This window comes from Schistocerca nitens, chromosome 2 (genome assembly GCF_023898315.1).
Source record: "Schistocerca nitens isolate TAMUIC-IGC-003100 chromosome 2, iqSchNite1.1, whole genome shotgun sequence".
Lineage (NCBI taxonomy): Eukaryota > Metazoa > Arthropoda > Insecta > Orthoptera > Acrididae > Schistocerca > Schistocerca nitens.
Window position 1 is genome coordinate 13,039,848 of NC_064615.1, and position 121,896 is coordinate 13,161,743.

Consider the following 121,896-nt stretch of genomic DNA (forward strand, 5'->3'; position numbering starts at 1 on the left):
CCCTTCATGCTTCTAGTCATACAGCCTTCCGCCAGTCCATACAAGTCCATGTAGCTAATAGATGGAAATTTCCAGAAAATCTCTCATTCTTCAGGAGAGCCAATGCCTATTGGTCTTCTCGGACTTATGACGCTGTGGCCGTTGGACTGGGGCTGGGCTGAAGCCGTTTCGCCGCAACAGGCTTCGCTTCCCACTCCACTCTCACGACCTCAGCTCGTATAAACGTGTACTGACAAGAGATGGCTTTCAGGTGGTAGGCCTGCATTCCCTGCTGTTCCACTGGGTCTGGAACGCAGCCGCCCCCGAAGACACCGCACTGAGGAAGCCCATACAGAAACGCTGTTCCGTCCCTGCCACGCACAGCGGAGTGCTCCGCTAATTAATTGCTTGGACCCATTTTCTGTGGTTTCTCAACAAAAATATTGTACCCTATTCTGATTGTCAATTATACCATGAGCATGCAATAGAAGCGATTAGTAGCGTCATCCTTATTGCCTACATATGTCAGTGTTATAAACAGCTTGAACTCGATTTCTTACTGCAGTTAAAACGCAACTCGTTTTCTAATTACTTCATGCTAGACATCTACAAAATCCGATGCCTCACAAAGTATGTTTTCTTATACGATGAATGAGGTTTTTGGCTTTTGTTAGTTGTGTCTGGTCATAAAACGAAGGATGAAATTGCTGCTAGTAAAATGACAAACAATGACATTTTTGTACTTATTTGTCACAAATATTTGGTCGTTACTTTGAAATATTTCGTGATTTCGGAGGCTGGTTGGAGAGAAACCGACAGAACACCTTACATTTATATTCTTACTTGTCATGAATATTTCGCTGTTTATTTCTGAACATGTAGCTATTTCCGAGAGTGTAGTTAGGCAGGAATCTAAGTGGCCAGCTTAATCTGCTGTGAGTGAAATATCTAGCTGTTGTTCTTGCTAGTTCTGTGGGTCCACTAATCCATCGGACAAGTTGGTGTCAGCGTCACATTCGGCTTACTCAATATGTGCAGCTGCAGAGCTACACGTCACTTCGACGTCACTTCCGAATAAGCCAAACGTGTTGTAACACCATAGCTCTAATGCTCTATTGATTTATTTTGCCTTTTGTTTTATTTCATGTTACATCGTTGAGCTTCTGTAAATGTGTTTGATTCAATCGATAACACAAAATTGTATACTCCTTTCTTTGTAAAAACATTGATGTCTTTTAGAGTGTAGGAAGTCTAATCTATGAGCAAATTATATGTTTTGCCTTTCTTACATAATCTCTTTGGTTATCTTTGAGAATGAATAATTTTGTTTAAACAATTTTTTATAGAAATGTTAATATCTGCAAAGGTCCTGTTTTATTTAAAATGTTTGTTTGCTGTTATGTAAACTGCTGACCTTCACTTAGGGTTCTTAGTTATTTTGTATGTAAAAGGTGTTGTGGTTCCCGGAACTGTGTAGCGCGCGCAAATTGTGGTTGGCATAGGTAAATGAGGTGGATTAAGAGTCAGTCGGAGACGCGCTGCCAAACTGTCAACTGCTCATGTAAAAGTTGTATATTGTACTGGTTCCGAGAGAGGCTTTTCCTGACGCTTTCCAATGCCTTGGATGGATGGATAAAGAGCTGGAACTATTCTGAAATTGGTATCTATCATCGCCACCAAGAAATGACAGTCCAGCAATTCTATCTGCAATTCCACCTACCAACATGCAATCGCCACCACATTGTACAATCACTGTAATGGAACACTGTGGTAATGTACAGTGAAGGATCAGCTTATAGGCTGTGTTAGTGTGCTCAAATGTAAGGTAATTTATAACTGAATTTATGTACCTACCTCGATTTTTTTTCCTTATCATAACACCTCTCAGGTGTTGAACTAAAGTGATTACCGAGTGTCCTTATTGAAAGAACATTAAAGCCGAGGGTTTTAACTAATTAATGCCTCCTGAACATAGTAAAAACAAAGTTAAAGTTAATGAGGCAACAGAGTGAGTTAAAGTAAATGATGCTTGCTGAAAATAATTTTCCTATTTAAACTGCTTATTAATATGTTGTTGCCAAGTTCAAAATTAGAAGTTCTTAAGACGGAGGCTTATAAAGTTTTGCTTAGTAAATGATCACATTGCTGCCTATTATAAATCGCGGAAGGTGAGTCAGTATCTTATAAATATGTTAATTTTGTGTCTCACTGTAGTAAAAGTGGAAAACTATAGTTGTGGAAAGTAATATACTCATACTTGTTAAGGGCTTGTTTCTTTAGTGTATTGATTAGTATGCTCTGCAACAGTGGTCAAGATTAAGGGCCCCCCCCTCCACTGAAAGCAGTTCAAATGTACAAAGTTACTTAATTATAGCAAATTTCAATTACTCTTGCTACTCAAGTCAAATTCTGTACAATATTGGTTGCTCTTGTGTATTAAAAGTGCATATTAATGTTGTAACAAGATTCATAGTTTGCCTATTGTGCTCATGCTACATAACGATTAATAGAAAGACAACTATTTATGAAAACAGTAACTTCTTTATTCAAAAGATAATGAGAAGTAATCTGTTAGTGAATTCCATTTAACTTTCATTCTAAATAGAAAAGTATTTAGCTGAGAGAGACTTAACTTGTGATCAGTTCATAATTTTGCAGTGAACTAAATTTACAATTTTATGTCAGCTATGAAAATATGTGAAAAGTAATACTGAACCTATGTCCAATTTACGATTCTACAGTGAATATTAATAGTAATGTTATAAAGACCATGCAGTTTGAATAAGCCCTGAAAGTAATAGTGTGTATTGTTATCTGTTATACTGATGCAAATAGTTTGTTATGATCTGTCAGCTCTAACCTTACTGTGAACATATGCAGGTGTCAGAGTTCATTGCACTCGCGTGTGGCAAAGTACAGGTTGTGTTTGTCCGTTAAAGTTACTCATACTTATTTTATTGAACAAGAATGTCAATCATTCTCTTGCCTAATTAGGCTGGCGGCCGTTTTCCTTATTCTTTGAATAGTGTAGATAGGTAAAATATTGTTTGTTACTTTTTAAATATTTACATAATTCTGAATTTCACTTCCGATAAGCGACCTCCGTTAGGTACAACACGGTCAACATAACAAAATTCCTCTCAGAGGGTAACACTGCTCTGCTTCTTCATACTATAATTACTTGAATAAGAATAATTTCACTATACGAACTGCCTTCAGCTTTGAGGTTATGGTATAGTAGTAGCAGACGGAAGTGTTATAATGTGGGTAACTTCTCCCTCCACTCTGTGCTGTAGGTCAAATAGGACTAATGATGGAACAAATGGTACATCATCCCTCGCTTTAGCCAGCTGTACGCTTACAAGAATTACAATAAACTTGCCTGGTGGTGGATAGAAGAAAATGGAGAGGCCATGGACAATGTTCCAAGAAGAATCAAGGGAGATACTGCTTCTTCCCACATACCTCTCACTCTCGAAAAATTACATCGACCAGGAAGTCAGACTAATAGGACTCATACGGAGATTTATCGATAGGTCGTTCTTCGCATGCACCATAGCACAGGAAATGGGGAACACAATGTTTGCAAGAGAAGGACACTGTGACACATACAGTAATTTGGCTTACGGAGTAAAGATGAGCTTTTAGGTAAGTTTGCTGACACAGTGGCTGTACCCTGTACTTTAAAATGGACCGACTGCTGTCCATATTTTCTTCAAGTGGGAGCTAGTGCAAAATTTTACCAATGTGCCACTACAATGTTGTTGCCTATAAAGTTTTCATTTGTGAGAGTAATAATCTTAGCTAAACTGAATGTATCAATTTCAAGTACATAAAGTGAACGGTTTGAAAATATTTAAATTTAATAGTTAATAGTTTAACATTGTGGGAATAAGTTAAATTTAAAAACGGAGTGCAACAGCAGAAATTGAACCAGAGCTAATGGATTGAGAGCCATTGCATATGACCACCCCCTTTTTTTTTTTTTGCTTCCTCCCTTCCCCCTCCCCCAATATTTTATTGAGCAGTACAATACGAATACCAACAATACAACAAACTTTGGGATACTATATAGCTGTCACTTAAAAAAAAAGTACGAGGGTTATTCGGAAAGTAAGGAACGATCGGTCGCGAAATGGAAACCACACTGAAAATCTGATGATGCTTTGGACAGATGCGTTGGGTATTGTGTTTAGTATGCCCGTCGATAGCATCATGTCGCTCTTTTCAGTTCTGAGCTCACAGTGAGAACGTGAAGATGGCTGGAAATTAGCGTCTCCCTCCAAGTTATGAGGGCCTGGCGAAAGATTTCTCCTGAAGCTATGCAATCCTCATAACTTAACTGTCACGAGGTTCGTTCTACATGACAATTCTAGACCGCACTCTGCAGGGGCTGCAGCGTTTTCGATGGGAAGTGTTTGATCACCCACAATACAGCCTGTAACTGGCTACCTCTGAGGTTCATCTCTGCTCAAATGAACCGGTGGCTGTGAAGACAATATTTTGACGAAGACAACGAGCTACAGTTCAGAGTAGAAAATTGTCGAAAAGCACTGGCGGCTGTCTTCTACAACGAGGGAATTGAAAAGTTGGTACAACGCTACGACAGATGTCTAAATCTGAGCGGCGACTGTGTAGAGAAGTAGCTGGAAGGTGTAGCTAACTGTTGTAAATAAAACAGTTTTGATTTTCACCGTGGTTTCCATTTCATAACCTATCGTTCCTTACTTTCCGAACAGCCCTCGTACGTTCAGCCACAGTGGCGTTATCAGCTGCTTCTTAAAAATCCCTCAAATCCACACTTTCACAGTGTGTTACATGCCCCTTCAAATAAAAATACCAACTTGGTGTAGTGAGCAATGTGACAATCATAATGCAGGAAGCGATGATGTTACCTCAGAGCAAGCACAGTTGGAAACAGGCAACTGCATCCCTTTCTTGAGTTGGTTGTAGCATAGGGGTTACTCGTCTGGTGTGAGACGTTCCCTGGGGGGGGGGGGGGGGGGGGCCTACCGGGGGCCGAACCGCACAATAACCTTGAAAGAGTGGTTCGGCGTGGGGTGGTTAACATACGATATAAGATGGATATTGCACAGGCTTAACAAAACTATGAAACATCACGAACATTATCATGCTTAATAGACTGTAAGAATCCATTGCCATTAACAAGAGCTTCCAGTCGCTTCGGAATGGATAAATGCAGGCCCTGTATGGTTGTCAAGCGAATCTTGTAGCATTTTTTCTGCAAAATAGTGAAAACTACAGGTAACGATGATAGAGGTGGAAAGTGGTGACGCACCCTTGTCCCCAAAGGAGAGGCCTTATCTCCATACGCAGAGTAAATGTTTCTGGCAGCATCCCCTACTGTCATTCCTCTGTTGAACTCAAACAGAAAAATATGTCACAAATGTTGCGATTTCTCCAGTTGGAACTACATTTTCTAGCATCCACATTTCCACTCATTATCTCCAAAAGACCAAATGATCATATGTAAACCCAAACGGAAATAGTGAATCACAAATAAAAAATGACAATCGATAAATGAACCCATGGCAACCAGAATACAAAAACGACTCCCAGAGAGGTAGTAAAGGCTAAATAACATTGAGATCTGGTGACTGACGACCTGGAAAGTTGCTCACAGACCCGCTTCTGGGCAATGGGAGCTGCAAGAACAGGAGCCCTGTCGCCTTGGAATGCAGCATCTCCATTGGGATACAAACTACCAAGGGATGGGCGTGATTAAGAAATCCTTGCCAGTACGTCAACCTTGCAGAGTAACCACTATAAGGCTGTCCAGGTCACCACTGGACCCTCGCCATGTTTCACTCTCGGGAAGCAAACAGCCAGAAGTTGGAAACAATGTGTAACAATACTCATCCGACCAAATGACTTTTTTCCATTGCTCCACAGTCCATGTTTTATGTCTTCGGCACCACGTTTTCGTATTATGGTCATTTGCCTCAGTGGTAAGTGGTTTTGGAATTCAAGCTCGCCTTGCAAAACACTGCTTAAGAAGCTCCATTCGTATTGACAGGATTCGCGCGTGCGATTCGATCCTGCAGTGACTTTTGCAGCTGTCGTACACTCATTTTTCGTCACTACTACTTCAGTGACCATCTGTCACGACCACTAAACACACAGTGTTGTCAGCGTTGTGACTAGCAGATGTTCTTCTGCTTTCCCTATTTGCGAGATAAATCTACCATATGGTACATGTTGAAACTCCGAACACATCAGCTCCCTTGGTTGCAGAAACAACCATCATCCAACACAAACATTTTGTCCATGTCCCAACTTACTGTACTTACCTTCGACATAATGCACCCACAACTACACAGAACACTGTTCCAATCACGACACACTAACAACGTACTGAGCACATTACGTGAGGGCCATTCTTGGTCAAATAAAGGCCGAAAACTGCATGCTTGGTTAGCATCTGCATTAATGCTGAAGAATGCATTTCTCGTGGTGTTGGCATATTGTGGTCGTTGTCCACATGTGCACGTAGACCATACTGCTTGGGCTCACTGCGCGACGCACAGCGAGAAAGAGGGCGTCCTTAGAAGTAGAACTGACTGGGGAGGAACCAGTGACATTGGGAGCCTCTGGTGGTCTGTGAGCGGCCACAATATTATGAACCGTTGACAGAGTGAACATTGGGGAGGGAAGCGTGTAACTGCCAGATTTCATCACACTGCCGAGCCCTGGGATGGCCGATGTTACCGATGATCGTAACGCATCTCGTTTTAGCCATGAGATATGGAATCAGTGAATGTGGCCTTCTATAGAAGCCCGCCAATACCAATAAATAACACAGATAGCATGTAGAAATGTGTATAATTCTCTGTGAGTCCAGAAGGTAGTAGAGCAGATGTTAACGGACACAATGGAGGGCAGACATCATCCCTTCCTCAGGGAGATTATGACGGTGTTCAAAGTTTCAGAATTAACACCTCCACCATGCATATCTAGATGGTCTCCAGCTCAAATGGTTCAAATGGCTCTGAGCACTATGGGATTTAAATTCTGAAGTCATCAGTCCCCTAGAACTTAGACCTACTTAAACCTAACTAACCTAAGGACATCACACACATCCATGCCCGAGGCAGGATTCGAACCTAAGACCGTAGCAGTCACGCGGTTCCGGACTGAAGCGCCTAGAACCGATCGGCCACCCCGGCCGGTTCTCCAGCTCAAGGAGAATTCAAACATCCTTCAAGAAGATGGATATTTATAAATCTTATGAAAAGTAAAGTTAGTTGTCGGTAGGATGAAGTCTCACAAGGCTTCTGCGATAGATGGCGCCTGCAACGAACACCAGAAAACATGTAGATAAATGCCATCTGAATCTCACGCATCGTTCCCCTACGCTCCCCGGAGTATGGGACCTCATCACAATCGCCGGTGATACGTACAGGAAGATTAGAAGGTTGCAATGGTACTGAAACGTTGATCGTTTTCGTTTCATCAAGATTGGTTGTTGAGTTACATGGTTGTTGAGTTTACCTTCGCAGTGATAGCAATGCATTTGTATTAGATTACCATATACGTTTGCTTCTGATCGGTATCTACATTCCGTTGAACTATGTACCTAGATAACGAGCAACCAATTTTACGTGCAACGAGATTGATTATATAATACGGGTTCTTTTATTTAAGTCATCTTATTCATACACTATGAACTTATACCGTGTCTATGATTAAATTGATAATGGTTAATACCACCATTCGACGTCTAGCCATAACAGAATTTCACCTAGACATCGATCGACACATTACGATGTATCTAGACACCATACTCTACCGATAGTCGTGTAATATGTAAGTTACCATACTAACGGTATGTATGAAATTTGAATGCTTAGTAGATTTACTTTCCAGTTTGTTGTTTCCAACACAGATTTGACAGTTGGAGCCTGTTCTATGAAGAATGTTTGGCTTGATTACTTACTAGATTACGTCATAAGTTTATCAGGTAAACCAATTTACATGTTAATAGAATGGAGCCCCTTAGGAATTCCCTAAAACGTTTTATAAAAATTTCTTATCTTAAATCACTATGTCGTCTGATTTACATTATCCATCAATAATTTTCTTTAAATCTCTTTTCTTTCAGTCAGTACATTAAGAATCACTTGGTATTGTACATTCAAATTTTTGCTTTACACAAAACGATTCCTAATTGTACTACCAAAGTGCCAGCCTGTGGGTTTGTTGAATAGTTGTTTTATTTGCTCTCCACCTATTTGCCTCTCTCTAATCAGCTGTTATGTGAGCATGAACACTTGTATTCGGCATGGTATCGTTTTATTTGTACATATCATCTATTTTAAATTCGACACAGGCGATGTCCTGTGATTTTCATGGTCTTCACACGCATGTTAGTGGTATGATATAGTATATAGCATAAACCGAGGAGATGATATGAACTTGTGGAGCGTAAGGTACGTCACTTTTCCAAGTGTATGGGCAATTAATTCCGTGCACTGTTATACGCGACTTGCAAACATATTACCCTGTGAGCTTGGTTCTCTTTATTGCAGATCCAAATATGGTAATGTTGTCTTACCGAAACGAGTCATCGAAATAAATGATTTACTAGCTACCTTGGCTTTTTGAAGTATTTCATCTGAGTTTATTACACCTTCAATATTTACCAGTCAAGACACTTCGAAACTAGTGAGAAACCTCCCAACTGTGTAATGCTGACACTCTGAATATGTAGGACTACCATCTTCCCGTAAACTGCCAACCCCGGGCAAAGACAAAGACTGGGTTCTTATCTGAGGGAGGAACATGGGATAAAAGTTTTTGGTTTACCCCGGATCAATGCCATCCATATAGCCATTCGCACCTCTAAATTTCTGTGATTATGTTTCAGTATTTTAAACAAGGTTTTAACGATGAATCGGGCTGATGTCCAGGTAAGTTGTGCAACTGGACTGAAATTAATAAACAGCTGATGGCACTGTTTGTATGTGCACCTTTGTGATTTTATGAGCAAATCCATTCACCCGTGTTCGTACTTTACATACAAAAACACTCATCTTCTAATAACTTCGGATTTGAGCGGGACTGATGGTTCGAATTTGGTCCACGGATGTCTAAGATACATTTTAACCTTTTGAAAAAAATCTTGCTTCGTGTGCATTTTACGTGCAGAATAGTCGTCTTATTGTTTTGTAAGCTTCATACGGCGGCATGATATAGAGATCTAAACTTGCACATAAAATGCACGTAAAATCCGGCTTTCGCAAATCACACGTGATGTGACTGTTTAAACTGCTACAGATGTTAATAGAAAATATATTCATACGGTAACTGTAAGAAGCGTTTTGCAAATATCTTTCATCGTTCGGGTTTCACGAGCGAAAAATCACACGTTTGCAGATGAAAACGCGTTTCACAGAAATCAGTTGTATTTTAAGCTCTGCGGTTCGATATAATCTCAGATACTGGTTATACGTTACAGACTTCATTCACCAGTGATTTAAAACCTTCGAACGTGAAAAACAGTACATGTACCAAAGCGGATTTATGTCCAGCACTACACAAAATTATAAACTGTTGTATCGCAGAAAACTGATCTATTTCGAAAACTCCCATAAAAATTATATCAGAAAAAAGATCACCTTATTTTTAACCAGTAGAAAATGGATTCCTGCGTTTTACTCAAAAACTAGTATACAGTATTGTAGAAAATGCGCTGTCGGAAAAAAAACAAGTTTAAGCTCTTCAGTTTTCGTACAGTACTGAAACGGTGTTAGTATTTTGTCGTGCAGTCATTGTTTCGCTGTTCTTCTGTTTATTTGCGCCAGTCATACTCAGTCTTAATTCAGATTGGCTGCAAAATTATTTAAGTAAGTTTTTCTAATAACGGTTTCTTAATTTTAAGTTTTTTGTTGCATACTTTAAACAATGACAAGAATTTTAAGATAAGAGGTAACAAAATATATGCTCGTACATTATCATCGTAAGTTTCGCATGGTAATTAATGTCTCATTGGGTATCTTGTTTATGTTTGCTGCTATTTTGTGCTCTGTATTATGTATTTAAGGTTATTTTTCATATGTTTGCATATATAGTTTCACGCATATATGAATAAATCAAAAAAATTAAAAATATACGGTCAAAAAAATTGTATAAAAGAAACAAAGAAAATATGGCAATATAATAAAAATAAATACTAAAACCTCTGGTAGGCATATGGTGAAGCTCGTATGCTCTGAGGACTGTGAGGACATAGTATCGTGTACCCAAGGATACAAGGGTACCAAGCAGGTGACCGTAGATGCACAACTCAACCAACATTTTTCGAAAAACAATAAAGAACATATATCGTATCATTCGTCGCCCGGGTCAGTCAACAAAAATTTGCATCAGTTGCCAAGCTGTGGTGGTCTAATGTCAAAATTATGGTGGAGTAAAAGTAGGAAACCTGAACTAAAAGTCACCCTATCATAGAACGAAAAAGGCGAATATGTCCTGGGCGGAGTTAGGAATGTAAAAGACTGGAACTAGCTTTTCGACTTACGTGGCAGCTTCAAAGAAAAAAAAATTGTTCAAATGGTTCTGAGCACTATGGGGCTTAGAACTACGTAAACCTAACTAACCTACGGACATTACACACATCAATGCCCGAGGCAGGATGCGAACCTGCCGCCGTAGCGCAAAGTACACGATTGTTTTTGACAATAACCTACTGCTTAAGTAAACATAATTAAATTAGAATTTTACCACTCCCCAACCAGCTCCATCCGACCTCCGTCGCAGAAATTTCATTTCATGTTCTGCAAATCAAACTGCCTTTTCCTGCTGCTAGTTATTTTATTTAATCCATGCGCGTTTCGCCTTCTCCTGTTGCAAGGCATCATCAGTTGGATCTATAATGATAACAGTTTTGTTAGTTATAGATTATTAAACAGATCACTTCGCGATTTTTTGTATAAATGTAATTACTTACGATTTGCTGATCTGCGTTTCCTCATATCTGGTCTGGAGGTCGCACTACCTCTTTTATCACTGTTCTATATTCACCTCTTTTTGTTTTCGCCATCCACAGACTGTTCACCATGTTTCTCACTCTTCTTTTGTGGTGGACTATCGTTCTTCTGTCACTCTATACATTTATTTCGTCGTACACTTCTTTTCACAGCGTAAATATTGCGACTCCATTACGTGTTTCATCGTCTCTGGTATGTTTACCTATGTGTCGCCAACCTAACGAAGTATATGTTCGTTGGTAACTTCTGTTTATGCTGTTTATACCGTGTGTGTGTGCGTATGAGTGAGAGACAGAGGGGGGGATAGAGCCGATTTTTTTTTTGGGGGGGGGGGGGGGAGGGGGAGGTGGCGATTGTACTAGCTGTTAATGAGTGGCTGAAACTTTGGTGACAGCTGTTTCGACTTTTCGTTTCAATATTCTGGGGAGGGGTCACGGTTGAGTGCGTGTAAAGATGTTGGGTTCTATTATTATTACATTGAACACTATTTTTATATTTATCCTTTTTGCAAACATTATTCTATTATTTTATCTATTAGTGTAAATAATGAATTGCTTGGTATGTGTACTTGGTCATTCAACAAGATTTTCCCCTCTGCTTTGGCTTTCTGTGTGTGGTAATTTTCTTGCATGGTCAGAAGGTGCTTTTTATTGTTGATTCTAATTATTCTCATGTCATCTTCTCTAGTGGTTGGTTTGTGGTCATTTTCTATTAGGTGATCTGAAAATGTGGAGTGGTTTGTCCCATATTTCCATGCCCTCATGTGTTCCTTGTATCTGACATCAAATGATCTCCCTGTTTGCCCTATGTATGTGCCTTCACAAGTGTTACATTGTAACTGGTATATACCTGCTTTCTGGTATATGTCTCTGTTTTTTTGTCAGTTCTGGGGTGTATTTTTGTATAGAATTGTCTCTTGTGTATGTTATGTTTATTCCCTGTCTTTTGAAAATGTTGGTGATTTTATGGGTGAGTTTGTGTTTGTATGTCATTGTGTACAACCTTGTGTTTTCTTTCATCTTTTTCTGCTCTATCCCCCCCTCTCTCTCTCTCTCTCTCTCTCACTCATACGCACACACACACGTTATAAGCAGCATAAACAGAAGTTAGTAACGAACATATACTTCGTTAGGTTGGCGACACATAGGTAAATTCCCTAAATCGCTTCAGGCAAATGCCGGGATGGTTCCTTTGAAAGGGCACGGCCGAGTTCCTTCCCCATCCTTCCCTCCCCCGAGCTTGCGCTCCGTCTCTAATGACCTCGTTGTCGACGGGACGTTAAACACTAATCTCCTCCTCCCTCTTCCACATAGGTAAACATAACAAAGACGATGAACCACGTAATGGAGTCGCAATATTTACGCTGTGAAAAGAAGTGTACGACGAAATAGTTGTATCGAGTGACAGAAGAACGATAGTCCACCACAAAAAAAAGCGTGAGAAACATGGTGAACAGTGTTTGGAAGGCGAAAACAAAAAGAGGTGAATATAGAACAGTGATAAAAGTGGTAGTGCGACCTCCAGACCAGATATGAGGAAACGCAGATCAGCAAATCGTAACTACATTTATACAAAAAATCGCGTAGTGAACTGTTTGAAAATCTATAACTAACAAAACTGTTATCATTATAGATTCACCTGATGATGCCTTACAACAGTAGAAGGCGAAAAGCGCATGGATTAAATAAAATAACTAGCAGCAGGAAAAGGCAGTTTGATTTGCAAAACAAGTATTTATATGCTTGCTGCGGAGGATGGCCACACAAATAAACGTGTTAAACTTCATTTCGTTTACTAATACTATGGGATGAGAAGTTCCGCCTTATGCAAGACACCTTTTTTCTCTTGTTTCACCCATACATGTTTCAGCACTTTTGTGCTATCATCAGTGGGTTCATTTTTATTTTAACTGTAAATTTGTTGTTATCATATTAACATTTTCGTCGTTTACAACATTATGTAAAAGTTGCATTTATAACTTAATTGGCGAAAAATAACATACCTTACATTATCTTATTGTCCTCTTGTTTTGGTAGCTGTTATGCTACACAATATACAACATAACAGATACCAAAACAAGAGGACAATAATATAATGTAAGGTATGTTATTTTTCGCCAATTAAGTTATAAATGCAACTTTTACATAATGTTGTAAACGACGAAAATGTTAATATGATAACAACAAATTTACGGTTAAAATAAAAATGAACCCACTGATGATAGCACAAAAGTGCTGAAACATGTATGGGTGAAACAAGAGAAAAAAGGTGTCTTGCATAAGGCGGAACTTCTCATCCCATTTTCTTAGCAAGCACGGAGACAACAAGAAGAACTGCACCACAAGATGATTATTTACTAATACTCTTCGGGTGTTTTACGTTATTTGTTAGGGAGTTTGGATTGATTATAGTGTAGAGGATTTTATTAGAGGGTTTTATCTCTTGTATTTTTATGGCATATGGAAAAGTAAGCAAAATATCGAAATGTGGCGTGGTTAATTGTGAGAGATCTTTTCGAATAGCTGATAAATGTCCTGGAGCTGACACCAAGTGGGAGTGAAGCCTTTTCAGCATGAATGGAAAAGCGAAGAACGATGCCAAAAGCCTCACATTCTAACGTCCCATGGTATAAAATCACTGGTTGTGATGCAACCCCAAAAGCGTTCTATGTAAGATGACCGACCAGTATGGATATGTAATTTCGTTCAAATTTCTCCTGCTATCGCCACACCAAAGTCTCCAATAAAATAAGCACATGAACCATCCGTGATACGCGCAACGAACTAAAGGCATTTACATATCCATCACTTCAGCGAGTGTTAAAACGTCTCATGTTGTTGTTGTGGTCTTCAGTCCTGAGACTGGTTTGATGCAGCTCTCCATGCTACTCTATCCTGTGCAAGCTTCTTCATCTCCCAGTACCTACTGCAACCTACATCCTTCTGAATCTGCTTAGTGTATTGATCTCTTGGTCTCCCTCTACGATTTTTACCCTCCACGCTGCCCTCCAATGCTAAATTTGTGATCCCTTGATGCCTCAAAACATTTCCTACCAACCGATCCCTTCTTCTAGTCAAGTTGAGCCACAAACTTCTCCCCAATTCTCCCCAATCCTATTCAATACCTCCTCATTAGTTACGTGATCTACCCACCTTATCTTCAGCATTCTTCTGTAGCACCACATTTTGAAAGCTTCTATTCTCTTCTTGTCCAAACTAGTTATCGTCCATGTCTCACTTCCATACATGGCTACACTCCATACAAATACTTTCAGAAACGACTTCCTGACACCTAAATCTATACTCGATGTTAACAAATTTCTCTTCTTGAGAAACGCTTTCCTTGCCATTGCCAGTCTACATTTTATATCCTCTCTACTTCGACCATCATCGGTTATTTTACTCCCTAAATAGCAAAACTCCTTTACTACTTTAAGTGTCTCATTTCCTAATCTAATTCCCTCAGCATCACCCGACTTAATTCGACAACATTCCATTATCCTTGTTTTGCTTTTGTTGATGTTCATCTTATATCCTCCTTTCAAGACACTGTCCATTCCGTTCAACTGCTCTTCCAAGTCCTTTGCTGTCTCTGACAGAATTACAATGTCATCGGCGAACCTCAAAAGTTTTTACTTCTTCTCCATGAATTTTAATACCTACTCCGAATTTTTCTATTGTTTCCTTTACTGCTTGCTCAATATACAGATTGAATAACATCGGGGAGAGGCTACAACCCTGTCTCACTCCTTTCCCAACCACTGCTTCCCTTTCATGCCCCTCCACTCTTATATCTGCCATCTGGTTTCTGTACAAATTGTAAATAGCCTTTCGCTCCCTGTATTTTACCCCTGCCACCTTCAGAATTTGAAAGAGAGTATTCCAGTCAAAATTGTCAAAAGATTTCTCTAAGTCTACAAATGCTAGAAACGTAGGTTTGCCTTTTCTTAATCTTTCTTCCAAGATAAGTCGTAAGGTCAGTATTGCCTCACGTGTTCCAACATTTCTACGGAATCCAAACTGATCTTCCCCGAGGTCGGCTTCTACCAGTTTTTCCATTCGTCTGTGTATAATTCGCGTTAGTATTTTGCAGCAGTGACTTATTAAACTGATAGTTCGGTAATTTTCACATCTGTCAACACCTGCTTTCTTGGGGATTGGAATTATTATATTCTTCTTGAAGTCTGAGGGTATTTCGCCTGTCTCATACATCGTGCTCACCAGATGGTAGAGTTTTGTCATGACTGGCTCTTTCGAGGCCATCAGTAGTTCTAATGGAATGTTGTCTACTCCCGGGGCCTTGTTTCGACTCAGGTCTTTCAGTGCTCTGTCAAACTCTTCACGCAGTATCTTATCTCCCATTTCGTCTTCATCTACATCCTCTTCCATTTCCATAATATTGTCCTCAAGTACATCTCCCTTGTATAAACCCTCTATATACTCCTTCCACCTTTCTGCCTTCCCTTCTTTGCTTAGAACTGGGTTGCCATCTGAGTTCTTGATATTCATACAAGTGGTTCTCTTCTCTCCAAAGGTCTCTTTAATTTTCCTGTAGGCAGTATCTATTTTACCCCTAGTGAGACAAGCCTCTACATCCTTACATTTGTCCTCTAGCCATCCCTGCTTAGCCATTTTGCACTTCCTGTCGATCTCATTTTTGAGACGTTTGTATTCCTTTTTGCCTGCTTCATTTACTGCATTTTTATATTTTCTCCTTTCATTAATTAAATTAAATATTTCTTCTGTTACCCAAGGATTTCTATTAGCCCTCGTCTTTTTACCTACTTGATCGTCTGCTGCCTTCACCACTTCATCCCTCAGAGCTACTCATTCTTTTTCTACTGTATTTCTTTCCCCCATTCCTGTCCATTATTCCCTTATGCTCTCCCTGAAACTCTGTACAACCTCTGGTTCTTTCAGATTATCCAGGTCCCATCTCCTTAAATTCCCACCTTTTTGCAGTTTCTTCAGTTTCAATCTGCAGTTCATAACCAATAGATTGTGGTCAGAATCCACATCTGCCCCTGGAAATGTCTTACAATTTAAAACCTGGTTCCTAAATCTCTGTCTTACCATTATATAATCTATCTGAAACCTGTCAGTATCTCCAGGCTTCTTCCATGTATACAGCCTCCTTTCATGATTCTTGAACCAAGTGTTAGCTATGATTAAGTTATGCTCTGTGCAAAATTCTACAAGGCGGCTTCCTCTTTCATTCCTTCCCCCCAATCCATATTCACCTACTATGTTTCCTTCTCTCCCTTTTCCTACTGACGAATTCCAGTCACCCATGACTATTAAATTTTCGTCTCCCTTCACTACCTGAATAATTTCTTTTATCTCGTTATACATTTCATCTATTTCTTCATCATCTGCAGAGCTAGTTGGCATATAAACTTGTACTACTGTAGTAGGCATGGGCTTTGTGTCTATCTTGGCCACAATAATGCGTTCACTATGCTGTTTGTAGTAGCTAACCCGCACTCCTATTTTTTTATTCATTATTAAACCTACTCCTGCATTACCCCTATTTGATTTTGTATTTATAACCCTGTAATCACCTGACCAAAAGTCTTGTTCCTCCTGCCACCGAACTTCACTAATTCCCACTATATCTAACTTTAACCTATCCATTTCCCTTTTCAAATTTTCTAACCTACCTGCCCGATTAAGGGATCTGACATTCCACGCTCCGATCCGTAGAACGCCAGTTTTCTTTCTCCTGATAACGACGTCCTCTTGAGTAGTCCCCGCCCGGAGATCCGAATGGGGGACTATTTTACCTCCGGAATATTTTACCCAAGAGGACGCCATCATCATTTAATCATACAGTAGAGCTGCATGTCCTCGGGAAAAATTACGGCTGTAGTTTCCCCTTGCTTTCAGCCGTTCGCAGTACCAGCACAGCAAGGCCGTTTTGGTTAACGTTACAAGGCCAGATCAGTCAATCATCCAGACTGTTGCCCCTGCAACTACTGAAAAGGCTGCTGCCCCTCTTCAGGAACCACATGTTTGTCTGGCTCTCAACAGATACCCCTCCGTTGTGGTTGCACCTACGGTACGGCCATCTGTATCGCTGAGGCACGCAAGCCTCCCCACCAACGGCACGGTCCATGGTTCATGGGGGCTCATATGACACACATTTCACTGAAACATCTGCATCTGAAAATGGCTACCTATCTACATATATACTCCGCTAACCACCAAGCGGTGTCTGCCGGAGGGCACAATTCGCGGCAAAGTCGGAACATGCTAGTCACATGCTTTATGCTGTAATAAAGTTAATTTGTATAAAAATTTCTGACAGCTTACGATGGACGTAAAACTGGCTTTAGCATTTTAAAATAATTTTATTTGTAGCGTGGTAACATGAAGATCGATCATTATCTGCTCTCAGCCACTGTGTGCCTGTATGCACTTTCACGAATATTTTTAATCATAAGGTGCCACTAGCTGAATAGTACGTACACCGAGCGCTGAATAACGAAGGAGGTCTCCTAAAACGCCAGAGTGTGGTATTATTATAAAAATGTAAATGAACAGAAGAAAGGGCAATCTTCCTGCTAAACCACAATGGAATACTGCAAGATTACATACCACAAGTCAAGTAACAAAAGGGATTGCTTTCTCATTGTAAATCTGAAGAAAAAAATCAAATATTTCGATGTCACATACGCAGTACTGCGCTGACTGTGGACAATGCGAACTGCAACACCATATGTAACAGCCTAAGACGTTCAGTGTTGGTGACATCGTTACAGCCAACTTTGAGGGCTATCAATTCTGGAAGACACGACTGATGCCAGAAACGAGGGCTGCATGCTATGCGTTTCGGAGGGGTGATACAACTAAATGAAATTTTATACTTAGCGGATGAAGCCATCCGAGAGCCATGGTCAGACAACCACAAATTATTCACAGTTCCTGGGTGAGGGCAGGAAGGGGGAACCATGTACCAACTTTCTCTTAAATTTCACAGTAATTACTAAAGATTTCAGTTGTATAATAGGTCACTACGACAGTATTAACTAACAGTTCCGTTATGGTTATTTTACAGAGGTGAGAATCCAGTGTCAGATAAAATGTAAGCTAAACCACAGCGTAACCATATTTTACCGCGAGCATTTTGAAATTAATGCTGTAAAAATCAAACTAACCTGAGGTGAAATTAAGACGAATTACATTTGACAAGCACAACAAATTGGAATCTACGTCGGTGTTGGAACTCTTGCTTTAGTCACCTACTGATGAACTTGACGCAAACTCGCGTTTTTGCGGTGACGCTAGACTCAGAGATAAGCAAGCTCAAATCCTGTTGGTGGATGAGATTTTCACTACAAGTACTTGGTCAACAAGAAGAGGAGAAGTGACGGTGTATATAGTTCCTCGTCAGCAGTTTTTGTGCCGAGGTCATGAAGTAAAATCCAAACTTCTCCGCAGTCTCTCATGAGGTAAGGGCACTTTACACTGCTGATGGTGATCGGTCCGTCAGACGGGGATGTTAAATTCGACAGGCCACTTTGGTGCTGTTCGAGAGAAGCAGGCGACGTGTGCCATCACAGAGTTTCACCCTCCAACCACAACAACATAAACTCAACAACACATTGCGAAGTACTCATATCCACATGACACACACACAGACACACACACACACACACATTCTCTCTCTCTCTCTCTCACACACACACATAGACACACACACAAACACATGACACTTCATATCAGGTAGAATTAAGGCAAAGGCAAATCACCTCCACTAAGACAGTGCCATGGGTGCCGACGCGGGATTCCTTTATCTCCTCCGTCACATCGTGTCACGAAAAGTTCCTTTAAACTTCAAAAATGGTGTAACTTCTTAACAGTGAACCGTAAGTAGTCCCTACGTGTAGTGCCGCAGTAAAACAGAACCTCCTGTTACGATCTCATATAAAACATACTGGATATTCTGAGAAATTACTTATCGTCGTATATATTTTTGTACTGATACCTGTATATTAGCTGCAGTGGCAAGTGAAGTAAGGTGCAATCGTCTATTCAAACTTTATCGGCACCTTTATTTTTCTTCACTTGTTTGTCCGGCAATAATGTACAATCTTTTGAAGGTACTATTGTTGTTGGAGGTGACAGCAACAGCATTATTAAAGGATTCCTTAAATTATGGTCGGAGTGTCACCCTGCCTTTTGAATGGCATAACTAAGGTTTATGCAAAGTTATAACTACGATTTAATTAAATGAATTTGTTCCGAACGATTACCACACATGTTGTTATTATGTTGTGGTCTTCAGTCCTGACACTGGTTTGATGCAGCTCTCCATGCTACTCTATCCCGTGTAACCTTCTTCATCTCCCAGTACCTACTGCAGCTTACATCCTTCTGAATCTGCTTAGTGTATTCATTTCTTGGTCTCCCTCTACGATTTTTACCCTCCACGATGCTCTCCAGTACTAAATTAGTGATCCCTTGATGCCTCAACATGTCCTACCAACCCATCCCTTCTTCTAGTCAAGTTGAGCCACAAACTTCTCACAAATTCTATTCATTACCCCCTCATTAGTTATGTGATCTACCCATCTAATATTCAGCATTCTTCTGTAGCACCACATTTCGAAAGCTTCTATTCTCTTCTTGTCCAAACTATTTATCGTCCATGTTTCACTTCCATACATGGCTACACTCCTTACAAATACTTTCAGAAACGACTTCCTGACACTTAAATCTATACTCGATGTTAACAAATTTCTCTTCTTCAGAAACGCTTTCCTTGCCATGGCCAGTCTACGTTTTATATCCTTTTCTACTTCGACCATCATCAGTTATTTTGCTCCCCAAATAGCAAAACTCCTTTACTATCTTAAGTGTCTCATTTCCTAATCTACTCCCACAGCATCACCCGATTTAATTCCACTACATTCCATTATCCTCGTTTTGTTTATGTTGATGTTCATTTTATACCCTCCTTTCAAGACACTGTCCATTCCGTTCAACTGCTATTCCAAGTTCTTTGCTGCCTCTGACAGAATTAGAATGTCATCGGCGAACCATAATGTTTTTATTTCTTCTCCAAGGATTTTAATGCCTACTCTGAATTTTTCTTTTGTTTCCTTTCCTGCTTGCTCAATATACAGATTGAATGCTAGAAACGTAGGTTTGCCTTTCCTTAATCTTTCTTCTAAGATAAGTCGTAAGGTCACTATTGCCTCACGTGTTCCAACATTTCTGCCGAATCCAAACTGATCTTGACCGAGGTCGGATTCTACCAGTTTTTCCATTCGTCTGTAAAGAATTTGTTAGTATTTTGCAGCTGTGACTTATTAAACTGATAGTTCGGTAATTTTCACATCTGTCATACCTGCTTTCTTTGGGATTGGAATTAATATATTCTTCTTGAAGTCTGAGGGAATTTCGCCTGTCTGATATATCTTGCTCACCAGGTGGTAGAGTTTTGTCAGGAATGGCTCTAGCAAGGCCGTCAGTAGTTCTAATGGAATGTTGTCTATTCCCGGGGCTTTATTTCAACTCAGGTCTTTCAGTGCTCTGTCAAACTCTTCACGCAGTATCGTATCTCCGATTTCATCTTCATCTACATCCTCTTCCATTTTCATAATATTGTCCACCAGAACATCGCCCTGTATAGAGCCTCTATACACTCGTTCCACCTTTCTGCTTTCCCTTCTTTGGTTAGAACTGAGTTTCCATCTGAGCTCTTTATATTCATGCGAGTGGTTCTCTTTTCTCCAAAGGTCTCTTTAATAAATTTTCTTGTAGGCAGTATTTATCTTACCCCTCGTGAGATAAGCCTCTACATCCTTACATTTGTCCTCTAGCCATCGCTGCTTAGCCATTTTGCACTTCCTGTCGATCTCATTTTTGAGACGTTTGAATTTTTGCCTGCTTCATTTACTGCATTTTTGTATTTTCTCCTTGCATCAATTAAATTCAGTGTCTCTTCTGTTACCCAAGGATTCCTACTAGCCCTCGTCTTTTTACCTACTTGATCCTCTGCTGCCTTCACTAGTTCATACCTCAAAGCTACCTATTCTTCTTCTACTGTATTTCTTTCCCCCATTCCTGTCAATTGTTCGCTTACGCTATCCCTGAAACTCTCTACAACCTATGGTTCTTTCAGTTTATCCAGGTCCCACCTCCTTAAATTCCCACATTTTTGCAGTTTCTTCAGTTTTAATCTACAGTTCATAACCAATAGATTGTGGTCAGAGTCCACATCTGCCCCTGGAAATGTCTTACAATTTAAAACCTGGTTCCTAAATCTCTGTCTTACCATTATATAATCTATCTGAAACCTTCTAGTATCTCCAGGATTCTTCCATGTATACATCCTTCTTTCATGATTCTTGAACCAAGTGTTAGCTATGATTAAATTATGTTCTGTGCAAAATTCTACTAGGCGGCTTCCTCTTTCATTTCTTAGCGCTAATCCGTATTCACCTACTACGTTTCCTTCTCTTCCTTTTCCTACTGTTGAATTCCAGTCACCCATGACTATTAACGTTTCGTCTCCCTTCGCTACCTGAATAATTTCTTTTATCTCATCATACATTTCATCAATTTCTTCATCATCTGCAGAGCTAGTTGGCATATAAACTTGTACTACTCTAGTGGGCATGGGCTTCGTGTCTATCTTGGCCATAATAATGCGTTCACTATGCTGTTTGTATTAGCTTACCCGCACACCTATTTTTTTTATTCATTATTTAACCTACTGCTGCATTACCCCTATTTGATTTTGTATTTATAACCCTGCGTTCACCTGACCAGAAGCCTTGTTTCTCCTGCCACCGAACGTCACTAATTCCCACTATATCTAACTTTAACCTATCCATTTCCCTTTTTAAATTTTCTAACCTACCTGCCCGATTAAGGTATCTGACATTCCACGCTCCGATTCGTAGAACGCCAGTTTTCTTTCTCCTGATAATGACGTCCTGTTGAGTAGTCCCCGCCCGGAGATCCGAATGGGGGACTATTTTACCTCCGGAATATTTTACCCAAGAGGACGCCATCATCATTTAACCATACAGTAAAGCTGCATGCCCTCGGGAAAAATTACGGCTGCAGTTTCCCGTTGCTTTCAGCCGTTCGCAGTACCACAACAGCAAGGCCGTTTTGGTTAGCGTTACAAGGCTAGATTAGTCAATCATCCAGACTGTTGCCCCTGCAACTACTGAAAAGGCTGCTGCGCCTCTTCAGGAACCACGTGTTTGTCTGGCCTCTCGACACATACCCCGCTGTTGTGGTTGCACCTACGGTACGGCTATCTGTATCGTTGAGGCACGCAAGCCTCCCCACCAACGCCAAGTCCATGGTTCATAGGGGGGTTTCCAAACATATAAGGGGTAATATAACTCTTAATTAATAATACCCATACATATAAGGGGTAATCTAACTCTTAATTAACTCCACGAAAAAATTTCTGTGTGAACAATATTTTGTTATCAAAAAGATTTTTCACTTTGTAGCGAAGATTGCGGTGATTTGAAACTGTGTGCTGCACAGGAATTCGAACCGGGAACCTTCTCCTTTTACGGGCAAGTGCTCACCCGAGCTTTCTTTTCTTGTTTTGCACTATTTGTTTCTTCGTCATGTTTTGTCAGCAGTTTTCTGAGAATGTCGCACCGTCGACGCAAACCATTCAGATTCCTTTTTACTCGTATTACAGAAGGTGGCCAGCCCTCTGACCGAAGACGTTTAGCTACCGTACCGACTGAGCTACCCACGCTTGTCCACCGCCACTCCCCCCACCCCCTCTCCCTCACCCGGATCTTCTTTCGCCACCACATCATCTCCTACCTCACAAACTTCACAGCAACCCGACACACAGTTTTAAACTGCGAGAAAATATCAAATCAGCCCACGTTACGCTGCACAGAGAAAATTAACTGTGGAAATAATACGGCAGGCTGTGGTTAAGCCGTGTCTCAGTAATATGCTTTCTTCTAGGAGTTCTAGTGACACCAGGTATGCGGGAGAACTTCAGTGAACCTTGGAGGTCAGGAGGAAGTTGAGGTACGGACGAAAGTTGATCTGTGATAGCGGGTCGTGTATCGTGTTTCGATGTACGCGGAAGGCAAAGTTTCCAATTGCAAGTACCGTTTCGATAAGCAGTTTTAATCTGGCAGGAAGTATCAATACTTAATTTATTTGCAAGTGCATGTCAACAGCCCTGTTAAACATTCGAATACCCGCGCCATGGTAGCAGAGCACGCCTCTGGAGAAGACAAAACGAAATGGTACAGCCTGTAGAAAAAGCGTTCATGGGTTACCCAATATTCTTTTAGCAAATCTACTCAAAGTGCTACGATACTTGTAAAGCCGGAAATGCATATCCTCATATTTCTATCTATTGTACTAAACATTTTTTTCGTATTTTGTTACCTGAAGATATGACATTTCTGTGTCTTTATATGTTGTAATTGTGCTACTATTTGTATATATATTATTTGTATTTTTACGCTGAGTCTGGCCTAGGGAAAACTATGCTATCGAATGATTACATCGATAGGTCATGTGGAGAACCAAAGTGTTTAGGATCTTTGGTAGTGTTAACTCTGCCGCATGGAGCACGGGCAGAGGGAGTCTGGCTGGAGTAGTGCGGTTGAGCAGGTGTGTTGTGTGACGCTCCCGCCAGTTGCCGCGCTTTCGGGGTTGGGCAGCATGTAATTGCGCTCGACTTGCTATGATAGTTTCTGACACGGTGTCGCGGACGGGAAGCATTAGCTGGCGCACATCAAGAGCCCGTTTCGCCTGGTGACCGTGTCGAGAAGAAGGCGCGCCAACATACAGCTTCTGCAACAGCGACTGCCGACAATGAGTGACTGTCGCCACCTCCTCGATCGACGACTGCAAACCTTCAATCAACCAACAAGCAAGACTAAAAGCACGTAAAGTTTTAGAACTGTGTGGCAGACCTCAGCTTTTTAAACTGTTGCATTACAGAAATACAGCAACTTAGCATGAACCTTTGTTGCTCATTGTCCCAATTGCATTACCAAGCAGGGTCCCTTCCTTTTCCGGAATGAACCAGAGTGTCGTTGAAATTCATACGCCAGCATTAAAGTAATATCATTCCATTTCACTGCTTTAATTTCAAAGTTCAGTAAAAGTATTCATAGCTGGCTACAATATTTAGATTACACAAGCACAAATTAAGAGTGCGAGTTTTGTTACCATATTTTAGCTTACGTGTGACTGCAGCTCAGCTTGGTACGTACTATATTTTACTATTGTTAATTGTTCAACATCATTCAATTGAAGTTCAAAGTTAAATCTCTTATTTCTAAATTGCGTAGATTCAAGTAGCTTTTGAAATGATTGTTGAGGTAGCCCAAGACTAACCTTATTTTATTGAATTTCGTAGTGCTTCAGAAACAAAGTTCACTATTAATTTCAGTCACTAAATTAACTTTCAATTTTCCAGTTTTATTAATTCTTTTCCTAAATTAAGTCAGAGTGTAGCGAAATTTATTACTTCTGACAAACATTCAGTTTTCACACAACACGTGTCAACCTTCAGTTGCCACGCTTTTAGTGCTAATTATATGTGCATTAATCTTTCATTTTCAGTTATTATAGTAGTTGTCCATAGGACTGGCGACCGTAATTTTCCCCAAATCTAAAATATCTAATTAACGCCAATTGATTGTTAACGTAACGACCGCTGGTTTCCTTTCTTTACTAATTTTACCCTTTTCTCGAAATTAATTTCCACAATTTCATTTCCATTTTTCCTTTCATTTAGATGTAACCCTTTCCTCCCTCTTTACCGACAAATTAATTTCGGTGACGATTGCTTTTCCTAAATTTTCATTGGGTCCACGCGGTTTAATTTTTCACTGTCATTAAGGTCAATAAGTGAGGGGGAGGTTACATACTGTGTCTCACGATTTACATATTTGTCTGGAAATGGGTGATCGTTAAAACTTTATTTCTGTCAATTGTAAATGCACATGATTGTAATCCACTTAAATTAATAACGTGTTATTCTAATGAGGACTAAAATTCGAATTATTTTCCTACAGTCGACTGACTCCAATACAATCCAACACACTACATCTAAATATAAATAGAATACTGCTGCAATGACATGAAATAACTTCTTCATAACTTGATGGTATAGACTGTGATTCCTGAAGTATTATTCGCAGAGAAGCACACATTTTGAAATATTGGTGAGTCTGCGGTTCCTAACGAAAGATTTGACGGAATCCATTTTCATCGCATCACTGCTTCTTCTGCTTCTGCTTCTGTTTGCTGCCTTTGAAGAAGGAAACTACCCGCCGTGTGACGAAGTAGACAACGTAGAGTGTGAGGGCAGCGACCACCAGCAGGAAGGCGATCACGTCGAGCAGCAGCAGCTGCCACCAGTGCAGGTCGAGGGCGGCGCTGCGCAGGTGAGGGGCACCCTCATGGCGGATCACGTACTCGATCCACCACACCGCCCGTTCCAGAGAGTCTGCCCTGTGCTCGCGGAACACGGGCGACAGCCTTTTCATGTTATCCTTGTACCTGCAGAGAGCAATATTATCACGGATGCAGAGAGTGTGACAGAAATTACGGCGCAGGACACAGCATGCAAACAGAGCTAACATTACAGAATGTGGACGAATGTCAAAGAGAGTGTTCCTACACGGCAACAGGTCTTAATTGTAGTGCAGATTTCCAAAGATGATTATGAGCCTGATTTACTTTCTGACAGGCCATGAACGTACTATGACCATTTATAGAAAATAAAAAAAAAGTCCGACAAATATATGATCACGTGACAACATTGATCCACCAGACCATATTGTTCTAGAGCGTCCAGCCCACGAAGAATTGCAGACTCAAGTAAACGGTATTGGTACACTAAATGGCAAATGGCACCTCGTAGCTCAGGTAGCCAGAAAGTTAGACAATATGTAGAGTATAAGAGGAACCGAATTGTAAGTGGTAACGCTGAATAGAATACTGAGAGACTGAATATCTCCGAGGATTCACCAATGCCGGAATCAATGTCTACACAGAGGAGGACCGGAAGTAGTGGATATGACACCAACAACGTGGAAAGTATAGGAGAACCGGCAGGATGATTGGGAACTTTTAAGTGACCTATGTGGGTCTCCAGGAAGAGGAGGCTGAAGGGGGTTTGTGTGGTGGGTGGTGTAGGCTGCACGGGTTGATTCCCCTGCTACTGCGGTCGACGCCGCAACCTCACCTAACGGCCGCTAGCTGAGCCGATGCGCTGCGGGTTTGGGAATGCTTGAGGGTGCTATGGGTTTTCTACAATTGAAGGGCTTGGTGCAAAAACCAGGTAAGTCCATTTCTGGTCAAAAATGAGATGTTATCGGCATGAGATATAACATCAGAACGTGCTTCTTTTGGTGCAAGAACCAGACTTTGGCGGAGTAATCTGAATGAGATATGCATGGTTGCGTTTGGTGGAAGAAACAGGTTAGTCCTGGACTTTCCTGGCTCTTGCACCGGTAGGTGGCAGCACTAGCGTGGCAGGCTGTTGTGTTGTTTACATGGCTGCGTGTAGATTAGATTAGACTATATTAACACTTGTTCCATAGATCATGAATACGACACTTCGTAATGATGTGGAACGTGTCAGGTTAATAAAATGTCTGTACAAGATAATACATTACACAAAATATTGCATGACACTAATGTTTAATGTTTTTTTCTCTTAATTTATGTCTAAAAATTCAGCCAATGAGTAGAAGGAGTTGGCATCTAGAAAATCTTTTAATTTATTTTTAAATGTTAGTTGGCTATCTGTCAGGCTTTTGATGCTGTTTGGTAGGTGACCAAAGACTTTTGTGGCAGCATAATTTACCCCTTTCTGTGCCAAAGTCAGATTTAACCCTGCATAGTGAAGATCATCGTTTCTCCTGGTGTTGTAGCTATGCACACTGCTATTACTTTTGAACTGGGTTGGATTATTAACAACAAATTTCATAAGTGAATATATATACTGTGAGGTTACTGTGAGGATCCCTAGATACTTAAATAGATGTCTGCAGGATGACTGTGGGTGGGCTCCAGCAATTATTCTGATTACACGTTTTTGAGCAATGAATACTTTTCTACTCAACGAGGAATTACCCCAGAATATGATGCCATACGAAAGCAGTGTATGAAAATAGGCATAATAAGCTAATTTACTGAGATTCTTATCACCACAATTTCCAATAACCCTAATAGCATACGTAGCTGAACTCAGACGTTTCAGCAGACCATCAATGTGTTGCTTCCAGTTTAACCTCTCATCAATGGACACACCTAAAAATTCTGATAATTCTACCTTAGCTACAGACTTCTGTTTAAAGTCTATATTTATTACTGGAGTTGTGCCATTTACTGTATGGAACTGTATATACTGTGTTTTATCAAAATTTAAAGAGAGTCTGTTTGCTGAGAACAACTTAATAATTTTGTGAAAAAACTCATTTACAATTACATCACTTAGTTCTTGGTTTTTGGATGTTATTACTATACTTATATCATCAGCAAAAAGAACCAACTTTGCATCTTCATCAATGTGGAATGGTAAGTCATTAATGTATATCAAGAACAGTAAAGGACCTAAGACCGAACCCTGTGGGACCCCGTACTTGATAGCCCCGCAGTTTGAGGAATCAGCTGTTGTTTTAACATTACATGAACCACTTATTTCAACTTTCTGCATTCTTCCAGTTAAGTATGAATTAAACCATTTGTGCACTGCCCCACTCAAATCATAACGATTAAGCTTATCGAAAAGAATTCCATGATTTATACAATCAAAGGCCTTTGAGAGATCACAAAAAATACCAATGGGTGATGTCCGGTTATTCAGAGCATTTAATATTTGATCAGTGAAAGCGTAAATAGCATTTTCTGTTGAAAAGCCTTTCTGAAGTTGAAGTTGAAGTTGTTCAGATCGTGTGTTTGTTTGCATTTATCTGTAGTGTATATTGTGTTTAAGACATGTTTTCCGATGATTCACGCAGTGATACTGAATATGAACACGTAACAAGGAAAAGAAAAGGGTGGTCCTAGTAAATGGAAAAGAAACAGAGACAAGCTCGAAAGGCTACATGGTGAGTCGTATGTCACATGTAGTGACAAGGTTATTCCCGCTCGTGAAACTGGGCCTCCATGCAACTGCAGAAGAAAACATTTAGATGTACTTGATACAAAGGAAAAACAGGAAATACTGACAAAGTTTAACTCACTTTCAACAAATGAAGCACAGGATGCGTTTTTGTGTGCATCGATTACACCAAAGCAAGTTGACCAGCGAAGGCCTAGAAAAGGTGAAGATTCAGAAGTTCGTAACTTTACATACGTTTACAAGGTACGTATCTGTGTAATAACATGGAGTGTAGTAATATTAGCCCAAAATAATATGTATTTTTAAAATTAGGAAACCGAATTTATTCACGAAAATTTTTGAAATAATTTTTTGTGTCTTTCCAGGTTCAGCTTAAAACCCAACTACTTGTAATATGCAAAAAAGCTTTCTGCGCTCTTCATGGGATAAAGAAGGCACGGGTTGAACGTCTGGCTTCATTTGCATCCAAAAATATTGGACCACCCACAGATTGTAGAGGAAAACATGAAAACAGGCCTAACAGACTGAGTGATAATGACTTAGAAAATGTTATAAATCACATAAAACAGTTTCCTGCACAAAAATAGCACTACAGTAGAGCACATAATAACAAGAAAGTATTTTTATCTCCAGAATTGAATGTAAAGAGAATGTATGAGTTATATTTAGAACAGCATGAGGCAGATGTTTTTAAGACCTTAAAACCGGGTGAAAAAGTGCAAAACTGTAGGGTAACATATGACTATTATTATAGATGTTTTAAAGCGAATTTCAATATTTCATTTGGACACCCAAAAAGTGACACTTGTGGGATGTGTGATTCTTTAAAGAAATTAATAGAAGATTGTATTGATGATTTGGAACACAAAAGAGAGCTTGAACTCGAGAAGGAAGTACATTTGCGAAAGAGTGAAGTACTCTATGAACGACTTAGGGAAGAAACTAAAAGGGCTAGGGAAAATAAAGCTGTTGATTGTTTAGCATTTGATTACCAGCAAAATTTTCCACTTCCAGTACTTCCTTCAACAGATGTATTTTATCTGAGACAACTGTTGAAGTACAACTTTAATATACACTGTTGCAGCAGTGGAAAGGCTCAAATGTTCATGTACACAGAATTTGATGGCAAAAAGGGTCCTGATGAAGTTATTTCCTGCTTAGATTGGTACCTTGAACATGTCATACAACTGAAATTGTATTATTTTCAGAAAACTGTACTGCACAAAACAAAAACAAGGCACTTCTACAGTATCTCTTCAGTCCTGCACATTTAACAAATTTCAGAAAGTTACGCATTACTTTCCAGAGCTGGGACACCGATTTTTGACTTGTGATAGGGACTTTGGGAACATTGAAAAGAGGAAAAGGGTTGCAACTAGATTGCACCTTCCTCCTGAACAGTGGCATTCACTTGTTAGAAAATCATCTAAATTTTTTAATATTGTTCCTGTGAAACAAAACATGTTCAAAAGTTACAAAGACCACTTTCAACAGTTCTTTAAAACAAATATGAAAACAAAACACAATGAGCTTTTCAAAATTTAACAGTATAAAATATTGCAATACAGTTATGCTACCAAATACATATTTAAAGCCAGCCAGAATCAACAGATGACTGTTACGTCAGAGTTTGCACCACTAAAGAAGGCAATAAACGGTGACATTACTTTCCGAGAGGAATCATTGTATGGTGGTCCTTTACCTCTTAAAAGGCACAAATATGATGATGTCATGAAATTGGTTAGAAAGTACATTCCTTCAGCAGATATGGGTCTCTATGAAAAACTGTTTCCCTCTGCAGGAAATGATGGTGGTGAACACAGCCCAAATGAAATAGAGTAAGAATATTTTAAAATTACCATGAAGTACTTTAAGTGTAAATCAAGTAGGTCAACAAAATGTTCTGAGACTGTAGATTTTATATTTAGTTAATGATAAAACCTTAAAAAATTTACATTGGGGCAGAATAGTTTACGTTATAAGACATGCAACACTATCTATAATTTTTCTGACAAAAGATATTGTAAAATGTCTGGTAATAAACAAAAAGTAAATTACGATTCATTATTTGTTGTTATTTTATTTTCATGTTATTCATGTCCGATTTTGATGCAGTATTTCAGATTTTAAAGTCTTTGGTGCAAAAACCAGGTAATTCCAAATATTTATAATTGCAATTTTGATTTATTTATGTGTGTATTTTTAATTTCAAAATTTTATATATTGCACATAAAATACAGGGCTATAAGTCAGTAACACTGTCATGTATAATTTCTCAAAAATACACACCTTCTATAGATGTCAAACTTTGTTTTTCTGTTTTCTCAGAATGTGTATTTTGTGACTTGCCTGCTTTCTGCAGCAAACCCTTCAATTGCGGTTCTAGAGAAATTTGTTAATAAAGATATGAGAGTTAGGAAGTCTTTCCTGAAAATGTCTCTATGAAGTGTAGCCATGTATGTAAACACAGACAATAAATTGCTTGGACGAGACCAGAAAAGAAGCTTTTGAAACATGGTTCTACAGAAGAATACTGAAGATTACATGGATTTGTCACGTAGCTAATGGAGAATGTACTCAACAGAAATGGGGAAAAAAGAAACTTCTGGTGTAACCTGAGTAGAAGAGGGGGTCGGTTGATAGGACATTTTCTGAAACATTAAGAAATCATAAATTTACTAGTGGATGGAAGTGTATGTATGTGTGTGTGTGTGGGGGGGGGGGGGGGGTCAGACTTTCCACCAAAGGTCAAGGGTAGCATATTTGATCAATAATTAAAACGTTCTCGGCCCCCGGTTCAGAACCCCTCCGTTTAAAGTTTGATCAGTAATCAGCTAGCGGCCAAAGACTTCCGGCAAAAGAAGTACTCATTCTGTCAACGGCCTTATCAAAGAGGGCGCAGGGGTGGATTGAAGTTGAGGGCATTTTCTTGTCTTTGGAGTGGGAAACTGCCCCTAAAGACGGAAGAATCTCTGTATTCTTATCTTTACCTGAACAATTTTGTGCTAAAATGTAAAGAAAGCTTTTCATATGAATTTTTTTATTGGCTTGATCGCCTGGATTATTAGTTTCGATGTGACTAAGCTGCTATCGACAGATCCACTGTTTAACTCGTGCTGCCGGCACGCAACTGAGACATAAGCGGCACTTCTTGATGTACTTCATTTGTACGTCTCTGTCTTGCTATGAAGACACAGCTATATTTTTTTATCTTTTGCTCTTTTTTTATCATGAGTCCATTACGGTTGGAAGGAAACAAACGTGTGGTTTATCCAACAACATGATTTCATAACTTGTACTCCGTGGATCTGACTACAGCAGTTCATTCGCGTCAAAGCCAGGTGTATATACAGGTGACACGTGATCAAGGCAACAAAAAATTTCATATCAGAAACTTCGTTTATGCTTAATTAATTGATTGATCTCGAGCCGACAATACCACACCCATAATTATTGTACTTCCTTCTTTCGTTGAGTGACTGAGATTTTTCTTCTGTTACCCATAGTTTCTTCGCAGTTACCATCTTTTTACCTATGTTTTTCTTTCCAACTTTTTGACTGGTCGTTATAGAGACGTGCATTCCTGATCAACTGAACTGTCAATTGAGATAGTCATCATCGCACTGTCTGTAGCCTGAGAGAACGTCATTCTTTATTACTTCCGTGACCCACTTCTTTGCGCACTGATTCTTCCTGACTAATCTCTTAAACTTCAGCTTACTTGGCCTACTGACTTATGACCACAGCAGTTGAGTCCCATAGTGCTCAGAGCCATTTGAACTTGGCCTACTCTTCAGCCTATTATCACAATAATATCAGTTTTACTAATATTGCTGTGAATGTACACTATGTGATCAAAAGTATCTGGACACCTGGCTGAAAATGAATCAAAAGTTCGTGGCACCCTCCATCGGTAATGCTGGAATTCAGTATGGTGTTGGCTCATCCTTTGCCTTGATGACAGCTTCCACTCTCGGAGGCATACGTTCATCAGGTGCTGGAAGATTTCTTGGGGAATGGCAGCCCATTCTTAACGGAGTGCTGCACTGAGGAGATGTATCGATTGCGGTCGGTGTGGACTGGCACGAATTCGGCTTTCCAAAACATACCAAAGGTGTTCTATAGGATTCCGGTCAGGACTCTGTGCAGGCCAGTCCATTACAGGGATGTTATTGTCGAGTAACCACTCAGCCACAGGTTGTGCATTATGAACAGGCGCTCGATGGTGTTGAAAGATGCAATTTCTACCCCGAATTGCTCTTCAACAGTGGGAAGTAAGAAGATGCTTAAAACATTAATGTAGGCCTATACTGTGGTAGTGCCACGCAAAACAACAAGGGGTGCAAGCCCACTCCATGAAAAACACGACCACACCACAAGACCACCACATCCAAACACGGCATTCGCCATACCCACACCCTGCCATCGGATCACCACATTTGTCATTGCACAGAATGTTTTTCGACAGTTCAGTCCTCTAATGTTTACGCTCCTTACTCCAAGCGAGGCATCCAAGTTTTCTCACCTCCTGCCTAACTGTCATAGTACTTGCAGTGGATCCTGATGCAGTTTCGAATTCCTGTGTGATGGTCTGGATAGATGTCTGCCTATTACACATTACGACCCTCTTCAACTGTCAGCGGTCTCTATTAGTCAACAGCCGAGGTCGGCCTGTACGCTTTTGTGCTGTACGTGTCCCTTCACGTTTCGACTTCACTATCGCATAGGAAACAGTGGACTTAGGGATGTTTAGGAGTGTGGTACATCGAGAAGTGCCGCTTGTGTCTCAGTTGGGTGTGGGCAGCGTGACTTACGCTGTGGATCTGTCGATAACAGCTTAGTCCCGACGAAACTAGTAATCCACGCGATAAGGCAATAAAAAATTTCATGTCAAAAGCTTTCTATACATTTAACCACAAAACTGTTCAGACGACTGGCACAAGTGACCCCGAGTGACCTGACCACGTTCGATGTCCGTGAGCACCGCGGGACGCATGATTCTGCTCTCTCATGACGTCTAATGACTGCTGACACCGATGATATGGAGTACCTGGCAGTAGTTGGCAGCGTAGTGCACCTCATACGAAAAACGTATGTTTTTTGGGGTGTCCGGATACTTTTGATTACATAGTTTATTTATCATAATACAACATTTCTCTCAACTTTAATAAGTTGTGTACTAATTGGCTGGCACGACAGAAGTAGGAAGAACTTGAAGGCAGGATTTAATTTGTCATTGGGAATACGAATTACTGGATGGAAATTTAGTGGAATAGAAAGTGAGACAGACGAAAGAAGGCTAATAGAGAAAGGAGACAGAAGAAGAGAGAGAGATGGAGAAAGCAAAGGTAGACATCGAAAATGAAACACATGCCTTAGTTTGCTCTGGGACAAAAGGGAAAATAGTCCGAGCTTCGGGTTTCAAAGCTGTTTTTATAATTTTATACATCAACATTTCAGGCACTGTTGTAAATGACCTTCTTGAGGGTGGTGTATTTAGTAAGAATCCAGTGCCGTGCGCCGATATAACACAATCTATCTCCATCCTACGCCTAGGTTTAATTTATCATTCAACTTTCAAGTTTTTCTATCACTTTGGGGCTGGATACAGACGTGTACGCAAAGCTTAATCGCTCACTCATGTACAGAGTGTACAGAAAACCTACCACGATTGATAGATAGCTACACTCAATCTCAAACCATCACACAATTCCGCACTGTACACTTTAATAAGAGGGAGCATTGTATCAGACTGTTCATCGACTACTTTTCCATCCTGTTGTATTTTATACTTGTGTGCAGTTTCGTTGTATGGGCTGTTAATTTCAATGTTCTAACTTTATATTATCACAACATAAAACCAAAAGTGAAAAGAATCGCAAAAAAGAACATCTCCCTCCTAGTACATAAGTGAATGTGTAGGTAAAGCTCTCAGTCGAGCATGAAAGGCGATCTATCGGAGCAGCAACTCCAGGAAGGACACGGTGGATAGGGTGCACATGACTGCGTTTCACAAAGTCAGCTTTTAGTGTTAAATAGACCGACGGGGTGGTCTATTGACCCACATCTGATGGATCACAGAAAGCATGTTTGGCTTGGAGTAAATTACTGTGTAAGATGTACAGCAATTAAAAAACTACCGACTACCCACTTTTCTTCTTATTTCCGCTCCCTGGAAAAACAAACACTTAAATCTTTTTTATGAGAGCTCCTGTTTCTCACGTTGACTATGATGATCATTTCCCCCTACATAGGTGGGCGGTAGCAAAATATTTTCACACACTGAGGAGAAAGTTCGTGATTGAAATTTCATGAAAAGATTCTGCCATAACGAAACAGCCTTTGTTTTAATGATTGCCACCCCAACTCACATATCATATCTGTGACACACTCTCCCCTATTTCACGCTACTACAAACCCAACTGCCCTTCTTTGGACTTTTTCGATGTCCTCCGGCAGTCCTAACTGATGGGAATCCCACAGCGCATAGCAACACTCCAAAACAAGACGGACAAGTCTAGCGTAAGTAGTCTCTTAGTAAATCTGTCACGTTTTCTATGCGGTCTGCCAGTAAATCTCTATCTTTGGCTAACTTTTCCACAAAATTATCGATGTCATCGTTCCAGTTTGTTAACCGTAATTATAATCCGTAAGTATTTAGTTGAATTGAAGGTATTTAGATTGATGTGATTTATCATATACCCGAAATTTAGCGAACTCCTTTTAGTATTCAAATGGATTAGTTCACACTTTTCAATATTTAGAGTTAATTGCCATTTCTCGCTCCGTACAGATATCTTGTCTCAATAACTTTGCAGCTGTTTTCGATCATCTGATGGCTTTACAAGACGATAAATGACAGCATCATCTGCAAACCATTTAAGAGGTCTGCTGAGACTGTCTCCTAAATTGTTCAGATCAGGACGACACAGGGCCGATAACATTTCCTTAGGGAATGCCAGCAATTACTTCTCTTTTACTCAATGGATTTCCGTTAGTTATTACGACATGTGACCTTTCTGACCAGAAATCACGAGTCCGGTCAGACAACTGATAAGATACTCCATAGGCACGCAGTTTAATCAGAAATCGCAATTGAGGAATGGTGTCAAGAGCTTTGTGGAAACTTAAAAACACGAAATCAGTTTGATTTATCATGTCATTAGAACTCATTACTTTGTGCGAATAAGGAGCTTACAGTGTTTCGCAAGAATGGTGTTTTCCGCGTTTGTTAGTAAATCGTTTTCTTCGAGATAATTCATGAATTCGAACACAGTATATGTTCCAAAAACTTCCTGCAGGTCTACGTTAATGATATGGGTCAGTAATTTAGCGCATTGCTCCTGTTTCCTTTCTTGGGTCTTGGTGCGACTTGTGCAAGTTTCCCGTCTTTAGGTATGCGTCTTTGAACGAGCGATATGTTGTACCTGACTGCTAAGCATGGAGCTATTGCATCAGCATACTCTGAAAGGAACCCTTACTGGCATACAGTCTGAACCGGAAGCCTTGCCTTTATTAAGTTATCTAAACTGCTTCCCACACCGACAATCGACTTTTAAGTTACGTTGTCAGTTGTTCTGGAATATTTACTTCGTCTTCTTCGGTGATGGCATTCCTGAAATCTGTGTTCAGTAACTCTAATTCAGTGTCACTGTAATGAGTAACATCACCGTTCTTGTCACACAATGAAGGTGCTGTATACGCCCTGGAGCGGATTGATGCCGTCGAGAAGCCGAACGTTTGGTAGAACGTCCTGACCGTTAGCTACAGGGACCTCGTCACTGTGCTGAAAAATAGTGTCATGTGGAAGAGACGTTTCTGTAGTGTTGTTGTTGTGGTCCTGATTACTGGTTTCATGTAGCTCTCCATGTTACCCTATCGAGAGCAAGCTTCTTCATCGCGATCTACCTACAGCAACCTACGTCCTTCTGAATCTGCTTAGTGTATTCATCTCTTGGTCTCCCTCTATGATTTTTACCCCCCACGCTGCCCTTGAGTACCAAATTGGTGATCCCTTTGTAAGGGAGTATGATGAGGGAGCACGTCCCCCTGATCGTCGTGAAGTTGACACTAATACCGATTCGCGAGTGATGTGAAACAGAAAGTGACAAGTGCCGAATTACGTGTTTCGCGTCAACCGCGTCGGCCATCAACAACCATGGATTGCAGTGAGAATTGTTGTGAATGTTAACCATCAGCATTGCGTGTGACGAAGCACTGAAAATCAGGAACCAGAAAAAGTTATAACCGTAATTAGACTTGTAAGGCGAAAGTAGCAACTGCCTCAGAATTTGTGCGTTCGTAGAAAATAGAATACAGTTTGTACATCGCAACCTTTGTGGTCCTTAATAATAGACAAACTTTCAATCATTCCACTATTCATCTCAAAACAGCCGCACTCGGTTGAAATACCCCGGAAGCCACAGCAAAAAATAAAACCGATAGCCTTTCATCCATTAAGCACACGGTCAAATAATCAAATAATTAACTGTTTGGCGGCTTCGGTAAATTACACAAAATCCAATAAAGGAAATAAACGGGGGTGTTTCACCTTCATGCCTCAGAATGTGTCCTACCAACCGATCCCTCCTTCTAGTCAAGTTGTGCCACAAATTCCTCTTCTCCCCAGTTCTGCTCAGTACCTCCTCATTAGTTACGCGATCTACCTATCTAAACCTAAGCATTCTTCTGTAGCAACACATTTCGGAAGCCTCTAGTCTCTTCGTGTTCAAACTATTTATCGTCCATGTTTCACTTCCATGTTTGGCTACACTCCATACAAATACTTTCAGAAATGACTTCCTTCCATTCTTCTGTAGCAACACATTTCGGAAGCCTCTAGTCTCTTCGTGTTCAAACTATTTATCGTCCATGTTTCACTTCCATGTTTGGCTACACTCCATACAAATACTTTCAGAAATGACTTCCTGACACTTAAATCTACACTCGATGTTAATAAATTTCTCTTCTTCACAAACGCTTACCTTGCCATTGACAGTCCACATTTTATATCCCGTCTACTTCAACCATCATCAGTTATTTTGCTCCCCAAACAGCAAAACTCATCTACTACTTTAAGTGTATCATTTCCTAATTTAATGCCCTCAGCATCACTTGATTGAATTCGACTACATTACATTATCCTCGTTTTGCTTTTGTTGATGTTCATCTTATATTCTCCTTTCAAAACACTGTTCATTCCGTTGAACTGCTCTTCCAGGTACTTTGCTGTCTCTGACAGAATTACAATGTCATCGGCAAACATCAGAATTTTAATTTCTTCTCCATGGTTTTCAATTCCTACTCCAAATTTTTCTTCTGTTTCCTTTACTGCTTCCTCAATAAACATATTAGTATAACATTGCGGATAGGCTAAAACCCTGTCGCACTCCATTTCCTACCATTGCCTCCCATTCACTCCCCCCTCGGCTCTTATAATTGCCATCTGGTTTGTGTACAAATTGTAAATAGCCTTTCATTCCCTGTATTTGTCTCCTGCCACCTTCAGAATTTGAAAGACAGTATTCCAGTCAACTTTGTCAAAAGCTTTCTCTAAGTCTACAAATGCTAGAGACGTAGGTTTGTCTTTCCTTAATCTATCTTCTAAGGTAAACCGTAGGGTCAGTACTGTCTCACGTCTTCCAACATTTCTATGGAATCCCAACTGATCCCCCCAAAGTTGGCTTCTACCAGTTTTTCCATTCGTCAGTAAAGAATTCGTGTTAGTATTTTGCATCTGAGACTTATTAAACTGCTAGTTCGGTAATTTTCACACCTGTCAACACCTGCTTTCTTTGACATTGGAATTACTACATTCTTCTTGAAATCTGAGGGTATTTCGCCTGTCTCATACATCTTCCTCACCAGAATGTAGAGTTTTGTCGGGGTGTGCTCTCCCAAGGCTATCACTGGTTGTAATGGAATTTTGTCTACTCTCAGGGCTCGTTTCGACTTACGTCTTTCAGTGCTCTGTCAAACTCTCCATGCAGTATCATATGTCCCATTTAATCTTCATCTACGTCCCCTTCCATTTCCATACATCACCCTTGTATAGACCCTCTATATACTCCATCCATCTTTCCGCTTTCCTTGTTCGCTTGGGATTGCTTTTCCATCTGAGCTCTTCATATCCATACAATGGTCCTCTTTTCTACAAAGGTCTATTTACTTTTCCAGTAGGCAGTATCTATCTTACACCTAGTGATATATGCCTCTACATCTTTACATTTGTCCTCTAGCCTTCATTGCTTAGCCATTTTGCACCTCCTGTTGATCTCATTTTTGAGAGGTTTGTGTTCATTTTCGCCCGCTTCATTTACTGCATTTTTATATTTTCTCCTTTCATCAGTTAAATTCATATCTCTTCTGTTACACGTCGTCTTTCTACCTACTTCTAGCCCTCGTCTTTTTTACCTACTTGTTCCTCTGTAGCCTTCACTATTTCATCTCTCAAAGTTACCAATTCTTCTTCTACTGTATTTCTTTCACCTGTTTTTGACATTCGTTCCCTAATACCCTTTATGAAACTCTCTACAGCCTCTGGTTCTTTCAGTTTATCCAGGTCTCATCTCCTTAAATTCCCACCTTTTTGAAGTTTCTTCAGTTTTAATCTACAGTTCATATCCAATAGATTGTGCTCAAATTCCACATCTGCCCCTGGAAATGTCTTACAATTTAAAATCTGGTTACTAAATCCCTGTCTCACCATTATATAATCTGTTTGAAACCTTCCAGTGTCTCCAGTCTTCTTGCATGTAGACAAACTTCTTTCATGATCCTTAAACCAAGTATTAGCTTTGATTAAGTTATGCTCTGTGCAAAATTCTACCATGCGGCTTCCTCTTACATTCCGTGCCCCCATTCTATATTCACCTACTAATTTTTCTTCTCTTCCTTTTCCTATTATCGAATTCCAGTCCCCCATGACCATTAAATTTTCGTCTCCCCTCACTATCTGAATGATTTCTTTTATCTCATCATCAATTTCTTCAACCTCTTTGTCATCTGCGGAGCTAGTTAGTATATGAACTTGTCCTTCTGTAGTAGGTGTGAACTTCGTGTTTATCTTGGCTACAATAATTTGTTCGCTATGCTGTTGGTGGTGGCTTACCCGCGCTTCTGTTTTTTATTCATTATTAAACCTACTCCTGCATTAGCACTATTTGATTTTATATACACTCCTGGAAATGGAAAAAAGAACACATTGACACCGGTGTGTCAGACCAACCATACTTGCTCCGGACACTGCGAGAGGGCTGTACAAGCAATGATCACACGCACGGCACAGCGGACACACCAGGAACCGCGGTGTTGGCCGTCGAATGGCGCTAGCTGCGCAGCATTTGTGCACCGCCGCCGTCAGTGTCAGCCAGTTTGCCGTGGCATACGGAGCTCCATCGCAGTCTTTAACACTGGTAGCATGCCGCGACAGCGTGGACGTGAACCGTATGTGCAGTTGACGGACTTTGAGCGAGGGCGTATAGTGGGCATGCGGGAGGCCGGGTGGACGTACCGCCGAATTGCTCAACACGTGGGGCGTGCGGTCTCCACAGTACATCGATGTTGTCGCCAGTGGTCGGCGGAAGGTGCACGTGCCCGTCGACCTGGGACCGGACCGCAGCGACGAACGGATGCACGCCAAGACCGCAGGATCCTACGCAGTGCCGTAGGGGACCGCACCGCCACTTCCCAGCAAATTAGGGACACTGTTGCTCCTGGGGTATCGGCGAGGACCATTCGCAACCGTCTCCATGAAGCTGGGCTACGGTCCCGCACACCGTTAGGCCGTCTTCCGCTCACGCCCCAACATCGTGCAGCCCGTCTCCAGTGGTGTCGCGACAGGCGTGAATGAAGGGACGAATGGAGACGTGTCGTCTTCAGCGATGAGAGTCGCTTCTGCCTTGGTGCCAATGATGGTCGTATGCGTGTTTGGCGCCGTGCAGGTGAGCGCCACAATCAGGACTGCATACGACCGAGGCACACAGGGCCAACACCCGGCATCATGGTGTGGGGAGCGATGTCCTACACTGGCCGTACACCACTGGTGATCGTCGAGGGGACACTGAATAGTGCACGGTACATCCAAACCGTCATCGAACCCATCGTTCTACCATTCCTAGACCGGCAAGGGAACTTGCTGTTCCAACAGGACAATGCACGTCCGCATGTATCCCGTGCCACCCAACGTGCTCTAGAAGGTGTAAGTCAACTACCCTGGCCAGCAAGATCTCCGGATCTGTCCCCCATTGAGCATGTTTGGGACTGGATGAAGCGTCGTCTCACGCGGTCTGCACGTCCAGCACGAACGCTGGTCCAACTGAGGCGCCAGGTGGAAATGGCATGGCAAGCCGTTCCACAGGACTACATCCAGCATCTCTACGATCGTCTCCATGGGAGAATAGCAGCCTGCTCTGTTGCCTGTGTCTATGTGCCTGTGGTTCTGTCAGTGTGATCATGTGATGTATCTGACCCCAGGAATGTGTCAATAAAGTTTCCCCTTCCTGGGACAATGAATTCACGGTGTTCTTATTTCAATTTCCAGGAGTGTATATGTATATATGACCAAAAGTCTTTTTCTTCCTGCCACCGAACTTCACTAATTCCCACTATATATCGCTTTAACCTATCCATTTGCCTTTTTAAATTTTCTGACCAGCCTCCCCGATTAAGGGATCTGACATTCCACGCTCCAATTCGTAGAACCTCTGTGGTGTAGCATTCAATAGAATTTACTTTTCCTGCTATGAGCGCAGAAGTCTGGAGATGGCATCACGTTCTCTGCACCGATGAATGTCGCATATGCCTTCAACCAGACAATCACCGGAGACGTGTTTGAAGGAAACCCGGTGAGGCTGAACGCTTTAGACACATTGTCCAGCGAGTGCAACAAGGTAGACGGTCCCTGCTGTTTTGTGGTGGCATTATGTGGGCCCGACATACGCCGCTAGTGGTTATGGAAGGCACCGTAACGGCTGTACGATACGTGAATGCCATCCTCCGCCCGATATTGCAACCATATCGGCAGCCCACTTGCGAGACATTCTACATCTACATCCATACTCCACAAGCCACCTGACGGTGTGTGGCGGAGGGTCCCTTGAGCACCTCTATCGGTTCTCTCTACTATTACAGTCTCGTATTGTTCGTGGAAAAAAATGTGGCAGTGAACGTACTCGAACACGGGACCTCTTATCTACAGAGCGTGACGCTTACCGTTACGTTAATAACTGACATGTCGTCTTCATGGACGACAGTTCGCGCCCCCGTCGTACAAGACGTCCTTCAGGATAACGGCAGCACTGGACTAGAGTGGCCAGCATGTTCTCCAGACATGCACCCAGTCGAACATGCCTGGAGTAGATCGAAAATGGTTGTTTATGGAAGACGTGACCCACCAACCATTCTGAGGGATATACGCTGAATCGCCATTGAGGTGTGGTACAATCTGGACCAACAGTGCCTTGATGAACTTGTGGATAGTATGCAACGACAAATACATACATGCATCTGTGCAAGAGAACATGCTACTGGGTATCAGAGGTACCGGTGTGTACAGCAGTCTGGACCACCACCTCTGAAGGTCTCGCTGTATGGCGGTACAACATGCAATGTGTGGTTTTCATGAGCAATAAAAAGGGCGAAAATGATGTTTATGCTGATCTCAATTCCAATTTTCTGTACAGGTTCCGGAACTCTCGGGACTGAGGTGACGCAAAACTTTTTTTGATCTGTGCAGAAGATAATTTTTAATTGGCAGTAGCGCTTATAAAACGTTACTTTGACTTACGTCGTGTCTTCCAGAACTGCACGTATGGAACGCAGAAATGTATCTTTCGTGACGTCTTGAATATTCAACCGGACGCCAATCTGTGACTGTGCAATCTTTGCAGCGTTATGGTGCTGGTCAGCGAAGACCGGGATGACCACTAACGGAACCGCATGGTAAGCGGCCTCGTTCAAGCTCTGGAGACCACCCTGCATTATGAAAAGGCGGACTTTCGGATGAGCTGCAAGGAAAAGACAACTCGTTAATTCAGCAACTGATACAGAGAACAAAAATAGTACAACATAATTATTTTCAGCCGTAATGGCTATGTTTGTAACCGTGACTGTGTGGGATGATTATTTATTTCAAATTTCTGCTACCAGTCACTTTTTATTTTATGCTTAATGTAGCATAATGCAACGCGTTTCGATCATATTCTGTTCAGCTTCAAGCGTTTGTACATACATACATACATACATAGAGAAATGTTACTTAAAAATAAACAGTATTAAACTAGATTAATCTAGAATACTTTGTTTTTTACTATAGTTTCTGGTGTGGAATTTGGGGGGGGGGGGGGGAAGGAGGGGGCAGTGTATATCTAGAAATCGATGTCAGTGATGTCTTCTGCTGGTTTTTTTCATTGTTGTTGACTATGTACATCACAGCCTGTATCGGATGCAGATAGATTTGCATCAGTTATGTGTAACGAAAATAGTATGAAAGGCTTTTGTATGACAGTTGATCACTTAGCAATTACATCATCTTGCTGCTTCACTTGCATCACTGGTGTAATGGCGGAGCTGTTGATTGACAATACACTACTGCACATTACATTTTATCACTGACTGCCACTGCACAAATTGCTTCGATGTTATACACACAACACAAGGTGGCGGACTGTAGCATGTGAGTCTGTACCGATTATCGAGGTTTTGTATCGATATTCTTGGTTCTAATTAATTATTTACATTGACACTTCTTGAATCTATTGAGTTAGAACTGGCTATGTTTATATATATAAATATGTTGAATTAATTTTTTGCACTAATTAATAACATGGATTATTTTAGATAATTACTACATTAATTAAATTATGGTATTTATTACAAAACTTTATAATACAGACCATTTGACTAAAATCATGTATTCTGTTTCAATAAATAAGGTAACATATTTTTATAAGTATTTAATTGAACTAAAAATTAATATTAATAGCTTAAAACTTATAACAATATATTTAATTAACACTGACAAATATATTTTGAACAATCAGAAAAAAGAAAATGTTACAAAAAAGAGATGTCATATAAATTTAAAAAATGCAAATGAATAAATTATTTTTTACATTACACAGCAAAAAAAAAGAGAGGGCATGACTCAAAGTGTACCTTCACATGGTAAATTAAGTAAATGAAACTGTCTCCACAAAAAAATTACATGAGAGAATTAAACTACCATCTTTATCATCAAAAACCAATGTACAACATACACTTTAATGTAATATCACATAAAGCTAAGCTGCTCATGCTAACTGATTCATACCACATTTGTGGAAATATTATTTCACTCATTTTCAATGAGCAGAAATCGCACAATACTTCTCTTTGTGTCAACATTATGACATAATCGATCCTTGACACCTGATGATAATTCTAATTTGGACTTTTAATAGAACTACAGATATAATTTCATTCATCATTCTCTCATCAAACAACAGAAAAATAATAACTAAATTATGAATAACATATTTTCTTTTTCAAAGTATGTCATCAGAAATGTTTTTATTTTCCATTTTGCTGACTTAAGCAATGTATCAAATAAGCTGGAAAAAAGAGTTAATTCCACCAATAATAGACTATTCTTTACTATTAGAGATACTTCAGTTGATTTCTGAATCCCTGATCTTATAATAAGATGAAGCCACTGCCTAACGTTAACAACAATGCAAAATATTTCTCCAGTTATTTTATTTCATTAAGAAGGTTTATCTTTACTATTACTATTCTTAAAATTGTTATCAAGAGCTTAGAATGTTCGAATGGAAGATAACTGTGATAACATGAAGCATATTCTAAAATTAGAGGCGTGGGATTATAAACTGTAATAGAAGCATTGTTTTCTCAGTACTGAGAGTGATTACAGGCTTTGTAGTCAAAGAAAAAAATGTTTTTCACACATAAATTTTTCTCAAACGTAAGTGTAAAACAAAGATTAAACCTGTAATATTTCTATCCTGTATGGTTAAATGATGATGGCGTCCTCTTGGGTAAAATATTCTGGAGGTAAAATAGTCCCCCACTCGGATCTCCGGGCGGGGACTACTCAAGAGGACGTCGTTATCAGGAGAAAGAAAACTGGCGTTCTACGGATCGGAGCGTGGAATGACAGATTCCTTAATTGGGCAGGTAGGTTAGAAAATTTAAAAAGGGAAATCGATAGGTTAAAGTTAGATATGGTGGGACTTGGTGAAGTTCGGTAGCAGGAGAAACAAGACTTCTGGTCAGGTGGCTACAGGGTTATAAACACAAAATCAAGTAGGGGTAATGCAGGAGTAAGTTTAATAATGAATAGGAAAATAGGAATGCGGGTAAGCTACTACAAACAGCATAGTGAACGCATTATTGTGGCCAAGATAGACACAAAGCCCACACCTACTACAGTAGCACAGGTTTATATGCCAACTAGCTCCACAGATGACGAAGAAATTGAAGAAATGTATGATGAAATAAAAGAAATTATTCAGATAGTGAAGGGAGACGAAAATTTAATAGTCATGGGTGACTGGAATTCGGTAGTAGGAAAAGGGAGAGAAGGAAACGTAGTAGGTGAATATGGACTGGGGCTAAGAAATGAAAGAGGAAGCCGCCTTGTAGAATTTTGCACAGAGCATAACTTAATCATAGCTAACACTTGGTTCAAGAATCATAAAAGAAGGTTGTATACATGGAAGAAGCCTGGAGATACTAACAGCTTTCAGATAGATTATATAATGGTAAAACAGAGATTTAGGAACCAGGTTTTAAATTGCAAGACATTTCCAGGGGCAGATGTGGACTCTGAAAACAATCTATTGGTTATGAACTGTAGATTAAAACTGAAGAAACTTCAAAAAGGTGGGAATTTAAGGAGATGAGACCTGGATAAACTGAAAGAACCAGAGGCTGTAGAGAGTTTCATAAAGGGTATTAGGGAACGAATGTCAACAACAGGTGAAAGAAATACAGTAGAAGAAGAATTGGTAACTTTGAGAGATGAAATAGTGAAGGCTACAGAGGAACAAGTAGGTAAAAAAGACGAGGGCTAGAAGTAGGTAGAAAGACGACGTGTAACAGAAGAGATATGAATTTAACTGATGAAAGGAGAAAATATAAAAATGCAGTAAATGAAGCGGGCGAAAATGAACACAAACCTCTCAAAAATGAGATCAACAGGAGGTGCAAAATGGCTAAGCAATGAAGGCTAGAGGACAAATGTAAAGATGTAGAGGCATATATCACTAGGTGTAAGATAGATACTGCCTACTGGAAAAGTAAATAGACCTTTGTAGAAAAGAGGACCATTGTATGGATATGAAGAGCTCAGATGGAAAAGCAATCCCAAGCGAACAAGGAAAGCGGAAAGATGGATGGAGTATATAGAGGGTCTATACAAGGGTGATGCATGGAAATGGAAGGGGACGTAGATGAAGATTAAATGGGACATATGATACTGCATGGAGAGTTTGACAGAGCACTGAAAGACGTAAGTCGAAACGAGCCCTGAGAGTAGACAAAATTCCATTACAACCAGTGATAGCCTTGGGAGAGCACACCCCGACAAAACTCTACATTCTGGTGAGGAAGATGTATGAGACAGGCGAAATACCCTCAGATTTCAAGAAGAATGTAGTAATTCCAATGTCAAAGAAAGCAGGTGTTGACAGGTGTGAAAATTACCGAACTAGCAAATTACGGATGAAAATTATGTGAAGACAAACTGAAGAAACTGCAAAAAGGTGGGAATTTAAGTAAATGGGACCTGGATAAACTGAAAGAAGCAGAGGTTGTACATTCAGGGAGAGCATAAGGGAACAATTGACAGGAATGGGGGAAAGAAATACAGTAGAAGAAGAATGGGTAGCTTTGAGAGATGAAGTAGTGAAGGCTGCAGAGGATCTAGTAGGTAAAAATACTAGTGCTAGTAGAAATCCTTTGGTAACAGAAGAAATACTGAATTAAAATGCTGAAAGGAGAAAATATAAAAATGCACTAAATGAATCAGGCATAAAGGAATACAAACGTTTCAAAAATGAGATCGACAGGAAGTGCAAAATGGCTAAGCAGGCATGGCTAGAGGACAAATGTAAGGATGTAGAGGCTTATCTCACTAGGAGTAAGATAGATACTGCCTACAGGAAAATTAATGAGACCTTTGTAGAAAAGAGAACCACTTGTATGAATATCAAGATCTCTGATGGAAACCCAGTTCTAAGCAAAGAAGGGAAAGTAGAAAGGTGGAATGTGTATATAGAGGGTCTATACAAGGGCGATGTACTTGAGGACAACATTGTAGAAATGGAAGAGGATGTAGATGAGGATGAAATGGGAGATACGATACTGAATGAAGAGTTTGACAGAGAACTGAAAAACCTGAGTCGAAACAAGGCCCCAGGAGTAGACAACATCCCATTAGACCTGCTGACGGCCTTGGGAGAGCTAGTTCTGTCAAAACTCTACCATCTGGTGAGCAAGATGTATGAGACAGGCGAAATTCCCTCAGACTTCAAAAAAACATAATAATTCCAATCCCAAAGAAAACAGCTGCTGACAGATGTGAAAATTACCGAACTAGCAGTTTAATAAGTCACGGATGTAAAATATTAACGCGACCCTACGACTTATCTTAGAAGCTAGATTAAGGAAAGGCAAACCTACGTTTCTAGCATTTGTAGAGTTAGAGAAAGCTTTTGATAATGTTGACTGGAATACTCTCTTTCAAATTTTGAAGGTGGCAGGGGTAAAATACAGGGAGCAAAAGGCTATTTACAATTTGTACAGAAACCAGAAGGCAGTTATAAGAGTCGAGGGGCATGAATGGGAAGCAGTAGTTGGGAAGGGAGTGAGAAAGGACTGTAGCCTATCCCCGATGTTATTCAATCTATATATTGAGCAAGTAGTGAAGGAGACATAAGAAAAATTCGGAGTAGGTATTAAAATGCATGGAGAAGAAATAAAAACTTTGAGGTTCGCCGATGACATTGTAATTCTGTCAGAGACAGCAAAGGACTTGGAAGAGCAGTTGAACTGAATGGACAGTGTCATGAAAGGAGGGTATAAGATGAACATCAACAAAAGCAAAACAAGGATAATGGAATGTAGTCGAATTAAGTCAGGTGATGCTGAGGGGATTAGATTAGGAAATGAGACACTTAAAGTAGTAAAGGAGTTTTGCTATTTGGGGAGCAAAATAAGTGATGATGGTCGAAGTAGAGAGGATATCAAATGTAGACTGGCAATGGCAAGAAAAGCGTTTCTGAAGAAGAGAAATTTGTTAACATCGAGTATAGATTTAAGTGTCAGGATGTCGTTTCCGAAAGTATTTGTATGGAGCGTAGCCATGTATGGAAGTGAAACATGGACGATGACTAGTTTGGACAAGAAGAGAATAGAAGCTTTCGAAATGTGGTGCTACAGAAGAATGCTGAAGATTAGATGGGTAGATCGCATAAGTAATGAGGAGGCATTGAATAGGATTGGGGAGAAGAGAAGTTTGTGGCACAACTTGACTAGCAGAAGGGATCGGTTGGTAGGACATATTCTGAGGCATCAAGGGATCACCAATTTAGTATTGGAGGGCAGCGTGGAGGGTAAAAATCGAGACCAAGAGATGAATACACTAAACAGATTCAGAAGGATGTAGGTTGCAGTAGGTACTGGGAGATAAAGAAGCTTGCACAGGATAGAGTAGCATGGAGAGCTGCACCAAACCAGTCTCAGGACTGAAGACCACAACAACAACATTTCTATCCTTACTATCATTATGCTGACCACCAATATTTCCACGATTCTTACCAAAATTAACTGTCATATAGTTAGGAACACAAAAGCTAACAGTAACCCTAAACTCTAATAACAATTATAGTACTATTAATTTTTTGTTACATTATGCAGTTGTATAAAGATTAGATTTTGTTTCAGTTTTGTTTCATACAGAAAATTTTGAATCAATAGGCATTAAAGGATAAATATTAAATGTCATTCTACCAGCAACAGTTAAAAGCTCAACACTAGTATCAATGTTATGATCTACTTTAATCTCATTTTTTAGGAACTCAAGTTCAACAGACTAACATCCTTCAAAGTTATGATTAATAATATCTTTTGATTCCAGTTGGAAGTTTACACCGAAAATTTACACTTGCGCAATTAAAGTCTACAGTTACAATTCAATTTACAACGTAATTTAGGAAAGTTATGAATAATTTTAGAATTATGCTTATTACACATGAAAACTTTTTCTCTCTAGAATTTCGGTAGAGCTTGGGCAGGAATATTAGAAACGTCAATTACAATACCTTTTATAAATGAATTAGTACTATCTGGCTCACTGATTTTGGATAATCGTATTTATAGTGTATTTACTACAGCTGACATATTCGTAATAATTTTCTTTGTATTAATGAGTATTATAATTATTGGACGTGTTCCATTAACAACTGGATCACAAGTTATAGTATTCTCTCATGTAAACAATAAGTTTTTACTTTTACCTCCACTATGTTTATTTCCTCCCCCTCCCCCTTGGAGGTGCTATTGCTTATGGAGGAGTTTTGGCAGATTTAAAATTACCTTATTACACTTATCTAGTGTTCTTTTAATAGTATGTGCAGTGAATATTTTCAGAAGCAATTAATACATTATTATTTTCATAATCAATAGTTAATAAAGACCTTCTTACCTTCCTTTTTTTTACACATAGAGCTGGGTGCTTTTTTACAATACTAACTGACCAAAGCTGAAATGTATAGTTATTTCGTCTTGCAGCTGGTGCTGTCCCACTCTGTTTTGCTTCTTTCGTCAAGCATGAGCTTACACTCAAATTTTTTCAGGAATTTATCACTATTTCTCATATCGAATGCCAAGAAAGGGATACAATTAAACTTTTTGGAACATTTCAAACAATTTGTGCAGCATTATGAACTAGATAAATATGAAACAATGCAAAGTCCAGGTTGAAGTAACAGAAATATTGTGAACAGTACACTGCTAAGATGATATGATGCAATTCAAACAGGTGCAACTAAAAGACTGTTACCCATTTGAGTTTTGGATAATGCAAGCAAGCATACCTCATGCACACATGATCACTGGCTCCATCCATTCTGGACAGTTTCCAACTACGTCATCTCGAATGGGAGGTGCGTTATAGACTGGGGTGGGGAAGGGTGAGGGAAAGCAGGTTGCTGGAGGGGGAACGAAATTGGCACTGCCTGGCTGAGCATACAAGGACTAGATAATGACAGCACCAGCTGTGACGTGGTGAGGGGAGGGTGGCGTGTAATGGGGAATGGAAAAGTAGAAGGGCAGAAGGAGGAATTAACAGTGGGCATGCTGGCGGGGAGCAGTGATCAATGAGGGGGGGATGGGTGAATTTGGAGGAAGTGATAGGACAGGGGGGCAGAGACTTGGCTGGAGACTGTGGTGACAGTTCTTTACTGTAGGTTGAGCCTGGGGCGATTTTTGGAATGGATAATGTGCTACAGGGATAACTCTTGTTTGTGCAGTTCAGAAAAGTTGGTGGTATAGCGGAGGATTCAGATGCTCAGGTTGTGAAGGTGTCATTGAAATAACAAATGTCATGTTCAGCTGCATGTCATATAGCACGAAATTTTTGTGCTACATCAGAATCTGGTGGTGGCCATTCATCCTGGCTTGTGCCAGATGGGTAGTTAGACTAGTGGAATAAGCTATGCAGTAATTACAGCAGAGCTGGTATATGGCATAGCTGTTTTCATAGATGTCCCAGCCACTGATGAAGTAGGATAAACCTAGTAAATAATTGCAATATTAAGTGTTGAGTGGGTGTATTGGATAAGTCTTGAACCTGGATCTTCCACAAGGATGTAACCTATTTGGCAAGCAGCTGGAATTATGTGTAGTGCAGGGAGGCTGGCAGGTCGACATAAGGGCACATTAGGAAATGTGCAAAAGGATTTTGGGTCTTTCATTTCAGTTAATGGTAATAAATAATCAGTGCCCTGGTGTAGTATGCATTTCAGCTGTTTCAGTCTGTGGTGATATAGGATGATGAATGGAGTGTGCCTTTGTTGGCGCTCTTGGGGTTGGTGAGAGTATTAAGGTACATGGGTTATGGCACAGGAAATATGTTTGTTGACAGGTCTGAGGAATTGCATGTGAAATTCTTTGTGAGACCATCGGCATGTTGTTGTTGTTGTTGTTGTTGTTGTGGTCTTCAGTCCTGAGACTGGTTTGATGCAGCTCTCCACGCTACTCTATCCTGTGCAAGCTTCTTCATCTCCCAGTACCTACTGCAGCCTGCATTATTCTGAATCTGTTTTGTGTATTCATCTCTTGGTCTCCCTCAACGATTTTTACCCCCCACGCTGCCCTCCAATACTAAATTGGTGATCCCTTGATGCCTCAGAACATGTCCTTCATAGATGTTCTTCGGCATAGTGGGCAAGAAAGTTCTCGTCACTGTCGATATGCTGTCCCAGGGTTGCCACACTGTACAGGATGGATCTTTTGGTGTGGAAGTTTTGGCAGCTGTTGAAATGCAGGTACTGTTTGTGGTTGGTTGGTTTAATGTGTAGAGATGTGTGGATGGATTCACCAGAGAGAAGGTCAACATCCAGGGATGTGAGATGCTGGGTTGTGGAGGACAAGGTAAAGCAGATGGGAGAGAAGATGTTGAGCTTCTGAAGAAATTAAGATAGGGTGTCTTAGCCCTGAGACCACATTGTTGGAAGTATCATCAATGAACCTGAAAGAGGAAACGTTTTGTGGTGTTCGGAGGCAAGGAGGTTTCCTCTAGATGGACCATAAACATGTTTGCATATAAAGGTTTAATGCATGTGTCTGTGACTTAGCCATGGATTTGTTTGTATACCTATCCTTCAAAAGAGAAGTAGTTGTATATTAGGAGGCAGTTAGCAAGGTGTATGTGTCATAAGGTATTGTCTCTGGAGTCTGAAGGATGCTGGAAGAGGGAGTGTTCAACAGGAGCAAGAGGGACACTAGTTTATAGTGAAGTGGCATCAATGGTGATGGCTAGAGATCCAGCATATGAAGGAGTGGCAACAATAGCGACTTGGTGAAGGAAGTGGTCGGTATCTTTGTTGTAGGAGGCTAGATTTCAGGTGGTTGGTTGGAGGTGTTGGTCAATGAGGGCCAAAATTCTTTTAACAGGCGCAAAAGAGACAGATACAATGGGGTGTCCTGGATGTTTGGGCTTGTGGACTTTTGGAGAATGTATAAGGTTAGTGTGCAAGGTGTCACAGCATAAGAGGAAGACGTTCTTGGACGGTTCCAAAACTTTAAGCACAGATTGGACGTTATGCTGGACTTCTAGGATGGGATCACATTCACAGTGTTTCTAGACAATTCTCGCCTTCTGCGAGACAGAAGTTTGTCTGCATGTAGGGTTATTAGGTCGAGATTTGATCTGAGGCTGTGTACGTCTGTAATTTCTTCTGCTGAATCGTTGGTTTTCTTAGGAAAGGATCAAGGGAAGGATGGTGAGACAAGGTTGTAGGTAAGGTGATTCTGGAAGGTGACAAGGGAGTCGTTAGGTGGCAGGGGGGGGGGGGAGGCACATGATTCGATGTTGGTATGAACTGTGAGATACAGGGTTCAATGTTGACATTTTATTGCCTCTGGTTGGTGGGATAGGCGACAAAGAAGTGTTTATACTGCAGGGATCAGAAGAATTTTGCGTTGGGGAATGGGTAGAGCCTTTGCATAGGACTGAAATTTCTGTGGGGCTCATGATTTTGGTAGAAACGATAACAACAATGTTCTTGGATTGTTTTGTCTCTGAAGCCTGGGAAGTGTTGGTAGGGAGTTTTGGATGATCTGGCAAGATCGAAACATCAGTTATGCAATGACTGGGTGGAATGAGGGTTTGGCGAGGAGGAACACTGCAGTTAGAGTAGGTTGGATAGCTTTTGGAATGTTCTTCGGGTGCTGGAATTCAAGGGAGTCAATTTCAGTGATGTGTGTCACACTGTGGTAGAACATAGCATACCTTATTTCAATTTCTGCTTCAGTTTCCAGTTGATCTAGATTCTACCCTGCACTGTGAACCTTTCTGAACAGTATCCTTATAAAATTTCTGCCGAAATCGTCCCAGCCTCAGCCTATGGTAGCCTACTGAGCCCATAGCCTCCACCCAACAGTTTCTGCTTTCTCTGTCCTACTACTTCCTCCCAGCTCATGTATCTTCGCCCTTTTTGTACGCTCCTCTCTGACAATATACAAACAATTCTTTTCCCCTTCTTTGCTCTTTATTTCCACTCCCTCCTTCACAGCCTCCCAGCTCTGTGCTTGGAAGCCTTGTGCTGACAGCATCTAGTAAATGCGTACACCATCAGATAGTACCAACTTACTTCCAACGCGCAGCCCCATTGCCCCCATCTACACTGTGTATACCTCCCCCATCCCCACCCCCCTCTTCCTGCTGCTTCTTTTCGACATAATTAAGTTTTATTTTTTGTGGAGCAACTAGAGACAGTTGTCATGTGTCCAAAGGGTGTGCGTAATTGTGTGAATGTGTGTGTGTCTGTGTTTGTGTGTGTGCTATGCGTGTGTGTGCGTGTATGTCATCCGTTCTGAAGAAAGCTTTGGTCAACATCTCAAGTGTTTAACATTCCTTTCATCATTCCAGCCTGCAGCTCATCATGTCATCTATACAGTCGGTATCGGTCTATTCGTTTTATAACATTATTCATATAATTTTTTATATATATTGTTTGATTTTGCCTTAAGGCTTTTTTTCTTTCCAAAACAGAATGAAATATTTGTTTGCAATTATTCTCTAAAGCATTATTCTTTTCAGTGTCCGTTCTCTAACTTCTTTTCTGTGGTTTTTCCTCGCCTTCCAAACAGCACATGCGCTGGCGTCCAAGCCATACGACGAAGGGCCTCAACGGTGCAAGGCCATGTAACCACACGGATTATTGGGGCAACATTTTATGTCCGAAATTCTTTCCTCCGATGATTATAATTACTCCTGTTGATCTCATTTCCTCTCTCATCCTTACGTATTTTCGTGTGTTATTTTCCAAACCTCACTGTGCCACACGAACATGTGAACTATGTTCTCAGTCGCACCTTTTTCTTCCTAATCCCAACACACACATTCTCCCATACCTAATTCCTTCCGTCCTTTTTCCCGTGCTCCTGCACTCTATTTTACGTTTTTGGGGTGTTTGTACATATTTTAACATATTTGTGCGTATTTTTGCGCATGAGTATGTCTATTTATGCATCTTATTGTGTTCCCTTCCAAACCATCTCCTATATTTCCGTTTGCCCAAAGCCATCGCTCCCACACCAACCTCTCCAAACAGAGCCAGTCTAATCTCAACATTGAACCCTGTCTCTCTGGAGTCATACCACCATCCAAGTTCCATCTGACCATTCCCTGGTAACCTTCAAAAAATTATTTATTTACATGTTGGCCTCACAATCCTTTCCCAGGTCCCTTTCGTCGATCACAAACCTCTCAGCAGAAGAAAGCAGAGACACACATAGCCTCCAATCAGATCCTGCCTGCCTTCAGGCAGAGATTCCACTGCTGTTCTTACGAATCCAGGTAACTCCCTGGCAGTGGCACTCTGCCAATGGTCTGGCTTCTCCAGCAATAAACAGTGCCAGATTTACCCCATCCCAAAAGTTTAACATAGCCTTCAGCCCATGTTAAAGCGTGACACCCTCCTATGCAATAATGTTTATGATCCATCTAGAGCCAACTTCCCTATCCTCCCAAAACCCTGGTCCTTTTCAGGATCATTGATGATATCTTCACAATCTGGTCTGAGGGCTAAGACATCCAATTCTCATTCCTTCATAAGCTGAACAACACCTCCTCTTCCACCTGCTTCTGCTACTCCTCCTCAACTCAGCTCAACACCTTCATGGATGATGACCAGTTCCGCTCTGATGGCTCCATCTAAGCCTTTGTCCACATTAAACCCATCAACCATTAAAAGTACCTGCATTTTGAGAGTGGCAATCTCAGACAACCAGACTCCAGGGGGACAGCATATCTGCAGTGACGATGACTCCTTTGCCTAGCACACAGAAGGTCTCACAAAGGCCTTATTGGGCAGGCACTATCCACCCCACTATCCACCTAACACAGTGTGCAAACAGATTTTCCATACCATAATTCATGGCACCTCTATCACCCCACCACACCCAAGAATCAGTTAGAAAGGAGCGCACCCTACATCACTCTGTACTACCCCAGACTGGAACAAGCCCTTCCTCATGGCTTTATCTACTATCATGCCCCAAAATGTAGGTGATCCTACCTCTCCTGGTGTGGCCTCAAGATGAAATGTGTGATGAAATAAATAAGCATCCCTACTGTTGTGGCTCTAACGGCATGACAGTAGTTTCATCATACATAAATATCTATGATACTGCTGAAGTGGTCTTTTTCATCATGATACATTACTAAAGCCACAGGTGCCGATATTACAAAATTTTTTGCCTCCTAAAGTGGAGTCCAGCCCCTGTAGATCTCCACAACATGTTAGTCCATCCCTAAGCCACACACACTCCGAACCCCTTGCAACATGGATCTTTTTGAAAGGTACAAGACCAGCTCAGTCCAGCCCTCCAGCATTTCCTACTCTATTCTTTTTGCAGGCTTATCCTTCCGCAGCAGAGGCCAGGCGAGCCATCAAAGCAGCTCTGCCATACACCAGCTCTGCTGGTATGACTAGCAACCATAAATCCACCAAGATGAATGACCATGGCCAAACCATGTCCATGTGCAAAGCAGGCTACCTTTGGTACAGCGTACAGCAGAACATATGCAGCACAACATAATATGATTGAGTCAGTGATGGCTTCACAATCTGGGCCATATGGATCCTCTCCTCCACCACCAGCTTTTCAGAACTGTCCAGATGGGATTTAGCCCTACAACACATTTTCCGACCCCACAATCTCCCTGATCTCAACCTTCAGTAACCTACTGTCCCCACAGCCTCCACCCAACAGTTCCCCCCCCCCCTCTTCTTATTACCTACTCCCAACACACATCCCATTATCTTCATTCTGCACTGCTCTCTGGCTATACCCCCTCTCCCTCCTCAAACATCCCACCATCACCCTCGGGCTGCCATGTCCTGCTACTGTCTAGTCCCTGCAAACTCCACCAGGCAGCACTGATCTCTCTCTCCCCATCTGTACTCTGCGTTCCGTTCTCCTTCACACACCAGACCGCTGCTTAGATTGCATGTGACAGAGTTCCATTGTGCCCAGAGTGGTTGAAGATAGTGGTGGTGTGTGCGTTAGGTGCGCTTGCTTGTGTGAATGTGTGCGTGATTTGCTTCCTGAAGAAGGCTATGGTCAGTCTGTCTTCAAGGATAAATCATAGTGTCACTTCTGGTTCACGTGTTTCTCCAGAACCCAGATAAATGTTCTCCAAATTTTTAATGCTTCCGTTCTTCTGTACACAATTTATATTAGGGTAATACAGCGTGTGATGTCATATTTGGAACTGAAATTATTACTTTGTTCTCTAAGTGTGAGATCATTTCGCCTGTCAGCATGTACCTTGCATACCAAGTGGTACACATCCGCCGTGACATTTTTCCCTGATGAAATCAATATTTCTGAGGGAAGGTTGGCTATCCCTGGTGCTTTGCTTCGACGTACGTCTTTCAGAACTTTGCGAAATTCTTCTCGCAGTAACATGTCTCACCTCTCTCGATTTACTTCCACTTACCTTTCCACACAATTGTCTTGAAGTTTGTATCATTTGCACAGTCCTCTATGTATCTCCTACATGTTCCAGCTTTCCCATGTTTGCCTTCTACAGGTATTCCATGTTAGCTCTTAATAGTCATACGTGCTTTTTCTTTTCCAACGGACTATTTCTCATATCAGCAGCATGTGCCTTGCACATATTCCTGCATATTTCTGCAACTTTCCATTTAGCCTGTAACTGTTCCTCCTTTGTCGTGTTGCGCTTTCTGATAGGCTCTTAATTTTCTGCTTTTCTCTATTTTCTATTTTCGTCTGCTAAATTAAAATGTTTATATGTATTCTTGAGGTTTGAGATATTTTGCTGCTGCAGTGTGAGAAAAATTAATGAAGGTAATGTATTAATAATAGTATTATCGTGTAGATAGAATGTAATGCAGTATAAAGGAGTAAAATGAAGTATCCTTTTTGGAGTACAGAAAGGCGAGAATTGTTACCAGCTTACCCAGTACAGACGGCTGCTGCAGCCACTTTCGGGTCATGACGTTCTCTGGCTGAGAAGGCAGCGAGTCGTTCTCCCACTTCCAGAGGACACGCTGTGGCAGCTGTCTGAATACCTGCAGAATGTCCTGGATCATCTCAGGGGGGAGGTTTGTGCTTTTCACGTTCGAACCGAGGCTGAAGTAGATCACACCATGCTCTGCTCCATCCAGGAACTTCTGAATATCCTGCGATAAACAAGACCATTAACGATGACAATATATTTCTTTAATTTCCTAAAAGTTTCTGATAGGAAAAATTATCCAGTGAACTTATTTATATTCTACAATTTTATCTCCATTATATGAGTGCTTGGTGTCTGTTCTTGCGGGCATGTCACAAAGAAGAGGCACCATGTTGAATCCGTAGGTGTGACACATATTGTGTAAATATAAGGTGGAGAGGGGCAAAAGGAAAAGGAAAGGGAAGGAATTATTGATGTCAGCTGCATCAAAAGTTTATGTGGGAATCAGTGCATGTCAGAAAGAACAGGCACCATACATTCATCCAACTGATCCCCCTAGATTTGCCATGAATCCACCACCTTCCAGTACAGACACTCAGTTACGTTCGACCTCTTGTGGAAAACACAAAGTAGTGAGCATGAAGGACATGGACGGCGACGGAGAATACACTGCATGATCAAAAGTATGTTTACATCTGGCTGAAAATGACATACAAGTTTGTGGTGCCCTCCTGGAAATCAAAATGGTGTTGGCCCACCATTAGCCTTGACGACAGCTTCCACTCTCGCAGGCATAGGTTCAGTCAAGTGCTGGAAGGTTTCTTGGGGAATGGCAGCTCATTCTTCACGGAGTGCTGTACTGAGGAGAGGTATCGAAGTCGGTCGCTGAGGCCTGGCACGAAGTCGGCGTCCAAAACATCCTAAACGTGTTATATAGGACTCCGTACAGGCCAGTCAGTTACAGGGATGTTATTGTCGTGTAACCACGCCGCCACAGGCCGTGCATTGTGGACAGGTGCTCGATCGTGTTCAAATATGCAATCGCCATCCCCGAATTGCTCTTCGACAGTAGGAAGCAAGAAGATGCTTAAAACATCAAAGTAGGCATGTGCTGTGATAGTGCCACGCAAAACAACAAGGGGTGCAAGCCCCCTCCATGGCAAACACGACCACACCATAACACCACCGCCTCAGAATTTTACTGTTGTTTAACAATGGAATTCCCATTGCACTGTTAATGTTACCACCCTTGCCTTAATTTCACCGAAGATTGCTATTAATTTTGTTATGAGTCAGTTCTTTCGTCGATAGTCTCTTTTGCAAATTCTTCATATTGTTCCTGGAGCCATCGTACTTTGGCTGCACCATCTTCAATTTTATTTCGTTCCTAAGTGATTTATGTTGCTGTATTCCTGACTTTCTCTAATATTTTTGTCCTTCCTTCTGTCATCAGTCAATTGAAATATGTCTTCTCTTACCCAAAGTTTCTTCAGAGGCCTCCCTTATACCTATATCTAACTGTTCAACATCTCTCAGTCTAACCTTCATCAACACTAACGTATCATCTGAGTCTAATGTGATCCTAGGTATGCTTTACAATCCAGTACCTAACTTCCATATCTCTCTCAACCCGACGTAATCAAACTGGAATCTTCCCTTGTCTTCCCATGTCTCCAGTTCTTTTAAAGGTACGCCTCCTCTTTCTGTGATTCATGAATATAGTTTTCGGTTTTACCGACTCAAATTAATTGCAGAACTTAACTGCATACCCAATAGCAAATGCGCTCCCTGATAACTATGCACATTTATTTAGGGTACATAAGGTAGGGTCTATCAGTACAGATTCACCTTACTGGAAACCAATTAGGATGACTGATGACTCCAAGATCATTTTTCTGTGGATGATCATGGTCAAAATTTATAGTCAATGAAGTGCTGATATAAAACTGAATTTATTGTATGATAAATTATTTGAAAATAACTTTTCTCATAATCAGATGGGTATTACACGTTCATGTAATAAACAATAGACCACTAGAGAAATTAAAGTCTCTTGTGCACGGAAAAGGTAAATTTATCCGTTGGCAAGGACACGTGAAAATTCTGCAGTAGCCACACTCAAAATTAAGAAGAAAGGTAATTTAAAATAAGGAACCGCCATACTATGTTAGATATCAGTAGTTAAGATAACTGACTTAAGTCTTTATGGAACGTACTTAAACATGAGATGGGAAAAAGTTGACAAAATGTGATATAATCACTATTTATTTAGGTGGTTGGACTATAAATGATCAGTCACAGTTAGCAAGAATGTTTAATAAATATTCTTAAATCTACTAGTAAATACTGGAACAAGCAATTCGAGAGAAAAACAAAGTCGTATGTCGAAAAAGTAAACGATATAAAATTCAGTCATATGAAACTCAGAAAAGTATAAATTTATACATTTCCTTAAAATAATAATGCATCTAGATTTGATGGTGTTGCCAACAAAGTGCAAATAATTCGTTCCCTTAAAACATTCTGCTGTAGCTCAGGGTATTTTTCCAGAGATATTGAAATACGCCCTTGTTAAGGCGCCCTAAAAGAAAGAAGTTAGGATAGATGTCAATAACTACCGACCCTATAACTACTTACACCATTTTCCTAAATCTCTGAGAGGGTGATGCAATCCAAAATAGTACCGCACCTGCACAACAATAATATACTTTGTAAATCACAGTTCGAATTTCAGAAAAGTTGTTTGACTGAAAATGCCATTTACACTAAGAAAAAAAAATTTCATCGCCAAAAAGTAATTAATGCAGAGTAATGAAATTTCAGGAATACATTTGTCTAGGTAAAATATTTAAGTGATTAACATTGCGAGATCACAGGTTAATGTCGTCGTCGGCTGATACTCGTATCCGCGTTTTCATTTCTCTCCTGAGATTTTCTTTGTCACGGTTCAGGCGTGGAAATGTCTTCGATGTCCAGTCCTAGCATGGAACATGCGACCACAGAAATTACAAATGATGGAAGGTGGAGGACGCGGCTGGGCCTGGAGGAGTTAACGTCACTGGCGTTTGCCATTCTCCAGTCTCCGACGTTCCCGCTCAAAGTTCTGAAAAGCATTTGAGGTAGTTGAGCGCCAGCGACTGCGATCTCCTGCTATGGTGGACCAGTTACTCGGATAGATGTTCAAGGTTTTCAGATTGTTCTTATATTGATCCTTATAGCGTTTAAGAGGGGCAACTCGCCGCGTTTTACCTGTGCTCATTCACTGTACAGTATTTGACATAGAAGTCTGTCATCTTTCATCCGCTGGACATGCCCAACCCATATTAGCTGGTGCCCAATAATGAAAGCTTCTATACTATTCATTTTCCCTCTCTCAAGAACGGTGGCATTCGATATAAAATCATCCCATTTCATGTTCGTGATGTATCTTAGCTTCTGTTGGTTGAAGCGTTCTAGTTTCTTCAGACTGCGGCGGTATAATGTCCAGGTTTCGCAATCACAGAACAGCGTTGAGATGACAACAGCTTTATATGCTATCAAATGGTTCAAATGGCTCTGAGCACTATGGGACTTAACTTCTGAGGTCATCAGTCCCCTAGAACTTAGAACTACTTAAACCTAACTAACCTAAGGACATCACAAACATCCATGCCCGAGGCAAAATTCGAAACTGCGACCGTAGCGTCTAGAACCGCTCGGCGACACCGGCCGGCTTACGCTATCAGTTTGGTCTTGGGTACCACGTATTGTGTTCTCTACGTCTTTTTCAGATTATGTGACAATAAGCTTCGTAGATAAAGGAAATGGTCCACTTGTTCCACGGGTGTATCAGAAATGGATATCCTGAAATCTGGAAGGAAAGAGCCAGGAGCTGGCAGTGCGAGAACCTTTGTCTTTTGAATATTGATGGGAAAACCAAATCGTTTTTATGCCTTGCTGAAACAATCAACTGACAGCTGCATCTCTGCAGGTGAATGAGGTGGAGAGGCATTGTCGTCAGCATATTGTAGCTCTGTTACATAACTGGCACTTTTGAATGTTTTTGTAAAACAAAGTTTGAGAGACAAGAAACTTTCTGATGGTAAAACCAAAAGAGGCAGGTTGACAGACAATGATTGGTGAACTATAGCAGTATTATGAAATGACCATTAGATACTGAAGATTTGTTGAAAATGAAGCAGGGAGTGCGGTCTACCTTCTTCCAGAGACTGCCAACTGATGAAAAACCAGTGAAGCACCATTGTCCTCCTGGACCTGATTCATTTTGCAATTACCGCAATGCCCAGTACTCAAACAATTCACACAGCCGTAAACATGCCATCCCAGCAGCAGTCATGGGTATCACAAAACCTATTTACAGAGACTGGGCATATCGTGAATTACTGAAAAAGTGTCTGCATGGTCAGACTCAAATCCCAATACGTCGTTCAATAATCTTATATGGACTCGCTTACCAAATAATGTTTTTGTTGGAATGAAGACATTAATATGGGGTGTCAGTGAAGTTGTTACTGCTTTTAATGATGACAAAATTGGTAGGGTTAAAGTGCTACAGCATATTGGAATTAATCCTGGAGCAAACTGCATCAGAGAACTTGAACAGATGGGCAAGGTACGCACTGATAAAGCAGAGTATGTAGCACAGTTGGCAACTAAGGAGTCCAGATAGAAGAAAAGAAGAAGAAACTTGGAAAAAGATCAAGAGGATGATGCAGGGTACTTCTGAGTGACTAAAAGTAAAAAGTAGAGTATTGTAATTTTCAGGGAGTAATTACATACATATCCTGCATCTACTGAACTGAAAGAAGAACATAAGATTATGTGTAATGAAAATAATATAGGATAACGTACAATAAACATCCACAAAATTTTAACTGTGCAATTAAAAAATTGTATTTCCGAAAGCAGTGGTTGAAATGTAATTATTATAGTTCATTGACTCAGAACATGCACTTTAATATCCTGTAAAAGATTCATGCAATGGCCACAGTTGTTCCTGAGCACAGGGTAGCCATGTCACTAAATTTAGCATTGTCGGGTTAGGGCGTTCCAACTCCCCTGAAATGCTGATACATTAACAACAGGTGTAACCGCCAGAATGTTGAATGCAAGAATGCAAATGTGCTGCTGTCAGTTTGTGGGACAAAGTTATATAACTGTTGCACTTCCGCGGTCACTAGAGAGACGGTTAATGATGTTTGTTGATGACGCTGGAGTTCTCGTCCGATGATGTCCCATATGTGCTTGATCAGACACTTACGTGGTGATCGAGTAGGCCAAGGCACATGCCTATACCCTGTAGAGCAGGGCTTAACAACTGGCCGGTTTTGAGCGCGAGTACTCGCGTCTGCTCACGCACGTGCTCGCGAGCAGGTGCAAGGTCGCGGAGTAGGGAGGGAGGGGAAATGCGCGCTCACGTTTGTATGTGATCTCGCGTTCTTAGCAGATTTAACTAGCCATCTGAATGCTTTGAACATTTTACTACGAGTTAAAGATCTGCTAATTACTCATTTCATAGATCGAATACGAGATTTTAAAATGAAATTGACACTTTGGGTGAGTCATCTGGAAACAGGAAACCTAGCTCATTTTCCTAAATTTTGATCCATGCAAGATGTTCACAAAGACTGTGAACGTTATTCACATAGTTTAGTTGATCAGCGCTTTCAAGATCTGACAGCACTAGACAGTGATTTTGATCTGTTCTCTCCATATGCAGCGAATATTTAAGAGATTCGTCCTGAGCTGCAGCAAGAAATTATTGACCTGCAGTGTGACAGAGAATACAGAGACAAATTTCAGAACGAGAAAAACATTTTGGAATTCTACAGACACTTCCCTCAGGATAGATTTCCTCGTTTGCACAAACTGGCGGCTACAATAATATCAATGTTCGGTTCCACGTATGTTTGTGAACAACTGTTCTCTGCAATGAAATGTAACAAGACGCGCCTGAGAAACGCGTTCGAAATTTAAACTGCACGCTGCGCCTAAAATGCACAAGAACAATTACTCCGAACATAGACGCAATTGTAAAGGGCAAAAAGTACAAGATAACCGAGAATCCCACACTTCAGTGACACCTTTTATTGTGTAACAGTTCACAAATTAATGCGAATGTAGAGGCATACACTAAGCTAATAAAGTTATGTGGCATGTGTACATTCTCCTTTATTTGTTTCATTTGTCGCAGTAATAATTCGTGAGTGATATCCCTGCAGGTGGCCGCGGATTTACATTGACTGGCGGCAGCTGTTGTGTGCCCCACGTGACTCTCCCCACTCTCCGCTCTGGTCCGGTAGTGGGGGTAGCGTGCTCGCGCTGCTCCGTGCTCGCGCCTTGCTGCTCACAGCTTGCTCCGTAAGCACGTATGTTGTGAAGCCCTGCTGTAGAGCATTATTGGTTACAAGAGCGGTACGTGAGCGAGCGTTATCATGTTAGAAAACACCCAGTGGATGTTGTTCATGAATGGCATCACAGCAAGTCGAATCAATAGACTGACGTACAAAGTTGAAGTCAGGGTGCGCGGGATAACCAGCAGAGAGCTTCTGCTGTCACACGGAATCGCACCCCGGACACCAGTTTCAGGAGTAGGTTCTAAGTGTCTATTACGCAGACAGGTTAGTTGCACCTCCTCAACTGGCCTTATTCTAACCAACACAAGGCTGTCACTAGCACAGAGGCCGAACCAGCTTTCGTCAGAAAACATAACAAACCCCCTCCCTGCCCTGCAATGAACTACTGCTTGACACCAGTGAAAGCGCAAACGGTAGTGGTTTGTGGTCAGTAGAACGCACGCTACAGGACATCTGACTTGGAGCTGTTCGTAATGTAACCAAGCTGCAACAGCGTCGCTGTGGTGCCAACTGCTAGTCAGTTTATTGCCGCAGATGTAGTGCGATACGCCAGAGCCATACTAGTCCAGTGAAACTGTCAGAAAAAAAGCCTGTACCTTGCAAAAGGTGGGGTAGAAGATTTTATTTTTTTAACTCATTCATATTGTTGGAAAGGTTAGAAAACCAAGTTTTGCCAACAAAATTTCTCTTGGGGAAACTTACTGCAGTCAAAAAACTTCGAAAACTTCGAAAATTTCGGAGTTTTTTCAGTTTCTTCAAAATATCTCAGTTTCATCTGCTCCTATCGCTATGACGTCTATTTTCTGTTTTAAAGAGCGCAAAATTCTCTACAAATTTGATTCTTGCCATTTTTTTCTACTCCCAGTATCGAAGGCGCTACAGCGCGTCAAAAAATACCAAGTTTTCAAATTTCGAGCAAAGAATAGTTGGTGACAATTTCCACGATGTTAAGTTCCGTAGGAAGGATAAAGTTGTGACTCTCCTTTCTGCGTTCAATTCTGTAAAAGCTGGGAGCACTAAAAATACTCCTGTTGGTCCTTCAACTCTTTTCCAAAGGATTTGTTTAATGAAACAAAGTGAAGAAGTGTTAAAAGCCTTTCTGAAATATGAACTTGCTCCTTACCCAATGTCCCTATTCTCAGAAAAAGGCATGCGAAAAGGAATCTTCATTCTACAATGCCTTCGTCCCAGTGGAAGATGTGAAGTCAGGTGGACCGAGTAAACTTTTTGTCATTGATGGAGGGTACCTTATCCACAAAGTGACTTGGACTCGAAATGTTTGCTTCAATTCAATAGCCCAAAGCTATGTTTCTTACCTGCAACGTCATTTTGGATCTTAATTTGCTATTGTATTTGATGGGTATCCTTGTGAGGGAGACAAATGTAGCACAAAGAGTGCTGAGAGGATTCGTAGGTCCAAACAACATTCTTCGGTTGACGTTGTGGTTGAATCAGAGATGGTGAACAAAGTCCCTCAGGATAAGTTCGTGTACAACGAACGAAACAAGATGCGTTTGATCACACTTCTCAAAACGGAATTTCTGTAGCATTGAAGTGCACCAGGCACAAGAAGATGCTGACGTTATAATTGTAACATCTGCCATTTCAAAAACCAAAGATTTTGGAAGTGTTGTCATTGTAGGAGAAGATGTTGACCGGCTTGTGCTCGTGACCGGTTTGGGGCAAGGCATTGAAAACTTATTTTTCTTAAAGTCAGGAAGAGGAAATGCAGAAGACAAGTGGTTTTCCACTGCATCTTACAAGTTTGACAGTGAACATATTCTGTTCACTCACGCCTTTAGCGGATGTGATACAACAACTACTTTTTTTGGTCAAGGAAAAATTAAGTGCTGCAATATTGTTGCGAAAAATGAACGCCTAACCTCAGCGCTTTGCACGTACAATAGACCACATGCTACCCGTGAAGAAATAATAACAGCAGGAGAACAGGTTACTATCGCATTGTATAGTAGAGGTGTCAGCAGTTCCCACACCCTAGACCATTTGCGGTACCAGCTATTCGCCAAGTCTGCCACAAAAAGCAAACTGAATCTTGCACGGTTGGCACCTACACAAGAAGCTGCACAACATCATTCGTTGCGGACTTAGCAACAAGTCCAAAGTTGGATGGGAAACTGGGAACTTCCTGAGAAATGGGGCTGGAATCACAGTGACCACGGTCCAATGCCCGTTATAATGAGCCAAGATCCAGCACCTGAAGCACTTCTTCACATTGTTTCATGCTCATGCAAGCTGAACTGTGGTGGAGCGTGCTCCTGCAGAAAAGTGGGTTTGAAATGTTCTTCAATTTGCAAGAAATGTATTGGGGTCAACTGTGAAAACGTGCCAAAATTTTTATATGAAGACAGTGAAGAAGATGTTATGGAGGATGTTGAGGAAACCGCTGACGAAACTAACGAACTTGCTGAGGCTGACTCGCTGTTTAAAGAAGAGGTCAATCTGGGATCAACTCTATGTACAGACCCTGAATCCGTAATTCAAGGTATTTCTGGTGACACTGAGGAACCTGGCCAATCAAAACGTTTGAAGTGATACTCATATCTGTCTCAAGTGCGCTTAAGTGCAATATTACAAGTATTGCACACCCAGAACTGTCAACATCTTTTAGTAACTGACAATGCATTTTAATTGTAATAAAGTTACTTATTTTTAATGTCAACTGTGTGGCTTTTATACACAAGAATAATTACCTAGCTAATTAGGTTGCCTATTGCAGCTAATAATAGTTCAGTTTTCTGAGACAGTTTATTTTGTGTGCGTGTGTGTGTGTGTGTGTGTGTGTGTGTGTGTGTGTGTGTGTGTGTGGGTGGGTGTGGGTGTGTGTGCGTGTGTGTCTTTATGTCTCTTAATGATGTATTTTTATATTTATAGTTTTACAAATACCAGGGCTGAGATGGCCCATAGTGAACTTCAGGTAGTGATGTAAGAATCACAATAGTTGGATGCCCAACAATCCTCATGTTGCATACAGAGAAATTGAATACCTGAAAGTGAGGTGGTAAATTCCAACTTATAACATGATGTATAATGTATTTATACTACACAAACGGGAACTGAAAAAATAGTGTTCAAAAATTAGGTATCTTGCCACTATGCTCAAAATTTGAAAAATTGGTATTTTTTGAGGCGCTGTAGCGCCTTAGATATTGGGAGTAGAAAAAAATGGCAAGAATCAAATTTGTAGAGAATTTTGTGCTCTTTAAAAAAGAAAATAGACGTTAAAGCGATAGGAGCAAATACAACTGAGATATTTTGAAAAAACTGAAAAAAGTCCGAAATTTTCGAAGTTTTTTGACTGCAGAAAGTTTTCCCAAGAGAAATTTTGTTGGCAAAACTCGGTTTTCTAATATTTCCAACCATATGAACGAGTTGACAAAATAAACTCTTCTACCCCACCTTTTGCAAAGTATATCTACTATTTGACTGGACTATACGCCGAACACGATAGTATTCCCTCTCGGTAGTGCCCCGAGGCTGTCCGGACCCGGTCATCTTGCGACGGTACATTTTCGCGATCACCGCTGCCAGTAATAATGCACAGTGGCTACATCCCTGTCAAGTCCTTCTGCAGTATAGCACAAGAAACATCCACCTTCCCGTAGCCCTATTACACGACCTCGTTCAAATTCAGTGTGGTGTTGATAATGGCGTGGCTCTGAGCACTATGGAACTTAACTTCTGAGGTCATCAGTCCCCTACAACTTAGAACTACTTAAACCTAACTAACCTAAGGACATCACACACACCCATGCCCGAGGCAGGACTCGAACCTGCGACCGTAGCGGTCGCACGGTTCCAGTCTGTAGCACCTAGAACCGCTGGGCCACACCGGCCGGCAATAATGGCGTCTTTGCCACCTTAAAGGCATTCCTCACTGCCATTAACTCACCACGTCCAGTCACAAAGGTAAGTAATGTTCACGACCATTACAGCGTGTATGATTTTGAACCTGATAGTGGCGCTGCTAGGGTCACTCCTATGCGACTGTCATGAAATCTGAACAGCCGTCATCTTTAAGACGTAGAAACACACCTACCAAATTTCGTTTACGTCGCACAGCTTGGTGTTGCAATTTTTAACCCGTCGGTGTACTTGTGCACTCATCATATTTTACAAGCATTAAATAACAAAACAGCATCACTAGGTATTTTCTGAAGAGACCTGTAAACCTGTAACCCTTCGCCCCCCCCCCCCCTTCCTTAGCTGAGTGGTGAGCGCGGCGGAATGCCACGCCAAAGGGTCCGGGTTCGATTCTAGGCTGGGGCAGGAGATTTTCTCCGCTCAGGGACAGGGTGTTGTGTTGTCCTCGCCGTCATTTCATCCCCATCTCCGACGCGAAAGTCACCCGATGTGGCGTCGAATGCAATAAGTACTTGCCCTCGGCGGTCGAACTTCCCCGAATGGGGGACTCCCGGCCCACAATGCCTTACGCTCCTTTCCATTTTTTTCTGAGACCTGTGTAAAACATTCGCATTTGTGAATAACGGTATCCTCCTTGATGAACTGAGGTTTCATGTAATCAACGCCATAACCAACCAATGGACTATGTCACTTCTAACAAAAATCAAAAAAGAAAGATGAACTGTAACTAACAGTCAAACCCGGCATAATCACGGGAAATAGTTCCAGACTGCGGAGAGATCACTTCTGCCATTCCAGAAGCCTCAGTCACAGGTTTACTATTGTTTCTGATATTACCATGGGATAATCTATTTAATATACAACAAACAAAATTAGTTCAACTTGCGTATGGCAGTAGTATGTTAGTCAGTCGAAACACACATACTACAACAGAAGAAATAGTAAATAATTTACTTAAAAGTATTACTGAATATTTTTTGCAAGTGGTTTCACCTTCAGTTTCAAAACAGGACATCATATGCAGTTTCCCACATGTAGCAGTAATACACAAATGATATATGGTATGCCGTAGTGAAATAAGAAGAAGGGTGGAAAATTCAAAATGTTTATTAGTTCATTTTGACGAGAATTTGTAATGGGAACACTGCTTCTTTGAATTTGTAAAACAACTCAGACCACATTGCTGCTTTTTAATGCTGCAGATCTTGAGAAGAGACAAAACTGTAAATTAAAATATTTTGCAAATGTTCATTTAATAATGATTTATGGAATATTGCACTGATGGAAGTCATATTGAAGAAAGAAAATTTTTACTGTTCCTTAGTATGACGTAAGAATAATGCGTGTCTCTAACCAATTTTCATCTGGTAGACATCAGTTTCAGGAGTTAAGCATTTGGACAGCTCCTTTATAGTATGCTTATTCCTTGAAGAAGTTGTCCGTAAGTAATCCATAGTAGCCCAGAATTACAATGCCACAGGTGAAAATTACAAAAGCTTTAGCACAAAAATGGGTGCGCATTGTAGTCACCAAAATTTTTTATCACTAACCTGATGGTATGAAATGCCTGACAAACAGCGAAGTTGTATTTCAGAGCTGAAAATTGTCCATTTATGTTATAACGCCACAACCCTGTGGATGATCACACACTTCCTACGCGTTTTACAAAGTTTGTTTTATTAGTTGTGCTGAATATTATTCTTGTAACTATGTCATCAAGTTGCAAATGTTATTTGTTGTTTAAGAAAGAGAATACGCATGGTTTTTAACATTTGTAAGTTGACACGCTGGCCTAGTCAGGGAAAATAACCTGTAAAGCCATTATCGCTGGGCGTGCGAGCATGCTACAAAAATGTAGCAGTTCGGAGTCTCGATGAGACTATTGTTGTCGTTGATTGTGTGTATTCGCCAGTATGGCTATGAAAAAGTGCAGAGATGAAAAATCTGTTTCCGAAGTGCGGAACAGTGAAAACTGAGATGGTTGTTTTGGCGGATGTTTAATATGGGCAAGCTATGTGTATGGGATTTATTGAGTACAGTACAAATGCAGCGAGAGGAAGTCACATATCATCAAGAGTACTGTGGGCCCTTGTTAGTGGCTATGGTATAGCAAGAAGATCAGCCTGTGCCCTATTTCACCGCTAAATGAAGCCGCTCGACAAACCAACGGCATCATAAAGTGTAGTAAGATCTAGACTTTTTATAACTAGATGGGTAATAGGCTGACCAGTGTGGTTGGAATTTTATTGCTTAAATAACACAGTTTTCGTGCATATTGACACGTAAATAATTTTCGTAAGTCGTTATCCAAGTACTATCCGTCCTATCCCTTTGTACGAACCGAGGTAATCAGAAAATTATCTCAAAATTAAGTGAAAATTAATTTATTAGATTATCGTAACAGAATTTTTTCAATTTTGGACAATTACATAATAATGAAATCTTTAGTTGTAGTATGAATAGTGTCAAAATAGAATAAAGCAAAAGCCAGTATTAATTCATCTGCTAAAAATAGAGTAACTTTCATAATAAAAGATCGGTAGTACAACTTTAGGTAACTTGGACACTGAATATCCTTGTCAAAGCACGGTTTCTAATTTATAGCTTGTGGCACAATTTGTGACTTTTATTACAAAAGAGTAACTGCTAGGTAAATGACAGTCCTTAACATTGAGTGAATTCGAACAATCTTTCTGCTTGCTACAGTTACGACAGTCAGTATTACGGTGAGTAAAGTAACATAAAGTTTCTGTCCACAGCCGTAAACAATATTACATTAACTGATCTATGAAAATTAATATAATGTGTTGTATGTGTTTGCTATTTGAGTATTATCTGAATACTGTGACATGTGTGGTGTGAAGTACTTCAAAGTATATGGTAAGTACTGTTCCTACGTCATGACGCCAATAACTATTCTTATGTAACATTGCTTACAAGTGTCAAGTTCAGTTTCAATTTAATTATTATTATTCCGGTGAGGAACTGGCGACCGTTGGTTATTTTCATTAATGACATACTTCGAAAAACTTTTTTTCCAAATTTTCCACGAACTACTGTTAATCAAAAATTAGTTTACGTAAAAAAATACTTAAAGTTAACCGGACTTTGTTTATAATCGTCATTGCTAAAGTAGTAAGCAGTGGCGATTCGGTTATAACTTCGTCTACTTCTGTCGATTTGCATTATTCTTCGGAGTAGATGCCTTTTCCCCACAGATCAGGGACTTTAGACACATGGTCATATTGTTGTTGTTGTTGTGGTCTTCAGTCCTGAGACTGGTTTGATGCAGCTCTCCATGCTACTCTATCCTGTGCAAGGTTCTTCATCTCCCAGTACCTACTGCAACCTACATCCTTCTGAATCTGCTTAGTGTATTCATCTCTTGGTCTCCCTCTACGATTTTTACCCTCCACGCTGCCCTCCAATGCTAAATGTGTGATCCCTTGATGCCTCAAAATATGTCCTACCAACCGATCCCTTCTTCTAGTCAAGTTGTGCCACAAACTTCTCTTCTCCCCAATCCTATTCAATATCTCCTCATTAGTTACGTGATCTACCCACCGTATCTTCAGCATTCTTCTGTAGCACCACATTTCGAAAGCTTCTATTCTCTTCTTATCCAAACTAGTTATCGTCCATGTCTTACTTCCATACATGGCTACACTCCATACAAATACTTTCAGAAACGACTTCCTGACACCTAAATCTATACTCGTTGTTAACAAATTTCTCTTCTTGAGAAACGCTTTCCTTGCCATTGCCAGTCTACATTTTATATCCTCTCTACTTCGACCATCATCGGTTATTTTAGTCCCTAAATAGCAAAACTCCTTTACTACTTTAAGTGTCTCGTTTCCTAATCTAATTCCCTCAGCATCACCCGACTTAATTCGACTACATTCCATTATCCTCGTTTTGCTTTTGTTGATGTTCATCTTATATCCTCCTTTCAAGACACTGTCCATTCCGTTCAACTGCTCTTCCAAGTCCTTTGCTGTCTCTGACAGAATTACAATGTCATCGGCGAACCTCAAAGTTTTTATTTCTTCTCCATGAATTTTAATACCTACTCCGAATTTTTCTTTTGTTTCCTTTACTGCTTGCTCAATATACAGATTGAATAACATCGGGGAGAGGCTACAACCCTGTCTCACTCCTTTCGCAACCATTGCTTCCCTTTCATGCCCCTCGACTCTTATAACTGCCATCTGGTTTCTGTACAAATTGTAAATAGCCTTTCGCTCCCTGTATTTTACCCCTGCCACCTTCAGAATCTGAAAGAGAGTATTCCAGTAAACATTGTCAAAAGCTTTCTCTAAGTCTACAAATGCTAGAAACGTAGGTTTGCCTTTTCTTAATCTTTCTTCCAAGATAAGTCGTAAGGTCAGTATTGTCTCACGTGTTCCAACATTTCTACGGAATCCAAACTGATCTTCCATTCGTCTGTAAAGAATTCGCGTTAGTATTTTGCAGCTGTGACTTATTAAACTGATAGTTCGGTAATTTTCACATCTGTCAACACTTGCTTTCTTTGGGATTGTAATTATTATATTCTTCTTGAAGTCTGAGGGTATTTCGCCTGTCTCATACATCGTGCTCACCAGATGGTAGAGTTTTGTCATGACTGGCTCTCCTGAGGCCATCAGTAGTTCTAACGGAATGTTGTCTACTCCCGGGGCCTTGTTTCGACTCAGGTCTTTCAGTGCTCTGTCAAACTCTTCACGCAGTATCTGATCTCCCATTGCGTCTTCATCTACATCCTCTTCCATTTCCATAATAAGCCTAATTAGCCGGGGTAGGAGGGCTATAATGTGTATAGTTAGTTCGAGCAGGATGCACATTTACTTAATCTTCTCCCTGACAAGGTTATTGGCATAGGTCAATCTAGTTGCGGCTCCAGCCGGCCAGCCCTTTCACCTGATCTCTCAGTGCGCGGTTACTTAGTTTGGGGAATCCTCAAGTCCAAGGTGTATCGTAACAACCCTCATAATCTTCAAGAAACCTACATAGTCTTCAACAACTGCAGCAGAACAATTCGGATGAGACTGCAGGAATTCCAGCAGTCCAGCTTCTCCGCCTTCACCAACTTGCTGACCAGGGCCCAAAAGTGCCAAGAGATGAATGGTGGTCGCTTTCAACATCTTCTGTAGTCATATTAGTCCTATGTGTCCTATGCTCTGCTGTATTTCTTTGTCCTGAAACCCTATTCTCCAGATCACTTTTTTTTTGTATCTGGAGTACCTGGACGAGTGACTTTCTCGTGTGAGGCTCTTTCGATACAATGGCACAATGTAATGTTTTGCTGTAAGAGTATAGGCAATTAAACTTCGTTTCTCCTTCACTTTTACTCCTGTTCTACTTCTTGTCAGTCGAGCTGACGTCGCCTACTAATCAGTGTGCTGTCGGCATCCATGTTCACAGTATTGTAGGCGAGTTTGCAAAATGACTTTGGCTCGAGGAATTCATTGCAATTAAAATTCTCCTATAAATTTTGACAACCTGATTATTGCTACTTTCGATTTCTGGTCACACACAGTAACTCGATTCATTTAGCTTTTGTATTCTGATTGTAAGCGAATCTTAAGGTTTGTGAAGTTACCTATTTTAGTACGTAATTGTATTTCAGTGTTGAAGAACAAGCTTCAGTAAGCACTTGACTGTCTGTAGAAGGTATTTTTTTACCAAATTTCAAACAAGTTTTGTGTCCAAGCAATTATTTTTTGAGACTTCTTTTGTTTTTCCGTCACTGCGTGTTTAACATCACGCCCTGCTGTAGGCGATGTCATGCTGTCTTTCCCTGTTTAACTTTACCACTCTGCATATAAATTTTGCAGATTCAGCACACTGCTAATATTGTAAGTAGGCTGTTTATGTTTTCTTATTGGCAACGTTACGTAGCGCACTGTATGAAAATCACTGGCTGTGCTGTGTGCAGTCTGTGGCTAGTTTGCATTGTTGTCTGCCACTGTAGTGTTGGGCAGCTGGCTGTTAACAGCGCGTAGCGTTGCGCAGTTGGAGGTGAGCCGCCAGCAGTGGTGGATGTGGGGAGAGAGATGGCGGAGTTTGGAAATTTGTAAGACTGGATGTCATGATCTGTTATCTATATTATGATTTTTCAACACTATTAAGGTAAATACATTGTTTGTTCTCTACTAAAATCTTTCATTTCCTAACTATGCCTATCAGTAGTTAGTGCCTTCCGTAGTTTGAATCTTTTATTTAGCTGGCAGTAGTGGCGCTCGCTGTTTTGCAGTAGTTCGAGTAACGAAGATTTTTGGTGAGGTAAGTGATTTGTGAAAGGTATAGGTTAATGTTAGTCAGGGCCATTCCTTTGTAGGGATTTTTGAAAGTCAGATTGCGTTGCGCTAAAAATATTGTGTGTCAGGTTAAGCACAGTCTTGTATAATTGTTCAAAGGGGACGTTTCAATATCACCTTTATATTATGTGATTTTCCCCACTCACAGGTAATTTATGGAACTGCAAACTATGCAGTTATCACTTTCTAGGGATCATCTCTTAACAAATGGTCACTTAATAGTTTTCTGCTTCGTATGGAACTGTTCTGCTATTTTTGGTCTTAAGGCCTGCACCAAGGTGTTATGAACCACACATGCTGCACACATACATGAATGGCACGAAACATTCCTATAAGGTAGTGACGCATTCAAAGTAAGTCGAGTTGGGCAGCCCATGGCAACTATGGCCTGTTGCAAAGTTAGCGACATCAGGTGACTCAAGGAACCGGACCCACATTTGACTGCCACTCCCGAGTCCCTGCGAGCATCAAGCATTCGTCTTTGCTTTCGCTTGATACCCAGCGTCTGCCCACATGCTCATCTGACAGCAAGAAAGAGTAGTGACCCAGAAACTATCAAACATTATAAAAACTACTGTGCTATATTAAAAAAAGTTATTAAAAAATCCCGAAGTATGTGTATCATGTCTGAAATCAGCAATTCTGATAATAAAATTAAAACAATTTGGAATATTATTGAAAGAAAAACAGGTCAACCAAGAGCACAGAAAGACAGTATTACCATCAAATTGAATGAAAACTTTGCAAACAAAAAGTCAGAAGTTGAACATATTTTTTAATAATCATTTTCTAAATGTTGTGGATATAGTAGGATCCAGGTGTTCATTAGAAGATACTAGGCAGTTAATGGAAGAGGCCATACCTATGCAATTTGATACAATTGAAATCTCAGCCACTTCTCCCTCTGAAATTAGGAAAATAATAAACTTGCTTAAAAGCAAAAACTCACATGGAATTGATGGCATTTCCAGCAAAATACTAAAAGCTTGTTCTAAACAGATAAGTAAGATTCTCAGCCACCTGTGTAATAGCTCTCTGGAACAGGGCATTTTTCCCTGATAGACTGAAATATGCTATTGTTATACCTTTGCATAAGAAAGGGGATAGATCTGATGTCAACAATTACCATCCACTCTCCCTTCTAACAGCATTATCCAAAATTTTTGAGAAAGTAATGTATTCAAGAGTAGCTTCACATATCTGTAAAAATGAAGTACTAACAAAATGTCAGTTTGGTTTCCAGAAAGGGTTTTCAACAGAAAATGCCATATATCCTTTCACCAATCAAATTTTGAATGATCTAAATAACCGAACACCACCCATTGGGATTTTTTGTGATCTCTCAAAGGCTTTTGATTGCGTAAATCATGAAATTCTGCTAGACAAGCTCAAGTATTGTGGCATGAGTGGGACAGTGCACAAATGGTTTAAACTCGTACCTAAGTGGAAGTATGCAGAAAGTTGAAATAAGCAGTTCTCATAATATGCAAAGATCAGCACATTCCTCAAACTGGGGAACTATCGAGAATGGGGTTCCACAAGGGTCGGTCTTGGGTCTGTAACACCATAGCTCTAATGATCTACTGATTTATTTTGCTTTTATTTAATTAATGTTACTTCTGTAAATGTGTGTGTGATTGAATGGGTAACACATAACTGTATATTTCTTTATTTGTTAATATGTGCAAAAGTTCTGTGTTATCCAATGCGTTTGTTTGTTGTTATGTAAACTGCTGATCCTCACTTAGGAATCTTAGCAATTATTGCACCATAAGGTGTAGTGGTTCCCCACGGGAACAGTATTGCATCAGAATGCGCAAATTGTGTTTGGCCTTGCGGAAAAAGGTGGGACTGGTAGCCACCGGTCGGAGACGGACACGGAAGTAGGCGAGGAAGTCAGTCGGAAAGGAGACGGAGACGGAGCAAGTCGGAAAGCACACGGAGACGGAGACGGAAGCCGTCGGAGTCGAGCCACCAGACGGACACGAGTTACGAGTCCGTGCTATTCCATGGGAAAGACGCATATTGTGCTGATTTCCAAGAGAGGATTTTCATGTTTCTCTCCAAGGGCTCGAATAGTTGGAAATATTCTGGAATTTGTCTCTATCATCGCCATCAAGAAATCGGCCTGCAATTCCACCTACCTGCATGCAGTTGCCACCACATTGCGCAATCATTGCTTCATAGTGACATTATGATGTACGGTGAAGGATCAGCTTAAAGGATGTGCTAATGTGCTGAAATATAAGGTAATTTATATCTGAATTTGTGTATCTACCTTGACTTTTCTCCTCATCATAACCTCTTAGGATCCTCACCGTTTGGACTATACTGATTACCGAGTGTCCTTACTGAAAGTACATTGGAGCCTAGAGTGATTTTGTTAATTAAAGCCTCTTGAACTGAAAAATAATTTTCCTAGTGAAAACTGCTTATTAACGTGTTGTTGCCAACTTCAAGTAAAAGTTCCTAAGACTGAGGCTTATAATGTTTCTTGCTTAGTAAATGATTACATTACTGCTTATTATTGCAAATCGCAGAAGGTGAGTCAGTGTCTTGCATATATGTTAATTTTGTGTCTCACTGCAGTAAAAGTGGAAAACTGCAATAGTAGGAAATTATATATTCAGGTTTACTCTCTCTCTCTCTCTCGTGTATTAGAAGTGCATATTAATAATAACGTTATAAAGACAAGTCACTTTGTGTAAAGTAATAGTGTGTTTTGGTAGCTGTTATAATTTTGCAAATTGCTTCTGCTGCTCTAGTTGTTGGTTTCAACCTTATCATATGTATATATATGTATCAGAGTTAATTGCACTCGCTTGTGGTCAAGTATAGGTTGTGTTTATCTGTTAAAATTATTAATTACTATTTTCTTCAACGAGAATGTTGATCATTCTTTTGCCTAGTTAGGCTGGCGGCCGTTTTACCATTATCAGTTTAACAGTGCAGGAAGGCAATTTCTTCGTTAGTCACTGTTTAATTAGTTACGTAATTCTGACTTTCATTTCCGATAAGCCACTTCCGTTAGGTACAACATGGTCAAACAACAAAATTCCTCTCAGAGGGTAACACTGTTCTGATTGCGTAATACCATATTTATTATAACAAAATAATTTTGTTTTGTAAACTGACTCCTACTTTGGGGTTATGGTGTAATAGTAGCAGAGTGTAGTGTTATATGTGGCTTTTCTTTGACAGGATTACTTGTTCTGTTGGGACATAATAAGTAATATACCAAACTTGGTATTTGATTACGCAAGCTACGTAAACATTTGCGCTCACACGCAGTCCTAGTAGTGTTATAGGTCCTTTGTTGTTCTTAATATATATTAATGACTTTCCATTCTATGTTCAGGAAGAGGCAAAGTTAGTTCTCTTTGCTGATGATACAAGTATAGTAATCACACCTGACAAACAAGAATTAACTGATGAAATTGTCAATAACGTCTTTCAGAAAATTACTAAGTGGTTCCTTGTAAATGGACTGACACTGAATTTTGATAAGACACAGTACATACAGTTCCGTACAGTAAATGGTATAACGCCATTAATAAATATAGACCTTAATCAGAAGCATATAGCTAAGGTAGAATATTCCAAATTTTTAGGTGTGTCCATTGACGAGAGATTAAATTGGAAGAAACACATTGATGATCTGCTGAAACGTTTGAGTTCAGCTACTTATGCAATAAGGGTCATTGCAAATTTTGGTGATAAACATCTTAGTAAATTAGCTTACTACGCCTATTTTCACTCACTGCTTGCATATCGATCATATTTTGGGGTAATTCATCACTGAGGAATAAAGTATTTATTGCACAAAAGCGTGTAATCAGAATAATAGCTGGAGTCCACCCAAGATCATCCTGCAGACATTTATTTAAGGATCTAGGGATATTCACAGTAGCTTCTCAGTATATATACTCTCTTATGAAATTTGTTATTAACAACCAAACCCAATTCAAAAGTAATAGCAGTGTGCATAACTACAATACTAGGAGAAAGGATGATCTTCACTATTCAATATTAAATCTAACTTTGGCACAGAAAAGGGTGAATTATACTGCCACTAAAGTCTTTGGTCACTTGCCAAATACTATCAAAAGTCTGACAGATAACCAACAAGTATTTAAGAAGAAATTAAAAGAATTTCTGAATGACAACTCCTTCTACTCCATAGAGGAATTTTTAGATATAAATTAAGAAAAAAAGAAAAAAAAACAAACAAAAAAATTTAAAAAGAAAACAAAAAATAAAAAAGTTGTTATATTAACTTAATTATGTTGTTAAATTAACTTAATTATGTCATGTATTGGAAAATTTGACTTGTTCCACATTATTACGAAATATCGTATTCATGATCTATGGAACCAGTATTAATCTAATCTAATCTAATCTCTAATCAACTCTATTAAAGCTGCTGCAGTGCGTTCCAATCTCGGTCGTCTGCTTTATAAGAGTTCCGATATGATGACACATGATCCGAGACTTTCATCTTTTCTAATTGTATTTTATGTTCATTATTCAAGCCACAGCCGGCTTCACAAGTTCCGTTCGTTTGAAATATCGGGAAGACAGGTTAGTTGTTAAAGAAGTCTTGTATGCCAGATTAAGTGATGAACAAATTAACTGCCATAAGCAGCCACCTTCCAGGCTTTACGGATTCCCGAAGACACACAAAGAAGGCGTCGCTTTTAGGACCGTTGTTAATGCGACTGCATCACCCAGCTACAAACTGTCAAAACATCTCGCTCAGTTATTAGCAACCAAACGTGGACGATGTGAAAACCATATTGTTAACTAGCAGTCATTCATTGAGGCCCTCATGAAAATTAAGACACACCAAAATGACATTAAGTTAACCTAGAAGTGGTGTTTCTTTTTACATGGATACCACTATAAGACACGCAGGAACTTCTAGCCCAACAATTTCCACTTGGGATCGTTCACTGGTTCTGTGACGAATTAATGACCTTTCCATACAGTGACGAATGTTAGATGATGGATGGGACAATGAGGGGATCCCCACTGCTTCAGTCTTCATGGAGCGCTTTGAGGAGCAAGTTCTGAATTGTGATGTTGCGTCCATCTTGATTCCTATGGTACACTGATATACCTTCCTGATAAGGCCTCGTGGTGAAAATGTACTGCGTCACTTCGTCGATCATATAAACGGTGTCCAACCGAAAATTAAGTTTACTGTGAGACGGAGGGCAGGAATCCATTCTTGGACGCTTTAGGTAAATAAAAGCCAGGTGGGCAGCTTGATAATTGAGCGTACAGGAAACCAACCCAAGACCATTACTTGAATGCAAATAGTTTTCACCATCCTGTGCACAAGACAGCAGCATCAAAACGTTAGTACACATGGTGAAAATTATTTCTGGCAACATCTTTGAATTGCAGCGTTTGAGAAACTTGTCCAGGGAAAATGATTGCAGCAAGGGAGATACTGTAAAAGCTTTCAGGTGCCAGCGACGAAGGATGCCTCATGAGTGTGCGAAAGGGTCGAAGCCGGCTGCTTTCCTCCCATACTGTGTAGTAACGACCAGCAACGTACGGAACGTGGACTGAGAGCAGTCCCACCCACTCCCAAGAGACGAGATGTGATCCGATAAGGGGCTCCGGAAAGGCTCAAAATCATGAAAGGTTCAATTTTTACTTTTTTGCGTTTTCTGAATCTGCAGACTATTACCTTTTAATAGATATATAATTTATTCAATTCCAAAGACTACAACTATTTTTAAATTTTTTTTGAAATGTGTTCTACATGGGCGTGACCCACTGTGGCGCTGTTAAACTGCTGTCAAATGGTGTTATTATTAACGTCCGTGTTCATCAGGTACATTTTAGTGATGTGAGATAAAGTATGTGTTGTGGCTAACCTGTGATGTTTCAATATATATCGCTGGTGTGATTGTCGATTGTTTCATGTTTATTTACTCTGTCGTTATCTCGAAAATATTCGTAATTAATTCTGTTTCTTGAATCTCTGTTTTGTTGAAGTATAATAATGAGTAAAAGTAAAGTTATTAGAAATCCTCTGAAGGCTTTTAAGAAAAGGAGAAATGTTGGAAAGCCAAAGGTATGTGTTATTACTGTAAACAATAAAGACGATAACCAAGTGAGTGAACCTAACCTCTCAAGTACACCTGCCCATAGCAGTCAAAGTGGGAAAGAAAATACTTCACAGAAGAAGCTTAGTTCAATGAGTGAAAACTATGAATGTTTTATGGGCGAATAGGATGTGAATGAAATATTTGATATGTCGGTTCTCAAAGGAATTTTTTCAAACTGTGTAAGATGTATTCATTGTAGTGAAGTTGGTCTGGAACTCTCCATAATAAAGCACGTTGGACTTGCTAGTGAAATACAACTGAAATGTGATAAGTGTTCATACATGACCACCTTTTGGAACAGTGTTGCAGTAACTGCAACTGAAGAAAATGGTAGCAAAATCTACGAACACAACAACGAGCGATGCTTGCTTTAGACAAGGAACGCCTTCGGGCTGCAGACAGGGCTGTAAAGAGTCTAGAAATACAAGCAAGAGTAAACAGGAGGAGGAACAAGAGAAAGCTGGAGGAGGAGTTTGCAGAGGATGAAGATAATCCATCCTATGGACCTGGAATGCACTAAAACGTTAATCCAATCTTTGTCGCTCGATTCCCAAAACTTTTATTTTCTCATACTAATTACATGTTTTCTAAGGATCTTCCAAACATATTTGTTTCAAACTTTCAGTAAATGTTACACAGTACCTTCTGCATAATTTAACACAACCTTTTTCCAAAAACCTGTATATTTTTGAATATAAAAATAAAAAATTGCAAAAAAATGTTGTGAATTTTCATTACAATTGAAAAAAAATCATCTTTAATAACTGAACCAAAATTTTGTAAATTCCCTGTGTTACGTTGTAGCCCATATTCCAATAAATAATCTGTAAAAAGTTCAACTTCCTACCTCAAATACTTTGTGAGGAAAGACGTAATTTATAAGCGTTATTTTAACATTGCAAGTATAGGGCGTTCCGGAGCCCCTTAAAGACAACGTACATCTTCGTGTTTCCGGCGTGTATGTTGTCCCCAGTGGATGTGGTCGCGAATTCACAGGACACGCTTTTCACACAGTTACTAAGTGATGCGCTGAGCCCTCACGACTTGTTAAAAAATAGGGAACTTCAGAAGTCTGGCGTGGCGATGCTCGGAACACGGACATAAAAAAATTGGAATGACGACAGTCATGCTCGAAGGCGGACGAGATTAGAACAAACCCCAACTGATTTAACTGAGACCAAGGGTGTGTACTTAGAATGGCATCGTGGTGGCTGTTTGATATTGAGCAAAAGCAAAGACGGATACTAGACGTTTGTAGGGAGGCGGCAGTGACAGTTTGTAACTTGTTGCTGAGTCCTTGACCTGCCAAACTGGCCTTTCTGCACATGCGCCACTGCAGCTCTCTCTGGTAGTTTCCAGACAACGCTATTTCAGCCAAGTAAGCGAAACGTCGTGCCAGATCCCCAGTCCGTGACATTTATTCCTGATAACGATGGAGAAGATAGCTATCGAAAACTCGACTGTTTTCTTCGAAGTGAGGCGGCTTCTACACAGAGAAGATTATATTATATTCCTAACATAGTACAACTTCAAAATTTCAAAATCACGTACCAAACCGAATACCACTGCTCTCTCCTGCGACAAAACACTCACATTTTAATGTCTTTTCAATTAACTGCAATGATCATGTAAATGTCGTTTCTGTTTACGAAAACAACAACAAACACGTTTTTCTTGCTTAGCCTTTTATTCTGAACGTCTTAATGAAACAGTACCGCATAAAAACATTATTTCCGTGAATGGTTGCCTAACTGAACACGTTTTTCTTACTTAGCCTTTAATTCTGAACGCCTTAATGAAACAGTACCGCATAAAAACATTCTTTCCGTGAATGGTTGCCTAACTGAACACGTTTTTCTTACTTAGCCTTTAATTCTAAACGCCTTAATGAAACAGTACCGCATAAAAACATTCTTTCCGTGAATGGTTGCCTAACTGAAGAACTACCTCGGCACGCAAATACAGATACACATACACGAACATTTCGGTAATAAAAACAGACCTTGCCAACCATCAGTTCTCAGTGATTGCACATTAAATTGAAGACAATATGTTCTGTATACTATCTCTGTGTTCTTCTGTATCTTTGTCGTGAATAAATTTCAACAGCTGTGTCATCTCCCACTTGTAATGTAGCAACTACGTTATGTAGTACTGTATAAATATACCCACTCTATTTTGCTATCTTATTTAAAGGCTACAATAGTAATTTTAATAATAATAATAACGTAAGGGCTTCATCCAAATCCAAACAAAAGTAATTCATGCCCCCCCCCCCCCCCAAATAAGGTGACGTGAACAAATATATTTTCAGTATTAATCAAAGCAAATGTAAATCAAAGTATGCAGAAGGCAGCGGGCAGGTATACGTTGAACGATCGGTATGGAAGGCTCTGAGTCATCTTGAGCGGGAAGGCACGCCGGTTGATGTAGCCGGATGTAGATGGGAGCGCCAGTTGCGTCGGAAAATGATGGATTTCTAGTATCTTTTAGAACAATTTCAGTGTAGTGATACTGTTCCGGTGTCAGGAAACGCGTGGGATTGTGAACGCTGAGGGGGACCTCCCCTGTAGTTGAAATAAGAAGTTCACATAATATGCAAAAAACTGGTGATTTCTCAAACTGGGGAACAATCAAGAATGGGGTGCCGCAAGGTTCGGCCTTGGGTGCTCTGCGGTGCTTAATATATATTAATGAATTGCCTTTCTATATTAACGAAGATGCAAAGCTGGTACTTATTGCCGATGATACAAGTACAGCTATCACACCCAACAGACAAGAAGAATTAACTGATGAAATGGTAAACTATGTTTTTCAGAAAATCATTAAGTGGTTCTCTGCAAATGGGCTCTCATTAAATTTTGACAAAACACAGTATACACAGTTCCACAGAGTAAATGGAATGACACCGTTAATAAATATAGACGTCGATCAGAAATCGGTAACTAAGGTAGAATATTCGAAATTTCTAGGTGTATGCATTGATGAGGGGTTGAACTGGAAAAAAGCACTTTTAAATAGAATAGAGGAACAAGCAGGACCTAATATAGAAGATTATCAAGCAGCATTTAGAAAAGGTAGATCATGTGCCGAACAGATTCTTAATTTAAAAACAATTTTGAGAGTGAGAGCTATACGAAATAAAAATACACTAGTTACTTTCGTAGACTTCAAGAAGGCCTACGACCCAGTTGACAGACAAACACTATTCCACATACTTTATGAATCAGGGACAGATGAAAACACTAGAAGACTTGTTGAACAAACGCTCACAGATACAACATCAAGAATTAAGTTTCAAGGCGAAATTTCTGAACCATTAAAAATCAAAACAGGAGTTCGACAAGGAGACGGACTGTCCCCAATTCTCTTTAACTTGGTTTTAGATAAAATAGCAAAAACATGGGAAAGCACATTAAAAAACAGAGGCACAAAAGGTATAAGCGTGGGACAAGGAAACAACAAATTTGAAGTGAAATGTTTAGCCTTTGCGGATGATATGGCATTGATAACTGAAAACCGAATAGACGCAACAGTTGTGCTTGACCTGTTACGCGAGGTTGATGAAAAGACTGGGCTAAGAATATCCTGTGAAAAAAACCGGGTACATAGGACACAAACATTATACAGAAAAGTTTATGAAAACAAAGTATGGAAAAATTAAAAGAGCTGATAGATTCAAATACCTGGGGGAGTGCATCCAAGCCAATGGACTGAATAACACAACAAATAAAGAAAGAATAAGAAAGTTAGAATTTGCATATAAATTAACACAAAACTACTACAATAAGAAATCAATATCCATACAAGCGAAAATTAAACATTATAATTCAGTTATTAGGACACAAGCAACGTACGGATCAGAGTGCCTAACGTTGAATAAGAAAGGTGAATTAAGAGAACTAGAAAAAAGAGAGAGAAAAATACTAAGAAAAATTCTAGGTTCTGAGAAAAACAAGGAAAATGGGTGGATTAAAAGGAGAAATGAAGACCTATACAAAAATACAGAAAAGATCACAGATACAATGAGGAAGAGATGGCTAAAATTATATGGACATTTAAAAAGAATGGAAGAAACACGGATTACAAAGAAAATTTTTAATTACGTTCGTAAGCTGAAAAAAACTGTAGGATGGATAGAAGCAGTAAACAAAGACGCCAACAAAATAGGTGTTACAGAAGAAATAATACGTGACAGGAATCACTTTAGGCTACTTATAGAAAATGCAAACTATGAAGAAGACCCAAAACCTCGACCCAAGAGAGTGTGGACAGATGAGCAGAGACGTGCAGTTGGCGAGAAAATGAAGAAGTACTGGGAAGAACGGAAGAAAAGGAAACACCGTAAGTCTTAAGTTGTATGCGGTCCATAGCTGGCCATATATATATATATATATATATATATATATATATATATATATATATATATATATATATATATATATATATACTCCTGGAAATGGAAAAAAGAACACATTGACACCGGTGTGTCAGACCCACCATACTTGCTCCGGACACTGCGAGAGGGCTGTACAAGCAATGATCACACGCACGGCACAGCGGACACACCAGGAACCGCGGTGTTGGCCGTCGAATGACGCTAGCTGCGCAGCATTTGTGCACCGCCGCCGTCAGTGTCAGCCAGTTTGCCGTGGCATACGGAGCTCCATCGCAGTCTTTAACACTGGTAGCATGCCGCGACAGCGTGGACGTGAACCGTATGTGCAGTTGACGGACTTTGAGCGAGGGCGTATAGTGGGCATGCGGGAGGCCGGGTGGACGTACCGCCGAATTGCTCAACACGTGGGGCGTGAGATCTCCACAGTACATCTATGTTGTCGCCAGTGGTCGGCGGAAGGTGCACGTGCCCGTCGACCTGGGACCGGACCGCAGCGACGCACGGATGCACGCCAAGACCGTAGGATCCTACGCAGTGCCGTAGGGGACCGCACCGCCACTTCCCAGCAAATTACGGAGACTGTTGCTCCTGGGGTATCGGCGAGGACCATTCGCAACCGTCTCCATGAAGCTGGGCTACGGTCCCGCACACCGTTAGGCCGTCTTCCGCTCACGCCCCAACATCGTGCAGGCCGCCTCCAGTGGTGTCGCGACAGGCGTGAATGGAGGGACGAATGGAGACGTGTCGTCTTCAGCGATGAGAGTCGCTTCTGCCTTGGTGCCAATGATGGTCGTATGCGTGTTTGGCGCCGTGCAGGTGAGCGCCACAATCAGGACTGCATACGACCGAGGCACACAGGGCCAACACCCGGCATCATGGTGTGGGGAGCGATCTCCTACACTGGCCGTACACCACTGGTGATCGTCGAGGGGACACTGAATAGTGCACGGTACATCCAAACCGTCATCGAACCCATCGTTCTACCATTCCTAGACCGGCAAGGGAACTTGCTGTTCCAACAGGACAATGCACGTCCGCATGTATCCCGTGCCACCCAACGTGCTCTAGAAGGTGTAAGTCAACTACCCTGGCCAGCAAGATCTCCGGATCTGTCCCCCATTGAGCATGTTTGGGACTGGATGAAGCGTCGTCTCACGCGGTCTGCACGTCCAGCACGAACGCTGGTCCAACTGAGGCGCCAGGTGGAAATGGCATGGCAAGCCGTTCCACAGGACTACATCCAGCATCTCTACGATCGTCTCCATGGGAGAATAGCAGCCTGCATTGCTGCGAAAGGTGGATATACACTGTACTAGTGCCGACATTGTGCATGCTCTGTTGCCTGTGTCTATGTGCCTGTGGTTCTGTCAGTGTGATCATGTGATGTATCTGACCCCAGGAATGTGTCAATAAAGTTTCCCCTTCCTGGGACAATGAATTCACGATGTTCTTATTTCAATTTCCAGGAGTATATATATATATATATATATATATATATATATATATATATATATATATATATATATATGAAATTTGTTATTAACAATCCGAACGAATCCAAAAGTAATAGCATTGCACATGGCTACAACACTAGGAGAAAGGATGATCTTCACTACTCAAGGTTAAATCTAACTTTGGCTCTGAAGGGGGTAAATTATGCTACCACAAAAGTGTTTGGTCACTTACCTAATAGCATCAAAAGTCTGACAGATAGCCATATAGCTTTTAAAAGGAAATTAAAAGAATATCTGAATGGCAACTCCTACTCATTAGATGACGGTTTGGATATAGTAAGTGGGTAAATTTCCCCACCCCCCACCCAAAAACATTAAAAGTATTAAGTGTCATGTAATATTCTGTGTAATGTAATATCTTGTATAGACACCTATTAACCTGACACGGTCCACGTCCTTACGAAGTGTCGTATTCGTGATCTATGGAACAAGTACTAATCTAATCTAATCTGTAGAACTCGACGGCGATATTGCGAGATATCGGCGTCGAGAGATAATAGTCCCTTCACGATAAGAAAGATATATTTTAATTGTAATCTGAACCACGTAATTGTGGAAAGGGCTTAAGAAAACGATCTCCTCTCTTACATGCTATTTTCTTTCATTAGCGTATAAAATAAGTAACAACATCATTACTCATCGGCGCAGAGGCACGAATAAAGTGGAGGGGAGCGTTAGTTTTGGTGTTGGCATCTACGCTCTAGAGGATCGCTCTGGTTCCCTCGTGACAGATAGACCCGTATCTGACTGCTCCGATGAAATGCTAACTTTATTCAGTCAGTAAGTATTTATACCGTACAAATGGCTTTTCAGGCACCGCTCTGAGTGTGGTTTTGAATGTGTGGTACGAAGTCTCATTGGAACTGTAATGGACATTACAACAACGGTAGAACCGCGTATCGCAACCAAGATGCAGCCTCATAGACATGAGTAAGTGATTTCTTTCATGGCTCGACGCTGGTGTGAATTTCCGGTAACTCTTAAAGGTTTACCGTATGCAAGATGGTCTTAGAGTCGATTACAGTTAAACGAATCTAAATTTATTTTGTCAAACGGTAATATTCACGGTTGGTCTCGGTGGAGGTTCGAATCCTCCCTTGGGCATAGGTGTGTGTGTTTGTCCTTAGGATAATTTAGGTTGAGTAGTGTGGAAGCTTAGGGACTGATGACCTTAACAGTTAAGTCCCATAAGATTTCACACTCATTTTGGTAATGTTCAGGCGAGCGAGTGTTTGTTGTAGTTCCATCAATAGAAGTCCTGCGTGGCATTGCACAATTAATTGTTTAACTCTGAGTGAAACCGATATCTAAATTCTACGCACTTAAAGAGAAGACAGATTGTTCTAGAAGGGGCCAACGAATATTGCATTGTTATGAAGGGTAGAGCGTGATTAATTTCGAAGATAATTTATGAACGTACTGTAAATGAGAGGTGTGTCATAATAATGCGCGTAAGGGAAGACGTTAGCCTAATACTCTGTCATTTTGTAACGCCGGAAATGCATATCCTCCTATTTCCATCTGCTGCACTATAATTTTTTTTCCTTATTTTGTTACCTGAAAATATGACATTTCTGTGTCTTTATATATTGATATTGTAATTGTTTTACTGTTTATATATATATATATATATATATATATATATATATATATGCATTTATGTTGATTTGTTTTGTGAATATTATTTGTATCTATCCGCTGGGTCTGGCCTATGGAAAACTATGCTATCGAACGAATACATCGATAGGTCGTGTGGAGAACAAAAGTGTTTAGGATCTTTGGTAGTGTTAACTCTGTCACGTGGAGCACGGGCAGAGGGAGAGTCTGGCTGGGGTGGTGCAGTGGAGCAGGTGTGTTGTGTGACGCTCCCGCGAGTTGCCGCGCTTTCGGGGCTGGGCGGCATGTAATTGCGCTCGACTTGCTATGATAGTTTCTGACACGGTGTCGCGGACGGGAAGCATTAGCTGGCTCCCATCAAGAGCCCGTTTCGCCTGGTGACCGTGTCGAGAAGAAGGCGCGCCAACATCCAGCTTCTGCAACAGCGACTGCCGACAATGAGTGACTGTCGCCACCTCCTCGATCGATGGCTTCAAACCTTCAACTAACAAGGAAGACCAAAAGCACGTAAAGTTTCAGAACTGTATGGCAGACCTCAGCTTTTCAAACTTTAAAAATTGTTGCATCACAAAATTACAGCAACTTAGCTTGAACGTTTGTTGCTCATTGTCCCAATTGCATTACCAAGCAGGGTTCCTTCCTTTTCCGGAATGAACCCGAGTGTCGTTGAAATTCAAACGCCAGCATCATTCGATTTCACTGCTTTAATTTCAAAGTTCAGTTAAGGAATTCATAGCTGGCTACAATATTTAGATTACACAAGCACAAATTAAGAGTGCGAGTTTTGTTACCGTATTTTAGCTTACCTGTGACTGCAGCTCAGCTTGGTACGTACTAAATTTTACTATTGTTAATTGTTCAGAATCATTTAATTCAAGTTCAAAGTTAAATCTCTTATTTCTAAATTGCGTAGTTTCAAGTAGCTTTTGAAATGATTGTTGAGGTAGTCTAAGACTATCCGTATTTTACTGAATTTCGATATGCTTCAGAAAGAAAGCTCACTATTAACTTCAGTCACTAAATTAACTTTCGATTTTCCGGTTTTATTAATTCTTTTGCTAAATTAAGTCAGAGTGTATCGAAATTTATTTCTTCTGACAATCTTTCAGTTTTCACACTACACGTGTCAACCTTCAGTTGCCACGCTTCTAGTGCTAATTATATGTGTAATAACCTTTCTTTTTCGGTTACTATAGTAATTGTCCTTAGGACTGGCGACCGTAATTTCCCCCAAATCTCAAATATCTAATTACCGCTAGTTAATTGTTAACGTACGACCGCACATTTACTTTCTTTATTAACTTTACCCCTTTTCAAAATTAATTTCCACCAGTTTCATTTGCATTTTTCCTTTCATTTAGATGTAACCCTTTCCTCCCTCTTTACCGACAAATTAACTTCGGTGACGATTGTTTTTCCCAAATTTCCATTAGGTACACGCGGTTTAATTTTTCACTGTCATTAAGGTCGATAAGTGAGGGGGAGGTTACAATTTGTGTGCTCTCGAATTAACTACAGGTGCCAAACTTTACTGTAATAGCAATGGCTTCACTGGTGGACATTGTTCCTCTCAATTATATTTTACTTACAACGTTAGATCCGTGTTCTAATTTGCTGCAACGCCCATTTCCATTACAATATTACTTGGTTGATTGCTTGTTTCGCAAGACTGCTTACAGTGAGTAGCATCGAGAGCAGGAGAGCAGGACTATCTTTAAGAGCCAAACAGCTTCGAGAAATATAAAGGTCGTGGTCTGTGGTGCTTACAACACGTAACAAACGTTAGTAAGACATTGGCCTCCTGCCCGCCTGATTTAATACAATCTATATGTCAGCAAGGCTCCCAAGTGAGTGAACACTGACACCGATACATTAATAATAATAAGCAGTTCATGTTATATCACATTCCATCATTCGGCTTAGTTGCAATGATAGTCAGGTGGAATAAATCTCAGAGTAGTAAACTACTCCTCTGACACATCTATTTCCACTCTAGTAAACGCAAATTTGAATCTAGGAAAGTTCCATCGAGACGAAGAAAAGGCTAGCGTTGTACTGAATAGGGGAAAACCGTCGCAAGAAAAACTCATTCTTAGTCAGAGAGATGTGGAAATATCTGGAAACCTGCAATGTAATTCTGGGGAAATTTCTTTTGGGGTAGTGTTCGCTACATTTCTCCAACCTGTTACGAAGTGTGATGGTTGATTTTGTGCCGAGTGGGTGACGGTCTTCACTGCTTGTGCAGAGTATCATCATGACTATGTAGTTATGCACGAGCGTGTATTGAGAGGAAGGGGGATTCTAAAACTCATTGTCTCAAATAGCCTGCTCTTCTAAAATGATGGGTTTAACTGCCTCAGCAACGAATGGATCACCGTTAACGATGTTGCACGGTATCACTGAATGAAGAACTGTAGGGAAGTTTGTGGTTTAACACAGTACATCACTGTGAGGTAAGTACAGGGTGATCAAAAAGTCAGTATAAATTTGAAAACTTAATAAACCACGGAATAATGTAGATAGAGAAGTAAAAATTGACACACATGCTTGGAATGACATTGGGTTTTATTAGAACAAAAAAAAAACTAAGTTCACAAAATGTCTGACAGATGGTGCTGGACAGCAAAACTGCTACCGTGATGGGTGAGAGGTACGCCGATACGTTACAGAATCACATCATCCCCAGCCTGGCTGATAAACACCTGCTGGAACGTACGGTGTTCGTGCAGGACGATGTTCGTCATGCTTGGCATCCCAGGTCCCCAGACCTCTCAGTCCGTGCGATTATTGGCTTTGGGGTTACCTGAAGTCGCAAGTGTATCGTGATCGACCGACCTCTCCAGGGATGCTGAAAGACAACATCCGACGCCAATGCCTCACCATAACTCCGGACATGCTTTACAATGCTGTTCACAACATTATTCCTCGACTACAGCTATTGTTGAGGAATGATGGTGGACATATTGAGCATTTCCTGTAAAGAACATCATCTTTGCTTTGTCTTACTTTGTTATGCTAATTATCGCTATTCTGATCAGATGAAGCGCCATCTGTTGGACATTTTTTGAACGTTTTTTTTTGTTCTAATAAAACTCCATGTCATTCCAAGCATGTGTGTCAATTTGTACCTCTCTATCTACATTATTCCGTGATTTATTCAGTTTTCGAATTTATACTGACTTTTCGATCACCCGGTATATCGAACACCTGGGGACCACCTGTCTTGCTCTTTCCATCCAGATAATTCGGATGAAACAGTATGACATCAGCATTAGTCTTGTCGAATGCAGATTTTCGTTTCAAGTGGGTGACAAATTTGTCTGATTATGTTATTTACTTCGCTTATCATTTCAGTGGAATTCTCGAGAAACATGTTCGATGACTGAAAGACTAGACACATTTTACAACTAACACACTATCAGTGTATGAAACGTTCTGGTGTATTAAAAATGAGTGTCGGACCGGAACATGAAGCGTGACTCACAGCTTTCGTGAGCAGTGGTGTAGAGAAGTAGGGTGGAGGTTGTGGCAGAGGTGGTCAGATGGAAGGCAGGAGTCCAGCTTCTAAACTCCGTTCAGAAGGCAGTTTCAAAACAAACATTGCACTTCAGTGTGTAATATTTGTAGCTCTGTATGTTTTACTTATCCAGCTTACAAATAATCATCGTAACTCACCTCAGATAACGGCTCGACTTCCAACGGTACGTGGATACCATTAATTTCAATGATGTTTGGCGTCAGTGGCCGTGCGTACTCCAAGGAGAAGTCGTTATTGATGATGAGGAGGCTGAAGTTGTACTCCGTCTCGTAAACTGGTGGTGGTGCCGTTCCGAAGAATTCTCGCATTACGATCTCCTGTTTCGGGATTACTTCATAGAACCACTTGTAATGGAGCCTTAGATAGAAGTAAGTGTTGTACAGACGTTGCCAGAAGGTCATATGATCAGATAATCCCACCCAGAGATCGGGCAGATAGGCAGGGTTCATGGGACTGCCAGAAATATGGTATACGGGTGCTAATTCGGTCATCGTCACAAAACCAACCAGAGGAGGCGATCCGACCAAGTGGGCCAGCCCGTAGTAAGCTTGGTACTGTAGTCGTTCGATGATCATCAGGTCGAAAGTGGGTTTTCTCCTGCAAAGATATTACGCAAAACAATTCATTTTCAGATACATAACAGTCAAACCCAACTAAATTTTCATACTTTAAATGTTATATTTAAAAAGCTACATATTTTTGTAATAATTTTCTAATTAGGCTTCCCAAGTGAGCAAAACTACCACAATATTTCAGAAGAAAATAGTATGAGTGTCTGACGTTCAGTATGAGAATAGATGGATCCGAGATATGCAGTCAATTGATCAAATGAGCCTTAGCCTAGAAACATTTTGGTTATAAATATGCTATGTATATTTCTCAGAGTTAAACTTCTGTGAGAAGAGAAATTTGTTAACATCGAGTATAGATTTAAGTGTCAGGAAGTCGTTCCTGAAAGTATTTGTACGGAGAGTAGCCATGTATGGAAGTGAAACATGGACGATAAATAGTTTGGTCAAGAAGAGAATAGAAGCTTTCGAAATGTGGTGCTACAGGAGAATACTGAAGATTAGATGGGTAGATCACATAACTAATGAGGAGGTATTGAATAGAATTGGGGAGAAGAGGAGTTTGTGGCACAACTTGACAAGAAGAAGGGACCGGTTAGGTTGGTAGGACATGTTCTGAGGCATCAAGGGATCACAAATTTAGCATTGGAGGGCAGCACGGAGGGTAAAAATCGTAGAGAGAGACCAAGAGACGAATACACTAAGCAGATTCAGAAGGATGTAGGTTGCAGTAAGTACTGGGAGATGAAGAAGCTTGCACAGGATAGAGTCGCATGGAGGGCTGCGTCAAACCAGTCTCAGGACTGAAGGCCACAACACAACAACAAGCTTCTGTGTCAGGTATCCTGACAAATGCCACCACAAGAGATTCGGAATACCTCTGTGGGCCATGGTCTTTTCATTAAAGTACTTTCGACGTGTAGTAAATTAAAATATTACTAAACCTTAATATATTTCTTTCTGGGGGAAGTGCTCACGTCACTAGGTCTGAAACAAACATACGTATCAAATTTTAGTGGCTCTTCACCTAACGTATACACTATAATGTACCGCATACATCACCAACTGCCGTCAACCCTGAATTTGCGTGTCTTCACTAAAGGCATCTAGACACCACCCTGAAGAAGTACGTTGCATTGCACTTTGCTTCGCACGCCACTGCCAGTACGCTAACCTGTCAGAATATCTAATCAATTTTTTTTTTTTTTTTTCATTCTTTGAGTCATCAGTCTTCTGACTGGTTTGATGTAGCCCGCCACGAATTTGTCTGCTGTGTCAACCTCTTCATCTGAAAGTAGCACTTGCAACCTACGTTCTCAATTATTTTCTGGACGCATTCCAGTCCCTGACTTCTTCAACAGGTTTTGCCCCCTGCAGCTCCCTGTAGTACCATTCTCCCTTTAGTACAATGAAAGTTATTCTCTGTTGACTTAAAAGATGTCCTACCATCCTCTCCATGCTTCTTGTCAGTGTTTTCCACATATTCCTTACCTTTCCAGTCCACCTAATTTTCAAAATTCGCCTGTAGCACCACATCTCAAATGCTTCGATTCACCCCTGTTCCAGTTTTCCCACAGTCCGTGTTTCACTACCATACAATGTTGTGCTCCACACACACATTCTCAGAAATTTCTTCCTCAAATTAAGGTCTATGTTTGATACCAGTATACTTCTCTTGACTAGGAATGCCCTTTTTGCCAGTGCTAGTCTGCTTTTGATGTCCTTCACTGGTTAACTTGCTCCCTAGGTAGTAGAATTCCTTAACTTCATCTACTTCGTGACCATCAATCCTGATCTTAAGTTTCTGGCTGTTTACATGTCTGTTACTTTTCGGTATTGTTGTCTCTCTCCGATTAACTATCAATCCATATTCTGTTCTCATTAGGCTACCCATTCCATTCAGCAGATTCTGCAATTCTTCTTCACTTTCATTGAGCCTACCAATGACATTTGCGGATCATGACATTGATATCCTTTTACTCTGAATTTTAATTCCACTCCCGAATCTTTTTTTATTTCCATCATTGCTTCTTAGATCTATAGATTTAGTAGTGTAGATGAAGGACTACATCCCTGTCTTATATCCTTTTCAATCCGATCACTTCCTCCTTGGTTTTCCACTCTTATTATTCCCTCTTGGTTTTTGTACACGTATACCTCTCGTCTCTTCCTATAACTTAGCTATATTTTCCTCATCATTTTAATCACCTTGTACCATTTTAAACTGTCGAACGCGTTTGCCAAGTCGACAAATCCTATGAACGGGTCTGCTTCTTCTTTAGTCTTGCTTCCATTATCGACCCCAACGTCAGAACTGCTTTTAGCTTTCCTAAAGCCATGCTGATCATCATCTAACACATTCCCAATTTTCTTTTCCATTCTTCTGGATATTATTCCTGTCAGTCACTTGAAGGCATGAGCTGTTAAGCTGATTGTGCAATAATTTTCGCACTTGTCAAATCTAGTCTTCGAAACTGTGTGGGTGATATTTTTCCGAAAGTCAGATGCATTCTACACGCCAATGTGAATAGTTTTTTTTTTAATCACTTCCCTCAATGATTTTAGCAACTTCGATGGAATATAATCCGTCCCTTCTGTCTTATTTGATCTTAAGTCTAGCCAAGCTCGTATGAATTCCGATTCTAATACTGCATCTCCTATCTCTTGTAAATAAATTCCTATGTCTCCTATCACATCAGACAAATCTCATCCTATCTGCTCTCTCCTCGGCAGTTAACAGTGGAATTCCCGTTGCACTCTTAATGTTACCACACTTGCTTTTAATTTCACCGAAGTTTGTTTTCACTTTCCTATATGCTGAGTCAGTATTTCCGACAGTCGTTTCTTTCTCGATTTCTTCACGTTTTTCATGCTGCCTTTATGTCTTATCTTCCCTACACTCTCTATTTATTTCATTTTTAAGTGACTTGTATTTCTGTAGTCCAAAATTTTCCTGAACATTTTTTACTTCCTTCTTTCATCGTTCAATTGAAGTATTTCATCTGTTATCTATGGCTTCTTCGCAGTTACCTTCTTTGTACCAACGTTTTTTCCCCCAACATCTGTGATTTCCATCTTTTCATCTTCAACTGGACTGCCTAGTGAGCTAGTCCTTATTGCTGAAGCCATTTCCTTAGAGTACTTCAAGCGTAGCTCGTCATTAGTTAGTACTGCTGTTTTCGACTTCTTTGCGTATTGATTCTTCTTGACTGATCTCTTAAACCTTTGCCTACTACATTGTAATCTGAGCCTATATCCACTCTTCGGTACGCCTTGGAATCCAGTACCTGATTTAGGAACCTCTGTCTGACCACGATGTAATATCACTGAAAGCTGCCCATATAACCCGACCTTTTCCAAGTATACCTCCTCCTCTTGTGATTCTTGAACAGAGTATTCGCTATTAGCAGTTGAAATTTGTTATAGACCTCAGTTAGTCTTCTCCTCCCTTATTTCTTGTGCCTTGCGTCCCGTAAGACTTTCCGTCACGCCTTCCCCTACAACTCAATTCCAGTGCCCCGTGAGTATTAGATTTTCAGCTCCCATTACGCAGTACATTACCCGTTCAATATCCTCGTATGTGTCTTCTACCACTTCATCTTCAGCTTACGAAGTCGGCACGTATACCAGAACCATCGTTGTCGGTGTGGGTGTGCTGTCGATTCTAATGACAATAACCCTGTCATTGAACTGTTTGCAGTAACACACTCTTTGCCCTATCTTCCTATTCATATCGAACCCTACTTCCGTTGTATGATCTTCTGCTGCGGTTGATAGTATGTTATACTTATCTGACCAGAAATCCTTGTCTTCCTTCCATTTCACTTCATTGACTGAGCCTTTGTATTTCCCTTTTCAGTTTTTCTATCTTCCCCACAACGTTCAAGTTTCTTACATTCCGTGCACCGACACAGAGAACGTTATACTTTCGTTGGTTATTCAGCCTTCTTCTGATGGTCACCTGTTTCCTGGCAGTCCCCTCCCAGAGAGCCGAATGGGGGACTATTCCGGATGCTTTTGACAATGGAGAGATTATCATGACACTTTTTCAATTACAGGTCTCATGTCTTGTGGATACACATTACGAATTTTTAATGCAGTGATTCTGACAGCCTTCTACATCTTGATGCTGTCGATCATTGCTGGTTCTTCCACCTTTAGGGTCAGTTTCTCACCCAAAGGTACGAAATGCCCTGAACCTCTGTCCACTCCTCCGGCCCGTTTGGCAGAATGAGGGTGACTTCTTATGCCGGTAGTCTTCCGCCGCCAGTTAACGAAAATTTATGCGGTGGTGGGGCTCGAACCCAGTATCGAGGACGTTTCGATTATTAACCAAAGGTGCTATGTCTAGACCGCTCAGAATATTGTTATGATAGTACTGCTCATTTTTGGAACACACCCTACGACCAGCTTAGAGACAGAAGTGATGGCACTCTCTGCAGGACCGGACCATCATTTTACAGGACAATGCTGAAGCACGTACAGTGCCAGCTGATACTGATTTGTTTGACTGATGGGGCTGCTAAGTGCTATACCACCGACTACACTCACCTGACTTACGCCCCCGTGAGTTCAACTCTATTTCTAAACTGAAGGAAACACTTCACAACATTCGCTTCAGAACTGTTACAAATTCGTCGGGCAACAGACCGCGCCGCTCGAACTGTCAACACAACTGGCACTGCTAACAAAGGAACCTCCCCATCGCACCCCCCCCCCTAAGATTTAGTTATAAGTTGGCACAGTGGATAGGCCTTGAAAAACTGAACACAGATTAATTGAGAAACAGGAAGAAGTTGTGTGGAACTACGAAAAAAATAAGCAAAATATACAAACTGAGTAGTCCATGCGCAAGATAGTCAACATCAAAGAGAATGTGAGCTAAGGAGCGCCGTGGTCCCGTGGTTAGCGTGAGCAGCTGCGGAGTGACAGGTCCTTGGTTCAAGTCTTCTCTCGAGCGAGAAGTTCACTTTCTTTATTTTCGCAAAGTTATGATCTGTCCGTTCGTTCATTGACGTCTCTGTTCACTGTAAGAAGTTTAGTGTCTGTGTTTTGCGACCGCACCGCAAAACCGTGCGGTTAGTAGACGAAAGGACGTGCCTCTCCAATGGGAACCGAAAACATTTGATCGCAAGGTCATAAGTCAACCGATTCCTTCACAGGAAACCACGTCTGATATATTCTATACGACACTGGTGACAGGATGTGCGTCACATGACAGGAATATGTTGTCGACCCACCTAACTTGTACACTTGGCGAATGGGTAAAAAGATTCTTCTACCTTGCCCGATTTAGGTTTTCTTGTGGATGTGATAATCAGTCCCAAAAGAGTAATGCAAACATAAGAGTTTGTCACATAAACGGCAACAAAGGAATGCAACAGTTTCACAGTAGCACAGTTTTCCCCGTGCTCTGCCAAACATATGTTTTTAACGTTTTCAAATTTTTCCGTGTGTAGTCCGTCAAATCCTGCATATGTCCAAGTAAATCTGAATATGTCCTGAAATTTTGGAGAGCGAATTTGATTATGGGCGAGTGCCTGAAAATAAAAAATTAAACTCTTCACTCGAGGGAAAACTTGAACCAAGGACCTCTCGCTCCGTAGCTGCTCACGCTAACCACGGGACCACGGCGCTCCTGAGCTCACAGCAACCTTGATGTTCGCTATATTGCACACGGACTACTCACTTTGTATATTTTGCTTATTTTTTTCATAGTTCCGCACAACTTCTTCCTGTTTTCTCTATTGATCTGTGTTCAGTTTTTCAAAGCCGATCCACTGTGCCAACTTATAACTAAATCTGAGGGGGGTGCGACGGGGAGGTTCCCTTGTAAGAGTATCCTACGACTTCCACATCGCTGGCCAGTGGTTACACACAACGCTGGTGACTACTTTGAAATTGAGTAAAACTTTGAAACACGTACCTATTTTGTACGAGCTGTACATAAATAGTTGCCACTATTAAAGTTCTAAAGTACAAGCAAATCATTTAATGGAGTTTATTATAGTAATTGAATTGACAATACTTAACTTCCGTTTCTACATAATAGGTCGCAAGCAATTGGCGACATGCAATTTAACAATGTCCTTTGATAGCCACAATATCTACGCAAGCCAATTACACAAGTTCATGAGTCACTGCTGTCTTCAATGTCACTGTGGCTCTTCTAGCGCGCCTCTTCTAGTCCCCTCGTCTAGTGCCGCCGAGCCTAGGCGGCGCGTCGCTTTTATTCTCTTCAGCTGGAGGCCGCTCCCGTCGTGGTGACGTCCTATTCAGCGTGCTATTGGCTGACGTCGTCTCACAGCCCTCTCTGCTGTATCGTTCTTGATCTTCGTGTTGGTGCTTGTCGTTACCCCGGAACAGTATGTGCGCAGATTGTTTGTAAAGCTAAACCTATGTACAAAGATTTTGTTGCGCATAGGCTTTCTGCCAAAATATGCTGGTCACATGAGTTACCAAAACAGATTCATTGAATTGAACGCTGGCGCAAGTCGGAACAACGTTCGTTTCAAACGTTTACTTGCTGGTGAAATTTGGTAGACAGTTTGTTCATATGTAGAAGTTGTTGGGGAGTTTATTTTTGTATATCGTTGACGTCGGTTTGCAGTAGGGGTTTGTAGCATATACTGTATTCAAACATTATGAATCACCTCGAAGGGAACGATCTATTGATACGTAATCAGCATGGTTTCAGAAAACATCGTTCTTGTGTAACGCAGCTAGCTCTTATTCGCACGAAGTAATGGACGCTATCGACAGGGGATCTCAAGTTGATTCCGTATTTCTAGATTTCCGGAGAGCTTTTGACACCGTTCCTCACAAGCGACTTGTAATCAAGCTGCGGGCCTATGGGGTATCGTCTCAGTTGTGTGACTGGATTCGTGATTTCCTGTCAGAAAGGTCGCAGTTCGTAGTAATAGACGGCAAATCATCGAGTAAAACTGAAGTGATATCAGGTGTTCCCCAGGGAAGCGTCCTGGGACCTCTGCTGTTCCTGATCTATATAAATGACCTGGGTGACAATCTGAGCAGTTCTCTTTGACTGTTCGCAGATGTAATTTACCGTCTAGTAAGGTCATCCGAAGACCAGTATCAGTTGCAAAGCGATTTAGAAAAGATTGCTGAATGGTGTGGCAGGTGGCAGTTGACGTTAAATAACGAAAAGTGTGAAGTGATCCACACGAGTTCCAAAAGAAATCCGTTGGAATTCGATTACTCGATAAATAGCACGATTCTCAAGGTTGTCAATTCAACTAAGTACCTGGGTGTTAAAATTACGAACAACTTCAGTTGGAAAGACCACATAGATAATATTGTGGGGAAGGAGAGACAAAGGTTGCGTTTCATTGGCAGGACACTTAGAAGATGCAACAAGTCCACTAAAGAGACAGCTTACACTACACTCATTCGTCCTCTGTTAGAATATTGCTGCGCGCTGTGGGATCCTTACCAGGTGGGATTGACGGAGGACATCGAAAGGGTGCAAAAAAGGGCAGCTCGTTTTGTATTATCACGTAATAGGGGAGAGAGTGTGGCAGATATGATATGCGAATTGGGATGGAAGTCATTAAAGCAAAGACGTTTTTCGTCGCGGCGAGATCTATTTACGAAATTTCAGTCACCAACTTTCTCTTCCGAATGCGAAAATATTTTGTTGAGCCCAACCTACATAGGTAGGAATGATCATCAAAGTAAAATAAGAGAAATCAGAGCTCGAACAGAAAGGTTTAGGTGTTCGTTATTCCCGCGCGCTGTTCGGGAGTGGAATGGTAGAGAGATAGTATGATTCTGGTTCGATGAACCCTCTGCCAAGCACATAAATGTGAATTGCAGAGTAGCATGTAGATGTAGATGGTGTATTGAGGTTGGACAGAATTTTATAGTTCTTATTATATTGTGTTAGTATAATAAGCATTTAATTGGTTTTCTGTTGCATACGACATCCCATACCTCCAGAATTGGTACATAGTGGCTGCAGAAACTTTCTTCCCAGTTTAAAAACTTTCGCTGGCCATCACACTCCCCAGACATGAACATTATTGAGCATATGTGCGATGCCTTGCAACGTGCTGTTCAGAAGAGATCTCCACCCCATCGTACTCTTATGGATTAATGGAGAGCACTGTAGAAGTCGTGGTGTGAGTGCCCCCCAGCACTACTTCAGACATTAGTCGAACCCATACCACGTCGTGTCGCGGAACTTCTGCGTCTCGCGGGGGCCCTACACGACATTAGGCAAGTGTACCAGTTTCTTTAGTTTCATCAGTGTATGTTGTTCTGTGTAGTTTCCAGATACTTCCTTTCTTTCTTTCTTTATCGTCGCCTTTTCCCACGTCACGTAGGGTCTGTGTTGCTCTTCTGAATCCTTCTCCTCCGTAGTACTCTATCCATTGCCTCTTCCTTCTTCCATCCTTTCTCCCTTAGGATCCCGGATATCTTATCCTTCCACCTCATATTCTGTCTTTATCTACTTCTCGCTACTTCAATCTTTATATCTTCAACTCTGTTTCCGATACACTCTTCTCCTTTTCTCTGTAAGTGTCCGTACCGCCTTAGTCTGCTCTCTTGTGTCTTTTTCCCCATGGGTCCCACTTTCACAGCTCCTCTAACAATTTCATTTCTAATCCTGTCCTTCCTTGTTACCCCACACAACCACCTCAGCATCCTCATTTCCGCCACTTCCATCTTCCTTTCCTGGGCTACTGTGATTGGCCATGTCTCTGCCCCGTATATCATAGCTGGCCTTACAACCGACATGTACACTTTCCATTTCAACCCAATGCTCACCTTCTTGTCACACAACACTCCACTCATTTTCCTCCAGTTGTTCCACCCGCAATTTATTCAAAACAAATTTATGCGTGTTAAGATTATAATGCGAAATACGCACCGCACATACTGACCTTGCCAATAAACAGAATGACACACTACTATGTTTATTTGTTATATCTTGCCGATTACTTGTAGATGTCTTCGATAAGCTGTTTTAATTCATGGTGTTGCTCTCCGCTTAAGATGTTAACGAAGTCACAAAGAAGGTAATTTTATGTATTGGTAAATGATGTACTGTTATTTATGTGGAAATTTTGGTGTGGGTTGGGAGCTGGATTTCAATGGTGTGTGCTCAGTGACAACAAGGCGGGCCATGGACGCGTCTGGGGGCGGACCTGAGAGGGGGATTTCGGCTACCGCCTAGAGACAGCTCCCTGCACTGAGATGTGGCAACCCCTGATCCGTGGATGACCGCTCGTCGGCAGACAGGTCACCGGTTCCTGTCAAAAGATCGGGCGGACAGACGTGACGTCAATTGCCCCACTTAGCACACTACAGCTTTTCACATAGTGTTCGGTTTGCGCTCATACAGCGTAGATTGTAATTGGATCAGTAAAGAGTGAAACGTCACCTTGAAGAGGGGAGCACCGTAATCCTGCTGGCGTAGGGATATTAACTGTAATCAGAATAAATCAAAAGATACAGCACCGTGAAGTAAATTTTTTGTAGCTTTAAGTTAGCTAGTGTTTAGTAACTGTTGACCAAAGTACTGCCCAGATGATCCAACAAGCTACCGGCAGTGGCTCCTCAACGACTGTTCAGCGAACAGAGTAAGGGCCTTCGCAGCAGGCTCGTGGTTTGTCCACCCCTGCTAACTGCTGCTCATTGCCGACGAAGGCTGGAATTTGCAAACCAGTCCCTCAGTTGGAAGTCACAGCATGGAGACTGTTGGTCTTTTCAGATGAACCGCGTTTCATGCTGCATCGGACCCTGCAACAATCGTCGGAAGGGTCCAGGACAGAGGATGAAGCAGTTAGTTCTGCGGAGTGGTTTCGTGATATTCCCTGAGTGATCTCTTCATTCTGGAAGGCACCATAGGTCAACGTAAGTCCTTCTTCACAGGCAGTTCGTTTCTCCTGAGCACGATGGCATCTACCAGCAGGATAATGCAACGTGTCTGACAACTTTTAGTGTTGGCGCGTGCCTAGAAGAGCACCAGGATGAGGTTGCCTTAGTTGACTGATCACCAAACTCCCCCGTTAAGAACCTGTGGGGCCACTTCGATAGGGCCGTTTAAACCGCGGATCCTCCACCGAGAAATCTAGCACAGCTGACAATGGCACTTACGTCGGTATACCTCCACATCTCTTACGGCACACTTCCAGAACCTCATTCACACCCCTCCTGAGCGCCTCGCAGCAGTCCGCACTGGAAAAGGTTGTTACACAGGCTTTTGACACGTGGTCGTGTTAATGTGACGTGAGAGAATACGTTCAGATGTTTGGATGTTTGGTACCGCAATTAATTAATCCTTGACAACCATTATAACTAGATTTTTATTTAAAAATTGACATAAAATCTGACACTACACAAGCACTCATCCAGCAGGACGGTATGTACTGGCGGAGATCGATACACACTACATTTTACCTGTAGTTATTAAGATTTGTAATTTTTATTAGGTGCTTTATTAACTGCCTGTAAAATTGCGTTGTTTTGCCCAAAATTCGTGACCTGTTACAGGTATCTCAATTTTGAATAGTGCACTGCAGAGAAAAGTGTAGATCTGGTGATGAAGTCGTGCCATATCTGTAATTGGAATTTTTGACGGCTTGGAGAGTATTGAATGGTTACGAGATCTACAAGGGAGCTTTGCAGTTATTTAATCTTAAATAGTGGACGAACTATTACATGTAGATTTAAATTTAAAATATCGATGTAAACCATAATTTTGGCGCTCATGTAATGGTGCACTGAGGGTGTTACTTACGTATCAAAAGATGTAAGTTAAGCAGGTGAAACTACGAAACTAGTAAGTGACGTAGGTGTAGCATTTTCCGGGAAAGGGTGAATCCAGACTATAAAAGGGCGGTGGTCATCTTGCTCGAGGAAAACGTTCAGAATCATTTGGTTGAAGTCACATCCATGTGATTCTGCCACGTGTAGGAACACAGAAGTGTTTTGGGTCGTCGGTGGTTGGACAGCAGTATTTCGTGCAAATTCCCTGTGGACTAAGAATAATTCGGCACTAGTTAGAGCTATGATTATTTTCTTCTAGCGGATCGGCCGAGCTTGTGAATTTTTCTGCTGAAGTAGGATTGGGAGTCTGATTTTGCAAACTGAGGTTGGACTTTGACTCAGGCTGGCCTCTGAGAGACGTGGATTTTTTCTGCTACTAATCAACGCCTAGGTTGTAGCATTGTGTATCAATGTGTTAGATGGCACGAGATTTATCTTCATTTTGGCTAACGTTTACCTGTGAGCACAGCATTCATTTCACGAGCTGCTTTCAGTTACTTAATTTTATATAGCGAGTGTTCCCTAACCGCTTTACAGCGGTCTCGACTCACTATCTAACCACCGGCTGACTTCACCAGTCTTCGAATTACTGTGAATATTTTGAATACATTAAACATTATTAGGAAAAAACTATTATACAGCGGCTCGTTATTTATCGTAATTTGTACCTACGTACAGCATAGTTAACATTTGCATTGTTGATTAATTTCATCAGGGGAAACTTTATTCATTTTTTTTAAAGTTTAGAGCGTACTTAAGGGAAAAGCGACGAAATATTAACCCCGGTGAAGACAACAAGGTGTACCGTCCATATTTTCAATCCTTTTCGTCTCAAGAAGGAGCAGGACAGTGCATCACTATGTGATGACCAGCGCGGCCGTATGGTCGTAAGGACCGAAGGTGGTCATCTTGTGAATTCTGAAAATATGATTGCAAATTAACTATGTTGTTGTTGTTGTGGTCTTCAGTCCTGAGACTGGTTTGATGCAGCTCTCCATGCTACTCTATCCTGTGCAAGCTTCTTCATCTCCCAGTACCTACTGCAACCTACATCCTTCTGAATCTGCTTAGTGTATTCATCTCTTGGTCTCCCTCTACGATTTTTACCCTCCACGCTGCCCTCCAATGCTAAATTTGTGATCCCTTGATGCCTCAAAACATGTCCTACCAACCGATTCCTTCTTCTAGTCAAGTTGTGCCACAAACTTCTCTTCTCCCCAATCCTATTCAATACCTCCTCATTAGTTACGTGGTCTACCCACCTTATCTTCAGCATTCTTCTGTAGCACCACATTTCGAAAGCTTCTATTCTCTTCTTGTCCAAACTGGTTATCGTCCGTGTTTCACTTCCATACATGGCTACACTCCATACAAATACTTTCAGAAACGACTTCCTGACACTTAAATCTATACTCGATGTCAACAAATTTCTCTTCTTCAGAAACGATTTCCTTGCCATTGCCAGTCTACATTTTATATCCTCTCTACTTCGACCATCATCAGTTATTTTACTCCCTAAATAGAAAAACTCCTTTACTACTTTAAGTGTCTCATTTCCTAATCTAATCCCCTCAGCATCACCCGATTTAATTTCACTACATTCCATTATCCTCGTTTTGCTTTTGTTGATGTTCATCTTATATCCTCCTTTCAAGACACTGTCCATTCCGTTCAACTGCTCTTCCAAGTCCTTTGCTGTCTCTGACAGAATTACAATGTCATCGGCGAACCTCAAAGTTTTTACTTCTTCTCCATGAATTTTAATACCTACTCCGAATTTTTCTTTTGGTTCCTTTACTGCTTGCTCAATATACAGATTGAATAAAATCGGGCAGAGGCTACAACCCTGTCTCACTCCTTTCCCAACCACTGCTTCCCTTTCATGCCCCTCGACTCTTATAGCTGCTATCTGGTTTCTGAACAAATTGTAAATAGCCTTTCGCTCCCTGTATTTTACCCCTGCCACCTTCAGAATTTGAAAGAGAGTATTCCAGTTAACGTTGTCAAAAGCTTTCTCTAAGTCTACAAATGCTAGAAACGTAGGTTTGCCTTTTCTTAATCTTTCTTCTAAGATAAGTCGTAAGGTTAGTATCGCCTCACGTGTTCCAACATTTCTACGGAATCCAGTTCGGTAATGTTCACATCTGTCAACACCTGCTTTCTTTGGGATTGGAATTATTATATTCTTCTTGAAGTCTGTGGGTATTTCGCCTGTCTCATACATCTTGCTCACCAGTTGGTAGAGTTTTGTCAGGACTGGCTCTCCCAAGGCCGTCAGTAGTTCTAATGGAATGTTGTCTACTCCCGGGGCCTTGTTTCGACTCAGGTCTTTCAGTGCTCTGTCAAACTCTTCACGATCTTATCTCCCATTTCATCTTCATCTACATCCTCTTCCATTTCCATAATATTTTCCTCAAGTACATTGCCCTTGTATAAACCCTCTATATACTCCTTCCACCTTTCTGCGTTCCCTTCTCTGCTTAGAACTGGGTTGCCATCTGAGCTCTTGATATTCATACAAGTGGTTCTCTTCTCTCCAAAGGTCTCTTTAATTTTCCTGTAGGCAGTATCTATCTTACCCCTAGTGAGACAAGCCTCTACATCCTTACATTTGTCCTCCAGCCATCCCTGCCTAGCCATTTTGCACTTCCTGTCGATCTCAATTTGAGACGTTTGTATTCCTTTTTGCCTGCTTCATTTACTGCATTTTTATATTTTCTCCTTTCATCAATCAAATTCAATATTTCTTCTGTTACCCAAGGATTTCTATTAGCTCTCGTTTTTTTACCTACTTGATCCTCTGCTGCCTTCACTACTTCATCCCTCAGAGCTACCCATTCTTCTTCTACTGTATTTCTTTCCCCCATTCCTGTCAATTGTTCCCTTATGCTCTCCCTGAAACTCTCTACAACCTCTGGTTCTTTCAGTTTATCCACGTCCCATCTCCTTAAATTCCCACCTTTTTGCAGTTTCTTCAGTTTGTCTTCACATAATTTTCATCCGTAATTTGCTTTCGGTTTTATTTATTTATTCAACGGTTTCTGAGGGACCACTTGATGGTAAACTACTTGTTCATGGAAGGAGTTTGTATATAGTCTATGTGGTGTCACCGCCAGACACCACACTTGCTAGGTGGTAGCCTTTAAATCGGCCGCGGTCCGTTAGTATACGTCGGACCCGCGTGTCGCCAGTGTTAGTGATTGCAGACCGAGCACCGCCACACGGCAGGTCCAGTCTAGAGAGACTCCCTAGCACTCGCGCCAGTTGTACACCCGACTTTGCTACCGTTGGTTCACTGTCTACATACGCTCTCATTTGCAGAGACGACAGTTTAGCATAGCCTTCAGCTACGTCATTTGCTACGACCTAGCAAGGCGCCATATTCAGTTACTGTAATTACTTCAAGAATGTATTCTGAACAGATAATACTGTGAATAATGTACCGTCAAGAGCGACGTTCATCATTAATGGATTAAAGTTAAGTATCAAACTAATTACGTCCGTTTTCTGAATTCTCATTCCTTGTCATGTTCGAGACCTCACGTCAGTATAGTTCTTCCCTCCTCACGCCAGCCTGCGTGAGCTAAAACGCGTGCATTTCGGCCTCCACTCGTAACACGGTGTTGGCTCTTCAGCTAACACGGAAGTCTATAGAATGCCTCTTAGAAAATTTTCGTATAAAGGCATTAAATAAGTGATAAAACGCGAAAAACTGAGAAGGAATATAAGAATAAAAAACATGTTACGGAAAAAGCTCTATGTTACTTTGTCCGAGTAATGTACAGAATACAAGGAATGTATAGAGATTTTTATCTTCAAACTGCTGGAAGCCTATTGAAAATGAAACCTGCTATATAGAAGATATCGTTCTGTACAGTGCTTAAGCAGGGACTATACTAGTGCATATCGTTTTCCAGCCTAGTGTTTCGGATTTGTTTCTGAGTGAGTGAGCGACAACCCGAATTATGGAATATGCGTACAGGGATAGCATAGTTGGAAACTGGAGACCCTTCAACAACCTTCACGAAGTCTGACAATTGCCATCACAGATCAACTCGACTGCCCTTTCCTGGGCTAGAAATATTCTTGGTGCGCTCCATGAGTTGCTACAAAATATAACGTTATTACATATAATAGAGTGAAAGTAAGCAAACAGGTCTTCTCGTTCCAGTATCACAGACAGCGGAGATCGTTTTTATAGAGAAGATAATAGCACTCAGTTTTTGCACGAGATCTTGAAAGTGATTCTACCAAGAAAAAGATGTTTTAGCTCAAAATGTTTGGAAAAGACTTACCCGATAAAATCCTGTACCGCTGGCTGACTCAGTTGCACTCGAACCACGTCATAACATAGGTCCAAAATCAGGTTCAGTGTTTCCACAGGTGACATGTAAGCCCAGTCTACAAAATTAACCTCCTTGGAAACTTCGTAAGCCGGAGACAGGTCAATTTCCGTTAGATTCTCGTGAGCAAGCTGCAAAGAACATAAGCCTATGATTTCAGTTTCTATTTTTGTACACTGTTTAATCTAGAACGCAGAACGTTAATATTTTTTTATTTAACTACCCTGGTAGCGTCCTGCCCCTTACCCATTGATAATTGCCATTGTCTTTTAGGTAATGTAATTTAGAATGTTATGCTGTTAACTCACATTGTACACAGTGTGATCAAAAGTATCCGCACACCGGGCTGAAAATGACTTACAAGTTCGTGGCCCCCTATATCGGTAATGCTGGAATTCAATTTGGTGTTGGCCCCCTCTTAGTGTTTATGACAGCTTCCACTCTCGCAGGCATACGTCCAATCAGGTGCTGGAAGGTTTCTTGTGGAATGGCAGCTCATTCTCCACGGAATGCTGCACTGAGGAGAGGTATCGATGACGATCAGTAAGGCCTGGCACGAAGGCGGCGTTCCAAAACATCCCAAAGCATTCAGGTCAGTCCATTACAGGGATAACCACTCCGCCACAGGCCTTGCATTATGAACAGGTGCTCTATCATGTTGAAAGATGCAATCGCCATCCCAAAATTACTCATCAAGAGTGGGAAGTAAGAAGATGCTTAAAACACCAACGTTGGTCTGTGCCGTGATAGTAACACGTAAAACAACAATGGGTGCAAGCCCCCTTGATGGGAAACATTGCCACAGCATAACACCACCGCCTCCGAATTTTACTGTTGTCACTACACACACTGGCAGATGACGTTCACCGGCCATTCACCATACTCACACCCTGCCATCGGATCATCACATTGTGTACCGTGATTCGTCACTCCACACAACGTTTTTCCACTGTTCAGTCGTCCAATGTTTACGCTCCTTACACCAAGCTAGGCGTCGTTTGGCATTAACCGGCGTGATGTGTGGCTTATGAGCAGCCTCTCATAGTACTTGCAGTGTATCCTGATGCAGTATGGAAATCCTGTGTGATGGTCTGGATAGATGCCTGCCTGTTAGACATTACGACCCTGTTCAACAGTCGGTTGTCTCTGTCAGTCAACAGACGGGGTCGGCCTGTACGCTTTTGTGCCCTACGTGTCCCTTCACGTTTCCACTTCACTACCACATCGGAAACAGTGGACCTATGGATGTTTAGGAGTGTGGAAATGTCGCGTACAGACGTATGACACAAGTGACATTCGAAGTTCGTGAGTTCCGCGGAGTGCCCCAGTCTGCTCTCTCACGATGTCTAATATCTACTGAGTTCGCTGATGCACCTAATATGAAAAACGTATGTTTTTTGGGCTGTTCGGATAATTTTGATCACATTGTGTATCTTAATACACTACAGTTTTAAAGTATCCACAACGGTAGTTGAGTGCTCAGTGTGGCTTTTTCCTTGAGGGTCAGCGCCACTTGACTGAGAAGCAGCAGCTCCAGGTCACGAAAACTGACAAAGGGGCAGGAGAGCGGTGAGCTGAAACCCAGGCCGTCCATCTCTTCCTTCTCTTCCTCTATGTCCACCGCCACCGCCCCCTCTCTCTGTTCTCCGACCCTGCCACCCCTTCCCTACCATCTCATCCTGCTTCTCTCTCTCATCCCCTCGCCTTTCTCTGTGCATTTTCTCCTCCCTCCTCCCCCCCTCCCCCCACCCCCTCGTTTGTTCATCTCCTCCTACGACTTTATAATGGGTACTGCAGCGTGATGCGGCCGCAATGCAAGCAAGTCGGGTGGTTCAAATCCCGTCCAGCCATTCAGTTTGAGGTCTTTGCTATATCGATTAGGGCTACTGAAACAAGTGTCACACAAGATGTAATTTTTCTGGTAAATTCGGTGGTATAGGTGAATACTCTCCGAAAAAATGTGTCACTACCACAGTTAGTAGTAGAGAAGTATTACATAAAAACGTAGCGATTTATGCGTCAGTTTTACAATATGAACAGCAGAAACGTAGTAAGCGATAATTTTTTTTCCTTTAATCATTTTTTGGATGTCGTAGGAGAGAAATAGTTTCGTAAACGTTCTAAATTACGCGTAATGTTTGTTGATGGTCTCTGTCAAACGATGGATAACTCAAGCAAAGATATTCACTCATCGTGGGCTACTCTGGTTTTTCATCCCCACCCAACCCCTTTGATGGGTGGGTGGTTCGTACCCCCGCAGCGATTTTTTTCCAGAAAATAAATGTTATATGTACCTAGTCTCGTTAAATCGGTCCAGTGGTTAATGAGAAAATGTTGAGCTTATATGTGTAGACACTTACTTCATACGAAACCCATTTTCATAATTTTATCGGTTTCAGTGTGAAGCGAGAAAATGACTTGACTGACGGTATAGTTCATCCACTACCCCTCGCTAACTAGCCTTGCCTGCCGAACATAACAATGCCTGAAAGTCGTCCAGCTGCTGGTTTTGTACTACTTTTTCGGATTCATTGATGAAAGTTTGAAGAAAAGGAATGCTGGCAGTGTGTTGAACTGAATATGTAGTTAACGAAAGAAAAAAAAATGTGGACTACATTTTATATCGCAGAGATAAAACTATCGCAAATTTTATTTTTTCGAGTTAACTGATGTTAAAAATAGTCTGATAACCTACAATGAAGACAAAATTGTGAGAGAGATCACTACGCCCTGAAGAATATCTTCATTTGCTACTATAATAATTACTGTTTGCGAAGCCTGCGAGCCGGCCGCTGTGGCCGAGCGGTTGTAGGCTCTTCAGCCTGGAACCGCGTGACCACTACGGTCGCAGGTTCGAATCCTGCCTCGGGCATGGATGTGTGTGATGTCCTTAGGTTAGTTAGGTTTAAGTAGTTCTAAGTTCTAGGGGACTGATGACCACAGACGTTAAGTCCCATAGTGCTCAGAGCCATTTGAACCATTTTTTTTTATCTTGCTTGCACCCCCGTTTCATCGTACGTAACATGTTACTCAACAGAATTCGCAGGGCGAACGAGATGCCCCTCAGTATATCATTACAGTAGCTTACAATGCAGCTTTCTTAAAAGGAATTTCTGTGCAGACTTACCTTTAGAGGATTCGGAGTAAGAAAAGTTACCCCGTGGCCTCGTTGAAGTAAAGCCTGAGTTAGCGTATGAAACGGTTTCTGGTGACTTATGGCAGGCGATGGTGCGATGACCAGTATCTTGGAGGCAAAGGAGCTGTGCACCAATACCAGCACCAGGAGATACCAGAGAACCAAGGAATCTAAAAGAAATCGCAACTACATCTAAGGCGTGCGCACCCTAATAGTTACATATATAGTGCAGCTGAAATTTGCATAGCAAACAAGGTATGAAATTTCTTAATGCTACTCAAGTAAAACAGCGTTATCTCTCAATAGCTTGGTGGCAAGCGACTAAAATAATGAAAACGACAAAAACCTCGTTTATTTTGCTAACGAAACAGGTAAGATACTACAAATCGTCTACAACAATATCTGGTTAGTATGGGACTCCCTGTTCCTACTTCCATAACTATGCCGCAATACCTGAAATACTTTGAAGTGCATAACCTACTATATTCACTTTCGTACGGAGAGTAGGTCACTATTTAACATGTTGTAACTATATTTTTTCAGTCTACTTTGATGTGCGACTGGATTCGTGATTTCCTGTCAGGAAGGTCGCAGTTCGTAGTAATAGACGGCAAATCATCGAGTAAAACTGAAGTGATATCAGGTGTTCCCCAGGGAATCGTCCTGGGACCTCTGCTGTTCCTGATCTATATAAATGACCTGGGTGACAATCTGAGCAGTTCTCTTAGGTTGTTCGCAGATGATGATGTAATTTACCGTCTAGTAAGGTCATCCTAAGACCAGTATCAGTTGCAAAGCGATTTAGAAAAGATTGCTGTATGGTGCAGCAGGTGGCAGGTGACGCTAAATAACGAAAAGTGTGAGGTGATTCACATGAGTTACAAAACAAATCCGTTGGAATTCGATTACTCGATAAATAGTACAATTCACAAGGCTGTCAATTCAACTAAGTACTTGGGTGTTAAAATTACGAACAACTACAGTTGGAAAGACCACATAGATAATATTGTGGGGAAGGCGAGACAAAGGTTGCGTTTCATTGGCAGGGCACTTAGAAGATGCAACAAGTCCACTAAAGAGACAGCTTACACTACACTCGTTCGTCCTCTGTTAGAATATTGCTGCGCGGTGTGGGATCCTTACTAGGTGGGATTGACGGAGGACATCGAAACGGTGCAAGAAAGGGCAGCTCGTTTTGTATTATCACGTAATAGGGGAGAGAGTGTGTCAGATATGATACGCGAGTTGGGATGGGAGTCATTAAAGTAAAGACGTTTTTCGTCGCGGCGAGATCTATTTACGAAATTTCAGTCACCAACTTTCTCTTCCGAATGCGAAAATATTGTGTTGAGCCCAACCTACATTGGTAGGAATGATCATCAAAATAAAATAAGAGAAATCAGAGCTCGAACAGAAAGGTTTAGGTGTTCGTTATTCCCGCGCGCTGCTCGGGAGTGGAATGGTAGAGAGATAGTATGATTGTGGTTCGAAGAACCCTCTGACAAGCACTTAAATGTGAATTGTAGAGTAGTCATGTAGATGTAGATGTCATACATAACATCGCCCTGTGAGTGTATGTGTGTGTGTGTGTGTGTGTGTGTGTGTGTGTGTGTGTGTGCGTGCGTGCGTTTTTGTGTGTGTGTAACAGAAATTTTGGTTGATGATTGTAAATTTGCGAATGTACAATAAATATACTGAAATATGTCAGTACATTAAAAGCTTCTTGACGCAAAAAAGTTCCAAGTAAATTTGTGGTTTTATAATAAATGTACTGAAATTTGTAAGTGCACTAAAGGCTTAATGAGGGGGAAAAGGTTCCAAACCTCGCCTTTTACAACGTATACCGTGATTATTCGCAGTGCATAATGTTTCTGAGATTCCTAGTCATGTGTTACCGCTCCACACAGCTCGGGAGATAACGACTCATATTTGTCACAACGATAAGATACTCCAGAACAGGGGTCGCCGAGATTTCCGCCGGCGGCCCAGGCTGTGGCCCGAGTGACAAGACGGTCGGCCTCACTTCACATTTCCATCACCTCCACGCCTCTCTGTCTCAGCGCTTGGAGGGGGAAGAGGGGAAAATAATAAATGCGCCATATTTAACTGGCAGTGCAGTTGCGCTGTATACTACATGGTTTTATATTCCATATTTCTCAATACCACAGATTACCAACAAAACATGTTTTCAGTATTAATTAATCATTTTTGGCACGCTGATGACGGAATATAATTTTAGTTGGTACATATTTACATATGGCTGCCACGTGATGTTGACTTCTTTACTTTCATGGTCGAAAATATTTCTGTTACACTAATGTACCGATGGATATGTTGTGACACTTTTGTAACCTCATTATGGAGAAAAATATACCTGAGGAAATCGATGCGCAGGTCCTGGACAGTTGTAACGTAAAAATATTCCTCATTAAAACTGGAATTAGCACGCAGGTCAATACGCTACATCGGCACATGCACAGACGCGCTTTCGATTGAAGCGGGAAACGGTATTGAAAACAGCTGTGAGACTGGCACTGTCCTCAAAACCTTTACAAAACTATCCTTGCAATTCTTGCAAGGCCTCATTGAATTCTTCAGACCTCACGCTTTCTTTAACGTCAGTGAGCTTAGGGAACTGGACTGTCTTTCTCAGAATGCGTCCCTTCTGCAACGCGATTCTCTTTTTTAATGCATCCCCATTAAATCAGAAAGAAGTTACCTTATAATGTCTGTGCGCTTTGTACATTCAAGTCCACTAAAAATGCGAAATCTCCAGTGCATTCCGGATGTTCCAATTTTCGTTCCTGCACTCCTTTTTCCTTCATAAATTTAACAATAGCGAATTTTAAATCCAAAAATGGTTCGAGGCATGCTCCTTGCTTGAACCGACGTAATTTGCAGTAATGTACGAGATGTACATACTTTTCACTCATTTTCTCTGCCAACTGTTGCAGCTCACAATGGAATACTGTGTGTGACTTAAATAATTTTACTGTTTGTACCACTAATTTCTTCAAGTGTTCCATGCCTGAAAATTTAGCATAAAGTGCTTTTTGATGTACAGAGAAGAGAAACCGATCTGTCAGTCGTTGCAGTTTTTTGCTGTTTCATTGTCATCTTAATATTTAAATTCCTTTTGTATGGTACTGTAAAGTAGTTTCATAGCAAATAAACTGTACCCGTAACTTTCGCGAATTGAGAATTTTCATCCTTGTTCGTCTGTCGTTCCCATTCAGTTTTAGGGATTGTGTCGATATATTGCTAAACTGCCTCTTTTTATGCAAACAGCCACACTGGACCTGCGCACGTGCATCAGCCACGAACAAATAGCGAAACGTAAAGAACGCTGACACTACGAGTCTACATTACTCAGAGAGTTGTGCTGAATGGAAAATGCTAAGTGAAACATCGCCATGTTTTTGGGTGCTTCCCAGAAGGACCGAGCAAAGCCGATCGACAGGCCGGAATTTTTCTCGCACGTGGCCCACATACGCTGCACGCGTAAAGTTTGACATGCCGTGCGTGGCTGCCCGTAACCTAGAACATTTGCCCAGCCACGGTGACATGGCAGGGAGCGTGGGAGTGGGGAGTTAATGGTGGTAGTGGTTCTAATAGCCAAATATGATTTCATCAGTCATTAATGAAAGACCAAATCTAGACATTAAACATAATTCTAAGAAAAATTTCATAGTTTGATCTCAAAGTACACTTTATCACAATCGGTCATAAGACAAGAAAAGTTAACAATACAGTGTCAAGATGAAATATAATTAATGAAATTTAACTAGCACAAAATGAATATTTGACCATGGAAGTGATAGCAAAGTGGGTGTGTCTGCGAAGTCCCATGCACATTATACAGAAAGTACAACGAAAATCAGATGCCCATACTATTTAAGCACATTGATTCAGCAAAGATCACGATACTGTACGCAAAGGATCGATGTGAAACCAAAGACTGTCATGCAAATCTTCAATTAGTGCAACTAGGCAACCGGTTATACTTCCTTCTTCTGAATCATGACTAGCATTTACAATAAATCACCAAATTCGTTAAGTAAAGTTCACATGAAAACATTACTTAATTAAAATATATATAAGTCACGTACATCGGTTAGATTAACTTAAGTGCAACTGGTGCGTTAAACCGTACAGGATCGAGTGGTGATATACACTCCTGGAAATTGAAATAAGAACACCGTGAATTCATTGTCCCAGGAAGGGGAAACTTTATTGACACATTCCTGGGGTCATATACATCACATGATCACACTGACAGAACCACAGGCACATAGACACAGGCAACAGAGCATGCACAATGTCGGCACTAGTACCTTTCGCAGCAATGCAGGCTGCTATTCTCCCATGGAGACGATCGTAGAGATGCTGGATGTAGTCCTGTGGAACGGCTTGCCATGCCATTTCCACCTGGCGCCTCAGTTGGACCAGCGTTCGTGCTCGACGTGCAGACCGCGTGAGACGACGCTTCATCCAGTCCCAAACATGCTCAATGGGGGACAGATCCGGAGATCTTGCTGGCCAGGGTAGTTGACTTACACCTTCTAGAGCACGTTGGGTGGCACGGGATACATGCGGACGTGCATTGTCCTGTTGGAACAGCAAGTTCCCTTGCCGGTCTAGGAATGATAGAACGATGGGTTCGATGACGGTTTGGATGTACCGTGCACTATTCAGTGTCCCCCCGACGATCACCAGTGGTGTACGGCCAGTGTAGGAGATCGCTCCCCACACCATGATGCCGGGTGTTGGCCCTGTGTGCCTCGGTCGTATGCAGTCCTGATTGTGGCGCTCACCTGCACGGCGCCAAACACGCATACGACCATCATTGGCACCAAGGCAGAAGCGACTCTCATCGCTGAAGACGACACGTCTCCATTCGTCCGTCCATTCACGCCTGTCGCGACACCACTGGAGGCGGGCTGCACGATGTTGGGGCGTGAGCGGAAGACGGCCTACCGGTGTGCGGGACCGTAACCCAGCTTCATGGAGACGGTTGCGAATGGTCCTCGCCGATACCCCAGGAGCAACAGTGTCCCTAATTTGCTGGGAAGTGGTGGTGCGGTCCCCCACGGCACTGCGTAGGATCCTACGGTCTTGGCGTGCATCCGTGCGTCGCTGCGGTCCGGTCCCAGGTCGACGGGCACGTGCACCTTCCGCCGACCACTGGCGACAACATCGATGTACTGTGGAGACCTCACGCCCCACGTGTTGAGCAATTCGGCGGTACGTCCACCCGGCCTCCCGCATGCCCACTATACGCCCTCGCTCAAAGTCCGTCAACTGCACATACGGTTCACGTCCACGCTGTCGCGGCATGCTACCAGTGTTAAAGACTGCGATGGAGCTCCGTATGCCACGGCAAACTGGCTGACACTGACGGCGGCGGTGCACAAATGCTGCGCAGCTAGCGCCATTCGACGGCCAACACCGCGGTTCCTGGTGTGTCCGCTGTGCCGTGCGTGTGATCATTGCTTGTACAGCCCTCTCGCAGTGTCCGGAGCAAGTATGGTGGGTCTGACACACCGGTGTCAATGTGTTCTTTTTTCCATTTCCAGGAGTGTATTTACAACCAGACAAGATATTCTACACAATAAATATCCAACACGACACTCTGCATAAAAGAACATACATGAGATGTATATCAATTAGCTTAACACACATCAAAGTCTTCACACAGTCTTGGCAACTGCTACACTAGACCTTGCAGAATCGAACGCCAACCTGAGATGGATAGCGTTACTCATGTGGAACCATCTGATTGACAGCCACAGCGTTATCAGCACAGTAAATATTTAACGTTAATGAAACAGCGAGACGTTTGAACTGGACAAACATGACATCAAACACATCAGAAAAAAATCACATTGTACGATCCACAATGCGCCACAAAACAACATTGCTCACACTATGGTTGACCTCTTACAGTTTCAGCTGAGCATCGTGCCAGTCTGATGCTGTCCCTTTAAGTTCCACAATAACAGGAACGTGACAGGTGTAGTATGTACATGGGCGCCTTATTCCATACACAGCAGCAAGAAACCTGCAACTCGACATGTTGCATTCGTTGCACGTGAGTCTACAGCATCGATTCGGTCATTGCTTTTGGTACATGCCAGCGAAGAAATGACAGGCAGATATACTGTATTCAATGCCGGGTACGCTACAACATCCGTAAGGGCGTCGTACTGCACCCGCCACACTGAAAAATGGCAGACAAGGTAACAATCCGCACGACTCAGGTCTGCCACTCACGGTCGAAGCCACAACTCCCACACACAAACTGAGTGCTACACGAGGCACTCCATTCCACCATGTCTTCTCATCCTCATTCGTAGGTCGACCTCACCCTGAGAGCCTGTACCACACAACGCTGCTGCACTTCCACGTTAGCCGCGAACAACAAGCCCCTGAGTGCATCTGTCGAATGTCTTTGTAGTCTCGATATCCAGAGATATGCTGGCACAGTTGCCTAGCCACATTAAACCTGAACGTGGGTGGCCAAAGAACTGCAACGTAACAGTCCGACAAGTAGACGGATCTTGTCAAGAAGTACCACTCGCACGAAAGGGTGGGAGACACCAACGAAGAACAGATGCACAAGAACTCCGCAACTAAAAGTGCAAGGACTAACGAAGGCTCATTCTTCCTCACAGAATTTAAAACCGTAAAATATAATCAACACCAAAATATGTTGTGCCACACAGCACCACAACTCGACGAAGATGGACACTAACCTAACCAAGCTCAAGCCAGACTCTTATAATGACAGTTAAAACGGTCTGATATTTTAATTACTGTTCGCCCCCATTTACAACCGTGCTTAGCTACCACCGAAGTGACAGGGAGGTGGTGGGGCGACTGATAAGCATACAATATAAAATTTATTAACATTATGAATCAGCAAATAATCAAATAGTAAATGTAGAAACTCATATCGTTCTCGAGAAAGTGTCTAGGAAAGCAAAATAAATACATTAAAAATTCATTAGAAACAGCCTTGACTCCGGTAAAATATGTATTTGCGATGGTAACCTACCATGATGGTGGCTCCACGAACGTCAGTATTCTGCAGAACATTAGGAAGTGTTTACCTATTTAACATTAATTATGTAACAATTTGTACAGAGAAGTTATTTCTCCGTTTCGGCTGAACTGCCGTTGTCAATACAGCCAGCGCAACTTTTCTTGTGCAACACTTAGAACGTATAAATCAATGTGAATTTTGAAAACTATTGAGCAATCTGTACACAAAATGATAGTCGGAATGGTAGTTGTGACATGAAACGTCTATCAAAAGATTATGGCTGCAGTGAATAGACCGTGTTAGTCAAGATCAGTTTGTTAATATAATCTAACGTGAAGTGACACAGTGAACTAATCTTTATAAAACAAATTTCATTACAGAGTTCATTATTACACTTACACTCTGCCGCCAAGTAAGTCTGATTTCATTGCATGATTTAAATAGTTGGACAGTGAGAAAAGTCTGCGTTTGAGTCTAAAATTGGATAAATATGGAAGTACTGTTATTGTTCGGAAATAACTGATTATGTTCCAGAGTTCCCCAATGTCATTTATCGTTACATGAAGTCTGCCACGTAATGTTTAGTTCTGTAAATACGAAATCTAATTGAAATCTTCCCTTACCACCCAGCCTTTTCCAAGTATACCTCTTCCTCTTGTGATTCTTGAACGGAGTATTGGCTGTTACTAGCTGAAATTTATTACAGAACTCAATTAGTCTTCCTCCTCTCTCATTCCTTGTCCCAACCCCATATTCTCCTGTAACCTTTCCTTCTGCTCCTACCACTACAACTGCATTCCTGTCTCCCATCAAACCTTTCCTTCTGCTCCTACTACTACAACTGCATTCCTGTCCCCCATCATTTTCATCTCCCTTTACGTATTACATTACCTGTTGAATATCCTCATACACTTCCTTTATCTCTTCTTCTTCAGCTTGTGACGTCGTCATATATACCTGAACTATCGTTGTCGATATTTATGTGGTGGCGATTCTGGTAAGAGCAACCCTGTCACTGAACTGCTCACAATAACACACTCTTTGTCCTACCTTCCTATTCATAAGGAATCCTACACCATTTTATGCTGCTTTTCATATCACCCTATACTCATGTCACCAGAGCCGGCCGCGGTGGCTGAGCGTTTCTAGGCGCTCCAGTCTCGAACCGCGCGACCGCTACGGCATGGATGTACGTGATGTCCTTAGGTTAGTTAGGTTTAAGTAGTTCTAAGTTCTAGGGGACTGATGACCTGAGATGTTAAGTCCCATAGTGCTCAGAGCCATTTGAACCATTTTTTTTTTCATGTGACCAGAAATCCTTGTTTTCTTTCAATTTCACCTCACTGCCGTATCTACATCGCGCCTTTACATTTCGCCTTTCAGATTTTATAGCTTCATTACGACGTTCATGCCCCGACTCGTAGAAAGTTATTCCTCCATTGATTATTCAGTCTTTTTCTCATGTTCACCTCCTCCTTGGCAACCCCTCCCGAATACGGAACGCCACGCTGGATCCCAACGGCCTCGTGTCACTAGCAGTCGAGATGACAGGCATCTTATCTGCATGGCTGTAACGGATCGTGTAGCCACGTCTCGATCCCTGAGTCAGCAGATGGGGACGTTTGCAAGACAAGAACGAACAGGTGTGAGTGACAGACAAAGACGTGATATACAATATTTACAAGAACCAAGAGGGAACAATAAGGCCGGAAGACCAGGAATGGAGTGCTCATAGCATAACTGAGCTAGTTTCACCATCTTGGATTTCTAAAATGTTTACTTTTTTAAAAACTTCCTCCCTGACACCATGCAGAATTTTTTAAATATCCCTCCATCCGCCATCTTAATACCACGTATTCCGAATCAGTGATGACGTAATTGCGCTTGACATGTAGGCAACCTAAAAAGGCGTTAGCTTATTTCAAGGTCATTTGTGTGCAATGACTTCGCTTTCTACTAAGGATGTTGAGTGCAAGTACTGCTCTGAGATAAAGAGTTTTATGCAAGAGGGCAATATTCCTGGGAGCCTGTATCAAAGTAATCAGAAAACTGATAGCGAAAAACATTGCAGTCCTATTACATTCTGTCATTCATTACAGCTGCTTACCTACACAAACAGCAATCAATATTATGCCACAAGCATAACGAAGATGATTAAGGTAAATTTCATTAACAAACGTTGCTTCACTGATTACTCTGTTTAAGGATCTGAGTGCTTCCTCTAGGGCTGGTAAGAAAATTTTGAGTTCTGGGAACTCCGTACCCATTTTCTCTTCCAGTTTTAATATCAACACTATCATCACTATGTTATTATGGGACGAACCAATGCCATGTTTCTCATGTGCTCTTGATGGATGTTTTGTTTACTATATGATTCCCAGATAAAATTATACTTCCAGCTCATTGCTCTAATCCATTATTTTGTTTGCCACTTGCAATTGTAATACTGGGAAATACCTGCTTAAAATTATAACTTATTTCATTAACTGGTTAAAACCCAACTAATTTTTAATTACATTTAGGAAAAATTAATTATTTTCGTCATCATTTTCTTCATCTCAGAGTAACATTTAAATCCAGTTTTCTAAATTAATTGTTAAGGTCTATATTTTTCACTAAAAGAAATTGCTTTCTGAACTTGAAGCCCATGTTTGGTTTTCAAGATATACTTTTAGCGAAGAACACCCTTTTTATTTGCGATGGTCTGCTTCTTGTTTCACCATTTCTTCGTTCATCATGCATTTTTCTTCCAATGCAAAGTCAAGCCACCTCACCTGCTGCTTTGAAATCAATTGTGGTCTGCTTCAGTACTATGTATAGCTCAATGTTGCTCCAAATTTCATCCATAAATGGAAATTTGTAACCATATAAACCACGTATGCAACACCAACGGGACGACAGATGGGAAACGTATAAACTCAGAACAAGTAACAGCCGACAAAGTCATGATATCATATTCTTTTGATATGTATCGTTCTCCGATATATGTTCTTTATTATCGAAATATCTTCCCAACACCTTTTAGCATCTTCGGGTTCATTGCCTTAGAACTGTACTGCACTTTATTCGATATACGTGGAATATGTTAGCTTCCTCATAAATTGTAGCAAGATTAAATAACAGATTTGCAAGCCATGAGAAAAAATTGAAATATGTCAATATGTAACGGCTATTATTTCACAACAGAGTTACAAAGCGTGGTAGTAGTTCATTAGTGTGTTTTCTGTTATCTATACAGCATCACAAATAATTCATCGACTTCACGCAATATTAATTTGTGGAGGTCCTTCGTTCTCGTGGACGAGAGTCCTTCCTCATGGCTGGTGAGAAAATTTTGATTATCCTCATGGACACAATCTGAAAAACGTATTTCAACAGCTAACGGATGAACGAGGAACGAAAATATGTTTGTTATAAAAATATTTATTTTAACACACTTTAATTTTATTGCATGAAAAAAAAATTATGATATTTCCAAAGTTACCCGAATAAAGTTAAAGGAACTTGAAAAAATTCTTAATTCACGTAGTGTTTAATCAGATTAGAGGTCTATTTAAATGATTTTATAGAACGAGCTCAGCTGATTTTCGAACTAGTTGTATCCAGATTTCCCATTTAAAATACTGCATAAATATATCAGGACTTAGTATCGCTAATCCATTGTTTTGGACACACTTTGTAACGTGCGCGTAGGGCACACAATACTCATTAAAGCCTGTACTAAGTGAGCGGGGTTCACCTTACGAGACAGGATTTTCGTATAGGTATTGACCGTGTGTACCTGAATGGTGGCAAATCAGACTTACACCCACTCTGTAATAACAATGATCCGTCAAGTAAGTTCAAAATGCAACTACACGTCAGGATGGACCAAAGCAACACTGAAGATGCTACCAATTTAATAATAATACGGTCGCCAGCATAATTAGGCATTAACTGAGTTTCTTCCCTGTACAAGTTGGTAGATATTCATGCAAAACAACGAGTAGTAACACTGCATAATATAGCAGAATTTTATAACCAGAAAATCTATTGAACTGATAGTTTCACGTTCAGTACTGATATGGAAAAACCATGAATACATAACACTACACTATAATGTATACTACAAAACTTCGTACTGTCTATTAATCTGATTAAAATCGGGCATAGGTTACCCTAGAAATAGCACTTTCGAGCCACACACAAAAACGTCAATTTTGATAAAGATAAAACACTGATAAATTTTGACTTATATATTGACTTTAACTTTTGCTGGTCAAACCAATTTAGAACACTTCAGAATTCAAATGAATGAAAAGAGGGGGGGGGGGGGGGCGGACCTGAAACTGTTATGATCACTATATTAAAAAAATTGATTGCTGAAATTATCATGCGTTCAAGAATTCCAGTATATGAGTTACTACTCTTTTCATCTTATTTACTTCTCATTTAAATACCTATATATCTGTCTCGAAATAATTAAACTTCATTACTATATCAATATTAAAGTTATCTTTCAACTTCGTTAGACCTTCGTTGTTCATTTACTGGTTCATTAACAAAACAGTTCTTTAAACACCATTCTAACATAGCTAGGTCTGCAAGTAATTATTATTAACACAAAATTTAATTTTTCATTTCGGGGCACTCGGATTGCACAACACTTGGAAAGGACTCTGTCTAAGTTAGTTGTGAGGATAATTAAATGAGGGAAAAGTTCTGGTAAAATTTAGGTTATTATTGAACAGTTCACTATATGGTCCATACGAATATAGTACTACAAGTTTCAACCTGCTTCTATCGATGCGGCGGTTGGCGGGCGGCGAGATGACGAGGCACAGAGCACACATACAACCATAGCTATGGCTCTTGACCGATCGGCACTTTAATTCTTCTTAGCGTCACAATACTTTTCATTTAGTGCCTATGGAATTTTGCCATGCTGTGTGGGCGTTGGAACAGCATACCCGAGGCTCAGTGAAACTACGTCTTCCAGGAGAGCCTCCTCGCTCCAGAAGGTGTTGCTCAAACCAATGCCAAACTCCAACTACTACTGCTGAGCCCGTTGTGCCGTGCAGCGCCCGCGTGCATTTCCCCGCGCTCGCCTGCCATCCACCTTTTACCGCTCACTGACAGACAGGGTATTCACCCGAGGTTTTGCATTCTACATATCCTAACACACTGCCTACGTATGGACCAGACGCACAGTTACAATTTTAAACGTTTTACAACAGTCTCAACATTTGTTACATTTCAATTCTATTACAACATTGCTTGACATTTGACATAAACATTAATCTTCACATTGAAACTCGTTTACAGTTTTCTTGACACAATGGCATGAAACAAAAAAAAAAGGAAATGAAATCAGAACATCAATTACACAAGTTTAACGAAAAATCAGATGGAAAAAATGTTATTTTTATGTACAATAGTACAACGTCGTTGTTGTTAGAACTTCACGCCATCGTAACCTTACTGAAAACATATTCTGAAGTTTTTCGTATTACTCTTAAAGTAAACTGCGTGTTTTCTATTACGTCTCGCAGAAGGCCCAAAAGCAATCCGTTGTTGAAGTTTCATTCTCATGGTTAGTACTTACTGTTCATTGTGGCTGGAGATTGACGGCGAAGCCCTCTTATGTTGTGACGGAAGACGACCACACTTCCTCACTGAAGGCGCTGTCGCAACCGATTAGCCCTTGACGACGGCAGGGCGACATACTGCGCGTGCGGGACACGTATTTTATAGATAAGTGTTATCTGTATTCCCGTAGTGGGCCAGACAGCAGATTGTGCATCAATCTGAAATAAATACGCTTCACTGATGAGGCAGTGATACCTCAACTGGCTAAGACGAAATGTGTAAGTCGATGATATTGGTATATTCTTAGCTGTAATAAAAATGAAGCACACTAAAGTTCTAGCCGCATTATCCAGGAGTCATAGTGGCTCTTAAACTTAATTCTATTTGATTCACTA

At 41.1% G+C, this 121,896-nt stretch overlaps 1 protein-coding gene across 1 annotated transcript; it reads right to left on the reverse strand.

Annotated features, from left to right (window-relative positions):
- Positions 1 to 24,404: 24,404 nt before the first annotated feature.
- On the reverse strand, positions 24,405 to 121,632 carry LOC126235676 (UDP-glucosyltransferase 2-like). Its single transcript, XM_049944404.1, has 7 exons — positions 121,518 to 121,632; positions 108,880 to 109,058; positions 105,705 to 105,883; positions 90,184 to 90,643; positions 56,299 to 56,521; positions 41,872 to 42,091; positions 24,405 to 25,513 (listed from the first exon to the last, which is right to left on the reverse strand). The coding sequence occupies exons 1-7, from the start codon at positions 121,522 to 121,524 to the stop codon at positions 25,228 to 25,230; spliced, it is 1,554 nt and encodes a 517-aa protein (XP_049800361.1). The 5' UTR covers positions 121,525 to 121,632; the 3' UTR covers positions 24,405 to 25,227.
- Between the last annotated feature and the right edge of the window lie 264 nt (positions 121,633 to 121,896).

Bases quoted from the DNA above. Each gene is read 5' to 3' on its own strand.
- LOC126235676 (XM_049944404.1), bottom strand. The intron at 105,884-108,879 runs GTAAGTCTGCAC...TGTTCTTTGCAG, and splicing joins TTACTCCGAATCCTCTAAAG to CTTGCTCACGAGAATCTAAC. The intron at 42,092-56,298 runs GTAAGCTGGTAA...TTTTCCTTGCAG, and splicing joins GCAGCAGCCGTCTGTACTGG to CTCATCCGAAAGTCCGCCTT.